A 143,688-nucleotide genomic window follows, 5' to 3' on the forward strand; every position below is an offset into this window, starting at 1 on the left:
ATATATATATATATATAGAGAGAGAGAGAGAGAGAGAGAGAGAGAGAGAGAGAGAGAGAGAGAGAGAGAGAGAGAGAACTTTACTTATAGCATACATTAAAACTTAAAATACATTTCCACCATCCATTGCACTTCAGCTGTTTCGGCTCAACTGCAATAAACGTTGCAGCCACTGATGATCACATCGTCTCTTATTTTTATTCCTTTAAGTTGTAGCTTATACAAAACGGTGAGGATGACTCCCTGCAGCAGGGAAGTGTTGGAATTTTTCAACTTACAAAAATAAGGGGTGCTAGAAAGTTGTAACATGACTTGGGAACTCAGAATATATTTCGGTTAAATTAATAGAATTCAGTCTGCTTGGTAAGTAAAACATTTGTAAAATTGTGCAGAAATGATCTAAAATCATTGCCAAATACTTGTGGTTATATTACATTATATATTAATATTTATATAGTGTTATGATTTGGCATTACCCGGCAGTTTCAGAAGGTAAAATTAATTTTTTCTTTGGTTTTTCTGAAAGTGGTTCATGTACTTCTTCATCAGACGTAGACTGGCCAAGCTAAATGTTGTTCAATCACAAAATTAAGAGCAGATTTGAATTCCTTACCCCGTCGTGTGGATTCAAACCGCTGACCTTCCGAACAGCAAGCCCAAGAGGCTCAGTGGTTTAGACCACAGCGCCCCCCGTGTCCCTACACCCAAAAACATTTTAAGAGCCCTCACCGAAGAAATCTGCAAAAATTAAGTTTCACCCCCTAAAATGACACGGCCTACCAGTATCCTCAATCTTTGATGGAGCCCAGTTTATAATGTAAAGGAATTCATCATCTGCTACAACACCACAGACAGACACTACTGTAAGAATGCAGGATTCGGGTGGCAATGGGTTCGTTTCCTTCATCATGTTTTTAAGTTTCTTCGGCAATCATTGTGACACCCAGGACTCAGCTATTGTTGTTGTTTAGTCGTTTCCGACTCTTCGTGACCCCATGGACCATAGCACGCCAGGCACTCCTGTCTTGCACTGCCTCCCGCAGTTTGGTCAAACTCATGTTCGTAGCTTCGAGAACACTGTCCAACCACCTCGTCCTCTGTCGTCCCCTTCTCCTAGTGCCCTCAATCTTTCCCAACATCAGGGTCTTTTCCAAGGATTCTTCTCTTCTCATGAGGTGGCCAAAGTATTGGAGCCTCAGCTTCACGATCTGTCCTTCCAGTGAGCACTCAGGGCTGATTTCCTTAAGAATGGATAGGTTTGATCTTCTTGCAGTCCATGGGACTCTCAAGAGTCTCCTCCAGCACCATAATTCAAAAGCATCAATTCTTCGGCGATCAGCCTTATTTATGGTCCAGCTCTCACTGGACTCAGCTATACAGCTGGAAATAAAACACTTTAAGTGTGTTTTAAGTGCAATATACAACGTGGCACTAGGGACGCGGGTGGCGCTGTGGGTTAAACCACAGAGCCTAGAGCTTGCCTACCAGAAGGTCGGCAGTTCGAATCCCTGTCACGGGGTGAGCTCCCATTGCTCGGTCCCAGCTCCTGCCAACCTAGCAGTTCGAAAGCACCTCAAAGTGCAAGTAGATAAATAGGAACCGCTACAGCGGGAAGGTAAATGGTGTTCCGTATGCTGCTCTGGTTTACCAGAAGTGGCTTTGTCATGCTGGCCACATGACCTGGAAGCTGTACGCATGCTCCCTCGGCCAATAACGCGAGATGAGTGCTGTAATCCCAGAGTCGGTCACGACTGGACCTAATGGTCAGGGGTCCCTTTACCTTTACAATGTGACACTAGATGGCGATGGTGTGCCTTATGGAAAATTCAATGTATTTTTAAAACGCTTTAAAAGAAAGAAAGCATTTTCAGAACAGTTTTTATATGTGTGTAGATTCCACCCCAGTCTGCTTTACATATTGTACTGCTATCATCTTGGGCCTTATTAAAAGACTAATCTAGCTGTATCACAACAGCACAGAGGTAAAGCAGGAGCTAAATGGAGAATGCAAATCAGTGTGGATAAAAATTAATGCTTGTTTAAAATTGGATTTTAAAAATAAAATGCTTTTGGAGGGAAAATCTTTCTATATATAGTTTTCTATTTAAGTTACATTATAGTCCAAAGGCTAGGAAATAAGGATTTGTTTTAAGTTTTTCATGTGTGCTAAAACTCAGTCTAAGGTGTTGTTTTTTTAAAAAATCATTTAACCACATCAGTTAACAAACATGGATACATATGCTATAATGTTATTGTTTTAGTTAAATAAATTGTTTAAATTGTTATTAAGGGAATTATTTTTTTCTCCTTCCATTACAATACAGCATAGAAGTTGTCCAAATGGTTAACTTATTGAACCTCACAATAATTTCATAATTATCTGTCATCTGGTTGTAAATATTAAGATTATACCAGCAAGAATGAGTCTTTCTATATAAAAAAGGAAAAAGATTTATATCAAGTCTTACTGACTAGTGATTTAAATCAAATCCACCCTGATGCAAATTAGTCTTGTGCATGTGGTTCCTCTCAGAACTGACAACTGGGAGAGGCCCGTGTTCAGTTGGTAGTCTTTCCAAACTCTGCTCTCTGAAATCCTTTGAATTAGAGATTCCAGGGGTTGAACCCATAACTTTCTGTATGCAGATCCTATGCTAACGCCCTACTGTAGGTGCAGCCTGTCTAAAGGGGTGACTTGCCTGCAGGCCTGGCTTCTCGGTTTGCATTCTGTTAGATCAGGGGTTGACAAAGGTTTACCTTGCCTGGGCTGGTTCACTCCAGCAGAGATCCCTCCGTGGGCCGGATTGCGCGCACGCGCACCTGCGTTTTCCAGCGTCTGCACAGACACAATTTCTGGCACTGCAAATGCGAGTCCCCACACCGCGCCGGTTTAGCGTAGCGCATGGGGACTCACCGAGCGGGCCGCTTGTGGCCCAGGGGCCTTAGGTTGCCGACCCCCTGTGTTAGATGGTCATTTTTCAACAGCTCAGAGCCTCCATACACACTGCCCAGGCTTGCACCTCAGACAGGTGACTTCAGTGCTTCTAATACAGCAAAAGCAATGCAGGAGGAGCAGCTACAAGTTACCCGTTTCTGCAGCCACAGCGGGCGCTGTGATTCTTCAGCGGTTTGACTTCACACCCTGAGATGCTCTCCACCGGCTCTCAAGACACGATGGATGCCAACGACAGTCACCCAGAATACAAAATGATCAGATAAATCACACCTAGTCATCAACTGTAGAAAAACTGCTGATAAATAATTCTTCAAGGCACTTTATTGTTTCAGGAAGTGGCTCTTGGGTTGCCCGAATCAAAATCAGGCACAAAATACAGCACCAATCTCACAATGAACAGGGACCAAAACTAAAATGAAATGAAACAACATTCCTACTTTAGACAACTCACAGTCTCTAGATAGCAGATGAAATGAAAGAGCAGAATGAGAAAAAGCCAGTTAATATTAAGAAAAAATATCTTCTGAAAAGCCACACACCGAATATTTTGAAAGGTGAACCAAAATTAAGAAGAGTGTAAAAATATTTAGGAATCCCAGTGACTCTTCCCCTAAAGATCAAAAAGTCACAAGATCTTAAACACCCTCCATTATTAAATTCATTTTTATCCCACCTTTCCTCCTAGGAGCTCAAAGCAGACTACATGGTCTTCCATTTCATCCTTCTGCAAGCTAGCAGTTTACATAACCAGTTTCCTCCCTGCAAATCTTTCATCTTTAACTGACACATAATGAGCAGATATCCAACAGGTGAAGCTTAACCCCCCCCCCAAGAAGTGTGCATGCACACGAAAGCTCATACCAAAATAAAAACTTAGTTGGTCTTTAAGGTGCTACTGAAGGAATTTTTTTTATTTTACTTCGATCCAGACCAACACGGCTACCTACCTGTAACCCCCCCAAAAAAGAATCACTTTATTTACACACCTGGAAATTTTGGGTTGAATTCTGCAGCGACCTATGCCAGAATAACTGTTGGAAACTCTAGTAGGAGCCCTCAGCAGATTAAGCAATTTTGCTTTTTGATGTAATGTGTCTTTGAACAGTAACTAAAAATGATGTTTTACTGGAATGGAAGCTGAGCCCTTAATGCTACAGCACCACACAGAGAAATGAGAACCACTTCTGCCTAGCCTAACATGTCTGATAGCCTACATTCAAGACTATAGTCAATATTAGTTTTACTTACAGCAGACCCACTAAAATCAATAGGTGTAAATGAATCTGTTAATTTCAATGGGTTCACACTATATATTACTTGGTACACTCATCTTGTGGAATAGTATTTCAGAACAGGTGCCAACAGTACTAATTCATCAGCAAGTAAAAACTTACATTCATTCAGACCTTCCTGGGCCTTTGAAATGGTTTTATTGTTCCTTAAATATGGCAGGCATTTTATACCCTAAATGCCTACGAAAATTTGTTTTAGAGGATTGTCTTAAATTATTATGCCTTACCTCATCTTGGTAACCTCTGTTTTGAATTATTTATTTTAACAAATAATTAAGAAACAGAGCCCACCAAAAGCACAGATGGAGTTTCCTTAACCAGAGTATTCCATAAAGCACAGCGAAGTGGTAATTTCACCAGCTGCAATTAAAAATATGTTAAATTTTTGTACTCTAATGCAACTTGTTTGCTGGGTTTTTGGTTTCTTTTCCTTTTCTATTTCCTCTTTAGCACATAAATTTGGTATAGCCAGATGCAATAGAGCAGAGTCCCTGTACCTTTTATCTCAAGATTAGGAGAGGAAATTTATGCAGGTGTTATTTGCATGATAAGCAACACCTTTTAATTTTGGAGATAAACATTATCACCTAAAAATGGCTCTACAGCAAGCTGGAGTTAAAGGCAGAGAAATTGGGGCTACCGTATTTTTGCTCCATAAGATGCACCTGACCATAAGACACACTTAGTTTTCAGAGGAGGAAAGGGGGAAAGCCCCTTTTTGGAGGGATCAGCTCACAGTTGTGCAGCTTCTTTTGCAAAGAGGAAAAGCCCCATTTTTAAAGAATCAGCTCAAAGTTGTTGAGTTTACTTTGGAAAGGGAAAAAATCCTGTTCAACTCACAGTTCTGCAGCTTCTGATAATCTAATCAGCCAGGCAATCCAATCAGCCAGTCACATGTTGCAGCCTCCCTCTGCAGAACATTCAACAATGGAGGCCTGGGCAAGGGGGCGTGGCCGGGAAGGGAGTTGGCTTCCCTTATCTCCCTCCCCGTCTCTTGCAATCAGCTGCTGAGCAGCTTCTTTTCAACACCCCTCTTTCCCTCTTGTTAGCCTTTAGCTCCTTCTATAAATAAAAAAAAGCACGACCTGCTTTTTGCCCCTGGGCAATTCTGCTCCAGGGACCACACATTCGCTCCATAAGACGCACAGACATTTCCCCTTACTTTTTAGGAGGAAAAAAGTGCTTTATGGAGAGAGAAATAGTGTTTATGGAGAGAGAAATGCTGTAGTTAAAAAAAGGCAACAGAAATAGGGGCTAGTTGTTTTTTAAAAAAAGGTTAGCAACCCCGGGTAAAATAGAAGCTAATGTAACAAGTTTCCTATGTAGTTAAAGAAACAAAGTAAATTCACACACAATATTACAATAAATAAATGTTTGCACCATTTAACAATTACGACCATAGGTCTCTAACATGTTCCACACTGAAGCATCAATAGGGAGGGGAGTTAGATAAATGGCATTGTTTCTGTAGGGAAACCTGCTAGGATAATTACTCCTAAACCCGTTGTTTGCTCTGGTGTACCCAAGTACTGAATTTGGTCCCATAGATATTTCTGATTTTCATTCCTTATCCAACAAGAATCACCATTCAAATAAATGGACAGGTATAATTAAGGCGAACCAGTCGTGCAAGTGAACAATTGTTTGCAGGACTAGATCCTAATGGAAGTTGTTCCTGCCACGATAAGAGTCCAAACAACTCTTACCCATGAGGACAGATGTGTTTCTGTGCATCTGATCCATAAAAGACAGTGTGGTTCTAACTATGCTAATCTCTATCAGCTAAGAAGGGCCAGCGTGGGATTAGATTGTTAGTTCCCAAGCGGGGAGGAGAATGAGTGTTGGTGCTGTATACATCGTATGAGGGATGTGTGAGAGAGATGCATACATACGACAAGTATATCTATGCATTCTGTCATTCTGGTCACACTCACTGCTCAGGATAAATAACGTTAGCCACTTCTGGTTTAAACACAGTACGGTCACAATCTTGTTTTCTCCAGGGACCTCGCTAAATTGATTTAACTACTTCAAAGTACAGTGATGCCTCGCAAGACGATTGCCTCATGCAACGAAAAACTCGCAAGACGAAAGCGTTTTGCGATTTTTTTGGTGACTCGCAAGGCAAATTTTTCTATGGCTGTGCTTTGCAAGATGAATTTTTTGCATATTTTTTTGTTTTGGTTTGTTTTAAATCCTATGGGAAACCGCGCTTCGCAAGACGAAATTTTTGCAATACAAAATGACTCGCGGAACGAATTAATTTCGTCTTCAGCTGAAGGCTGATTTGAGACTTCATAAACCATGGTTTATCTCTAGCCATGGTGCTCTCATGGTTTATCACAAACCATGGTTTATGAAGCTGGGAGTGTCAGGTGATGTGCTTCTCCCTCCCTAGCTCCTCCGCTCTCCTTCTGTTGCATGCTGACTTTAGAAAAAAGACCTGAATTATATTAAACCAGGATTCCATATTACAGTGCTCCCTCGGTTTATGAACTGGAAGTCTGTTCTTAAACCTAAATTGTTCTTAAACCAAGGCCTCCCTAATGAGGCCTCCCGCTGCTGGTGCCCTTCCACCGTTCGGATTCTGTTCTTTGACCAAGGTAAAGTTCTCAAACCAAGACACCATTTCCGGTTTTGCAGAGTTTGTAAACCAAATCGTTCTTAAAACAGACTGTTCTTAAACAGAGGTACCACTGTATGTTCTAATTCAGGCTGAATGTCGATCGACAAGCCAAGATAATAAGCCACCGTGTGATGGAAGCAGTGGAGGGGTGATTGAGGAGTGCCTAGTTTATGGAAAGCCATGGTTTGACTGAGGTCATGAAGTGGCTCACTGTGTCAATTAAAAAACAATGTAGCATCCTTTCAATGCTACTCATTTCTCGTATTATTTGATTATATTCTATTAAAATGATCTTTGTGCTTCATCCAAGCTGCAATGAATTTGCCGAGCTAAATGAACAGAAGGGACATTTGTGATAGCTCAAAAATACCAACAATATTCTTTTTAAAAAATCATGTTAAAGACAAAGGGAATGCAGGTGCACAACATGACGGAAAACTCACAGGAGGATGCAAGTGGCAGAAGAGCAAGCTTAGGAAAGATCTGAGGTATTTTAAACTCCTGAGTAACGGTGACACATGGAGATGTGAAGGAGCAAGGGTGAGCATTCACTTCTTAACTCTCATTTGCGTTTTCAGTTGTTAAGAGTCACTGTGTTCCACCATCCACTTCCAAGAGTTCATCAAGGTATTCTAATACTTCATCCTAGAAGAGATCACAACAGAGGATAGGTTAATTCTGTGCTGTGCAAACTTTTAAGGAGAATTTCTTTTTTTACAAGTATCAGGTAGAGTTGAAAATGTAGCCAGCTAAGGCTAGTGCAACAGGATAGAAGTTTCTCCTGATGAATAGCTCACTTGCTTCTGATGATGGACCTGAGTGGATAATATTTTTCCAACCTTTAGGAATGAATGAATGAATAAAATCAATAAAATAACTTTCAAGATGGTGTGACTGACAGCTGGCCTTTGCAATGGGTGCGCCCTTTTACAATAGCCTACTGCTGAAAACACAATTACAGCTAATGCCTAGAGAGCCGCAGACACAAAACACAGGATTATCCCGGCTTCCCATTGGAATCACTGGACTGCCAAAGTGAGCAAAGAGGGCAATATTTGCCTCTGTAATATAGACAGATACATAGATACAAGTTCTCACATTTTGGTTTATTTTATAACTGCAATTGCTTTTAATGGTATATATGGAACTGTTTTTAATTGTTTTAACACTTTGTTTTAGGGTTGTAGCTGTTTTGTTTGTTTTATAATTCAATATGCTATAGTTGTAAGCCACCTTGGTAAAGGGCAGCTAACAGTCTAATAAATAAAATGTTCATTCATTCATTCATTCATTCAATTTATAGGCCACTTCATAAAAAAGTTCTCTAAGCAGTTTATAAAGTAAAAACCATACAGTCACATGGCTGAAATGAAATATATATGATCAATATCACAATAAGGTGGATGGGATGACATGCTGCTATTCCTCCTTTCACCACAAGCTCGTTGGCCCGTCGATAAAAGTGCGAAGTGGTTTCAACAGCTTCTGGAAGGACAACTGTTTGCTTTGCGTTCTCATCGCCAAATATTATTTACCAAAATTAAGCCGTTGGCTGTAACAGAAGCGGCCTTCCAAACGCTGCAGACACGCATAAATATTTGTGGAAGGAGAGATTACTGTGAAAATAATGAAGCTTTTTCAAACGAGTGAAAATAAGCACTCACGTTCTCATTCGGCAACTTTGATTTGTTTTTCCTCCCAGCACGGAAGCATGCGCAAAGGTAGAAACAATCGTTTGTTTTTCTGCACGCCTTCAGGAATTCTATAGAGATGGGTGTGACCACCTCTGCATGAACCCATTCCTCATAAGATGCTCTTGCAGCTCTGTATCTGCAATGCTGTTTTTCCTGGTGCAACTGATCAGGAGAACCAGTGTTGCAGTTGAACAATAACTGGGTCGCTACATTCTTAGCAATGTAAGCACTAATGTAAAAACTTAGAGCAGAACCACCCATTGACACTGGGATATCGCTTGTTGTGGGCTGGTGTGACGAATTGACACAGTTTTGAAATGTTTATTCCTACCTGGCTGGAAAAGAGTTAATCCACCTCCAGCCTGACTGACATAACATTCTGATGGGGGCGGGACTGTTCCCAGTTTAAAAGGAGGGAGTGTCGGTTTGGTCATTTAGGGAGAAGGGGAGGGAGTGGTGTGATGTGTAGAAAGTTGAGAGGTCAGGAGAGTGGGAATGTAGATGTGGTTTAGGAAAGCTTGAAGTTAAATGTTTGACAGAGTTATTGTACAAATGAAACAAAGCTGAGAAACTCATTAAATGTTAAAGACACAACTATGTTTTTAAGATAATAAAATTTCATCTCTTTGTTGCCAAGAAGAATCCTCATTATTGTTCCAGCTGGGTATCAGAACTCACAGCAGTGGTGGCTCAATAGAGGACAAAACTTACCTCAGGAATAGAGGCGGCAGTTTGTGTCCTAGAGTTACACTGAGGAGGCTTAGGAGGATAAACCTGGGGTGCCACGAAGTTGCCAGAGTGGAAAGGGCAAACTTTTACAGTGGGGAATCAAATGGAGTGAGACCCTTTACTGTAGGCAAGAGGTTATTCCGTCAAATAGCCTAGAGTTTCTTAAGATACCAGGCCACGTAAGCTGGAAGACACTCTTTACTAAGAAACCCGCAAGTAAAAAGGGGTTTATTTTAAGGCGGCAGGAGAAGAGGGTGGGTGGTTTCACCTCTGGATTCCTGTGTCGCATTTTAGTAATAGAGAGGGGGACTTTTCGTCACAGCTGGTCAAATCAGGATGATACAGATAGGAGGGTTTGCTGAGGACCTGGAATGTGGGGCAGCTTGATAGTGAGGATCATGAGGGTTTTTTTTGGGGGGGGGGACCTCTCTCGCCCCACCTGTCTCTGCAATGAGAGCCACAAGCCCTGCCTCCCACTCCCTAGCTCTGCCACCTAACCTGGCTTCATCAGACATTGGGAATAGCTCTGCCTCTCCAGCCCCTGCCAGGCTCTCTGGGGCAGAGACACCTCCCTTTGTCAGCTAAACCCAGGAAGTGCCAAAGGAGAACAGAAGGCTCTGCCTACTAGGCGTAGTAAAAGACTGCAGAAAGTTGAGGCTACCCCATTACCATATATAGGACAACAAGGCTGCGTGTCAGAGTTGGACCCATGTCAAAAGCACCGGGAGTTTGCTGTAGTTGTACTTGGATTGATTATGTGTATTGCCTGCAGTGCATATGATTTGCATATGTCTCACAGCAATCTAAACCTTAAAACCTTTTGAAAGAATCCTCCTTTGAGTCTTTGTTCTCCAGCAAATGCGAGCACTGCTAGACAACCCTGTGTCAAGTTTCTCCTCTTTACCTGTGTCATTTCCTCATATTTTCTTGACTGCAGCAGCTATTAATATACGGAAGCAGGGAAACACATTATGTGACAATGTAAAAACATAGGCAATTCTGCCAAAACTTTATGGAGAGGAGGTCCTGAATTCAAGGGCAGGCCTGTGTCAAACATAAGGTCTAGTCCTGCCCTCAGAAATTAAAAGTTTTCCAACAAAAATACTGTATTTTAGTTGGGAATGGGATCTGTTGCTTTGTAAAACAGTTTTGCTGCTCCATATATTTTCATAGATATATATTCTGGATCACAGATAGTATCTAGATGAAAATGCTACTTTGGATTCATTGATATGGTAGCAGAATCAATCGCACTCCCTCATTAAAGGATGAGAGATCGCCATCATTTTCTCATTAGCACTTTCCTGACAGGCAACATCACCCCTCTCTTTTGGGAATGCAGAATGGAAACTGAGTAAGTCATTTGCAACCAGCCAGCAAATACTTCACAAGTATCGACTCTGCAGAAACAGCAAAGCCAAATTTGCTTAGTGCTGATTGGCCCGCTGTTTCTATCAATCACAAAGTCATATCGCCCCACTCTGAGCAGTCGCAATGCTACACTGTGCAGGTAACAGCGCAGGAACGGAAAGGGAAGAACACACACTCTACAAACCAAAAGCACACTGGTCAGCTAACCTTCGGCATGGGTGGACAGCTCTAAGTGTGTCATTACAGGAACAGAAAGTACCCTGGAGCAAAAAATACTGGGCCTGCTCCCAATGTAGATGGCTGATGGGATGGATGGGACGTCGACAACACAGTAGTTCAGGATGATGTGCAGGTCCCTATTCACAGAGAGTGGGTGCACATCGCTGATGTGTGTGGTGGTCGTGGGGAGAGTGTATGCTGATATGATTCTCTTGCTGGTGGTAGTTGGTGTATGGTCCTGAATTGACAGATTCTGGGAGCATAAATGGGCCAGCCATCAACCCCCCCCCCCCAGCACCACCCCATCTTCTACTTGGGCAGCAGGGCTTCAACTGCAGTAGCAGCTCTGCCACTCTAGGCTGGTCCTGGGGTGGGTTAGAATTGCTCAAACACGACCAGGTGAGTGGTATTTATGAGCCTAGACCAGGGGTGGGCAAACTGAGGCCTGGGGGCCGGATACGGCCCAATCGCCTTCAAAATCCGGCCAGCGGACGATCCGGGAATCAGTGTGTTTTTACATGAGCAGAATGTGTGCTTTTATTTAAAATGCATCTCTGGGTCATTTGTGGGGCATAGGGATTCATTCATATATATTTTTTTCAAAATATAGTCCGGCGCTCCACAAGGTTTGAGGGACAGTGGACCGGCCCCCTGCTGAAAAGGTTTGCTGACCCCTGGCCTAGACTATGCCTCAGTTCCTCTTCTCACAGGCATTGCTACCAAGCTGGTGAAACCCCCCCCCACTGTTGTCAACCTGAGTGCATGTGGAAATTGCTTTTCTTACTACACCAAACCTGAAACTCTGATTGCTTCCACCTACTCCCCAAAATGCCGAAAATACTATGCAAATCAGGACGAATGTGCAATTTTAGCTAAATGACAACCGCGCTAGCTTTTGAGTGAAGCAAGTGCTACCGAAACAAAGATGAAATCCGTGTCTCACGGGGATCCCTTATAGGGATGCTGGGCACCAGTTAGGGTAGGGCCCCCTGGCATGCCATGAGAGGCTGCAGGTGTGGCCCTATAGACCGACACTGTCCTTGCTGCTTCATCTCATCGGCAGAGCCACTGATTAGGCTAATGGAGAGGGAGAACTAGTTGACAGGGAGGCTGGTTCCATTGCCACGGCAACAGAGACATTTCTTCCTCTGCTAGGATGCCTGGATAACAGGTGGGGAGGGGAGTCTGCCAAGCCTATAACCAGCTGTTCATAAGTCAGCCAGGCACAGGCAATTTTTTTCCTTATTTCCTTATTTGGAGATATGACAAAAGCATCACATGCTTAATTTCTGCATGTCAGGCTGCTTTTGAAAGCAAAACAAACTAAAAAAAAAAAGACAGCCCTACTAACACATTACAACTGGCCTTAAATATCCTTAAACCACCATTAACTTTTACTGACCCAGGTGGCGCTGTGGTTAAACCACTGAGCCTAGGGCTTGCTGATCAGAAGGTCGGCGGTTCGAATCCCTGTGACGGGGTGAGCTCCCGTTGCTCGGTCCCAGCTCCTGCCAACCTAGCAGTTCGAAAGCACGTCAAAATGCAAGTAGATAAATAGGAACCGCTATAGCGGGAAGGTAAACGGCGTTTCCGTGTGCTGCTCTGGTTTGCCAGAAGCGGCTTTGTCATGCTGGCCACATGACCTGGAAGCTATACGCCGGCTCCCACGGCCAATAATGCGAGATGAGCGCGCAACCCCAGAGTCTGTCACGACTGGACCTAATGGTCAGGGGTCCCTTTACCTTTACCTTAACACAATGGTATTGCTCTACTGGACTTACTTCATCATCATCCATCACGTGCTCTTTGGCAAATTCATACATTTCCCTCTGAAGTGTTGTTATGTTGTAATACCGAACAGCTTCCTAGAAAAAGAACGGTGAAATTCCACGTCACATTAACAGCAGAACCGTGCCTATAAGCTCCTTTTTAGCACAGGCTCATGCACTGAATGGAAGAAACATTTCTTACAGAATCATAGAAATGTAGAGTTGGAAAGGACCACGAGGGTCATCTAGTCCAACCCCTTGCGATGCAGGAATCTTCTTGCCAAATGTGGGGCTTGAACCCACGACCCTGGGAGGAAGAGTTTCATGCTCTACCAACTGAGCTATCTTTCCCCAGCACATCTCGTACCCTTGATGACTATACTAGAGAGGGCTCTACAATTTTGGGGCTAGCCTGGTTTCCCCTCTCCCCTTCCGAAGAAGCCTTTACCTTCTCTTCAGCAAAACAGCGTTTCGCTGGCCTTTTCTACAGGAAAAGCCAGCAGGTAGCTTGCTGGCTTGGATGCTCCAAGGTGAGGTGTGCTGTGGTAGGGGGCACCTCAACTTCAAGCAATCAAGGAAGCTCCTCACCAGCTCCTTCCATGAGAAAGCTGGCAGGGAGCATGTTGGGCACCCTTGCCTCTTGAGCAGCTACAGAAGCGATTTGATCAACCGTGAAGCTGGAAGGCATTCTCATGCAACTATCGGGACAGACCCCACCCACCCGCACAGCTTCAAAGACGGAAGGAAGGCAATGGCACAGCTCCCATGGTAAGCCTAAAGACTGAACACGTTGAAGCACAACTATTGAAAAGACTGTAAGGTTGAATGTGCCGACTGCGACCGGTTCAACGTTTTACTTACAGGTCTAGGTTGGAAGTCTTCATCCGTGAGTCCCCATTTGTCCTTATGGTATTGATAATAGACTAGATTCTGTTTCATCACTCCGTCCGTCTGGTCGAAGAGCATGTAGCTAACAACACACGAGGCGGCATTTCTCACATCGTTCACTGAATGAATATTAAACAAGAGTCAGCTTCTCAGGAGACCGTTAGGAAACAGCTGTTGCTTCCTGCTATCTGAGCGTGCATCTGCATATTTCTTACGTCGTAAATTCTGTACTCTTGGCGAGCCTCAAAATCAGAATGCAAGGATTCTTCCTTCTTTCTTGGATATGCAGATAGAGATAGTGGTAAACTCTTTTCTCAGAAAGCATTAATTCCCATTCTTTGTGTATTATGTGTGCCAGAAATGGGGGGAAAAGAGCCTTTCTGCTTCTAGTTTTGGAAATATAAAAATAATTAGCATAGTCAGGACTGGGTGAGGGGGTTCTGGTAAAGCCAGGACTTTCAAGGTCCTGTGCAGATGCTGGATACCTATTTTAGATATATTATAATGATGCTAAGAAGCAGCTTTGCTAGCACAGCTTTTCGTCTCCAGTGAAGAGAAACGTTTTAAATAAGTGAAATGCGCATATATGGTTTTTTTAAAAGATAGAACCAGGCCCAATTTCAGGAGAGCGCAAAACCTCTTACTTACATTTATAATAGGCAAACTGCAAGTAGTGATACATCGTGGCTACAAATTTCTCCACAACATAGCCTCCTATGACTGGCGTGAGATCAATTTCGCACTTCAGTTTGCATTCAAGAACTTCAATGTAGTGATCTGAAGAAGAAAGCACACACGTTCTGAGCATTACACAGTTGTTTCTTTAATTCAGTTTAGCAGCTGGTAGTTCTGCTGTAGAAATCTGTGCAATGAAATTCAAAAGTGCTCTGCTACTTTAGCTCCAAGATCAATGCGTACATTTTTCAGCATGCAGGAAGAAACCCCTAACAGAGAACCATCTTATATATAAAAAAAGTTGCATACGGTACTGCTCCCAGTAAAATTTTCACTTGATTGTAGTGCCACCTACAGGTTCTAGAGGAGGTAAAGGTAAAAGGACCCCTGACCATAAGTCCAGTTGCGGACAACTCCGGGGGTGTGGCCCTCATCTCGCTATACTGGCCGAGGGAGCCGGCGTACAGCTTCCAGGTCATGTCGCCAGCATGACTAAGCCGCTTCTGGCGAACCAGAGCAGCGCACGGAAACGCCGTTTACCTTCCCGCCAGAGCAGTACCTATTTATCTACCTGCACTTTGACGTGATTTCAAACTGCTAGATTGACAGGAGCTGGGACAGAGCAACGGGAGCTCGCCCCGTCACAGGGATCCGAACCGCCGACCTTCTGATTGGCAAGCCCTAGGCTAATTTATTGTTAAATCCTGATATTAACATCTTGGCATTCCATAGCTTTGTTTACTACCGTAATTGGGGTGGGAGGATAAAATAGGCTGTCATTCTGTTTAGCTACAGAGAGTATTCTAAAAAGCAGCTTCATGTTATCTAAAGTGACAATGCAGGGTTGCTGCTACTGTTTTTTTTTTAAAAAAGGAAAGTCATCTCCAGGCAAAGTAGGCAGGGGCTGCTTAAGCCTTTCTCAGTCCACTGATTGACCATCTATATCAACCCTCATATGGCTCTTCTACACAAAGGTGAGGCTATGTATTGAACTGTAAGGGAAAAGCCATGGGGATACTTAAGAGAAGAAAATCTTGGGGAAAGGATTAAACCCGCCATCCCTTTCTCATCCAATCTTTCATCCTCTCTGCAGCTGTTCTTCTTTAAAAACCAAACAAAACTTATCCGCATTTGCACATACCACAATGGGGCTGGGAAATTTCGGGCTCCACAATCTAGATCAGCCTCAGATGCCGAATTTGACAGGGGGATGTATCCCTCTTCCATTTAAACATGGGACTGAGGAGGCAGTCAGTCAGTGGCAGGGAGGATCAATATTTAAAGGATGGGGTAGGTGGCTTTCAAAGAGCACATTGCAGCTTTAAGACAGTGCCCACGCTCCCAAGGGGAAACTGGAGACTGTCTTAAGAGTGCTTTGCAAAACCACCTTTTGAAGCAGCCTCCCTAACCCTCCTTTAAGCTATCTGACAGGCAGCAAGTGAGGGTGGGAGTCTCCCCCACCACTCTGATGTTTAAAGTAGAATGGGTGGCTGCTTCAAATACTGTAGCACTTTTGCTGCACTTCTCCTTTAAGTGGGCAAGTGGCAGTAGTAATGCCTCAGCCCACCCCCGCTAAATGGCTTTAACTCTGTTTGTCTACTGTTGAACAGAGAGATTAAATCTTGCTGCCTAGGCTGCATGATCTTGTTCTCAAAAACATGCCAACCTGGGATGTCAGCTTGTGGCTGGGTGGGGTGGTTTGGGGAAAATGGCCTCAGGGGCCAAATCAGGGGCGAAATCAGACCCTGGATAGGCAGAAATTGCCCCATGGGCCAGAGGTGCACCCCCAGACTAAATAGTTAGCTCCTATGGGCTATGTAACAAGGCTTTCTTGCTTTAATGTCATTGTGTTCCTCAGTTTTATGCAGATAATTATATATTACAATGCATAATTTCAATTATATTGGTCAGAAAACAATGAAAGGTTTGCTACTAACTTCAGTCAAGGACTGATTTCCCAGATTAATTTCCTGGGTGGAAAAAAAACTTCCTAAATTCAGATTTACAGACATTAAACCACTTGCTGTGGTTTAACAAACCATAATCTTGCAATATATCACAAAATTAGTTTATCTACAGAATCATCAGGATGAAGCAAATCAGACACAGAGCAACAAGATATGGATGTGTTAGGGGAACACCTATCAAAGAAAATAAACATGATGATGCATTGAATATTTATTATGATGTATTATGTGGAAAGGTGATTTAATATAACTCTAACTCTGAAACACACATTCTTATCCATTTTCCCATAGTTTATTATTTCCCATATTTACCCATCTATATGACCGTCTGGAAAATGAGCATGTAGATTTGACACCACCTGCTATCTTATGAATTCTCTCTCTCACTCACTCCTTCCGCAGCAATCTCCTACTGTTTAAACAGACACCTCTGACAGCTAGCATTATCAGAAAGTAAATCTACAAACAGCACACGTCAAGTAAAATTATTTTAGGAGAACAAGGTATCCTTCAATAACCCCTTCCCAAATGCTAGCACCCAGCTCAACACCTACCTGCTATGGACAGGTAGAACTCTTTAAAATCCGTAATCTCCCGGGAGCCTTCACAGGCAGCTATGCAATCATCATAGGCTTTGTAGAAATCAGGAATTGCCAGCTCCATGTCTGTGATGGAAGTCCTCCAATTTTCTCCATTGTAGGCCTTTACTGCCCTGATAAAGAGATTCTGAGGAGACCGGGGGGGAGGGGGAACTGTTAGGAAGTAGCATAGGCTTGATTTGACTTGATTCAAGGCTGCATTGCTGTGTCAAAATGGACAACAGTCCTGGTAGCACGTTCCCTGCCAACTACCTCTTCATAAGGTAAAAAAATGTCAAGGACCCCTGGACGGTTAAGTCCAGTTGAAGGTGACTATGGGGTTGTGGCGCACATCTTGCTTTCAGGCCAAGGGAGCCAGCGTTTGTCCACTGACAGCTTTCCGGGTCATGGGACCAGCATGACGAAGCTGCTTTTGGCACAACGGACCACCGTGACGGAAACCAGAGCGCATGGAAACTCCGTTTACCTTCCCGCCACAGTGGTATCTATTTATCTACTTCCATTGGTGTGCTTTCGAACTGCTAGGTTGGCAGGAGCTGGGACAGAGCAACGGGAGCTCACCCCATTGCACCAATTTGAACCGCCAATCTTCCAATCAGCAAGCCCAAGATGCTCCGTGGTTTAAACCACAGCGCCACCTCTTCATAGTTTCATTGCCACCACCCAGTCAGAGTCCTCTTTCAGCTGCATCCTTGAAGATACACTCTCCAATTCACTGTGACCCAGTTCACACATAATGCTAAGCCAACCATGGATTAGTGTGAACAAGCAAAGCTGCAGGTTCCCAGAGAGAAGACTGGGCCTGCTGTGCTCCTCTTCCAAGCCTGGCGCTGACACACTCTGTGGGGCTAAGCTATGGTTTGGCTTGATGTTATGTCTGAAGCCAGACTCGTGGTTTGCCTCACTCCAGACAAACTGCAAGCTGTAGCCACAGTTTCTTTTTGGTTTACTATTCACGTTTTGTCTGGGGGAAACAAACCATGAGTTTGGGTTTGGAGCAACGCTAAGCCAAACCATGCTTTAGCCCTGAATGGCGTGTCAGCAGCAGGACCAGGGTGCACAGCAAAGGGAGGAAAGACTTTCTCCTACTCTCCTATTTATTCCCCTCTTCTCTGTGCATGGCAGCAGGATCTTAGGACTGGTGTGAGTTGTGAAGGGATGAGGCAATATGGGCAAACTGCGTGGGGATGGGGATTGGCAATGGGGTGGCAGCAGTGGATAGGCAAGATGTGGGGTTTGAAGGAGCTGTAAGGGGATTGGGGGGTGAGGTGTAGAGGATGGTTGAGCAAGGCAAGTAGGGGTGACAGCCCCTAGTCTATATAATAACCCAAACCCTCACTGTCTTCAATCTCCCTATTCACTCTGCCACAACTTTTTTCAGCTGTCACTTTCCAACAGACTCTCTTGCACCTCCTCCCAAGATTTTAAAAGCGCTTTTGATACTTCAGTTCAAAACTATTACTTTTGCCAAACAGGTACATGATTCCGTTATTTCCCCATGAATACAATATTCCCACAAATAAAACGTTAAATATTTGAGCTTCCTCGGTCTGCTCATAGGTAGTCATGCACAATGAATCCAAAGAGTTACTTGTGCAAATATAGTATCTTAAAGCATTTGTCTTTGTGAGATAGCTCACAAAGTGGCACATTTGTAAATAGGCTGTCTATGCTTTATTAAGGAGGGGTGCAATCCAATCTGAAAGTCGCACTGTTTAGTGGGATAGGAGCAATGCCTACATCCTCTTGCATTAGCACAACACTACAACAGCGGATAAGAAGTGATGTTCTACTAAAAAAATTGGGCAGAGAAAGGAATATTGTGCAGAAGGAACAGAGGAATGGCTAATATGAATGGGATCCTATAAACAATGACAGAATCTAGCCCGCTCCTTATATTGGTACAGTGCTGAGCACCAAATTCTTTAAAACTTATTTCCAGGTAAGCATGGTTAAGACTGAGATGTAAGAGGCACAGCAAGTAGAACAGAAAACTATAGGAAATGTAAAATTAGGAGAACAGACATTAGCTTCTGGGTTGTTGTTGTTTTTACAGAGCTCTTCAGGAACATAAATAGGATGGGGAACATACCTCATATGATTTTATTTCCAAATCTTTAATATGGTCCTCAGCATCAGGCATACTTTTGTAGTATGCCATATTCCTTTTCATCATCTCATCTTCAGGATGTTTCAGGATAAATGTGTGTGCTGCTGCAATGGCTTTTGGGAAGTTGTTTGCCTAGCCAAAAAGGATCAAGAAAGAGAGACGTTTGAAAACATCACTTACATTTCATAAACCTTTCTCCTAGAGCTTTGATTTCATGCCATTGTTCTCAAGAAGACCAATGTCACGAGCCTAGGTGCCAACTTCTAAGGGTCAACGACCCTTCAGTTTTCAATAAATAAAAACAGAAAGCGTAATGGTGGTGGTAGGTGGTATAAACACCGACAACTGGGAAACACTGGCGTGCGATCAACTCCTGCCCGGAAACCTATGTTCCCACTGTGGAAGGACGTGTGGATCCAGAATTGGCCTCCACAGTCACTTACGGACTCACAGTTAAAACCTTGTTTATGGAAGATATCTTACTTGGCTACAAATGATCGCCAAATAGAAGAAGTAATTGAAAACTAATAAAATTTATTATTGACATATCTATTATGTCTTGATGATGCTTAGGGAAACTTTGGGAAGCTTTAAAACACTGATGTAACCATTGTTTGGGGCTTCATCTTTGTGGCAGTGGGAAGTCTTGTTGCAACAATAAAGATCAGGCCTACTGGCCACTGTTTTGCTTCTATCTCCTGGCTGAAGTCTCTCCCATGTGACCCCTCGACCTGAACCTATGGGATCCAATCGGATTTTTTTTAATTTAAATCAGATTTTTAAAATTTTAAATCAGATTTTTAAATTAAAATGCTTTTGGAGGTAAAACCTTTCTAAAGACAATTTTCTATTTAAGTTACATTATAGTCCAAAGGCTATTAATCAGGAAATGTGTGCTAAAACTCAGTCTAAGGTTTGTTTTTGTTTTTTTAAAAAACCGTTTAACCACATGAGTTAACAAACATGGATACATACGCTATAATGTTACTGTTTTAGTTAAATAAATTGTTTAAACTGTTATTGAGGGAATGATTATTTTTCTCCTTCCGATAAAGTGCAGCAGAAAAGTTGTCCAAATATAAACAGTTAACTAATGAAACCTCACAATAATTCCATAATTATCTGTCTATATGTTTCTAATAATATAACCAAACCAGTAATTTCCGACGTGACTGTAAAAAACGACTCTGAAAATTTATTACGGTACTGTATTCCAAAAATGAAAACCTTCCTCAAAAAATGATTTAAATCAAGTCTTACTGACTAGCGATTAAAATCGTGATTAAAATCAAACGCCCTCCCATCAGATGTCAAAGAGAAAAACAGCTACCAGATTTTTAGAAGACATCTGAAGGCAGCCCTATTTAGGGATGCTTTTAATGTTTAATAGATTATTTAATTTCATTTTTCTGTTGTAAGCCGCCCAGAGTGGCTGGGGAAACCCAGCCAGATGGGCGGGGTATTAATAATAATAATAATAATAATAATAATAATAATAATAATAATAATAATTAATCCACCCTGGTTCCCACCGTGTCTGGGCCCCTCCCTCCGAGAAGTGGGGAGGCGCTACCTTGAAGTAGGCGAACTGCAGGAACTTGTAGGGCTCCCGCTGCTGGAACTCGGCCAGCACCTCCCGGCTGGGCTGCGACTGGCGGAAGGCCGGCAGGCCCTGCTTGCAGCGCTTGAGGCACTGCGCCCGGCGCAGCAGGTCGCCGAAGAAGCGCAGCTCCTCGAAGCCGTCGAAGCGCCCGGGATCGCCGCCGCCTTCGCCCTCATAGTCCCGGGCTCGGGCCGAGCTGCAGTTGACGTGGCAGAAGGCCTCGCTGTCCCTCAGCAAGCGGTGCAGCCTCAGGCTGACCTCGAGGTAGCTGACGCTCTCGGGCCACTTCTCGGCGCTGTACTGGTCCAGGCCGTAGCGATAGGCGGACTCCAAGGGCATCAGCTCGTCGCGGGGGAAGCTGCGGAAGCTGTAGCGCTCGAATTGCGCCCGGCAGCCCGGAGCGAGCAGGCAAAGCAGCAGCAGCAGCAGCAGCAGCAGCGCCGGCGCAGCCAGAAGCAGAAGCGGCGGCCGCCGCGCGCAAACGAGGCGCCACATTTCCCTCCTTGAAGCTGGCGGGGAAGGCGCCGGACACGACCACGTCGCAAAAGGGGGGGAAATGGGCGAAGAGAAGGAGGAGGAGGAGATGGCGACGCCTCTCTCCCAGCGATTCGGAGGGACCAGGCGGGGAGACGGGAGGGTGGGCGCGCCGGGAGAGAGGGAGAGAGGTCTCCTCCTCCTGCCCGGCTGAGGGGCGGCGACGAGGGGCGAAGGGAAGCCGCTTCCTCAGGGAAGGGCAATACAGTACTGTATGTATGTATGTATGTATGTTTGGTTTTTCAGATTAAAGTTTCACAACCACATATCCACCCAACATACAGCATTAAAAACAAGATTCCAAAGAATCTCCTGGACTTCCCTCCTCCCCTTCGTGGGTCACATCATTTCCTCCTGCGTCTTTTATAATACTGTAATCCGAATCTTTTACATCTCCATTATATCCAAAATTCACCATTAAACTACTGTACAAGGGTCATAGCTGCCAAGTTATCCCTTTTTAAAAGGGATTTTCCCTTATGCTGAATAGGCTTCCTCACGAGAAAGGGGAAAACTTGGCAGCTATGACAAGGGTTATTCCAATCCTACTAATGGTTTTAGCTGTTTACAATTGCTTTTAAGATGAATGATAAATTCTCCCCCATTCTTTATTAAATTTTTGATCTTCCTGATTTCTGATCCTTCCAGGTCATTTTTGCCATTTTGTCATAGTCCAACTTAATCTGCTGTTATAACACTGCCATTCTTCTCCTGTTGGGATTTAAGGATTGAAGTTGTTGAGGGTTTTTTAGGATTTTACCCCAGGGAATAAACTGCCACAGGGGCCGGAATCAACCAACCGGTGGGCCGGATTAGGCCCCCGAAATGGATTTTGGACATGCCTGTCTTCTCAGCGGTGGCAGTGGCACCCTCCCGGTGGAACACCCTCCCATCAGACTTTTAGAAGATATCTGAAGGCAGCCCTTTATCAGGATTTTTTTAACGTCTGATGTTTTACAATTTTACACACACACAAAAGCAATGCAGGAATTTTACTGCTTTCAGTTGCAAAATAAAAATGTGGGTCCCCCCCCTTTCATTGCATTGGTATTTTATTGCAAAAGCCTTTTGGGTGATTTACGGTCTAAAAAGGCAGCATCGACATGATGAAGGAAAATAACGAAGCTGGCAAATGGTTTGAAAACCAGCGTTGCCTTCTTTTTCTGAACTCCTTTTTTCCCTCCTCCCTTCCATTTTCGGAGAAGGAGAAAGTTCCTCTCTTCTTTCCTTTTTTTCTTCTTCGCATTGCAATTGGCTGGCTGGGGGAACCCGAGGCGGAAGCTCCAGTCAGCTGACTCCAAAGTCAGGCGGTCGGAGGGCTGAAGTTGGAACGACCTTCCTTTTCCCATCATTTGGTTTTGGTTTTGCTGTTGTTGTTGTTGTAGGAATGTTTCCTCTGCTCTTGCTGCAGCTTCTGCATGCGGGATTTGGATCGCCCGTAAGTTCATATTGTTGTTGCTATATCACCCTCCCCATTCCCCCGATCGTAGCCTTGGTTTTTTCTTGTACAGGAGAATGGCACTCTTTACATTTCCGCACTGGGATCCCCGGAGCAGTGGAGGGTTGTGGGTCTGCTGCTATGGTGAACGCAGTGCAATTCAATCCCATGCACCGCCTTCTCTGAATGCAGGTGGGTCTCCTGTACAATGAGGGCTGGGTCGGGTGTGTGAGGAACAGGAGGGAACTGAGCCTTAGCAGATGGACCTGCGAGGAGTGCATACGGTTTTGAGCAGAATTCTGATTGAGGAAGTGAAAACACCCTATCTTCGCCTAGCCCAGAGATCCATACAAGATTGAGCCCGTGAGCGCCCAAACAGCGTTACAACACGAATTGCTCCTACTGCTTTTTCTCTGTTGCTGAACTCCCAGAGTGCTCTATAAAACTAATTTACTCCCCTGTCTCTAGCAAAGGAACGGAAAGAGCAACGAGTGAGCTTAGGGAAGGAGGTGACAAATCTAAATACTTCCTGTTGCATTTTAAGTGAAATAAATCGATACTAGCCAGTATAGCATTGTATGGCAGTCTGGGAGAGAAGCTCTGGGACCCTTGAGCTTCATGTAATAAGTGGCGGGGTGGTTTTTTCCCTGGCAAATGTCACGTTTTTGCAGCAGGACTGATGGATCCACAAAACCACACAGGGGTTGTCAATTCCCCATGTGCTTTACTAATCCAGAGGTCTAGCAGGGCAGTCTCAACAGACAGAACAACGGTAGTTCCAAACACCTTGCTAGGAAGTGCCCCTTCTTTAAGCTGCTCCCCCCCCCAAGCTTCCTATATTGGAACTATGGCTAATTTAGAAGCTACCTTTTAGAATTGTCACATGGCTTTTCCTTTCTATAATTGCATGTCTGCAATAGATTCTGTGATGTTTTTGTATGTTTAATTGTTGGTTAAAATCTGTAACTTCCACTTTTTTAAATATTGAATTTTGTTTTATTCTTCTGTACTTGTGTAGTCCTCCCTGATTCTTTGGTGCAATTTATTTTATTATCTATTGGATTTATCTACTGTGTTGAAATCTTTAAATACTGTAATAATGCAGCTAATTAGAGGTAACATAAAAGGAAACGAGATACCTGTTCAGCTGCTACTTTACATACAGTATGCATCTTTTAATCCTTATTATGTAACCATTTTGCTAGAGGCTATTAGGTGTTGGTCTCAGTGATTAGAATAAACAATCAGGGAGTCTTGTAGTTTTTAATAGCAGCAAACTTTGACTCTTAATAGTATTCAGTGTTGTTGCACATTGTTATTTCTAGCCAGTTTACATGGACGCAACCACAGCATAATTTTCCCCTACATTAGTTTTAGGAACAGGAGTTGCCGCTTTGTTAGTACAAGTGAATGTTATACATTATCTTGCTTTCATGAGCTTTGCTACTATGGAAAGTATAATTTTGGACAATCCAAAAAAACCATTGGCATGTTTGGGCAAAACAGAAACTAACAAACAACGTTAAGGTCCCCAAAGCACTACGCATGGGAAACAATAGCTTACAAAGCATCCTCGTTGAGAATAATGGAATCACAATGGCTACAACCGTGTCAAAGATCTGAACTTGTGAATGACAAGCATACTCTTGTCTGCTATATTGCCTAATTGTAAGTGTAGCAGTCTTCTTGTTCAGAGCCGGCCCATCCACAACACTAGATGAGGCAGCTGCCTCAGGTAGCAGAAATGGAAGAGGCGGCGCTCACATGAGCACATTGAGTGTCTGCCACTGCAGAAGCAGCCCAGGTAAGGGAGGCTTCAGCACTGGAAGAGTGGCACTGTGTTCTCCTGCCCAGCTTTGCCACTGGGCCGGAAAGGAACTTAGGAAAGTACTTCTCCTTAAAGAGCAGTGCTTTCTGAAGTCCGTCCCCCCCCCCCCCGGCACAGCCTGGTGGGAAGGCAAGGCTTGAGGAGATGGAGAGGGGCTTGCAGAGCCTCATGCCCCCTTCCATCATGGGGGCGGCAGGGGAAGTTCCACCTCAGGCATTGACAAGTCTTGGACCATGCGCCACAATTGAGACCACAAAAAAGTTCACAATTGCAAGATTTTGTCAAGATTATACTGGCCAGGGTGGATAACATAACATTTGTGTTTGTGTGACTGATGGGTTCATGACTTTTTTAAAGTTTTCTGAGTTTGTGCCAGTTGGGATTGTGTTTGCTGATGCTGCAGCTGCTGTGAGACAAAAACATCATGCAGGAACAGGAATTGACTCGGCACCCTGTATAGCAGGGGCCCCAAAATATGGCCCGGGGGCCGGATGCGGCCCAATTGGCCTGCCAATCCGGCCCGCAACGACCCCCGCCGCCCGCCGCCCGCTCTTACGGCGCGCAGCGCGGCAGCGCTCTTCCGGGTCGGGAAAAAAGCGCCGAAAATCCTTTGTGCGCATGCGTATGGGCCTCTCCCGACCCGGAAGAGGTCATTTCTGGGGCACTTCCGGGTCGGGGGAGGCCCATACGCATGCGCACAACGGATTTTCGGCGCTTTTTCCACCCTGGAAGCGCGCCGCCGCGCCAGTAACTCCCCCGCCCGCTGGCCCGCACAGGCGCGCGCTCCCCCGTCCTCTGGCCCACCGCACGATCGGCGCGGTGGGAACCAGCCCAAACGCCGGTAAGTCTGGGGACCCCTGCTGTATAGCAATCACCCCTTTCCTTTCTCGCCTCACCCAGTTGTGATGTATCATTTTGGTGCCACTGCTAACCAGGGCAATATGAGCTGCATTCCTAGAGCATCCATTGCATCTGTATTGGTTTGTGGTGCTGAACCCACAAAATGAGACAATATTTCCGAAAGCTGAGTAAACTTTGAGGGTGGGAGCACTACTTATGAACTGCTATGTGTAGTTCAGGCATCCCCAAACTGCGGCCCTCCAGATGTTTTGGCCTACAACTCCCATGATCCCTAGCTAACAGGACCAGTGGTTGGGGAAGATGGGAATTATAGTCCAAAACATCTGGAGGGCCGAAGTTTGGGGATGCTTGCTGTAGTTGAATTGGTTCAGAGAAGGATTGTTTCTAATTCTTGTGGAAACTGGTTGTACAACTGATGCCTATAATTTACAAAGTAAGAATACTCTGTGGACATAAATGTAGAGGTTTTTGAATTGGACGGTTACACTTTCGGAAGTTCAGAGTTCTGCTGCTGCATATACAGTGGTACCTCAGTTGTCGAACGTAATCTGTTCCAGAAAATTGTTCGCCTTCCAAAATGTTCGACAACCAAGGCAGAATGAGCGGTCGGCAATTCCATTGAGAAAATGGAGAAATGCACCTCGGAAGCCGTTCGACTTCCGAGGCGTGTTCAAAAATGGAAGCATTCACTTCTGGGTTTTAGGCATTCGTGTTCCGAATCGTTTGGCTTCCAAGACACTCAACAACTGAGGTTCCACTGTACTTCTAATTCAACGTGTTTTGAAAATATTTTCGAGATAGGTTTTTTAAATCATAAAATGTAGTGTCACAATTGCTGTATATGATTGGTTGCTTTTTCCTGGTTTCCACACTAGGGAATGTTCTTTATTATCCAGAGCTGACGGTATTACTGGGTTTCAAACCAAGAAATCCCTCCAGAGCTACATTGTTGTCTACTGGAAAATATTGTAGGAGAACAAGGAAGAATCTAGGACCATCCAAGAGTAAAGATGATCTTCAAACAGTTGTCACTTGAAACTAAGGCTGCAGCAGTTGCTGGAGTTGTCTTCTTCTCCATGATAGCATCTCGAACATTTTTGGCTGAAAGGATTGAGGAGAAGAGTTTGAGGTGGCTGGTCAGACTTCAGATGTTACTATTTGTTAATGCCCTGATGCTCATAGGATCGCTTCACATATGGAGAAGACTTGTGACCGTGTTCTACAGATTACCAACTGCCATGTTGTCCTGTTTCACCTTATGGAAAACAGCTGTGTTAATGTTCCTGATTTTGGCACACTCGAGCTTTTTTACGGCTCTGCTGCTTGTGGCCGAGGAACCGTATTTCTTTTCTTTAGCTGCTCATACCTGCCTCGGAGGGTACATCCTCCTTATTTTCTGCCTCTTCGCCCTAGGCTCCTTGGAACAAGCTTATAAGCTCTTGTTCCAAAGACAAGCAAAGATGGGCAGTGTCAGTAAAAATTGCAAACTGGCAATAAAGCCAGCTCTAGCGGTTGTGTTGACAGTTGTGTTGACTGTCCTGGGACTCCTCAATGCTTCCCAACCTCCTGCCGTGAAGTCAGTAGCGATTCCTCTTCACAAACTGCCACCGTCTATGGACCAATTGAAGGTGGTCTTGCTTTCAGATATACACCTGGGGCCAACCGTTGGCAAGACCAAACTAGAAATGGTTATAAAAATGGTTAGGACTTTGAAACCGGACATCACGGTGATTGTGGGTGACTTGACTGATTCTGACGTGAAAGGCCTTGGGCATGCTGCGAAACCTCTTGGCATGCTTAACTCCCCACTGGGAACTTATTTTGTCACAGGCAACCATGAGTACTATACCTCTGATGTCAACAGTTGGTTTGAAGTGCTGAAATCACTAAACATCCGCCCTCTGCATAATGAGAACATCAAAATTGCGTCCCCTAAGGGTAGGAGCGCCGACTGGTTTTGTCTGGCAGGGGTAGACGATATCGAGGCTAAGGCAATGCATTACCCTGGCCATGGGATGGATTTAAATAAGGCTCTCGCAGACTGTGGCACAGATCATGCCATCATTCTTCTTGCCCACCAGCCACTTGCTGCTAAATGGGCTCTCCAAGCTCGGCCAGATATAAATTTGATCTTGTCTGGGCATACTCACGGAGGGCAGATATTTCCTCTGAATATTGCTGCCTATTTCTTGAATCCATTCTTTGTTGGCTTGTACAAGGTCGGACAAAACACCTTTGTGTATGTTAGCCCTGGGACTTTGTATTATGGAATGCCAATGAGACTGGGAAGTAGAGCAGAAATAACAGAGATAATTCTGCGTTCTCACTCATCAGTATGAAATAATTTATTTCTCTTGGGCTTGTGCAGTGCATCTTCTTGTTCATAAGATGCCACAATTTCTCTGGAATACTGATGAGCAGGTGGTTAGACCTGCAAGCTTTGGAATCTTCTATTACTTCTGTTACCAAGCCCTGTTTTGAAATTAAAGTGGTATATAAATTACAGTAGTAAAGAATAATGAATAAGATGAAGTACAAAATGTAATAGCTTTTGGGGATGCTACCTTTGAAACTCTCTTGAAACTTTAATGAAAACGTTCGGGGTGTGTAACATTGCCGCAGGTAAGAGTCAGTGAAACAACAAGGTTGTGAGATAAGTTGTCAAACCAGTATATTGCATTTTTGAAAATTCCCATTATTTTCTGCTTTTTGTATGGTGGCACTTTCATATTTATCCAGAGTTCTTGCATTGATTCCTTTGCTGAAATGTTATGTTTTGATCTGTGAATTGCCATTGAAATTGTTGAAATGCATTAAAAAGAATAAATTAAATTAAAACATACTCATTGTTGTGGCTTTTGGTGTGTTGTGTATTGCTGCTTCTGCTTTGTTTATTGTGACCTACTCTGAACACAATCTCCTTTTGTGGAAAGTGGTATACAAATTAAAAGTCTAGCCCCGACTACAAGCAGGAGTCTCTTCCCCTGCAACATACATCCAACTAAACTGAAACTAAAAATTACATATGCTAAAGCTATTTTTGGTCACCTGCTTACTATCCCTTGCTTTTTCCTGTAGCACTAATTGCAGTTGTTAACAGTCCAACAGGGTTACTGTCACAGGATGTGCGTTGCGACTACTCTAGAGTAACGACTCTCCAGACCTTTGCCTTTTCATGCTTTTATTAAGTGCAGGCTATTTACCGTGCTAGAGCTGTACAGGATACATGTTCTCAGTCTGACCCAGAACCCTGGAATGGCGCTTCCTGCGTTTTCTTCCAACATAAGAGTCGGGGCACCCCAAATCTCCTCCCGCATTTCCTCCTGCGTAATTCCGGAACCGGAGGGAAAAAGGGTATCCTTTCTATGTTTTCCTTCTCCCCCTCTTCCCCCTCTCTCTCTTCCTGTCCCACGTGCAGCAGGGGCTCTCCTATGCTGCCAGAGCCCTGTCTCCTTCCTCCTTCCTGAAGAAGTGTGCATGCACACGAAAGCTCATACCAAAATAAAAACTTAGTTGGTCTTTAAGGTGCTACTGAAGGAATTTTTTTATTTTATTTCAGTTATGTTTACGCTTAGCTACCTGTAGGGCATGGGAACCAGGGGGTTGTTCCAAAGATTTCATAGAAAAGTTGGCTTTTAAACCATGAGAGGTGGCATCAGGCAGGTGTTCTGAGAAATGGGTTCAAGCTAAACTGGGCAGCGAGGGCAGAGCTTTTAAGGTTGGTTGGATGCAAAGAGCAAGAGGATGTGAAGAGCAAGAGATCAAGATAGAAGAAGATCAGGGTTGGGAGAGAGAGGACGGCTAATATAGACCTAAAGGCATGCACCTATAGAATAGGGTTATGAAAGAAAAATATTAAAATAAGAGGGTTGAAAGAAAAAAACGGAAGGTAGCAATGTAATTCTTTAAGGAAAAAAAAGAAATGTTGATTTTGTAGAGATAATTGGTTTATAGGTTTTTCTTTTAGGATTGAATATTTCAGTGCTGGTACAGATAATCAAAATGAAGTGAATGATTTGGCAGAAATAATGATGCCAGGGCAGGGTTATATTAAATATTCCTTAGCACAGGGTTGGCTAACCTGTACCCCCTAGATATTATTGGACTCACAGCTCCCATCAGTCCCAGCTTGCAGGGCTGGGCTGCAGGTTCCCCACACCTGCTGTAAAGGTTAAAATAGTAATTTTGGTAACGTTTGATCAGCACAGAGGTGCGTTTTGGGTCTTGTATGTGTGGTGGTCAGTTCTGAATTGTTACAATGCTGGTACTATTTTGCATTACAGTAAACTAGACTGGAGGAGGGGAAATGTTGGTTTGAGGAAAGTGTGCCTCCCTCTCCTGGCATGGAAGGGCCATGTCTCTGCTTGTGATAAAAAATAAAAATAAACTTCTGTTCTTTCCTGAAAGCTAAAGTTCCTGTCCACCTAACGTATCTTCACAGGTCACATCCCAGAGAAGCTTTGGGATCGATTATGCCCACAACTGCTTCCTCAAGGATGGGAAACCATTCCGTTACATCTCGGGCAGCTTCCATTACTCCCGCGTCCCCCGGTACTACTGGAAAGACCGCCTCTTGAAGATGAAAATGGCAGGTCTTGATGCCATTCAAACGTAGGTAGCAAGAGTGGTTCTCAGGCAACCATTAAAATGGGTGAGGCATCCTCTGAAAATACGGCCACGAGTTATGTATTGACTTTCTTGGCAAAGAGCCAGAAGGTGTGGCAATATAGGAAACTGATTATAATTGTTGGAGAAGAATTGGCTGCAGTCCAGTTCAGGAGAGATGTTGCACATTTCCCAACTAAAAAGGTAGCCAGGAGCACATTCTGAAAGTGGTGCAATGCAGTTATTGACTCTTGACTTCCATTTATTCCAGAGCAAGGTACTGCTACCTAAAATGAGCAGATACTGTATGTGCATCCAGCTTATAGCTTCTGCCTTCCTTGTGCTGTGGCAGTTCAAGAGGTATTGACGCAGTCATGCATTTCTGCCTGCTTGCTTCTTCGGGGGGGGGGGGGGGAAGCAGAACAGTATGCTGTGCTTTAAAGTGTGTGAAAACGCTTCTCCGGGGTAAAAGTTGCTTGCTTTCTGCAACTTGCATAAACTGCAAATTTAGAAAAGTTGGATGCACTTGATGATTCTACTTCTTTTTTTTTTTACTTCTTCTAGTCATGGGGAAAGTGTATGCCAGGTATCCCCAAACTCTGCCCTCCAGCTGTCTTGGGACTACAGTTCCCACCATCCCTGACCACTGGTCCTGTTAGCTAGGGATGATGGGAGTTGTAGTCCCAAAGCAGCTGGAGGGCCGAGTTTGGGGGTGCCTGGTCTATGCCATCTATCAAGATTTTACCAAGCTTTGCCCATTTGTTCTCCAGGCTATTTTTGCACCTTCAACAACTAGAAACTTGCTGCATCAAAAAGAAACAATACTGGTGTTCGTGTGACCCTGAATTCTATGCCCCATCACCCTTCCTTGGTGACAGATTTTGTTTTGTTACCTTCTCCATGACCTGCTCCTCAGTAACAGCATTCTTATTTACAGCAGATATAATGACAAGCCTTTTTTTAGTGTTATGCTCTTCTGTGAAAGCTTTGTTGCTTTTGCATCTCTCAAACTGCAATATTCCTGTCAATTTAGGCTCCTGAAGTGTGATTCTAAGATAGAGTCACTAGAGAGAGCTAGATGCGTGAGCTCTGGCATGCTGAAATGCTTGTCGGAAGAAGCCAGCAGCACAATCGCTTCATCATGCATGAGAAAAGCACAGTCTATACCATGGGTAGGCAAACTAAGGCCCGGGAGCCGGATCCGGCCCAATCGCCTTCTAAATCCAACCTGCAGACAGTCCAGGAATCAGCGTGTTTTTACATGAGTAGAAAGTATCCTTTTATTTTAAATGCATCTCTGGGTTATTTGTGGGGCACAGGAATTTGTTTGTCCCCCCCCCCCAAAATATAGTCCAGCCCCCCACAAGGTCTGAGGGACAGTGGACCAGCCCCCTGCTGAAAAAGTTTGCTGACCCCTGGTCTATACTGAAAGGTTCTCCTGTGTGAGCCTTGTCAAATGAATGGCAACCGTACAAGCAGGTTCGCTCATGTTAGAGAACTTTCTCCCGAGTTATGTTTAAAATCTTCTGAAAAACAAATCCTTTAGCTTGGTTCCAAAGAGCCACAAGCAGAGGAAAAAGTACTGTGTGCAGTTCTGTGCACATAAGCACAAATCAAAGCACACAAGCATGGTGCACAATTAAGAGGGAGAGGCATGCTTTTAGCATGAAGGAAAGTCTTTGCATGATTCCCCACCCAACTCTGAACCCTCTGGTGTGGAGGCCTGCTCATGCATTCAGAAAAGGAACATCTGCACTTCATATTCCACTTGGCTGTTAGGCGTAATTCCTTCGGGTGCAATTATATTGCTGCTTGTGTCATTTTTGTTATTCTGAAGTAAGAGGCGTATGTGGTATTTGCAGGTATGTCCCGTGGAACTTTCACGAAGCTGAGCCAGGAGTTTACAACTTCGCTGGTGATAGAGACCTTGAGAATTTCCTGAAGCTTGCCGATGAGATGGGCTTGCTCGTCATCCTGAGAGCTGGGCCATATATATGTGCAGAATGGGACATGGTAAATATTTATCCTCATTTGTTGGTGGAGAGGCCAGAGGGCATTGCACGAGAGGATGTGTTATCCCATGCTTTCCAGTGTATTGCAAAAAGTCTGATCTTTTACAGAAGCAGTTGTGTTGCAGGTTTGCTGCGCAAGGTTTCCCAATCCCACCCAAGAATAGTGACAGTCTGGAAGCGCTCTTGGTTTTCACGTGTGACTGATTTTTACAAGATGATGGAGATGGAATACTGTTTGGTCCTAAATGCAGCTTGTCTGCTTGTTTCCATCCCAAAACTGGTCCAACCCCACCTGCTCTTTCAACTATAATCATGGTTCAGTTCCTTGGCCATGCTGGAGTCCGACAAAAAGAAGAGAATAAAGAAAAGCCCCTTTTAAATATAGTGGTTTTAAGTCAATAGTGGAATCAGTGTTGTTCCCCAATAGTTGCTTGTATGAGTTTGGGTGCTAGGATTTTTCCTGTTTTTAGGCTGGTTGACATAACGTGACCCTATCACCAATCATGATATATCACCAGCTAAACATTGCAATGCTCCAATATATCACAATGTCTGAAATAAGGATGGAGCTATGTAGAGGCATTGGCTGGCTTCACGGTTTTCCCCACATTGTGATTTTTGCATAGCACACACACACACACACACACACACACACACACACCCCATGATTTGCAGTACATTGCCAGGTCAAAAATTATGAAACCAATATAATGATATGGACTTCAAACCAGTTTTGGAAGATAAATTAATATATCACCAAGCCCTAACACCCATCATGATTTGCAATATATTGCTGGGTCAAAAACTATGAAATCAATATCATGATATGGATTTCAGACCAGTTTTGGAAGATAAATTAAAATATCTCGCCCAGCCCTATTTGGCAGATTTTAAAGGATGTGATCTTGGTAATGTCAAAGGGGACAGAGGCAGGCCGTTCTGCTTTACTTGCCCCTGATAGGTTCTTAAGACCCACTTAGCACCAAACAGGGAAGGGGCTGCCCAACTGAAGCCTTCCTTACATTGGTTGCATGGCAGTGCCCACAAAGTGGCAGCAGCAGGTCCACTGCAAGATCTCATGAGACCTTGCAAGATTTTGGCGACATATTGGTGAAAGCTGGCACCACTTCGACGGTGGCGGAGGTGCCTCTTAGGCTTTTGCTGCCCAAGGTGGCAGCCTCAGCCTGCTTTGTGTGTGTGCTGGCCCTGATTTCAACCTTCTCAAAGTGTCGTGCTGTGCCACCTCTGGGGGTGTGGAGCCATTCGGATGGCCCTCAAAATCCTTTGAAGAGGCCACTGTCCATTTTGACAAAGGTGCTGTAGCACAACTCTGCTGGGGACAGAGCCATGGCTTCATGTTGATTTTAGGGTTGATTTTAGTGCTCTGAGCACTAGGTCAGGCCACACAGCCCATAGACCTGCATTGTTAGGTAGTAGACCAGGACTGTGAATTCAGCATAGTAACCCCAAGCTTGTGGAACCCCTCCCAACTGAGTTTAGAAAGGTTGCTTCCTTCCTGCACTTCAGATGTATGGCTAATGCTTCCTTTTCCCCGCAGGCATTTTAAAATAATGTTTGGTTTTATGATAAAAAGAAAATACTGCTTTATTGTCCCACTTTCTGTGGATTGTCTTAATGTACTCCACAGAGTTAATTTGGATATGCAGGAAATGGTAAAAATAAATTTAAGGAACCACAGAAAGAGGGGGGAGGAAGTCAAGTTTTGAAATGTTAAAATGACTGTAAAATTATTGAAATGTATAAATGTGAAAATCATAAATTATATACAGTATATACGTATAGGAACTCTGATGACAAAAAAAATGTACACCACTTAGAAATCTGAATAATTGAGGAGTATAAAAATGCCTTCAATGAACAAATAATACTATTCCTGCTGGCTGACTATTATAGTAGATGCTTCCAGCAGGTGGAAATCCATCTATTTTCTGAGGCAAGTATCTTTATATGGTTTTGCTTTCCAAGTATATTTTATAGTTTTCTTTTTTCCTTTCTAGGGAGGTCTACCTGCCTGGCTATTAGAAAAAGAAACCATCGTCCTTAGATCTTCTGATGCAGGTAATGAGTTCAAGAAAATGCGCAGTGTTCACTATCGGTACTTAAGACGACATTGCTGGAAGTCAAATGTGAAGTTCATACCTGTGAACCGCTTGCTATCCTCCCTCCCCCATGTGATTTCATGGCTTACCTTAGGTATGGGATTAAGCAGAGAAAGGTAACCTTATAGTTCTCTATCCTATATCCAGGGATAGTTGGAAATGATGGCATGAAGATGGCAAATGAAAGACACACCTTGAATGTGTGAATCAGCCCATAAAATGCTCTTAACACATTTTGGGGGAGCAGTGAAGAGTTTAAGAGACAAGCAAGGGCTGCTCCCATTTTTGAGCATATAAACCATGACTGTAACTCAGTTCTGGCCCACACTTTAATCAAAACATGGAGGTTTCTGGTTCGGCAGAGAGCCGAAGTAAAGAGAAACATGGCGGCCTTAATGTTAGCAATGCCAGGGATTTGAATGATTATTTATTTTTATTTATTTTTTTATTCAGGAACTAAGCAACAGGGATATAAACAACTTTTGCATAAAATCATTAATAGCTTCCGATGTATGCAATCTCTCTTTTATATTTTTCCAGATTACTTGGCAGCTGTAGAAAGGTGGATGGGGGTCTTACTACCAAAGATGAAGGTTCATCTTTACCAGAACGGGGGCCCAATAATTATGGTGCAGGTAAAATTATGAAATTGAAATAAATGCATGCATGGAATTTCCTATAATATACAGTCATACCTCAGGTTGCAAATGTGATTCATGCGGGAGGCACATTGACAACGTGCAGTGCAGAGTCTGCGCACGCGTGTGATGTGATTTGGTGCTTCTGCGCATGCGTGTGACGTCATTTTGTGCTTCTGCGAATGCGCGAGTGCTGAAACTTGGAAATAACCTGTTCTGGTATTTCCGGGCTCGGCAGGGAGCGCAACCCGTAGTGTTTGCAACCCGAGGTATGACTGTACATGAAAACGGGAAAAAAACCCAAAACCTGAATTCTGTTAGTGCATTTATTTGGAAATGTATCATTTTAAAGCATTTTCCCACTTGAAAGGTTGTTCATGGTATACTCATTTTAGGATAGAATAATACAGCAATGTCCACCCGGTCAACTGCCATCGACAGGTAGAGTGCTACGGTCCTCCATGTTGATCGCGGGACTAAAAGAAGAGACCGCCCGGTTGCTCCTGAGTGATCATGACGCGCCTTGCCCCCATGTCCGCCTCACCCCCCCCCCAAAACAGCTCAACAACTCTGGTTACTCCTCCCTTTAAAAAGTTCAACAACTATGGGCAATGGCAATGGGTAGACCACTGCCAGTTTTATTACACTGGGAGTAAATTGCAGTGTCTATAGAGTTGGATGTGCGTGGAATAATATATTCAAGTGATGCGGGATTGGGGGGGGGTGTTATTCAGAAACCATATAATTTCATAATCGTTCATTTCCAAGAAACGACTTGCTGCAAATCTCAGGCATAAAGGACAAGACTGATGGTTGTGTAGCACCTGCAAAAGCTGCTCTTACTGACCAGATCTGGGTGGTTAACCTGTGGCTCTTCAGATGATGCTGGACTGTAGCTCCTTATCCATTGGCCATGCTTGCTGGGACTGATGGGAGTTGGAATCTAGAAACATCTGGAGGACCACAGGTTAGGCATGCAGGAGATGGAACATTTACACCAGTCCTCTTGAGAGAGTACCTATGTCCCCAGGACTGCCATTGCTTAATTTGTACAGGCAGGACTTGCCAAGAATTAGGAATAAAGATCTTATTTATTGACCGTGGCGAGAACAACCATAGCCAGTACATGGAAAACATTACAACTGTTGGCCATGGATAAGTGGTTTGAAGCAGTCTGGCGGACAGCTTTGTTGGAAAAGCTAACATGGAAACTGCGGGTAGCAAGAGGCCAAAAGAAAAACGATAACTTCTATACAGTATGGGGCGATTTTATTGAACACACAGGTAGCGAGGCCCATAGGGGAGTAGTGTTTGGGGTGGGTAACACAGTTTGGAATACTTGAAGTATACATTTTAACCTTTCAGATTGTTGCAGATATAATGTGCTCCTTTTAATAAGATTGGACCACACAATGTGTTATTTTATGGTTTTTAAGATTATGAGAAATATATTTTCTCTAGTAAATAAACTATTTTTAAATTTAAAAAAACACGCAAAAAAACAGTCCTCTTGAGAATGTGGGCCACACCGCCTCATTCCTACAATTTATTTCATTCATATATGTTTAGATCTCATTGAACAAATGGCTCACTTGCGCATAGTGGCATCTAGGTAGTTAGGATACTTCGCAGTGTGTTTGAGCCCTAAATTAACATACACCTAATCTATGGTGAGTAAAAAAGACAGAAGAGGGAGTATTTCTACCTCTCTTCTCAACCTCAAAATGGAGGCCTCAGAATGTGGTTAAGCTGCTTCCAGGCTACCCAGGAAGTTGAAACTTGCTCTAACAGCAGCCTACGTTTCACTGATTACTAGGAAAGCCTTAAAAAATGGAGCGTTTTTACATCTAATAGTCAAAACTTGAGACACGAAGTTTTCCTCACCACAGAGGCCATCACTCCAGCACATATTGAGCCTAGCAGAATGTGGAGTGTTTGGTTATGAGAGTCCATTGCGTCTTCACACCCTTCAGGCCAACCAAGGCTACAATCCTATACTGTATACCCATTTTCTCAAACGTAAATATCATTGGCATGCATAGGTTTGCACAGTAGGGTTTAAAGAACACATCCTGCTGTAGCTTGGAGCCTTCTTACAAAATACAAGCTTCATTTACTAGTACAGTGGAACCTCGGTTTATGAACACCTCGGTTTACGAATTTTTGGTTTACGAACGCCACGGACCCATCTGGAACGGATTAATTCACTTTCCATTACTTTCAATGGGAAAGTTCGCTTCAGTTTATGAACACTTCAGTTTATGAACAGACTTCCGGAACCAATTGTGTTCATAAACTGAGGTACCACTGTATCGAATAAGCTTTTTACTTTTCTTCTAAAATGGCTCCACATTAATGGAATGCAGTATTTTGTATCACAATCAAATATGGCATCTGCTCTGATAATTCAATACAGGACTTTAAGAAAATAAATCAAACTGAAAATTACTCCAGATATAATTGCTACTGCTAGACATCTTTCTGCGTCCACTATTATGTGAGTGGCACAAATTGCTTGCAAGGCAGAAGTCTGATAAGGAGATCACTATAAATTAGTATTAAAAAGCAATGTTATTGAATAGTATTTTAAGCTGCTCGCATGGATTTAAGTCAAGATTTTTTGTTTCCTATGAAAAGAGGGTATTTAAGGCGGTTAGCATGTATTGGGAAAATCATAATAAATACTGTGTTACTTTGGAAAAATGTTCCCCCAGAATTCCCAAAAAGACCTGCAGGAGAGGTTTTATTTGTGGAAATATGATCTTATTTTAGTTTTTTTTAATATGATTATTTGAACTTCTGTTGTTTTTCTACACATGATAACCTTTCCACTTGTTGGTTAAGTTCCACGGTAGTTGACGGTTGCCAGCTTTTTTTCTTACTAATTTTATATGTATGCTTTGTTTAGGTTGAAAATGAATACGGAAGCTACTTTGCCTGCGATTTTGATTACCTTCGTTACCTGCAGAGTCTTTTCCGTCAGCACCTGGGGGATGAGGTGGTGTTGTTCACCACAGATGGCGCAAACAAGTCTTACCTGAGATGTGGGACTCTTCAAGGCCTTTATTCCACGGTGGATTTTGGACCAGGTTGGTTGCTGTCTTGGGCAGCGCAACTAACTGGAGGCAAGATTGTGGGAAATTTACTTGCAAGTACGGTGGAATTGATTCCCAAGTAAAGATGCAGAGATTTGGGCAGATATATACTGGTATATATATTTCATTTTTATAGGAACGTAATAAGCTACTGAGGCTAGTGGGATTCAGTTACTGGCGTGCTGAAAATTTAGGTTGTGCAGTTGATGGGGAATTTGTACACAACAATCCTACTTCTCCCAAAGAGTGGTATTTCTATCAGGAAAATAATGGGGAAATGCACATTTGAGCACCATTTAGATGTCCATCTGCTTTTCCTTCATTGGAATTAGACCAAAGTAGTCCACACCTGCACACATTTGAATCGGTGCACATTATTATTATTATTATTATTATTATTATTATTAAAAAATACGACAGGTATGGTAGTTTCTCCATTTTAGGATTGCTTTTCCTAAATATTTTTAATATCTCTGCCCCCTGCCCCCTTTTATTTATTCAGTTTATCAACTTTGGCAAGACGTGCTGGTCCTGCTGTTTGGGTTTCTCTAGAGAGAGGTTCTGACACTGGGGAATTTTGAAAACGTCTTCTACCAGTGTAATATGCAGAGTTAAATTATTATAGTATGCCTTTCACCAGTATAATCCTAGTCTGTTTATTCACATGGTGTCATTCTGGGGGGTTTCTTTGCATTGAGCTTTATCTTGTGAGGGTTGTTTAGGTCCCATGCTTGATAAACCTATGGCTAGATACCCAAATGAATGCCCCTGTTATGAATGAGTGTGCTTTTTGTGTTCTATTCAGCAAGTCACCTCAAATATGTCTGTGTTGTTTTCAATTGTGCAAGGTTCTTTTTTAGGTTAACATAGTTTCCCAGCCTTCTCTACTTCTTTAATTTGCTTTAAATAATATAGTTATAGCCAGGCTTCCCTCTCATTCTTCTTGCACCTAGATTCTGTCCATAGTTTTCTTTACAAAGTTTCCTGTCATAATTGATGGACTCTAGTTTCCCTTTTGCAATTCTCCAGTGTGTGTAGAATGTAAAATGTAAAATGCTTCTTTGTTGACCGCATGTACGACTTTGTGTAGATATGTTGTGCGCAGGGCTTTTTTTCCAGCCGGAACTTGCCGGAACTGAGTTCTGGCACTTCTCAGGTGGGCGCCATTGCCATTATAAGAGAACAAGGCAGCTATTAATGGTGAGTTCTGGCACCTCTTTTTCTAGAAAAATATTGTTGGTTCTGCATTAAGAAAGGCACGCTTTTCCATTTAAACAGGGGCAGCTGCAGGGTGCATTACAGATGAGGCCTGTAGTAGCAGAGAAACGGCAGCATAGGAATCAGTTTTGACACTCTCTTTTCTTCATTTATTTGCAGGTGCTAATGTCACAGCGTCATTCTTAACTCAGAGACACACTGAACCTAATGGCCCCTTGGTATGATTTCAACCCTTCCCCTTATGTTCATACAATACTCCTGATATGAGTGCATAACAATACAAAGGCGGTTGTAGTAAGATGTTAGCAGTCATGGGTTGAATTGAAGTACCGTAAGGTTCAATTCAACACAACACCTTTATTGGCATATATATAGCAATAAAAATCATATAAACCATCTATACAAAATATAATTCTGAGACATACAATGAAAAGGGGAGAGAGGAAAGGGATCGTGAGTCCTCAGCGGTCACTGTTGTGTAGGCCCAACTGCCCCAGATTTAACTTCAAAAATTCTAGTCAAGAATCGCACCATAACTCTGGTAAGTGCAGGAGAGTCATCGCTCAGCAGAAACTGGGTCATGGGGTGTTTATTGGAGGGGGCCCAGAGCCACAAAGAGGACATCGAGGGATCATCACTTAAGATGTTAAAAAGAGGGCATTCCAGAATCATGTGGTCCATAGAGTCAGGTACATTCTGGCCACAGGTGCAGAGTCTGTACTGTAAGGTATACCAGATGCATAGACATATTTAAGTGTTTTGTTATTCTTTCAAATGCCCCCAAAGAACTTGTTACGGACAAAATACAAGGCAGCAGGGATAGTTAACCGAGGGAGTTCAGCATATGTAGTTGGGGAAAGTTTATGGTGGGTGAGGAAGAATGGCACTACAAACAAACAAACAAACAAACAAACACAATGCTTAATGCATGGGATTCTTTTGTATCGTCAGCTTGAGGGAATCTTGGGTCCCTTTGGTCCAAATGTTGGGCAATTGGGCAACTGGTTCAAGTAGTCTGAGAAAGCTGAAGTTGAATTCCTTCATCTCCTTGTCACAAAAAAGAGCTGGCTAATATTCAGATTCTGCACGATCCCGTGAGATGCTGCAGACATAGGCAGAGTGGAAGGAATAGCCGTGGTCAGAGTTTGGGATCAACACAGGGATGACTGCTTCAGATGACCATCTAGAGCCAATGTAGTATGTGACTTGGGCCTGGGAAACCCAGGTTCAAATGCTTGCTCAGCCATGAAGATCACTAGGTGACCTTAAGCCAAGCACAGTTCTGTGCCTAGGCTGCTATTGTTTTGGGTCAGGTTTTCCCAAACTTTGGTCTCCAGCTGTTTTTGGACTGCAACTCCCATCATCCCTAGCTAGCAGGACCCAGTGGTCAGAGATGATGAGAACTGTAGTCCAAAAACAGCTGCAGACCCAAGTTTGGGAAACCCTGGTTTGGATAAAGCAATATATAGGAGTGAACTAGTCTTCAGGCTTCAGGGATCTACTTTCTCTTTTACTGTAGCACCAAGGTTCACAATCTCAAGTCACATGCAAAGTAATGGACAGGAGGTTGGTGCTGATGCGGAATGGTGACTTGAGTGGGGTGGGGCAGAGACCATCAGTCACATACGACATCCTATGAGGCATAAAGTTCAAGGACCGCCTCTTCCATATGAACCTATCTGGACCCTGAGATCATCTTCTGAGGCCCTTCTTTGTGTGCCTCCTCCTCGAGAGGTCTGGAGGGTGGCGACATGAGAACAAGCCTTCTCTGCAGTGGCTCCTCATCTGTGGAATGTCCTCCCAGGTGGCACCAGGCAAAAATGTTACTTTTTAACCAGGCCTTTGGTTGATCTGAATGACACCCTATGCCCTTTTATAATGTGGCTATTTTTGGGGGGGGGTGTTATTGGGTTGTTTATTTTGATTATTTATATTGTGGTTTTTATGTTGAATCTTTTCTGTGAACCGCCCTGAGAGCTCCTGGTATAGGGCAGTATATTATTATTATTATTATTATTAATAATAATAATAATAATGATGATGATGTTAGTATTGCCTGCATTTGCTATTTACAATTCTATGATTCTAACATGAACTTTATACCTACATTGGCAGAATCTATTTTATGTACAGTGATATGTAGCGTATCTTTTTTTTTGAGCACTATTTCCCCATATATTCATCAAAACATTTCCACTCCTTTTGAATTTTTTGATTCGATTGGTTTCTTATAATAGCTGTTAATTTTGCCAAAGCTAAGTATTCATTTAACTTACAAATTCATTCCTCCCTTGAAGTGGGAGTTTGTGATTTCCATTTAGCCGCAACCACTACTCTAGCTGCTGTGCTTGCATATAAGAAGATTCTCCCCCCCCCCCCCGATGCTATCTCTTCCCCTATCAATCCAAGGAGATATATCTCTGGTTTTTTTAATTATTGATATTTCCAACATCATCTTTAATTCTTCTGTTCAGAATTTTTTAATTTCCTCACACCTCCACCACATATGTACTGTTGTTCCTGTTTCTTTGCCACATCTCCGACAAAGGTTGGATTTCAATTTATATATCTTTGCCAACTTAACTGGTGTTAAGTACCACCTATGGAACATCTTGATAAAATTTTCTTTGATTGTATATGAGGCGGTATATAATTATAATGCACATCAATCTCTTGACTTTTGTCTTCTGGGTTTCTGGGGTTTTTCCTGTTGTTATTCTGTCTCTCACAGCTACAATAAACCTACCATTAAAATTATGGACTGGTCATTTCTTCGTCAGAGGGCAAACGGGCAAATTTAGCAGGGGATCAAATACTCCCCCCCCCCACTGTACCCTGAGTTGGATTCGCTCAAAGATGTTGATCTGGAAAACACGTACAAAAGCTTCTCTTTCTGCTGAGTGGCTTGAACGTGGTAAAAAAAATAAAACCTTTGATCGCCGACACACTGCTGCTTAGATCTCTTCTTCCATTGTTTTATTTCTTCTTTCAGGTCAATTCTGAGTTCTACACTGGCTGGTTGGATCATTGGGGCCACCGTCACACCGTTATATCACCATCAATTGTAGCTAAGACTCTTAGTGAAATTCTGGCACATGGGGCCAATGTTAACATGTAAGTTCACCAACATCTATTTAAATGAGAGCTTGGGTTTTTAGTACAGCATTTTTGACTGCCTATTTGCCTCTCTTTTCAGGTATATGTTTATAGGAGGAACTAATTTTGGTTACTGGAATGGTAAGAAGTGTGTGTTACTTGTGTGCGAGCACTTTTTTTATAATAATAATAGCTGTTTTTTATTTTATTAAGCTGTTTTGGGTTATCTCAAGTACAGTACTGGATTATTTTCTTTGGAATAAAGAAAAAGGGTTCGAGGATACTAACTCAGAAGGCAAAACAGGACCTACTTTTCTTGGTTCCTTGAAACAGAGGGAGCAAGGAAGTATTATATGCAAAAGTGGTTGAAGGAGGTCTTCCCACATGGTGGGTCATCATAGTCTTATGGCCTACTTTTAGTAATACACTATGGGTCAGATAAAACAGAGGAACAGCCAGACAAGTTAGACGGCTGTATTTATTGCCAGGTACTCAGAGCTTAATTTATGACAGTGACTTGGGAGAAAGAGGTCCTTCAGATTTACATTCAGCCTCTGAATACTTGGGTCATAGTTTAGTCTTTCCATACTGGAAAAGTCAGCACTGTCCACTGTTGGAAGGTGACAACTTTGAAATGTAGGAATGCAGCTGATGTCCCTAAATCTGCACATCTTTTTTATTAGGCAATACAGATGTTGGGGCTTGAGAAAAACAGTCCTTCTGTGGGATAGTTTTGAGAAGAGCAAATGTATTGTTGGGAGCTGCCCAGAGTGGCTGGGGCAACCCAATCAGATGAACAGCATATAAACAATAACATTATTATTCTACTTCCTCCTGTGTTCATTTCCCTCCCTGCAGGAGCCAACATGCCTTATGCAGCACAGCCTACTAGCTATGATTATGACGCCCCGCTGAGTGAAGCCGGAGATCTCACGGAGAAGTACTTTGCTATTAGGGAAGTCATTGCCATGGTGAGTTTCTCCTAAAGCATCAATAGAGTATCTTTTCCTGCATTAGCCTTGGCTTCCATTGTGTCACAAGGACTGGAAATGATGGCTGCTGCTTGATGTTTTTGAACTCTGTGGCGTCCAGATTCAGTGGAGCAGGAATTCCCAGATTTGATTACGCATCTGAGAGTTAAGGAAAGTAGAGCCCTAGGAACATAGTCTAATTTTACCAATTATTTTTTATTGATTTTCCAAGTTTTTGGCAAATCCATAACAAATTGAGCAAACTTAATTTAATTTTTTTCAAAAAAACCCCAACTCCCCACCCCCTTAGATGTGCCCACAATGAACCCTTATTGCTGCTTAAATTTCACAGTTATTTTTACTTCACATTCCTTTTTTTCCTTTGTCCTTATCTATCAGCTATCCATTTGTTAATTAATTCCTGCTCGTACCTTAGTTAACATTTCCAATATTATCAAGTGAGGATTACTCCTCCATGTTTTAATCCACAGTAGTTCATTAATTATCATTAATTATTATTTCTGAAATAAAACTTTATTTTCCCTCCATAAGTGCATATAAACACCTAATAATTCCCCCTCTGTAATTGTTTTCCATTTGATTCTTAGCTGCCCAGATCTTCATTAGTGTACAGTCCATGTATCTCTTCACAACGCTTGTTATCTGTTGTCGGTTTTATAGTTTTGGGATTGGGTTTTCAAGGACAACCATCTTGCTCAGCATGCATTCCCACAGGTGGTGTCTTAAAAACCAGCCCATAAGATCAGGGAGAGGTATAGATGGACCATACATGGCCACCATCCCCTTTCTGTATGTGATTTTGTGTGGACTGGGTTGAGTACCCTTGCCAAACTCAATACACCCCACAGTCCATAACTTTACCTACTCCTTTGTGGCTTGGTGTGCAAGAGGACTGTCCTGAGAAGCCGTATGTTATCTATTCCATGTAGGTTTTAATGCCACGTAGAGCAAGTGTTGCTGCCTGGTGCTCATACAGACAATAAAGGCAGTCTACTGGAGAGTTCTTTTCTAGTGCTCCCATTTCTTTCAGTGGAGTTGTGCAGGACAACTGTAGCCAGTTGTGCTTCTAAACAACTGCAGGTGGGCACCCACCACTTCTCAGCTGAGGGACCACTGCTTCCCAGCTATTTGGCTTTTCCCACGTTGAGCAGGGCAGATCGGCCGCAGCAAACAAAAGCAAATTCTTCTGAGTCCTAAAGAAAACTAGAAACAAAACGAAGCAGAGGAAAACCGAAAGCAAACAGGGGAAAAAGTCCGGCAAGGAGACGAAAGAGGGAAGCCCCTCGGTTTAAATCTCCCGCAGCCACACCCCCTGCCAGTACTGATTGGCTGGTGGGGGGCATGACACAGCTGGGGGTTGGCGTGAGGGGGGCATCACTGTGAGGACCTGGATGCAACACTGCCCCCCGGGGAAGGTGAGCGGACTTCCCAAAGGTTTGCTCCCCAGCCATTTAACTGTGCTAGAAGCAGAAACTGGTGAAAAATTCAAATCGCCAACCCTACAAACAAAAAAAAGCCCTCGGAGCATTTGTGCAAGAGCTTTAAATCAGTGTCTCTTCAATGACATGATGCATGTGCCTGTGGAAAGAGGCAGCTGGTTCTTTAAATCACAAAGCCTGCTTTTTTCTTTTTTTAATTGCTTGTTCTTGTTTTAGTACAAGACAATACCACAGGGCCCTATTCCTCCATCGACCCCCAAGTTTGCCTATGGAGAAGTTCCACTGAAAAAGGTAGGTGGATATTGTATATTGTATAGTTGATTAATGTGGCTAGGATGGGTGCTTCTGCCTTGTGTTTATTAAGGACAATTTTTTGCCAAAGGCTAAAATACCCATTTATAATATAATAATAATAATAATAATAATAATAATAATAATAATAATAATAATAATTTAGTATTTATATGTCGCCCATCTGACTGGGTCGCTCCAGCCACTCTGGGCGGCTTCCAACAAATTAAAACGCCAAACACATAAAAACATCAAACCTTAAAAACTTCCTCAGCAATTTTGTAAATGTGGTAGAGCAAAAATAAATAAATAAGCACACCTCTAAGTTGTGGGTTTGATTTTGAGCTCAGAAATTGGTATTGTTGAATGTTCCATTAGGTGTAGCAATTTCTGGGAAATCCAATTCTTGGAAGTACGCATGTCATCAAGATCGTAGAACCATAAGAAGTCCACATATGCTATGAGGGTGACTATAAAGTTGATCGTACAATTTGGAGTGATTTTATGATAAGCAGATTTTCTCACCATGTGCATAGTTGCCATATTAACGTGGGGTGGAACTGGCTGGTGGTAGGCAGTTGTGTTGAATCTGCGTGAGAACGAAAGATGACAGCAGCAATAAGCAAATGGCCTCACTTTCTCTTCTTTTCCCTCTCCCAAGCAGTGTTAATAGATAGCAGTGTTAATAGTTCTATTTATCACAATTATATTTTTTTAATAATAATAAAACCCCACAATCTTATGTATTTTTCTGTATTGTAGGTGGGGACCGTAAGGGATCTTCTGAAAGACCTTTCACCATCGGGACCAATTAAAAGCACCTACCCTTTGACATTTGTTCAAGTGAAGCAGGTAAATGTTGGTCGTGAAAGAGTTTTGAGTTAGCATTTTGCACATTGTGTGTAATTGTCAACCCACCCACCCCAGTCAAATGAACTATCTTATGTCAGTCGTGGATTTTGCCCCATTGTCCTGCTGTAGTTCTTTCAGTGATGTTTGTGGGCATCTTGAGAAGAACCGTTCCATTTGTATACACTGTGCTTTCCATCACTTGAACCATGAAGTAGAACAGTGTTTCTCAACCAGTGTGCCTCCAGATGTTTTGGGACTACAACTCCCATCATTCCTGACCACTGGTCTTGCTAGCTAGGGATGATGGGAGTTGTAGTCCCAAAACATCTGGAGGCACACTGGTTGAGAAACACTGAAGTAGAACCTCCAAGGATTGTAGCTTCCAGGTGGATTGAACTGATCAATTCTAGCTGGGAGGCAGAACTGTGAATTCTTTCAGAAGGCTTTGGCGGTTAAGGCGGGTTAAGCCTGGGGCACCAGTGTGAGGTCCGAGCAGCTGGATGACTAGAAATGAGGATGCAGAGAATAATTGCACCAGAGAGAGGGAAGAACAGATACGAGGAACTGGCAGATCAGTGTATAAATACCGTATCTCTTCAGGTAAATGTATGGTTGAAAGAGAGGCAAAAGGACAAATCTATCTGACTTTTAGAAGACATCTGAAGGCAGCCCTGTTTAGGGAAGTTTTTAATGTCTGAAGTGTTATTCTGATTTTAGTCCTCTGTTGGGAGCTGAGGAAACCCAGCTAGATTGGCGGGGTATTATTATTATTATTATTATTAATCTAACATAGCTCAGCATCTGTCAAAAGAACTTCAGTGAAGGCAACAAGAGGATGTGTCATGGAGAACGATTGTTTAGTGGACGTATGAGGGTGCCTCAGACTGTGACTATTTTGCAGAGGATATTCAAAGATATACCTGGGCTTTAGACTTGCACAGTTAACGTGGGTTAAAGGGCTCTATCACCCTAGTGCTAGTCCACCTTTAAAAAGGAATCTGATCTTTTGTGATTTGGAAAGTGCATTGAATGCATTGAAAAATGTGCAATGCGCAAATCACTAATGGGAAGAGGTGTAAGCAAATAAGAGAGAATGGTCAATAAACAGGAGGGTCCCTAAGAAAGTGTTTGGCAACTTGATTTATAGAAAGATTAAGCAGCAGGAGGTTTGGGGAATAGGAAGACAGGTTGCATATGAACGACGAAAACCTAGTTTATTAAGCCAAGAAATGCTTGAGTGTCAAGCAGCCCCTTTCCCCGCTTGTGTGATGGGAGGGGAAAATAAACCTGGAAGGCACAGTTTACCATGGCTTCCGACATATATAAGAACTGGAAACAATGGTTAATGGCTTCCAAACAAACCAGGATTTGGAAGACTGTTTAAACCGTGGCTGGTTTGGAAGCCATTAACCATAATTCCATAATTCCCTGATCAGGTATAGCAGGAAGCTATGGTTAGCTGGCTTGTTTCCTTGCTTGCATGAAGGGAGCAGTGAAGCAGGAGCAAAGAGGTTACATGCTGGCGCATGAAGCTTATGCATATCCTGCTCATTGAACCAGAAGTTGATCATCCATGTTGGGCCATGTAGGTGTCGTCTTTTCATTTCATTGGATGAATCCCTGTAATTAAGACCTTTTAACAGTTAGGTAAGCACTAATACAAACTTTGAAAGCGAGTATGACTCACCTAATCTTAACCAGAATAATTGAACGTTCAGTAGCTAATGTATCTATTTTGATTTTTCAGCTTGAATTCTTGAAGCCCTTGCATGAAATACATAGCAATGTTTAAGTTAGAGGTATTTGTAATCTGATTATGACCTTTCAGAAGTAACACTTTCTTCTAATGCCTTTCTCCCCACTTTCTTCTTCAAGTACGTTGGGTATGTATTATACAGAACTAAGCTACCAAAAAACTGTACTGAAGAACCGCTGTATTCACTACTTAATGGAGTTCATGATCGTGCTTATGTCATTGTGGACGGGGTAAGCGAAGTACTTTCAGCTTTCTTGTTTACCTCAGCGGCCCTAGATACTGTGGTTCAGGGTTTCCCAAACTTGGGTCACCATCTGTTTTTGGACTATGATTCCGATCATCCTTGATCACTGGTCCTGCTAGCTACCGGTACGAGTTGTAGTCCAAAAAGAGCTGGAGACCCAAGTTTGGGAAACTGCTGCAGCTGTTTCTTTGGCTTGAGTTTTGTTTTGTTTTGCTTTGTTTTGCTTTGCTTTGCTTTGCTTTGCTTTGCTTTGCTTTGCTTTGCTTTGCTTTGCTTTGCTTTGCTTTGCTTTGCTTTGCTTTGCTTTGCTTTGCTTTGCTTTGCTTTGCTTGTATGATCAGGAGTGTGTTTCCCACACCAACCCATCTTGATGAGCAGGATATGCCAAAAGAACAAGCCCATGTGGGTTGAAGCTGCCGAGGTGGCAGAATGTTGCCACCACAGCTGTGCTGTGCTTCTGAGGGGCTGTGAGCACCTTGAGAAGCACAGCATGAGAAATACACACCCCAGCTCTCCTCTCAAGCTTGGAGCTAGAGAGGCAGTGTGGGTGGGAGTGAGTTCCCCCCCGCAGTAGAGATTGTGCTTTGGAAGTGGTTAGTGTGCCTTGAAAGTGCCATGCCACTTCAGAGGTACTTTAGAAATGCTGTATTGCAGCATGAACAATCCCCCTGCCCTTCTCTCTAGGTCCAGTCTTGGAGTTGGGCAGGGGAAGAAGGGAACTGTCCCTAACCTTCTGCTTGAAGGTGCATCACAAGGTCAGGACCAAAACACCATCCCTTGGGAAAGAGTTTGGTTCTTTTGAGCATCTCTGAGCTGTTCACTTCTGCTTTGCTTCTCTTCCTGAAATATGGGTGGTTGGGGGGCACAAAATCACTGGCTTATAATTACGTCTAAACCAAGACCCATGTTTTGGTTGACTCCAGAAAAACCACAATGGTTAGCCAAGGTTTGTTCTTTGCTTACCAGTTGTGATTTGTTTGAGTGAAACGAAGCACAATTCCTGCATTTGACGTAGCAGAAGGACAGGAATCGTGCTTTGCTTCCTTTGGGGAAGAACAGAACAGCATGAATCCGTACATTCGGGACAAACCATGGTTTATTGTGACCTGCGAATTGAGCTGATGACAAAGTTTTAGCCTTGCACATCAAAGGCACACAAAGCAGATAATCTGCGGTTTGCCGTCATGGCTAGAAGTGAGTTTTCAAGCTAGTTGAGCCTAGCCTTCGTTAACGTTTGCGTCAGGGCCAATTTAGTGTGGCACCATGCCTGGCTCTGAACATAGAAATGAAGTTCAGATGGAGGGGAAAGGAAGGCAGGTGTAAGCCTGGGAAGTGCACCTTCTCCACATATTCTAAGAATGGTAGAAAAAGTTATGTCTGCACTGGGCCTTGGAGACCATGTAGTGGAGTGGGAGAAGATATTGGGGGAAATTAAGGAACATGCACGTAATTGCATGATATACACTAGGGATAGTATCTAAAAGGGCTGGGTGAAGCAACTCTCTAGCTTGTGATTCATTTTGACGTGATTCTATCTAAGGTGTTCACTCTCATGCTACATTTCACCTGCGTGTTTAACTTTTTTTGCAGACAAGGGGAAAAAAACACCATCAAGAAAATAATGAATTGTTTAAACACCAACTTGACTACATTACAAATCTTACAAGCTTTAAATCAGCCATTTAGACTTCCTGACCACAGAGGGTGGGGAAATTTTAAACTTCACGGGAACTGATTGTTCTGTCATCAGGGAGGAAAAAACCCTGAAATGTCTTGAATCACTTTGAATGAGAATTACAAATTTCTGTTGATTCAAATTATGAGTTAGCACAGTTGGGGGAAATTGAATTCTTACTAAGTCCGCCTGCAAAAATACAGAAAAATCTAAAAATAGGGACTTTGTAAAATGCATTAAAGTTGTTTGTGTTCCGTACCCTGTTTCAGGTGTTGATTTTAAGTATTGATATTATTCATACAGATTCCTCAGGGAGTCCTTGAAAGAAGCAGTCTCTTAGAGCTAAATATAACCGGGAATGCTGGAGCGCATTTGGATTTGCTGGTAGAAAACATGGGGCGAGTAAATTTTGGAAGATACAACAATGACTTCAAGGTACATCTCCGTCTTCCATAATTATACAGCAAAATGTAACATAGCCCATTCATTGCTTTTTGAGGGCAAAATAGATGACTTTGTGCTAATGCAAGCAAAACCTTTACATGCAATGTATTATTCTTATTCTTCTTATTAAATTAAATTTATATACCATCCTATATCCACAGGTCTCAGGGGTATTGAAAGGAAAGATCCTCTTGAAAGGAGCCTCCCTTTAGAAAGTGGGAGTGCTACTTGGGTAGTTTGGGCTTCTCTGTGGACTTGCTGGTGTGGTGCAAAAGGCTTCCTGTAGAAATATACATTTATCTATCTGTTGAGATCAGCCACAAGGCAGAGTATGGACCTTTGCCCTTCCTCTCCACTCTAATGATTGTAAAATGGGAGGTTGTATTCTTCCCATTCTCACTGTTGTTACTGACTTGCTGCAGAATAATTTTCTACCTCTGGGCTCCTTAATGCCAATCTTTAGGGAACGTTATGAACCCATGTTGATTTGAAGACCGCCTAAGAGCGAAATGCCTCAAGGATTCCTCTTAGCGTCAGTTCACACGTGCTTATTTTCCGCATGTGATCTCTCGCGTATGTGACATTGTCTGCTTTACCACGAGCAAGTAGCGTGCTGGTACATACAGCTGAAAAGGGGACCCAGGTGGCGCTGTGGGTTAAACCACAGAGTATAGGGCTTGCTGATCAGAAGGTCGGCAGTTCAAATCCCTGCAATGGGGTGAGCTCCTGTTGCTCGGTCCCAGCTCCTGCCCGCCTAGCAGTTCGAAAGCACATCAAAGTGCAAGTACAGTGGTACCTCGGTTTATGAACACAATTGGTTCCGGAAGTCTGTTCATAAACTGAAGCGTTCATAAACTGAAGCGAACTTTCCCATTGAAAGTAATGGAAAGTGGATTAATCTGTTCCAGACGGTCCGTAGAGTACTTAAACTGAAGTGTTCATAAACTGAAGCGAACTTTCCCATTGAAAGTAATGGAAAGTGAATTAATCCGTTCCAGATGGGTCCGCGGCATTTGTAAACCGAAAATTCATAAACCGAGGTGTTCATAAACCGAGGTTCCAATGTAGATAAATAGGGACCGCTCCGGCGGGAAGGTAAATGGTGTTTCCGTGCTCTGCTTCGCCAGAAGCAGCTTTGTCATGTTGGCCACATGACCCGGAAGCTGTCTGCTGACAAACGCCGGCTCCCTCGGCCTATAGAGTGAGATGAGCGCCGCAACCCCAGAGTCGGACACGACTGGACCTGATGGTCAGAGGCCCCTTTACCTTTACCTTTACCTACTGCTGAATGGTCCTCATTTTGTTCATCCCTGCTTTGAGCCAAGGTCTGATTCGTAAATCATGGGATATTTGAAAGGAAGAACCCACAAATGCTGGTTGGCTTGCCCCATTAAGCCCAGGGTTCATAGTGTGTTGCTCCCAGCTCAACAATGGGAGCACAGCAGAAGTGCAGCTCACTCAAATTGAGGAATAGTTTATGGTTTATTGAGACATGTGAGAGCTGCAAATGTGTGTGAATGCTGCCTTTGTTTGTTTTGTTGTTTATTACTTACACCTATAGTCCACCCTTCATCCAATGGTTCTAGGGCAGGTTAGAAAAAAATATCACAATAAAAAACCCAGGTTACATTATAATCAAAACATGAAACCACAAAACCTCTGTGTGGATTGACTGTACATGTACGTAGCCTGCAATGGCCATTAGCCACATCTGTAATTGTGGCAGCATTCCTCTCCCCCCCCCCCAGCCACTGCAGTAGCAGAAATAACTACTAGCTATCACCAGTTTGCCTGTTGTCTTTGTCCATGGAGTTTTCTTGGCATAATTTGAATTATGGTGCTGGAGGAGACTCTTGAGAGTCCCATGGACTGCTAGAAGATCAAACCTATCCATTCTTAAGGAAATCAGCCCTGAGTGCTCCCTGGAAGGACAGATCGTGAAGCTGAGGCTCCAATACTTTGGCCACCTCATGAGAAGAGAAGAATCCTTGGAAAAGACCCTGATGTTGGGAAAGATTGAGGGCACTAGGAGAAGGGGACGACAGAGGACAAGATGGTTGGACAGTGTTCTCGAAGCTACGAACATGAGTTTGACCAAACTGCGGGAGGCAGTGCAAGACAGGAGTGCCTGGCGTGCTATGGTCCATGGGGTCACGAAGAGTCGGACACGACTAAACGACTAAACAACAACAACAACATCACCAGTTTAATTCTATAGAGCAGGGTTTCCCAAACTCGGGTCTCCAGCTGCTTTTGGACCGCAGTTCCCATCCTCCCTGACCACTGGTGCTGCTAGCTAGGAATGGTGGGAGTTGCAGTACAAAAACAGCTGGAGACCCAAGTTTGGGAAACCCTGGTGTAAAGCAGGGATGGGAACCTGTGGCCCTCCAGATGATGTTGCAGTCCAACATCCCCAGCCAGCATGACCAATGGTCATTTGAAGCCACTACAGATTCCACTTCCCTTGTGGAAGGTAAAAAGGTAAAGGACCCCTGGACGGTTAAGTCCAGTCAAAGGTGACTATGGGATTGCGGCGCTCATCTCGCTTTCAGGCCAAGGGAGCTGGCGTTTGTCCACTGACAGCTTTCCGGGTTATGTGGCCAAGCATGACTAAACCGCTTCTGGCGCAATGGAACACCGTGACGGAAACCAGAGCGCACGGAAACACCGTTTACCTTCCCGCCACAGCGGTCCCTATTTATTTACTTGCATTGGTGTGCTTTCGAACTGCTAGGTTGGCAGGAGCTGGGACAGAGCAATGGGAGCTCACCCCGCCGTGGGGATTCGAACCGCCAACCTTCCAATCAGCAAGCCCAAGAGGCTCAGTGATTTAGACCACAGTGTCACCCTTGTGTAACATCTGTCTCGCACTGTGGTTTCTCTTTAAGAACCCATATGCCAGAGGGGTCTGATGCAGAAAATCAAAGTATCTGAACTGGTCTTTAGTTCAACGAAGGGGAGTGGGTCAGTCAAATGCAAAAGAAGGACAGGTCTCCTTCTTTGCCCGATAAATTCCCTCTTCTACACCCCATCAAAGCTGAATTCTTTTGCATCTGGAAGTTTCTTTGGTGCTTCATTTGAGTAAGCCCCCTATGATGTTACAATGTGTGTTGCAGTGGAAAAACCTTTTCAATCTATTATAGTTTTCTTAAGAGGTTTAAATAGAAGTTCTTTACTGTCTAAAACTTGCACACAGGATGTGGAAACTTGTGCATGTGAAGAATTATGTATCATCATGTTTAAAGGTGAGATCAAATCCTAGATAAATTTATCTTGCAAAACATCTCTAAAAATGGAGCTTCAGAAAGGAAGTTCTCAGGTACAGAGCTGAGAGCTTTAGAACTTGGTTCTTCTCTTTTTAGATCTTTGAGCAGGTCACTTTCGAATGTTCATCTTGACACCTGTATTTGCTATTCAAATAAAGCAGCTTCCGAGTTTATGATACTGACTTCTGGTTTAATTTGCTCTTAAAAGTGAAATGAAGTTGCCACAAATATAGCCCTGGAGTTTTGTTGAATGGCAAGAAGAGGTGTTTTGTTGTAATTCTTGTTGAATGGCAAAAAAGAGGAAGATCTGCTTTTGTGACAAACCTGTATTAGCGTGTCATTTGGGTCCAGCAAGAGAGTGTTCAGATCATTGGTCTGACACAGCTTTGGATAGACAGTGTTGCTTCTTAGATTCTACATCTATTTCCTGGAGCAAACCAAGGAATTCATTGCTGAGACTTGCTTTTCAGTAAACATGTATAGAACTTCCCTGGTTGTGTTGTGCTTTTAGCTGGTGACAGCATTCAGACCTGTAAAGTTCTGAAGAATAGCAATAATTAGCTGGAAAATAACTTTGGAAGTACACTGCAAAATTGAAGTACGGTAACTTGTAGTTTGTTCTAAAGGTTCCCTAGGATGGCTATTTCTGCTTTTTAGTGTATAATTTGAGTTCCCAGTTTAGAAATCCCTCATGAAGTACAATGAAATAAAACAAAACAGTAACAGCTGTAAGGCTGATTAAAACAAGACAACCTTTTACTGAATGAAGTGATTTCTCCTTTTTAAAATGTTATTTTATAGCCAACACTAAAAACAGCAAGAATCTTTTTAAAGGCTTGTTTCTGCTTTCCTCTCTCTGATTGTATTTATGATCAATCTGTTTGCAGGGCTTGGTTTCAAATTTAACTCTGCGCAATGAGACACTCACTGACTGGGAGATATACCCCCTGGACATAGACACAGCCGTGAGCCAGGGCCTTAAGAACGAGACGCCTGGTGGAAACGGATCAAGCAATGAAGAACCTTCTTTTTATACTGGCAGTTTTTCTATTCCTAGTGGAATCCCTGACTTACCTCAGGATACGTATATAGCATTTCCTGGGTGGACAAAGGTACTTTCCCCTCCCTTTCTTTCACGGAAAGTTCGGTAAATATGGTTGCTAACTTCAAGGCCCTGTTACTTAACAAAAAGTTCTTAAAAGATATAGTGAGAAGCTGTGAGTCAGAGTTTGATGACAGAGCTGATCAGGGCCAGACCTTCCATTGGGCAAACTGGAATGACTGCTTCAGGTGTGGCAAAGGGGCATCCCTCTCGGCTCGCCAATTGCCATGTCTGGCTTTCTCTGGCCCTTCTGCCTATCTGCCTTGAAGTGAGGCTCCCCACCTCCTTCCCCCTCGCCAAGGGGGTCTGCAAAGCCAGACTTTCAGGGTGGGATAGCTGCGGAAGTGCCACGGTTGCAGTTGCCCGCAGCAGCTAACGATGCCTAAAATTGGGCAAAGGGGAGAATTTAACGTTACAATCATACCGTACCTTGGTTTGAGAATGGCTTAGTTGACGGACCTTATCAGCTCCTGAATGCTGAAAACCTGGAAGCAAGTGTTCTGGTTTTCAAATGCTTTTCAGAACCTGAACGTCCGACATGGCATCCGCTTGAGTGCAGGAAGCTCCTGCAGCCAATTGGAAGCTGCGCCTTGTTTTTTGAACATCTCAGGAGTCGAACTGATTCCCAGAATGAATTGCGTTTGAGAACCAAGGTACTACTGTATTGTAATTCCACACTCCGTGCCCCCTAATTTTAGGCATGGTCATTATTAAAAGCAGTACCAACCTTCACCTCCCACTCCCTGCAGCTAGATATAAAAGCAACACAAAATGGACATCTAAGGCAAGAGGCCTTTTCCTCCAGTTGGGAAAGCTTGTTTTTTTAACAACAACAACAACAACTTTATTCATATGCTGGACTTCTGGCTGGGTTGCCCCAGCCACTCTGGGCAGCTTCCAACAAATTAAAGCACAATAAGACATCAAACATTAAAAACTCCCCTATACATGGCTGCTTTCAGATGTCTTCTAAAACTCAGATAGTTGTTTATTTCCTTGACATCTGATGGGAGGAAGTTTCTACTGAGAGGACCCTTTGCTTGGTTCCCTGTAATCTCATTCCCACACTTGATCCCTGTCAGTGTAATTATTTGAAACCAAACAATTTACAAAAGGTTCACAGGGCTTAGCTTATTAATTCCTATAAACAAGAACAATTTTTTATTAGAAATGTCCTCCTCCTAAATGTACCTCCCAGGGCCCCTTAGATTTGGGGGAATGGTCCTGGGCTCCCACTTTTCCTTACACAGGTGAGGGCTGCGAAATTTTGGGTCCGCTGTGGAAAACACTATAAAGTGCAGTCCTGACAAGGAATGGCAGCTTCTGTTACTGCCGATCTGGTAAAAAACTTTAGCTTTAAACTTTTGAACTTTATTTGAACTTTATTGTTATTTCGGCCAAAGGCCCACAATATAATCTTATGCAACACAATGCTTTAAAATAAAGCAAGAGTAAATAAAGTTTTAAAAAATCAATACATATAGGCAGATATAATTTGCAAGAATTCCTTGGCTAAAATAGATGGAACAGTACATTTGTTTCAACAATTTCCACTATAAATCGGGTAATAAAACAGATTTTCAATAATCATGAAGTAAACCATTTTTCCTTTTGTATGAGAGAACTGTAACCAAATATCTTGCTACTAGCAGTGTTCTGCTAGAGTCGCTGTCTTGTAGCAGATATGTTAACTGAGACTCCAACTGAGACTCTTTAGCTTTAAAGAATTTTTCTCCTGTAGGTAGATTGGCTTTTAAATGGCTGTGTTGTTTTTTCTTTTACACACCAGCTATTCTTATGACTTGTGTAGCTGTGGTTTTTATTTTTGCTTTTTTTGGTAGCATTGTGTGCCAAATGCATAGCACAGAATGCAACATACTTTAGCCTTGAATACAGAAATAAAAGCTGGCGCTGTTAAATATTTCCCTCAGAAAACCTCTTCCTGCAGAAGAGAGAGTTGTTCATTTTAAGCCTTGGCAAAGCAAACCACAGCCAGAGATGCTTTAGATAAGGGTGTTTCTGAGGCTGAAACCCATTAGCACCTTGTGGGACGTAACTGATAACTATCTCAGCCCAGAGCTACACACCTAACAACTTGGCTCTTAAAATGTACAAATTAAATGTTTGGGCAGAGTGGTTTTGGAAACAAAAATGTGCGTGCATTTTGCAGAGGTACATGTGTAGCATAAGTTCACCAGTGGGATAAATTTTTAGACCATGCCAAGCATGACTCCATATTTCCTCCCCACTTCACATTTTACCTAAACATTATTGGGGTATTTTGCGGGGCAGATGGGGCTCGCCAACCAGGGAAGGTAGCCCATCTAGGAGAAGGAAAACTCAAGAGCCAGAAGCTCTGTTGCCTCGCGGGATATCTTTGGTAGCAGAAAAGACTAAGGAGGACAGTGGAACCTTGGTTTTCAAATGCCTTGGTTCCCAAACGCCGAAAGCCCAGAAAGTAAGTGTTCTGGTTTTCGAACGCTTTTCGGAAGTCTGATGCAGCTGTCGGCTATTGTTTCCAGGGCACCTGCAGCACCGATCAGAAACCGTGACTTGGTTTTAGAACATTTCGGAAGTCAAATAGACTTCAGGAACAGGTTAATTTTGAGAACCAAGGTACCACTGTGAATCTACACAAATCTGGAGTGGAGTCCCTAACACCCTTGGATGGTGCCTTGTTCGCCTCCTTCTGGCAATTCCTGCAGCCAAGTTGGTGCCAAACCTATTCCTCTGCTTTCCCTTGGACGCCATCAGCGAAGCCAAGAGGGGGATATTTTCATCTGGGCAGCCCAAGACCTCCAGATGCTCTGGAAGCTTGCACCCCGGGAAGGTCACTTCAGTGCTGCTAGCACAGCAATTTGACTTCAGCCCCCGGAGGTGCACTCCATTGTCTCTCGAGACAGATGGATGCCAACAATTGGGGTATTTATTATTTTAAGCCGGTACCTGTCAAATATCTGGCTGCTGCATTGTGAACCAGCTGCAGTTTCTGAAGACTCTTCCAAGGCATCTCCCATGTCGAGTGCATTACAGTAATCCAATCTGAGTCACATTTATATGCTCATGTCTACTAATTTAATGTAACGAGCATCATGCTTTCTCTCACGTGCCAGTTATTCGAAGAGTTTTGGATCTTGTTCGGATTTGGTTCAGAGAATCCATGATTTGAAAGAGAGTTGGGGGAGAGCTGTATTATGTAGTTTATCCACATGCTCAACTTGGAAGTGAGGGTGTCTGTGAGTGAGACAGCGGTACATATCTGGTGCTGCAGTATTTGTGCAGCAAAGTCCACCTTTCAAAACAAAATGAAATTGAAGGAGGTGACATAGACCGTGTCTGATCTTGATCCTGTGCGGACAAGGCTGGAGTAAGCTCAGGCAGATTCTGAGGGCCTTTGAGGTAAAGGTAAGTCCGCAGACAGCAACAGGAGGTACCTCTGTTGCTTAGAGCTTGTCCCAAAATGCTGTTTACAAGGCTTATGAAATATCCACAACCTGCTATTGGTCAAGGAGGGGGGCTTCCTTGTCTGAGGAAGCTTGGATGCCATTCTTTTCTTTTTGGCCTGAGGGGTTTATTCTGCAGGCTTGAATACTGATGTCTAAAGATGGAATGGACAAAGCTATTCTGCTAACATTCATTATAGCAGAGCCCTTTTAATGCCACACTTGTGTCAGTGCAGTGCAAAATGAATTTTTAAAGAAGGCACTGAATTCTCAGTTAAGGCTGTCAGGTTTGTCAGATTTCTGGAGTCTGTTTCTTCTAATGGTTTGTTTCTTTGCAGGGACAAATCTGGATCAATGGCTTTAACTTAGGACGGTATTGGCCAACCCGTGGACCTCAACTAACACTATTTGTTCCAAGCAACATCCTTGTTTCATCCTTTCTAAACAACGTTACAGTTCTGGAGCTGGAGAAGTCTCCATGTGGCGCTCAGAAATGTTTTGTAGAGTTTGTAGACAAACACATTCTCAATGCAACACTTCACTATGAAAGCAGTACCGAGAAACTGTTCACTAAAGATTTATGGCCGAACCATATATGATTGTATTAGAATGCCTCTTAACTTAGTTTATTCTGCAGATCCTTCATTTCCAATGCTATTGGTTGTTGAGTGTGGAAATCAGTGTTTTTAAAATCAGTGGATAGTGTCAAATTTAATTCATTATTTTTAAAGTGAAAATAATGCCTTCTTTATCTGCAACAATAACAAAAAAATATTCCTATGCATGCCAAAGGGTTTCGACAAACAAACAGGCAATCAGTTTGTTTAATAAATTGTTGAACACGTATCAGAATCAGATCTTTTTTCCTTATGAATTTTGGGGTGCTGCAATTTTGCCTATTGCCTTTGCAGTCAGACCAGTAATGCTTAGATTTATAACTTGATGGAAGTTGTGAAAGGCGTGAACGACTTTTACTACATGAAAGTGAACAAAACTTTTTAAGGGCTCATTTGACCACCATTTTGTGTTACAATTAATATATTTTACCAATTTTTCCCACATTTAAAATAATATGCATAAGAAACACTTGGCATTTCATAGGAGTCGGGCTGTGGGTGGTGAGCCTTCAACATTTGGGCAGCAGCTGGTTTTAATCACTCAAATTAAATTCTGCCACAAAATTTGGGCCCCACTTCCAAAATTGAAAATATTATAAAGTTATAAAATGAGGGTTGCCAATATGGTACCCATAGAAACTATTGCACTTGGAATAGCTTTTATTGGCACCCCAGACCCCAAGCTTTTGTTTTTTTTAAAAAAAATTAAGTCTGTAGCCCTCCTAGAACAAAACTCATGAAGCAATATGTGAATATCCCCCTTCTGTGAAATGAGCCTGCCTCGCTGCCACTGAGTGAAGTCAGAGCTGTGATAATGAGTTGTTTGGATATCAGGTTATAGGAACCCCCGGAGTCCTAAAGAGCTGCTGTTTCCTCCTCTGCTTTGATGTACTTTTCCTGCTTATGTCTTTATTTTCTCGTGCTTAGTATCTCTGCCATTTCCCCTTCTGTTTTCCTGAGCAAACTAGGATGCATCATTCCTGTGGTGGATTTGTCTGAGACCAGTCCCTAGAAGTTATTTTCTGCAAATATCACCACCGAATAAATGTGGGTGGATGTTAAAGGATCCCCCCTCGCCCCAAAATGTGAATGTGAAAACTTTTCGTGTCACTTGCTGTGCAGGAGCTAAAGAGCAGGCATTCCTTAGGGATTCACTGTATAGTTAACTTATACCACAGTGGTATCCATGTCTACGCAAAAGTAGCTCAGTATTTAATGGGACAGCCTAGGCTTTGGTTTAGGGTTTAACAATAAAGCAATGAACAGGGTGGTGATACAGTGACTACTGCAATTGACGCAAGATAATATCACCAAGGCAACTATCTGTAAACAAACAATAAGAGGCCCATAAAAATGGCGAGAGTAGTTTCTTTCCCAAATCAGTTTTATCTTAAACAATAGCAGTCGCCGTAAATAAAGAGTTCACTTGTAATATATGTCAGTGGTTCAGTGCTCACTTCTTCTCTTTCCAAAATTGATTCTTTCTTGAACAATTGCAAACACAGTAATAAAGAGTCCATCTACTGTGTTTGCTATTGTTTAAGAGAAAACTGATTTGGGAAAGAAACTACTTTTGCCATTTTTGTGGACGTTTATTGTTTGTTTACGGATAGTTGCCTTGGTGATATTATCTCGTGTCGATTTGGTTTAGGGTTGGCATTGGGTGAAAACAGCGCCTTTAACAGCTGCATGGCAGGCAGAAATTCATCATATGAGCCAACCCACCATTTGCGATCATCATCTGAGGTCCTTCTTTGTGTTTCTCATCTTCCAAGACGTCTGGAGGGCAGCAAGACGAGCACGGACCTTTTATGTGGTGGCTCTCTGCTTGTGGAATGCCCTCCCCAGGGAGGCTCGCCGGGCACCTTCGTTTAGGTGCTGGCGAAAGCATTCTCTTCTCCCAGGCCTTTGGCTAATTAAATCTACAGCCTTTTAAACTGTGAGGGGGTTGTTGTTTTTGTTTGTTACAATGGTATGCATCTTTGTGTTTTTACATTGTAAACCGCCCTGCGATCCTCAGGTGTATAAATTTAATAAATAAATAAAGCCAGGCTACAGGTTTTCCAATACTGTATGGAAGTAGAATTATGGGGGGAACTGCCACGACTGCACTGCCTCATGTATTATTACGTCATGCCTCCCACAGTGGCCATGTTGAGTGGGATGCATTTTCTGACTGGCGCTCACAGCGCACTGATCCCAAAAGACTGATGGCCCCTCATCTAGTTTCAAAGTACAATGCTGTGCCAATCTGAAGAGTGTGTGTGTGTGTGTGTGTTGGGGGAAAGTTAGTGGCATGGGATGGAATTTTAGTATTCCCTTAGTGTTTAAGTGGGTAGTATATGTGGCTGCGCATCCAGTAAGCATATTGAATACAGTCGTGTGTAAACTGGGGTTTATTTTAGGTGGTTCCAGACTGCCTTATTGCCTGACTGACTGTGAAACAATACCCTTGTCTAGACACAGAATGCCCTGTTTCCGGAATAAGTCTCTCTCAGATATATCTATCTGTCATGTGCTGCAGCTGAGGTATTTGTTACTGTTCCACACAGTAGTGCTCCTCTGTGGCCTTTCAAGTGCAAATTTCAAAAACAAACAAACAAACAAACAAACAAACAAACAAACAAACAAGGACACATGAAACCAACTCCAGTATAGGGTCCAGTTCTTGGATCTTGTTCTGAAGCTGATTGTCTGCCTCTTTTACCATTTTGACAACACCTTTGCTCAATTTTTCTTTTCTTTTTACATGTTAGAGGACTTGGCATAGCATAATCTGCTCAAGTCATAATGTGAACCATGGCCCTTAGGAGACAAGCATTGCATGGCCAACATATCATTGTCTGTGTAACTACCCAGGTGGATTCATAGGGAAACTTGAGTGCCTGTTATGATAACTGCAAATTCTGGGAAATCCTTTTTCCAGTTCATACCAGGATTTCCGAGAGAGGGACATTCCCTTTCTTGCTAGCCTGTACATTTGATCGGCTTGTTGCTGGACAGTAAAGATGACTCCATTTTTGCAGTGCCTTAGCAGTGCTAAAGGGCTCTGGTGTGGAAACGACCTCTGTTTCTGTCCAGATAATATCAAAGTGCGTAATCATCATTGCTGCAGGAATTTGTATTGTTCATAATTCTGGAAACTGCCTGTATTTTGCACTTCTTTTTTTTAAATTACCGTAACAGCTGCTGGCTTTTCTGGCTTTTATAAGGCGAGTCTTTGCATAATAATAGATCAACACTGCAACAATAAAATATTTTCATAAGAGTTTCTAGTCTTCTGGTTTGAATTTATCCAAAATGGCAACATAAAATGTGGTGGTTTTTGACAGAATGATTTCCAACCACCCCATAGTAGTAATGTGGGGTTATATAGATATATATATCTTAGAACCAGGCTGCGTAAAGTGAGGACACTGGGAATGACCCACTGCACTTTTAAGAAGCCTAAAGCTATTTCTGTTATTCCCTGCTATGCAGAGTTTATTTTCCAGTAACAGAGATGGAAATACCAAGTCCCAGAAAAGCAGTCGCTTAAATCAGTTAAGATTCCACATACACCTTCCACACCAGCTAGGGTAATGTTATCAACCCCAGACAATTGCTATAATTGACAAAGGAAGCAACTACAGAATTCCTTTTTCCTCCCTCTTCCCTGGATATAGAATGGAAGGAAAACCGAGTATCTTTGCTGACTTTGATTCTCACTGTGTGTCCAGAATCCTGATGGGCAGAATCACTTTTGTGAGTCGAGGACCCGCCACCCGCGTATGGTTAAATAAGACACAAAGACACATTATTTTAGGTTAATGGGCAAAATAAGGCCACAACTTTATTGGTTACATTATGTGAGTGGTATTGGCTTAGGCATTGGATAAAACAATCAATTTGTGACTCCACCCTGCTCAGCGGGGAGTCACTTGAGGGTTAACAACCAGTGGGAGGAGCTGTTGATGAAAATACAACCGGAAGCTTCCCCTGGTGTCATTGGGGGTCGTGCCATGGCCCTAGCCACCAGCAGGGCATCAGACAGGATCCACGACCGCTGGATCCCTTTAACGGAATTCCCAAAAGAGGAGGGATAGGTGATGGCCACAGCCTATCCTCCCACACAGTACACACATTCCAATGCCTAACTGCCAATACCAGAAAGTTGTGACAAATTGCTACGAGGTAGGCGAAAAACCAAGAGGCTGGTGCCAATTTGCCAAATGGATAAAAATTCCTACCAGGCCCCTGGTCCATAGCAAGGTCAAAAACATATCAAAGATGACCTAAAGGGGAGGGTGGGCGCGAGATCCGAACTGAGCAACTGGCTAGAATATTGCTTGCATGAACCTAACCCTTTCTACTCAGAAGTAAATCCTATTTAATTCAGTGTGGTTTACTCCTAGATAGGTGGGGAGTAGGATTGCAAGTCCTAATCAGGTTCCTCAGTTATTGTAGCAGCTGTAGACAAACTTGTGAGGCTGGCAACTCATGCGTACATCCCCACCCCCGTATTTGAATACTGCACAGAGAAAAGTTCCATTTTCAGTGAAGCAGGGTGGGTTCACTATAACCCTAGAATAACCTTATTTGTCTGATGGCACATTTGCTACACAGAGCTGGAAATCCATTATCTTGGTCAGCATTAGAGTAGTCCTCAGCACTGGAGCAGTACATTCCATAAATACTACCATGTGGTACTTTTTTTAAAATAATAATCTCGCCACAAAGAGTTTCATGTACAACCATTCTGTGTTGCACCGTTAGCTTCTTTGTGGAACTGCAGAAAAGAAAAGAAATCAGTGGGATAGAGGGACATTAGTAACACTACCAGTGCTGTTTTTCTAGAAAAAGAGGTGCCAGAACTCACAGTGAACGCCTCCCTTGTTCTCTTACTTATAATGCCAGTGGCACCCATCTGAGAGGTGCCAGAACCGAGTTCCAGTGAGTTCCAACTGGGGAAAAAAAGCCCAGGTAGATTTCATTTTACGCCAGTTTTACACACGTGATCACAGCTTTATGTGGATTGCAGGAAAAAATTAAAAGGGGGCAGGAAAGCAGGGGAAACCCATAAGAAGGACTGTCTGAGATCTTGTGAGGAACCCTTGTGCCATGTTCCCAGAGCCTGGCAAGCAAAGCAAGGGCCTTTGGAGTGAATTTAGAGGGGAAATTTATCAAACCTCTGGCACTTTTCTCAAAAAAAGAATGGAAGAAGCGTAAATGGTAGGGATCATTTTTTTCAAAATCAAGATGGAAAGCCATGGCAAATACAAATGGGATCAGAAGATACGGAACTAGTGCAAATTAATGAATGCATAACAAGAAAAGAACTATGGAATAGTGAGTCGGTGCATGATCATGACAGGGAGACTGTTCTATGGACAAAGATGGAAAGATTTATTACTGTTCATTATGGAGGAATGGTTGTCGAAGTTATTGGAGGCAAAGTTGATATGTACAACAACAACAACAACAACAACCACTCATAGTTGTCATGTACTGTCAATGTTAAACAGCATGGAAGATAAAACACTGGGGCACCCCATACTGAAGGCTCTTGAGGGCCGGATAACACCCCTCAGGCACAGTCCCTCTGAAGACGATCATCCAAGTTGGACTGGAACTATGGCTAAGCTGTACTGTCAGCACCCAACTTGTACAGATACTCCAGAAGAATACAATGGTCAATGGTACTGGAAGCCATTGGGAGAACAAGGAAAATTAATAGGGACACACATCTCCTGTCTCTCTCAAGAAGGCCACCATATAGGCAGTTTCCATGTCAAAGCCAAGCCTAAAGCGTGAAATGGATCTAGAAAATCAGTTTCATCCAAGGAAGACTGGAGCTGACCTATGACCACACACTCAAGAACTTTGCCCAAGTACTAGTCATTAAAAACCTTGCTTCTACTAGGTTCATGAGACATGTACAAGGAATCCTACTCCTGACACCACCGTGGAAATGATTTATTGGTAGGGTACAAAATGTTGCTTCCTCCCAAACCAGCTATATGTTAATTCAATAACAGGAAGGTTTCTCTGAAAGCTGCTTGTAATGGTTGAGTGTTGCCAATATCTGTTTATCGTTGTTAATGATATGAGCATACAACAAATCCTACAGCAAAACTGGCCCTATGTGTTATTTTAAATAAACAAGCTCTGAGTAGTGTTCATTGACTTTCCCCAGTACACAGACATTACAATGAAGTTTTACTGAACACGAGTACACATTGATTCATGGCAACTGAAAGTACATGATTTTAATTTAGCTTCCTAGCCCATCTGTATCAAATTTCAAATAATGAAAATCAGGCATAGGCAAACCAGTGGTCAGGGATGATGGGAATTGTAGTCCCAAACATCTGGAGGGCCAGAGTTTGCCTATGCCTGATGAAAATAAACTCCAGGTTGTATAACATACAAAATGCTTAGATTATAAACCCAACATTTCAGCAAGATTGAAACGCTATCCCAAAAGGGGATGCCCCCCCCAGAAGTCATTCCTTCTTCCTTCCACTAGTCTAGACAAACCAGACAACCTCCCCTACTTCCTAAACTGTAACCTGAATTACTCAGACAGCCCGCTTTTACAGTAAATGTTTGATGGCTGTTTCTTCTCTGACTCAAAACACGTCTTTGACTAGCAAGGTGTTGCCTGCTCTCGAAGAAACCAAATAAATGCTACTGGTTGTTAGTATAATTGGGCTGATGTATTTCTCGAATAATGTTAGTGTGTCTAGCTCTGTCTATCTTACATTGGTAAGACCACAAGTGATGTCGGTTGAGATAATGTCAGGATGCTGTCGACGGTTCCCGACAGGTTGCCCAGGAAAGTATAAAGACAAGGGAATGTTCCTTACTGTTTTTTCTTATTTCAAACTCACAGAGAGAGACTATAGAACCCAGTCTCTTGGATAATAGTGTTGTCCCGAGGGAATTTCCACCCCGTCTCTCCCACTTCCTCATTCATCATTCTCATCACCTTCTCCTCGGGTGCCACTAAGTGCCCTCGCCTTCAAGCTCTTTGCTCTCCGACTTTTAAGGCTCGCCAGGTTCTGGGAGATGGAGGGTCTGGGATGCTTTTTAATGGCAACGTGTCAGCCAGGTATTGTTCTGGCTCTCCCATGATTTCCCAACTTTCCCCCTCATCTGTCTCTGAGCTGTGACTTCCCGCAAACCCCTGTTGCAAATCTACACTGTCTTCCTCTTCCTCTTCCCTGGAAGGGTCAGGATGGGGAGGTGGTCTCTACCATTCCTCCTTCTCTATGCAGTCCCTGACATCATCTCCCTCTCCAGCATCCTCCTCCTCTGCCCAGATACTCTTGTTAAAAAGATTTAATACATGGGATAGCACAACTATTATAGCCCTTCATATTTACTTCCTTAACTGATTTTCCTTTGCATTGCATGGTACTAACTAGTATGCGGGTGGTGCTGTGGTCTAAACCAGTGGTCCTCAACCTTGGGCCTCCAGATGTTTTGAGACTACAATTCCCATCATCCCTGACCACTGGTCCTGTTAGCTAGGGATCATGGGAGTTGTAGGCCAAAACATCTGGAGGCCCAAGGTTGAGGACCACTGGTCTAAACCACTGAGCCTCATGGGCTTGCCAATTAGAAGATTTGAATCTCCACAATGGCGTGAGCTCCCGTTGCTCTGTCCCAGCTCCTGCCAACCTAGCAGTTCAAAAGCATGCCAGTGCAAGTAGATAAATAGGTACAGCTGCCACAGGAAGGTAAAAGGTGTTTCCATGCGCTCTGGTTTCCATCATGGCCCTCCATTGTTCAAGAAGCGGTTTGGTCATGCTGGCCACATGACCCAGAAAGCTGTCTATGGAGAAACACTGGCTCCCTTGGCCTGAAAAGCGAGATGAGCACTGCAATCCCATAGTCGCCTTTGACTGGATTTGAACCACCGACCTTCTGATTGGCAAGCCCAAGAGGCTCAGTGGTTTAGACCACAGCACCACCCACGTCCAAGGTATTGAATGTTATACCCATCAAGAAGCTAAAAACATTAGGGTTTGGAGAAAAAAGAAGAAGGTAAATATAGGATGCCTATGTATGAGGAGTTGCAGTCAGTATTCTTTATTTTTTGTACAAAAGTTTTAGTACAAGTCAGTTATTTATAATTTTGTTTAAAAAATTCTTAAACTTGTAGCTTATTTTTACATCAGATGTTAGGAACTGTTGGCCTTCCAGATATTGCTAAACTACAGTTCCCATCTGCCCCAGAAAGCATGACCAAGGGCATGAGTTGGTGGGAGTCCAACAACATCTGGAGGACCAAAGGTTCCTCACACATTCTACATGGGGTTATCAGTGGTTTTATTATACAAGAGTAGTGGTAGGCCCGAGTAACGCGGGTGGCGCTGTTGGTTAAACCACAGAGCCTAAGGCTTGCCGATCAGAAGGTTGGCAGTTTGATTCCCCGCGACGGGGTGAGCTCCTGTTGCTCGGTCCCTGCTCCTGCCCACCTAGCAGTTTGAAAGCATGTCAAAGTGCAAGTTGATAAATAGGTACCGCTCCGGCAGGAAGGTAAACGGCTTTTCCGTGTGCTGCTCTGGTTTGCCATAAGCAGCTTAGTCATGCTGGCCACATGACCTGGAAGCTGTACGCCAGCTCCCTTGGCCAATAGAGCGAGATGAGCGCCGCAACCCCAGAGTCGGTCACAACTGGACCTAATGGTCAGGGGTCCCTTTACCTTTACTGCTAGGCTCATACCTCCTTAGCTTCAGCATTTCATCAACATCAGTTGCTCTCAGCCCACTCACCCAATCCCTTTCCTTCTCAAGAAACAAAATACAATGCCAGTCATTTAGTTCAAGGTGTTTGTAATTCATTTCCCATTATTCTTGCGCAAAGTCTGGACAAATTCATCCATAAATCTAACTTTTCCAAGGCGTTTACTTAAGAATGATGGCAGTTATAAGTAGACAGAAACACAAATGTTTGTTCATTCAACTTATACTTTTCTTATGTTATCAGTTCATAGGTTAAAATAAACATTTCTGTTGAAGGACAGGAGTGCTGGCTATGAGGAAATCACTAAATATGTTTAGCTGTTTATTTTTATTTTTTTAACTGAACACAAAACAATCAACATTTCTTATTTCGGTTTCTGAAGAGGCAATCTGGGTGGTGATGGAGGAAGAGAAAGATCAACTATGCCTTCAAGAAAGTCTTCGTGCGCAGAGACAAACTGTGTCCATAGAGAGAGGATCTTGTACCAATTTTTAAGGTTATTTCTATGGACTTGTCCACACCGAAGCAAAATGTGGATTTCCAGTGGCCTATCTCCTCACTAATATAGGGGTGTCCTCATGACATATCCCCATTCCAGTGTTATCCCAGACCTTGTCCCCTTTAAATGGAGGGTTTCCTAATCCATGGCAAGGACAATGCCTCTTTGAAACATATGTTCGTACAGTGTTCTATGCTTAAGTTTTGGAAGAAAGTGCTGAACTGTGTAACTATGACTATGCAGAAAAAGTTAAATCTTTCAGCGGAGAATATCTTATTGAACTACTGTACTTTTCCGTGTATAAGATGAGGGGTTTTTATTCAAAAATAATGTTTAAAAACGGGGGTCGTCTTATACATGGATAGTGCATAGGGGGACTGCTGATTGGTTGAAGCCGTGAGCAGGAGCTTGTCAGTGGTGATTTGGTGGGTGATTGGTTGCTGCGGCAAGGGCTGCTGTGGATTGGCTGTTGCTGTGGTAATTGGGTGCGTGATTGGTTGCTGTGGCAAGGGCTGCTGTGGATTGGCTGCCGCTGTGTCAGTTGGGCAATGTAATTTCCAGCTGCTGTTGGCTTTGGCAACACGAGCGATTGTCAGCGTTTGTCAGTCGGGTTAGTGATTTTCGGCATTCCCCCATGTTCTGAAATTTGAGTCCCTCAAAATCTTATACATGGGGACATCATACACAGAAAAATACGGTATAAACCTGCAGTGCGAAAATTATCAACGGGACAACGGAAATGGATTTTCCATGCCCTAATGGTGGCCAAGAGATTGATATTGAGGATTTGGAAAAAATAAAGGTATGATACCCTTCAGTCAATGAACTGACGATATGACATCACTCGCAATTCATGAATGGATATTTGGAATGAGCTTATACAAAATGTAGTAGGCTCTTAACATTTACATAAGCACTAGGACAATAACACTATACCAATTTACACAAGAATGTATGGGAATGTCTCTCATATATATAGAGAGAGACTGAGAGCACATATTTTCACTTTTATATCTGTTGTTGTTGTTCCTTGCACTTTTCCTTCTTTTTTCTCTGTATCACTTTATTTCTTTTAATTGAAATAACTTCAATAAAATATAAGGGTTTTTTTTTAAAAATCCTTTGAAAGTCCAAAATGGCCAACACACCCACCCACACCGAGGGGGACGGGTCAGGGACAACAGGGGAGGACATCATGTAGATGGCCATATATTAATAGGGAGACAGTCTAACCTGGAAACAGCGGCAATACCTAGTGAGTCCTATGTTCCTACGGACTTGCATTTAATCACATACCTATGCAAAATAATGCAGTTCATATTTTAGGCAGTTGAGAGGTATGAATAAGTGGACAAATAACATGGGCAAATAAAATAACTTTAGATTCTACAGCCAGACCTGAGATACAGAGCAGATCACATTTAAAAGTATTATAGCTAATAACATAATAATAATAAAAACACACCACCTGTTACAATGTACAATCTCAGAATTGCCTTACAGCTTAACATGACTCTAACAGGTGGCGTGTTGTGGGTTTTTTTAAAAAAAGAATAAACTGTGAGTTGGTTTAAAGCGATCTTCTCACTGAAGGAGGTGGGTGGAAGCCTAAAAAGGACTCGGGAAGTAGATCTCATGTGATGACTTCAAAAGAAACTCATAAGATGATGAAAAGGGATGCCAGAGAAATGTGATTCAGTTTGCATTCAAAGGCGAGCTTGAAGAATTTACACTTTCCGAAACGATATGTCAACTGAAACACCACCATCTCTTGAAATTTGCCCTTTTCTGAATTTTGCAACACGGTTCCCCAGCTAAGTAGGTGCATAAAAATGCATATACTAGGGTGGAGTCTTCATATAAGTCCATATCATAGTGAAAATAACATCCAAAAGCACTTTATCTTAGCAGGAAATGCTTTGCAAAATGTGTATATTAGGGGAAATTGAATTCAACAATTGGGTGTTGGGGAAAATCCACGCCAAAATCCTGATGAATTTTAATGAGTACTTTCTTCCAAAGCGTTTCTCATACTATTGTGGAAACCTGGAGAAACAGACTTGAGATAGGAAAAACAATAAACTGATATTGAGAAATTTGCCTATCCCTAATGATCAGGTGCTTAAGTTGACTGCAGAGCTCAAATGGAGTAAACTGAGAATTCTTGTTCCCAAGATGTCTTCCTCCTTTTTTCTTTTTCATGTCCAAAGCTTTACAATTAGGCTGTGCTTATCTGTCATCACACAGCCTCTGGGTTCTGGCAAAGCAAACTCACAATTGTTCTGATACCTGAGATAGCATCACATTTTGGCCTGATCTCACACGAGACAACCTCAGGCTTTTCAGAGGGCCTCTTCATCACTTGTGGACTGAGTGTAGATTGAGCCTGATGACTCGGAGATGAATGTATCGGGGCGCCCACAAGATTTGCAAAATATTTTCGAAAAGACACACTTCTTAAAGAACAATCTGATGTACCTCTTGAACTTCTGTCCCATGAAGAAGTAGATGACAGGATTGAGACAGCAATGGAAAAATGCTAGAGTTTGAGTCACCTGAGCTGCGTAGTCCAAGTTTTTGCTGGTCAGGCATTCTTCCAAAACGCCCACTTCAGCCAAACATTGTAGGAATTGTACAATGCTATAAGGGGTCCAAAACACAAAAAACACAATCATAACAGCAAAGATCATCTTTACAGCCTTCTTCTTCTTTTCATTTCTGCAGTGGAGCAAGGTCATGACTATCCTTGTGTAGCAAAATAACATGACGATGAATGGCACCAGAAGGCCTAAAATGTTGATCTCCAAGGAGGTGAAAAGGTTCCAAGTATTGTCGTTCCTAGGGTATTCTGCTCTGCACATGGTGTAGTTATAGTAGCTAACGGACTTGCTAAATATCAGCTCTGGAACAGATGCCGTTATGGCCACTACCCACACAACAACACTGGCAAGGCTGCCATAGCTGACGGTTCTTGCTTTCAAGGCAAACACGACATGAACAACGGCGAGATACCGGTCGATGCTCATGAGCATGATGAAGAAGATCCCACTGAAAAATCCAATCTTGTACACCCAAGAGACAAATTTACACAAGCCGTCTCCAAACACCCAATTGTCGGCCACATAGTACGACCAGAAGGGAAGAGCAAAGACGAAAAGAAGGTCGGAGATGGCAAGGTTGAGCAGGTAGATATCCGTCATGCTTCTGAGCCTCTTGTATTTGAACAGGACCAAGACAACGAGGGCGTTCCCTGCCAAGCCAAGCAGGAACACCAGGGAGAAAAACGTGGGAAGGAACCAGGACTCAAAATGCCTCACTTCATTTTTGCTGCATGGTTCAGGATCATACTCGTAGCTATCAAAGGTGGAAAATGATGCGTCCCACCCTGTAGCAGCCAGTGCTTCGTCAGTAGAGGTCATTTTCTTTTTGGAACCTAAACAGAAGGATGAAGTGAGTCAAAATGCAAGGTTTCCCCCCCTACCCAGGGTAACGTACAGCACAACCCTTGTCTATTCAGAAATATAACCTTATTGACTACAATGGGGTTTACTGCTAGATAAATGGGATTATGGCCACAGTCATAAATTGCAATCATGTGCACACCTATCTGAGAGGTAGTCCCATGGAAAATGGAATTTACTTCTGAATAAACTTCCTAAAGATTGCACTAGTAATGATTGTTTTGAGCAAAGATTTAAAAAATAGAATGAGAATTCAGGAGTGAGAAACCTACAGCTCCACAGAGAGCTGATTGCTGGGGATTGCTAAGGATTCCTAAAAAAGAATTTATATTTTTTTAATATGTCTTTAAATAAAACAATAGCAACTTGGCAATAGATAAATGTCTTTTTGTGCAATGGCCAGTTTTTGACCAAAGAAGGACTAAGAATCTTGGCTTATCTTTCTTAAGATTATGCTTCTCATTGCTTTATAGGTTTGGCAATTGTTTTCAGCAACTTTTAACCTCTTTCACAAATATCTAGAGCATAACTCTTTCTAGTGCTGAATCTTACTATCAATGGCTAACCCACACAAGACTGCTTCCAACTGCTCCTACTTGGAGCTTGTTTCAAGGCTTGCAATTTTGTTTTGAAGGGTTCTGCTGGACAGAGAAACAGTCTGATGTCTGTCATTAATTCACCTTGCTGTACTCATAGTTTTTTTTTACCACCAAGCACTATATACATTCTATGAAATAAAGAAATAAAGCTAAGAACAGGTGGAAATACCCAACGAAACCAGTAAGGGCATGGTCCCAGCATTGACCTCTTCATATTACCATATGGTAAGGATGTCAACGGGTCAGATAAAGGATTTCTCCAGAGCCTTTAGCAGAAGGTTGACATGTAGAAATCTACAGATCAAAACTTTTAATGGCACGGAGATCGACATTATCGCATACTAATATTCTAAGCATGTCAACTTGCTACCACAGGTGCAGTTCAGAAACCAGAAGCAAAAGCCTGATAATCTGTGCCTGATAATCCCCTCCTTGTGAAAAGGATGCCATGTGCACCCACTGCCAAATCCAGGGTTTGTGGGTGTTTGGAAAACGCTGTTTTTCCCCCAGAAGCTAAAACTGCTATGCATGACAATAATGCACATGACCAGGTGAGTACAAATGGTTCATCAGAGGTTACAGCTACCATGTGCAGATTTTTTCCAAATGCTTTTTGTGTGTGGATACTCACTTATCGCCCACTTATCAAGTGAGTAGACAACTTCTTTTTCCTTGCATGCACACTTTTATTTTATGAACTAAGAGGACTAATGCACATAGAAATAAAGTAGATGTTAACCTTGAGGAAGTGAGTCTGTAAAGGAGCTTTGCTATGCTGAACTGTGTATCTGAAATGGATGTAATTCTCAGATTTGTCCATTTACCCTGTGCACACTTACATATGAATCAGGCTGCAATTAGGGATAGAAAAATCCGCCACTTTTAGTATTCTCAGTTTCTCATTTCTCTACATTTTTAAGCAATTAGCTTTAAAAAATGGCCATGAAAGTTCACCCACCTATGGGTTTGAATTTCTCCTACTTTAATAAACCTTTGTATATGCAATTTTGACTAATGTGCACATTTGTACAAGCAGTTTTTGCTAATCTAACACATTTTTATACACACCTGCCCCACATATAGGCATGTAAACCTTGCATTGCGAAATTCAGATAAGTGTGGCGTTTGAGGGATAGCCCTTCTTTCAGTTCGCATATTGTTTTGGAAAGCGCAGATTTGGCAGATTTGACTTTAAAGGCATCCCGAATCAAATTCATATGCTCTCCCTAGCTGCATTCCTTGACATGCCTACCTGGAGAAATAAGTCTGACTGATCTCCGTAGGACTTACTTCTCAGTCGACATGCATTGGATGGCACTGAAAACCCCCATATTTCCAAAGGAACATGAATAGGATCAGGCCGCAAACAAAAAAATTAAGATCCATTTACACACATTTCAGTTAATACAATTACAGCATAAATATCCCTTAAGTATTTTTACATTTGCAAGCTTCCCTTGCTCCATCACACATTATTATATACAATTATGTGTGTGTCATTCTTTTAAGTAATTAAATAATACAGCAGCATAAAAATCTGCAGTCATCTTATTACAGCAATGGTCAAAGTACATATAAGGCATATTTTACACATACCTTTTTTGCCTTTCTTAGATGCTAAGAAGTGTCTTGCCTGAGGGTGACGTACCTTCTGTTCTCTAAGGAAGTGGTGTACTTAGTGAGATAAACAGAAGTCAGCGAATGAGGAAGTATAGTGGCATGGAATGATCCACGTAATTGCTTCTGGTTCTTATGAAGATAAAATTATAATCTGACCTTTTAAAATTAGTCGTCATAGGAAGCATCGTCACCCACCTCTCAGCTTGCTTCCTCAAGCCCTTTAGCACTGCGGAGGCGCTGCTTTTCTGAAATTGGCAGGAGGTGGAATGAAAACAGTGGGTCAATAGGCTGCACCTGTCCTGTGCCATGAGTCTTGTTGCCTAACGTTTTCTTCTAGCATATATTCAGAAATAGTTGAATTGAGCAAATGAAAATAGTTCACAGCCTTCACCGTACTCCTTTGGGTGCCTACTGAAAACATTTTTGTTTAGACAACCCTATCCAGACATGTAGCATGTTTCAATCCATTTTTAGTTTATGGATGATTTTATCATGGGTTGTTTTTTAAAATGATTTTTACAGATGATTTCATTCTTTAGTTCTCTCTGAGGGTTTGTTAGTTGGTTTGTTTTACAAATGAATTACTAGTTAGAGCCGTTAATTTCCATCGGTTGCCTTTATGTGCTGTGATCATCAAAATAATAACGATGAAGAGCATGACAAAACACTTATTCAACAACACGGTGTTTTATTGTCTAATGACGATAATGATGGAACAACAAAAGCATTCAGCAAAGCACACAGACCGCTGTCCTAACCGCAGTACTACAATGATTATTGATTATGATATTGGTGGAAACATCTCCAGAGGAAATGGGGAATTGAGAAAGAGGCTGCAATTCTAACCCTGCCACTTCAATGATGATGATATTGTTAAAAAATATCTTTCAAAGGAAACAGGGAATATCGCAACTAAAATTATCTCTCCTCCCACCCCAAGTATTCTGACATAAGGGGTGGTATTCAATGCTACTTCCACTCAGAGTAGATCCTTTATGTCAACAGTGGCATACTGGCATAGTGTGGGGGAGCCCACAGGTAAGGTTGCCCTGGGCGTGAAATTGTTAGGGGCACAAAACTTCAACACCCCTTAATAAGCTGTGTGATTCAGTTGCTGGGCTCCATTCAAAACAACTTCAACATACGAATCAGGCAACAGAGCGACTCTTCTTTTCTTATCTCTGCAGCTGCGATCTCCTGGGCGACATGGACATTGTTAAGCATGCGTTCTCGGTCCGATAACCTCACTCACAGCCCTCCATGCGGCCCCAGGAGCTGGCAACACATGCTACGTCACTGGACATAAATAGCCATGAAGTATGGCATCCCAATCAAGGGAAAATATAGTTCCTCTCTATTCTGCTTTGGTCAGACCACACCTGGAATACTGTGTCCAATTCTGGGCACCACAATTTAAGAAGGATGTTGACAAGCTGGAATGTGTGCAGAGGAGGGAAACCAAGACAATTTAGAGTTTGGAAAACAAGCCTTATGAGGAACGGTTGAAGGAGCTGGGTATGTTTAGCCTGGAAAAGATGAGACCAAGAGGAGATATGATAGCCATCTTCAAATATCTGAAGGGCTGTCACAGGGAAGATGGAGCAAGCTTGTTTTCTCCTGCTCCGGAGGGTAGGACCTGAACCAATGAATTCAAGTTACAAAAAAGATTCTGACTAACCATCAGGAATAATTTTATGGCAGTAAGAGCTGTTTGACAGTGGAATGGACTCTCTTGGGACTCTCCTTCATTGGAAGTTTTTAAGCATAGCTTGGATGGCCACCTATCATGTATGATCTGGTTGAGATTCCTGCATTGCAGGGGGTTGGACTAGATGACCCTTGGGCTCTCTTCCAACTCTGCAATTCTATGATTCTCATAGGTTCATTAATTTCAACGGATTTTCCCCAAGGACATAGTTTAATGCTAAATTAAATAACCCAAACATAAATAGAAAGCTCCAAAAGCTTTTGCAAAGGAAATGGTATAGGAGAGCTCGAAATTTCAACAGCATTCCCTTCCTGCCTTCTCCATTTGGAGAACTGTCCATTTATTCCGACTCTTTGCTTGCTGAAACTTTACCAATTCCTGATCCACAATAAGACCTCTCCTCTTATTCCTTGGCTGCTAAGCTTACTCAGGAATCTTTGATGAGGTACCAAGTACTATGTGCCAACCCAATCTCTTGTCTCTCTATGTTTGCTGCTACCCTCTTTGTTGTTGTTGTTGTTGTTTAGTCAATTAGTCGTGTCCGACTCTGGACCAGAGCATGCCAGGCAATCCTGTCTTCCACTGCCTCCCACAGTTTGGTCAGAGTCATACCCTCAAAGAACGCTAATAGCCCTTGCAGAAGTCGAGCTGCCTCTGTCTCATTAATGGTTGTTCTTCAATATGCATAGTTATTTTATCTTTAATAACCAGGGCCTGCTTACCCAAGAGGCAAGACGAGGCAACTGCCTTGGGCAGCAGGAGCCATGGGGACAGCAGATCCAGCCTCCAAGGAACACCCAGGGCACTGCTCCTGCTCCTTGGTAGCCAGATCAGACCCCCTGTTGGTTTTTATTCCACATAAGCACACCATGATGGAAATATTTACTTTCCTCTTCTTTTCTGGAGGGAAGCACCCTTCTGTGTTTTGCCTCAGGTGCCAAAATGTCTAGGGCTTGCTTTGTTAAGAATACTTCCCACCAGTTTTCCTGGGACAGATGTTAAGGCAACCGGCCTGTTATTTCCAGGATCCCCCGATCCCACTTTTAAAAATGGTGTTACATTGGCTGCTTTCCATTCCTCAGGTATAGAGGCTGGTCTGAGAGATGAGTTATTTTTGTTAAAAGACAAGCACCTTCACATGTACGAAACTATAGAACACTGAAGTGCGATGTGAATGGATTCTTTTAAAAACTCTGCAATGTTGGATTAGCTCATGGAATCATACAACTGCTGAGTTGGAAGGGACCACGAGGGTCTTCTAGGATCTTTTTGCTCAACATGGGGCTCGAACCCACAACCCTGAGATTAAGAGTCTCATGCTTGACCAGCTGAGCTGCTAGATTGTGCAGATTGTGATGTGTCGAAGAGAAGGTTGAATGTTCTCTCCCTTTGCAGGATCCAGAAGGCCAGAACTGCAGTGGCTGCGCCATCACGCACCATTACCATTCAGACCGAAAATTTGTGCAGCGATGAGAACCAGAGTTGGATTATTGGAGTACCTCCTTCAACACAAGAGGCGTAAACGCCAATAATGTAAGCATCTCTTATTTTGATTATGCTGGGTGATGTGTGGCATGAACTGAGGTTGGGTGCAATGGCTCAAGCGTTCAAGCAGTGTGCCTCTGATGTTCTGATAAATTGCACTGCATTTGAAAGAACCACAACAAAAATAATTCAATTGCCGCTGCAGGCCATTGAGGACAGGGGTGGAGGAAGGGGGTGCAGTGGGGGCGGTTTGTCCTGGGTGTCACCACTGAGGGGGGTGACAAAATGCTGGGCAGTACTCACCGCGGGGGCTGCAGTGCGCCCGAGCCATGCGTCTCTCCTGGAAGTGATGTGGTGGCTTGGGCCTCAAACGGTCCGCCTGACATCTCCCCCTCGGCTGTAGGGCGGCTGAGTGGGAGGAGGCAGGCAGACTCCTCGGAGGCCCTGCTGAGCGTCCTGTCCTGGCTCGCCCTGCCCTGCAGGTGGCTGGCAACGCCCTTGCAGGCGGCTGGCTCCTCCCCGGGTGCAGGGCACGTGAGCTACCCCAGGTGCCCAATTGGCCTGCTCCGCCGCTGATTGAGGAGGCAATGACTCACCATTGACCATAGCTGGCTCCATTCTCTGCTGTTTGAATGCTTTGGAGGTAAACATGCATCAAAAAGCAGCAGCAGCAGAAGTGCACTCATCCCTGGAACGGAACAGAAATTAGAAGCGGTGCTGCAGATGACTTAGTAACATCCCAAATATTTTTTTGTGGTTTGCCAATGCAGAAGAAAAAATAAGGAAGCTATAATTATTTGTCCTGTAATTAAGATGCCCATTCCCCACCCCTTAAAGAGATATACCGTACCTGTACATTGTTTGGAGATGTCTTATACAATTGCTGTAGATGACATTTTCTGTCCTAATGATGTCATTTCTTTTACAGGACACGTTTCTGTTGAGTTAAATCGCCTGCTCATGTGAATGTTTTCAATACAATTTGCAAGATGAGGATAGCTTTTCTTTCAACGTTGCTTCAGAATATATTTTTAATAGGAAAAAAAAGAAAAAGTTTGGTCGCAGGGCAAGGTGCTGTGCAGTAAGTTTGCACTCCTTTTTTCAGGCTTGATCAGGATTTTGTTGTTGTTGTATTTATTTCTTTATCCATACCCCTCAACCATCCCAAATTGAGTGAAACAGCCTGGAATTACAAAAGCCATCTCGGCTTCTGATTGTATCCCGGAATGTCCCATGTTTTGATCCAGCACTCTGGCATAAGTCAACTGGCCAGACCAAAAGACACTCATTTTTTGTCTCAACCTCTGGTGTAGGAATGCCAGACCAAAAGACGCTCTTTTTTTGTCTCGTGCTCTCATGTGAGTCACATGGTTCCCATGAGAGCTAGAGACGAAAAAACGAGCATCCCGATTTTGATCAGTGGGATGTTGAAGGGTATGTTTGTCCAAAATTGTGCTTTTAGGACACAACATCCATAGCTGAGCACTAAATGGATGTTAATTGTAACCTAACTCTTTGCATGTACTTGCAACCCAATAAATAATGTTTCATCAAACAGTGTTCATCTGCATTGGAGAAATGTAGTTGACAATTCTTTGAAGTTATTTTTATTTATGATTATTACTTATTAACTAAATTTACATATTGCCATTCATCCAAAGATCGCAGGGCAGATTACAGTAGAGAAACACGCAATTCATAGTGTAACAACAACAACCCCACCTTTCCTCTAAGGAGCTCAAAGTGAGAAATACTGATCTAATCTGCCAATTCATATCTAGGCTCCAGAATGCCTTCTTCTGCCCCTTTGGCTGGAGAAACTTTGTGAAAAACACGATCCTGTACAAACCATGAGGCCCATAAAAGACCCACAAAGCCACAAGGTCTTTTCAAACAGCAGAAGAGCAGGATGGTGTCCTTCCTGTTATTGTGGCTTCCTCTTAGCAGCAAAAGCCGTAACACAGCAAATGCAGCTCTTTGAGCTGTGTCCGCTAGATGGGAGGCTTGCATCACACCTGAAGCTCAAGCTACCCCCAGTTCCCTTCTTTCACTTACTTCCAAACCATTACAGTTCTATATTTGGGCTATGTACATATTAGTTGCTTAATACACAGTGAGCTCATTCCCCCCTGCTGTGTTTTAAGCTGCATTAGCACCACTGCTATGCACACCAGAGAGAGAGAATGAATCTCTCTCTCTCTCTCTCTCTCTCGTGCAAAATCTCCTTAAAAATTAAAGGCCCCCCCCTAAACTTTTATTGTTTTCTCAGATTTCTTTACATCAACAAATACAATTTACATTTATACAGCAAATAGCTTTGTCAGGCTTTGACTTCCCTCCTCCCTTAAGCAGGTAATTTATTTCACTTTACTCGCGCATTTTACAATTTTCCAATATTAGAGTTCCAATCTAACTCAATGCCAAATATTATATCAATGATAAATCAATATTCTTGGGTCTAATTTGTACCCACCAGAGTCTTTAAATTCTTATAATTCTCCTTTGCATAATCCATAAATTTACTCCATTCTTCTCTGAATTTTGTGTCCTCTTGATCTCGGATTCTGCATGTCAGTTTGGCCAACTCTAAATATTCCAACATCTTCACTTGCCATTACGCAATTGAAGGTAATTCCTGCAATTTCCATCTCTGGGCTATTAATACTCTCGCCGTCTCTGTGGCATACATGAACAATCTTTGGTCTGCTTTTTAAATTTCATTTCCCATCAGCCCTAACACAAAGGCCTCAGGGGTTTTTTGGGAACGTATACCTAAATAATTTTTAAAACTCATTATAAACTGATTCCAAAAATATTTTCACTTTGTCACATGACCACCACATGTGGTAGGAATCCTACTTTTTAGGAAATTTGCCAAAAAGTCAACACTTCCAAAATGGGTTGCCATACGCACAGGTTTTCCCAGGCATTTTCTGCCAGGATGCTATTTCTGATGGCCAAATTCTGGCTACATCTGGGAAATTCCAGGCGTACGACAACCCTAGAGAGGTTGTCCAACCAAGGAGAGACCTGGTCTGAATAAGGACACTGGATTCTTATCTCATTATACATGATCAAGCTTTCTTTAGCACCTCAGCCCTTGCTTTTTCCTGCAAGACCAATTGCAGTCGTTAACAGTCATCAACAGGTTTCCACTCCTATCAGCCAATCACACATTCCCACCCCCCTTCTGAGTAATACCCTCCCCACTCTCTGACTATACATTGGGTCTGGTGACTTCTGGTTGTTTTTTTAAAATAATTTTTATTGAATTTTACATAAAAAAAGAAAAGAAAAAGAAAAACAGAAAAAATTTGAAAAAGGATATAAAAAGATACAAAAATACAAAATGCAAAAAAGACAATGTATATCCCCTCTTACTTCTTCTAACATCTTCCCTTCCCCTTCTTACAATCCTTGTTTATAATTTACTCTTACCATTTCTAAATCTCATCTAGACATCATAAAATTACATCTTATATCTCATTTCGTAGCCTTGTTCTTGAATCATTCTTATTCATTACATAGGAATGTGAAGGAAAGATACGAAAAAAGAACCCATTTTAAGAATAAAAAGGCATAAAACATTATCATATTTTCCCATTTCTAATCCAATTATTTCGGACTTCCTCAATTCCCCTTCTTGAGTTCCTTATCAATTACTAATTATTGCAGTTTCCAAATCTAAAATTTCTTTCTTCCAATTTATAACTTCTTTTTAATCATTTACACAAAATTACTTCTCTTTAACTTTTTTACCTAATATTCTTTAACCTTTTACTCAGAAATATTCATAATTAATTTCCAAAATCTTCTCCCCTTTCTTGCCACCCTAAAAGCTAGTTCTCTCCCCTTTTCCTTGGAATCGGTGTCTCCAGAGATTTCAGCCAGCTCCTTATTGCATTCCGACCATATTTAATCCGCCGATGAAAATCATCTCAATTCCTCCTCCCCCCTCCTGTTTTGTCACATTCTAAATTTTGCTCACCCCTTTCTCTCACCTGCTGTATTCCCAACATTTTATCCTCCATCTCTTTCTCTTTCAGCCCCCCCTTCCTTTTCCCCCCTCTGTCACTGGGGTAGCAACCTTTTTATTATTCCCGGGGGGGGGCTGTTCCACCCCTCCCACCGGCGAAACAGTGATTTCTTCTTCATCCCTTCCCTGTTCCACCCCTCCCACCGGTGGAACAGTGATTTCTTCCTCTTCTGTCTCAAAATCAGTTCTTTTGAATCAGCAAACTTTTCTCCTCCTTCTGGATTGCGGTTGTCCTCTGTCATTTCCAGAATTCTTCCCATAGTCAAATCACAGCATGCGTCTTCCTCTAGTCCATCCCCTAGTCTTTCTTCGTCTTCTCCCTCTTCTTCCTCTCTAAATTCATGTGAATCATCTAGCTGAAGATTCTTTTCTGTTAATTCATCAGTCTTTCCATCCATTCTTGTTAGAACACCTTTGCGATTCAGATTCAGAATCTCCTCTGTCATTTCCAAAATTGTTGTCAAAATCAAGTCCCACTGTGTGCTGTTGTTCTCACAGTCCAGAACCTTCTCTTCCTTCCTGTTGATGCTTTCCGCCTCCATACTTGTTGCAAAGCAGGTGTTGTTGTTATTGTCCTTATTTTATATTTCCCCAGTATAAAAAGATTAGGGTCCCATCTGAACAGGATCCAACCTTTCTTTCTTTACTTTTTTCTTATTATTCAGTCTCAAATTCAACACTGAGTAGCCCTAAATATCTGTTTTTAATACTTCCTCTTTTGCTTGTCTGCAGCTCTCAGTCTCAGTCTCATACAGACAGGCACATTCTGTTCCTTTGTGACGTCATAAATACGTCCTTTGACCCGACTCCAAGTTCACAGGGGGGGGGTTTCCCTTAACAGATCACAGTCTTTTGCAGAGTTATTGAGCACTTTTTACTTTTTCCTTACTCTGCATCAGGAAAAGAGAGAGTCCTTTATTACGGCCATAGGCCCACATCAAGATATCAACACAAAACAATGTACATCGTACAACAGAACAAAACAAAACAAAAGTAAACAAAATCAATTCCATTCATAAAAATCCTATCCCTATAAATATTATAAAATTACAATTACAAGGTAAAAATATCACTTAGATCATCTGGTCACCACTATAAATCAAACATTAGGGCAAAAAAATCAATAATCATAAAGTAACCCATTTTTCCTCTTGTAGGATAGAACTGCAATCAGGTATCTAGCTACAAGGAGTGATCTACTTGGCTCATTATCCTGTAACAGATATGTTAACTGGGATTCCGAAGTCTTATCCAAAGTTTCAGATATTAAGGGGGATAAAAATCTGGTCCGAGGGACCATGTGCAAGGGGCAACAGAATAATATATGATGGAGGGATTCTATGGATCTGTTGTCACATGCACACAGAACTGAACTCTGGCCTTTCGAGAACCTATTATTCACAACATTGCAAGGAAAGACATTAAAACTTGCCTTAATAAAGGCAAACCTATGGGCCGCGACTGATAGGGATGTCAAATAAGATGGAATCTGCGGGGAGGGCACTATGCCGAGGTTCGATGGTGAACAGGTACCACTTCCCGTTATGACATTTTGCTGGAGGTCCATCTCCTCTAGTTTTTGCTTGAGGGTTCTTTTAGCTGTGGCAAGGTCTAGTTTCAACAAGTCCGAAGGGGACAGTCCATAGGACACAATTTTAGTATGGATCGTTTTTGCCCAGGGACTAGGAAACTCGTCTCGCCAAAGACATTGAATCAAATAACGATTCGGAAGCCTGTACCACAGAGACAGCCAATAGCATAGAATACGTCTCCAGAAAATAGTTTCTAGAGAGGAGATTTTTAATTCTAAGCGAATGGCTGAATTACTGACACACTGAGGCAGTTTTAATAGACGTCTCATGAATTGATTTTGGATTACCTCCAAAGGCCTTAAATTTACTGCAGCCCCCCATAGTCATTGTCGCGATCACTTTGTTGTTAAATACCTTCAAGGCGGATGGAACGTGGAGAGCCCCGTCAGAGAAGAAAAAACGCAAAAGCGTGAAAGAAAGGGCTTTGGCCTTATTTAGGGTATATGCAATATGTGCTTTCCAAACCATATTGTGTTGGAGAGAGGAGCACTGCATCGTCTGCGTAAAGTAATAGTGGGCAGCGGTAGTTTGCAAGGCGGGGGGCGTGGATGGTTATTTGGGATTCAGCTAAGGGTGCCCTCATATCGCTAATGAATAAATTGAAAAGAAGAGGGGCTAAGATACACCCTTGCCAGACTCCTCTGTTGATGGGTATAGAATTTGTGAGGTCGCCGGCAGGGGTTATTCTCACCCTGGCAGCCGACCCTTCGTGAAGTTGAATCATTAGCCATAATAGCCTCCTATCAATTCCCCAGCGTGCCAATTTTTTCCACAGTAGCCTTCTGGGAATACTATCAAATGCGGCTTTGAGATCTATAAAGGCCGCACAAAGTTGGCCTCGAGTTGGGAAAGTATATTTTTGAGCTAGATGGTACAAAACTAATACATGGTCGGTAGTTGAGTGATTTGGTCTAAATCCTGCTCATTCAGGGCCTATCAGTTGTTTTTCGTCAGACCATTGGACAAGTCTGGTTAACAGGAAGCGTGCATATATTTTCCCAATTATTGACAAAAGACTGATGTTTCTATAGTTCCCCGGATCAGCTGGGGAACCTTTTTTGTAAATTGGAATTATAATTGCATCCTTCCATGTTTTGGGTACGAGTCCAGTTGCGTTGATGGCATCAAAAGTAATAGCAAGGATTTTTGCCCACCAAGCAGGATGGAGTTTAATGGCTTCCGCCGGGACCAGATCGGGCCCGGGGGCTTTACCGATCTTAAGTTTAGTGATTAAATCCAAAATTTCATCCGGCTCAGTGGCAGGCCAAATAGGGAGGTGTTCAAACAGATCATCAAACATATAGGTCTTGGTTTCTGTTAGCACAAAATATTTCCTTAAAAATAGTTCTCAAACTGGGGCAGGGATGACTGTTAAGGGGTACTTTTTAGATCTTCTATTAACGAGGTGCCAGAATTGTCATGAGTTTTGGGATCTGGAGGCGACTATTAGCGCTTGCCAGCGATTTTGCTGCCACTTACGCTTGGCTATTTTCTGAGCCTGCTTGTATGCAGTTTTGGCTTGTTGATAATTCGGGGGTAATACTAGGGCACCAGAGAATTTATACTCATTGTAGATAGTGCAGAGGTGCTGTCTAGCTTGATGCATCAGGAAAAGGTTTTTTTCCAAAGCAAAATTTCTGAGCTTTCCATGGCTTTACTGCATCATCCATTACTCAATTGAGGGGGCTGACTTCCCTTTTATGCCTCCACCCAGCACCAAATTTCTTAGTCCAAATTGAAACTTTGACTTACTTAATCCGGATCTGATATTTTTAAAGGAAGAATCCGCCGCTTGCAGGCTGGAGGCACGGAGCTTCGCTGCGTGGAGGTAACGATGGCACCCAAAATGGCTCCCGCGACTGCCACTCCACTGACTCTCAGGGCGCTCACGAGCTTACCGTGAGGAGGAGTCGCGTTGGGGCTCTGCCAGGCTACTTCGCCCCGGGACGCTCTACCCGGGGTTCTTGTGAGGATCCGCGTGGCCCTCACGGGATTCCCCCCCCTCCGTGGAGCCAGAAACCTCGGAGCTCGAGGTTTCTGCGCCTCTCCGCCAGCGCGACAGATCAGAAGTCTGCAGAAGTCTGATGACTTCTGTTTCAGTGTATCTGAAGAAGTGTGCATGCACACGAAAGCTCATACCTATGACAAACCTAGTTGGTCTCTAACGTGCTACTGAAAGGATTTTTTTATTTTGTTTTTGGTGATTTTTTCAAAAAATGTTTCTCCACAGGTTAAGTTGTAGGGCCCTGATTTTCTTGTCTATGATCAAAACCCTTCTGTTTCCACCGCCAAATGTATCAGGGAAGGATCGGCAACAGTTTGGCACCATTTTTGAGTGAATTGGATAACTTCAGGGTTTTAGTGAAATTCAGGGATTTTTTCCAAAAATGTTTCTCCGCAGGTTAACTTGTAGAGCCCTGATTTTTTCCCCTATAATAAAAAACCCTTCTGTTTCCACCGCCAAAAGTATCAGGGGAAAACTGGCAACAGTTTGGCACCATTTTTGAGTGAATTGGATAACGTCTGATTTTTGGTGAAATTCTGACCTGTGGGTCAGGGATTTTTTTCAAAAAAATGTTTCTCTGCAGGTTAAGTTGTCGAGGCCTGGTTTGTTTGCGTATGATAAAAACTCTTCTGTTTCCACCGCAAAAAGTATCAGGGAAGAACTGGCAACAGTTTGGCACCATTTTTGAGTGAATTGGAAAACATCTTATTTTTGGCCCTGATTTTCGTGCCTATGATCAAAACCCTTCTGCTTCCACTGCCAAAAGTATCAGGGGAGAACTGGCAACAGTCTGGCACCATTTTTGAGTGAATTGGATAACGTCTGATTTTTGGTGAAATTCTGTCAGGGATTTTTTTTAAAAAAATGTTTTCCCGCAGGATAAGTTGTAGGGCCCCGATTCTCTTGCCTATGATAAAAACTCTTCTGTTTCCACCGCCAAAAGTATCAGGGGAGTATTTGCAACAGTTTGGCACCATTTTTGACTGAATTGGATAACTTCAGATTTTTCATGAAATTCTGACCAGCTGGTCAGGGTTTTGTTTTTGTTTTTAAACTTTTTCCGCAGGTTAAGTTGTCCAGGCCTGATTTTATTTCCTATGATAAAAACCCCTCTGTATCTACCGCCAAACGTATCAGGGGAGTCTTTGCAACATTTTGGCACCATTTTTCAGTGAATTGGAGAACGTCAGATTTTTGGTGAAATTCTGACCCGCCGGTCAGGGATTTTTTCAAAAAAATGTTTTTCTGCAGGTTAAGTTGTCGAGGCCTGATTTTATTTCCTATGAAAAAAACCCTCTGTATCTACCGCCAAACGTATCATGGGAGTCTTTGCAACATTTTGGCACCATTCTTGAGTGAATTGGAGAACGTCAGATTTTTGGTCAAATTCTGACCCGCCGGTCAGGGATTTTTTCAAAAAAATGTTTTTCCGCAGGTTAAGTTGTCGAGGCCTGATTTTATTTCCTATGATAAAAACCCCTCTGTATCTACCGCCAAACGTATCAGGGGAGTCTTTGCAACATTTTGGCACCATTTTTTAGTGAATTGGAGAACGTCAGATTTTTGGTGAAATTCTGACCCGCCGGTCAGGGATTTTTTCAAAAAAATGTTTTTCTGCAGGTTAAGTTGTCGAGGCCTGATTTTATTTCCTATGATAAAAACCCCTCTGTATCTACCGCCAAACGTATCAGGGGAGTCTTTGCAACATTTTGGCACCATTCTTGAGTGAATTGGAGAACGTCAGATTTTTGGTCAAATTCTGACCCGCCGGTCAGGGATTTTTTCAAAAAAATGTTTTTCCGCAGGTTAAGTTGTCGAGGCCTGATTTTATTTCCTATGATAAAAACCCCTCTGTATCCACCGCCAAACGTATCAGGGGAGTCTTTGCAACATTTTGACACCATTCTTGAGTGAATTGGAGAATGTCAGATTTTTGGTGAAATTCTGACCCGCCGGTCAGGGATTTTTTCAAAAAAAGGTTTTTCCACAAGTTAAGTTGTCGAGGCCTGATTTTATTTCCTATGATAAAAACCCCTCTTTATCTACCGCCAAATGTATTAGGGGAGTCTTTGCAACATTTTGGCACCATTCTTGAGTGAATTGGAGAATATCAGATTTTTGGTGAAATTGTGACCCGCCGGTCAGGGATTTTTTCAAAAAAAAGTTTTTCCGCAGGTTAAGTTGTCGAGGCCTGATTTTATTTCCTATGATAAAAACCCTCTGTATCTACCGCCAAACGTATCAGGGGAGTCTTTGCAACATTTTGGCACCATTCTTGAGTGAATTGGAGAACGTCAAATTTTGGGTGAAATTCTGACCCGCCGCTAAGGGATTTTTTCAAAAAAATGTTTTTCTGCAGGTTAAGTTGTCGAGGCCTGATTTTATTTCCTATGAAAAAAAACCCTCTGTATCTACCGCCAAACGTATCAGGGGAGTCTTTGCAGCATTTTGGCACCATTCTTGAGTGAATTGGAGAACGTCAGATTTTTGGTGAAATTCTGACCCGCCGGTCAGAGATTTTTTCAAAAAAATGATTTTCCGCAGGTTAAGTTGTCGAGTCCTGATTTTATTTCCTATGATAAAAACCCCTCTGTATCTACCGCCAAACGTATCAGGGGAGTCTTTGCAACAGATTGGCACCATTTTTGAGTGAATTGGATAACGTCGAATTTTTTGTGAAATTCTGACCCGCCGTTCAGGGATTTTTTTCAAAGAAATGTTTTTCCGCAGGTTAAGTTGTCGAGGCCTGATTTTATTTCCTATGATAAAAACCCCTCTGTATCTACCGCCAAACGTATCAGGGGAGTCTTTGCAACAGATTGGCACCATTTTTGAGTGAATTGGAGAACGTCAGGTTTTTGGTGAAATTCTGACCCGCCGGTCAGGGATTTTTTCAAAAAAATGTTTTTCTGCAGGTTAAGTTGTCGAGGCCTGATTTTATTTCCTATGAAAAAACCCCTCTGTATCTACCGCCAAACGTATCAGGGGAGTCTTTGCAACATTTTGGCACCATTTTTGAGTGAATTGGATAACGTCGGATTTTTGGTGAAATTCTGACCCGCCGGTCAGGGATTTTTTTCAAAGAAATGTTTTTCCGCAGGTTAAGTTGTCGAGGCCTGATTTTATTTCCTATGATAAAAACCCCTCTGTATCTACCGCCAAACGTATCAGGGGAGTCTTTGCAACATTTTGGCACCATTCTTGAGTGAATTGGAGAACGTCAGATTTTTGGTCAAATTCTGACCCGCCGGTCAGGGATTTTTTCAAAAAAATGTTGTTCCGCAGGTTAAGTTGTCGAGGCCTGATTTTATTTCCTATGATAAAAACCCCTCTGTATCCACCGCCAAACGTATCAGGGGAGTCTTTGCAACATTTTGGCACCATTCTTGAGTGAATTGGAGAATGTCAGATTTTTGGTGAAATTCTGACCCGCCGGTCAGGGATTTTTTCAAAAAAAGGTTTTTCCACAAGTTAAGTTGTCGAGGCCTGATTTTATTTCCTATGATAAAAACCCCTCTTTATCTACCGCCAAATGTATTAGGGGAGTCTTTGCAACATTTTGGCACCATTCTTGAGTGAATTGGAGAATATCAGATTTTTGGTGAAATTCTGACCCGCCGGTCAGGGATTTTTTCAAAAAAAAGTTTTTCCGCAGGTTAAGTTGTCGAGGCCTGATTTTATTTCCTATGATAAAAACCCTCTGTATCTACCGCCAAACGTATCAGGGGAGTCTTTGCAACATTTTGGCACCATTCTTGAGTGAATTGGAGAACGTCAAATTTTGGGTGAAATTCTGACCCGCCGCTAAGGGATTTTTTCAAAAAAATGTTTTTCTGCAGGTTAAGTTGTCGAGGCCTGATTTTATTTCCTATGAAAAAAAACCCTCTGTATCTACCGCCAAACGTATCAGGGGAGTCTTTGCAGCATTTTGGCACCATTCTTGAGTGAATTGGAGAACGTCAGATTTTTGGTGAAATTCTGACCCGCCGGTCAGAGATTTTTTCAAAAAAATGATTTTCCGCAGGTTAAGTTGTCGAGTCCTGATTTTATTTCCTATGATAAAAACCCCTCTGTATCTACCGCCAAACGTATCAGGGGAGTCTTTGCAACAGATTGGCACCATTTTTGAGTGAATTGGATAACGTCGGATTTTTGGTGAAATTCTGACCCGCCGTTCAGGGATTTTTTTCAAAGAAATGTTTTTCCGCAGGTTAAGTTGTCGAGGCCTGATTTTATTTCCTATGATAAAAACCCCTCTGTATCTACCGCCAAACGTATCAGGGGAGTCTTTGCAACAGATTGGCACCATTTTTGAGTGAATTGGAGAACGTCAGGTTTTTGGTGAAATTCTGACCCGCCGGTCAGGGATTTTTTCAAAAAAATGTTTTTCTGCAGGTTAAGTTGTCGAGGCCTGATTTTATTTCCTATGAAAAAACCCCTCTGTATCTACCGCCAAACGTATCAGGGGAGTCTTTGCAACATTTTGGCACCATTCTTGAGTGAATTGGAGAACGTCAGATTTTTGGTGAAATTCTGACCCGCCGGTCAGAGATTTTTTCAAAAAAATGATTTTCCGCAGGTTAAGTTGTCGAGTCCTGATTTTATTTCCTATGATACAAACCCCTCTGTATCTACCGCCAAACGTATCAGGGGAGTCTTTGCAACAGATTGGCACCATTTTTGAGTGAATTGGATAACGTCGGATTTTTGGTGAAATTCTGACCCGCCGGTCAGGGATTTTTTTCAAAGAAATGTTTTTCCGCAGGTTAAGTTGTCGAGGCCTGATTTTATTTCCTATGATAAAAACCCCTCTGTATCTACCGCCAAACGTATCAGGGGAGTCTTTGCAACAGATTGGCACCATTTTTGAGTGAATTGGAGAACGTCAGGTTTTTGGTGAAATTCTGACCCGCCGGTCAGGGATTTTTTCAAAAAAATGTTTTTCTGCAGGTTAAGTTGTCGAGGCCTGATTTTATTTCCTATGAAAAAAACCCCTCTGTATCTACCGCCAAACGTATCAGGGGAGTCTTTGCAACATTTTGGCACCATTCTTGAGTGAATTGGAGAACGTCAGATTTTTGGTGAAATTCTGACCCGCCGGTCAGAGATTTTTTCAAAAAAATGTTTTTCTGCAGCTTAAGTTGTCGAGTCCTGATTTTATTTCCTATGATAAAAACCCCTCTGTATCCACCGCGAAACGTATCAGGGGAATCTTTGTAACATTTTGGAACCATTTTTGAGTGAATTGTAGAACGTCAGATTTTTGGTGAAATTCTAACCCGCCGGTCAGGGATTTTTTTCAAAGAAATGTTTTTCCGCAGGTTAAGTTGTCGAGGCCTGATTTTATTTCCTATGATAAAAATCCGCCTGTATCTACCGCCAAACGTATCAGGGGAGTCTTTGCAACAGATTGGCACCATTTTTGAGTGAATTGGATAACGTCGGATTTTTGGTGAAATTCTGACCCGCCGGTCAGGGATTTTTTTCAAAGAAATGTTTTTCCGCAGGTTAAGTTGTCGAGGCCTGATTTTATTTCCTATGATAAAAACCCCTCTGTATCTACCGCCAAACGTATCAGGGGAGTCTTTGCAACAGATTGGCACCATTTTTGAGTGAATTGGAGAACGTCAGGTTTTTGGTGAAATTCTGACCCGCCGGTCAGGGATTTTTTCAAAAAAATGTTTTTCCGCTGGTTAAGTTGTCGAGGCCTGATTTTATTTCCTATGATAAAAACCCCTCTGTATATATCGCCAAATGTATCAGGGGAGTCTTTGCAACATTTTGGCACCATTTTTTAGTGAATTGGAGAACGTCAGATTTTTGGTGAAATTCTGACCCGCCGGTCAGGGATTTTTTCAAAAAAATGTTTTTCTGCAGGTTAAGTTGTCGAGGCCTGATTTTATTTCCTATGATAAAAACCCCTCTGTATATACCGCCAAACGTATCAGGGGAGTCTTTGCAACATTTTGGTACCATTTTTGAGTGAATTGGAGAACGTCAGGTTTTTGGTTAAATTCTGACCCGCCGGTCAGGGATTTTTTCAAAAAAAGGTTTTTCCGCAGGTTAAGTTGTCGAGGCCTGATTTTATTTCCTATGATAAAAACCCCTCTGTATCTACCGCCAAAAGTATCAGGGGAGTCTTTGCAACAGATTGGCACCATTTTTGAGTGAATTGGAGAAAGTCAGATTTTGGGTGAAATTCTGACCCGCCGGTCAGGGATTTTTTCAAAAAAATGTTTTTCCGCTGGTTAAGTTGTCGAGGCCTGATTTTATTTCCTATGATAAAAACCCCTCTGTATATACCGCCAAATGTATCAGGGGAGTCTTTGCAACATTTTGGCACCATTCTTGAGTGAATTGGAGAACGTCAGATTTTGGGTGAAATTCTGACCCGCCGGTCAGGGATTTTTTCAAAAAAATGTTTTTCCGCAGGTTAAGTTGTCGAGGCCTGATTTTATTTCCTATGAAAAAAACCCCCCTGTATCTACCGCCAAACGTATCAGGGGAGTCTTTGCAACAGATTGGCACCATTTTTGAGTGAATTGGAGAACGTCGGATTTTTGGTGAAATTCTGACCCGCCGGTCAGGGATTTTTTTCAAAGAAATGTTTTTCCGCAGGTTAAGTTGTCGAGGCCTGATTTTATTTCCTATGATAAAAACCCCTCTGTATCTACCGCCAAACGTATCAGGGGAGTCTTTGCAACAGATTGGCACCATTTTTGAGTGAATTGGAGAACGTCAGGTTTTTGGTGAAATTCTGACCCGCCGGTCAGGGATTTTTTCAAAAAAATGTTTTTCCGCTGGTTAAGTTGTCGAGGCCTGATTTTATTTCCTATGATAAAAACCCCTCTGTATATACCGCCAAACGTATCAGGGGAGTCTTTGCAACATTTTGGCACCATTTTTTAGTGAATTGGAGAACGTCAGATTTTTGGTGAAATTCTGACCCGCCGGTCAGGGATTTTTTCAAAAAAATGTTTTTCTGCAGGTTAAGTTGTCGAGGCCTGATTTTATTTCCTATGATAAAAACCCCTCTGTATATACCGCCAAACGTATCAGGGGAGTCTTTGCAACATTTTGGTACCATTTTTGAGTGAATTGGAGAACGTCAGGTTTTTGGTGAAATTCTGACCCGCCGGTCAGGGATTTTTTCAAAAAAAGGTTTTTCCGCAGGTTAAGTTGTCGAGGCCTGATTTTATTTCCTATGATAAAAACCCCTCTGTATCTACCGCCAAAAGTATCAGGGGAGTCTTTGCAACAGATTGGCACCATTTTTGAGTGAATTGGAGAAAGTCAGATTTTGGGTGAAATTCTGACCCGCCGGTCAGGGATTTTTTCAAAAAAATGTTTTTCCGCAGGTTAAGTTGTCGAGGCCTGATTTTATTTCCTATGAAAAAAACCCCTCTGTATCTACCGCCAAACGTATCAGGGGAGTCTTTGCAACATTTTGGCACCATTCTTGAGTGAATTGGAGAACGTCAGATTTTGGGTGAAATTCTGACCCGCCGCTAAGGGATTTTTTCAAAAAAATGTTTTTCTGCAGGTTAAGTTGTCGAGGCCTGATTTTATTTCCTATGAAAAAAAACCCTCTGTATCTACCGCCAAACGTATCAGGGGAGTCTTTGCAGCATTTTGGCACCATTCTTGAGTGAATTGGAGAACGTCAGATTTTTGGTGAAATTCTGACCCGCCGGTCAGAGATTTTTTCAAAAAAATGATTTTCCGCAGGTTAAGTTGTCGAGTCCTGATTTTATTTCCTATGATAAAAACCCCTCTGTATCTACCGCCAAACGTATCAGGGGAGTCTTTGCAACAGATTGGCACCATTTTTGAGTGAATTGGATAACGTCGGATTTTTGGTGAAATTCTGACCCGCCGTTCAGGGATTTTTTTCAAAGAAATGTTTTTCCGCAGGTTAAGTTGTCGAGGCCTGATTTTATTTCCTATGATAAAAACCCCTCTGTATCTACCGCCAAACGTATCAGGGGAGTCTTTGCAACAGATTGGCACCATTTTTGAGTGAATTGGAGAACGTCAGGTTTTTGGTGAAATTCTGACCCGCCGGTCAGGGATTTTTTCAAAAAAATGTTTTTCTGCAGGTTAAGTTGTCGAGGCCTGATTTTATTTCCTATGAAAAAACCCCTCTGTATCTACCGCCAAACGTATCAGGGGAGTCTTTGCAACATTTTGGCACCATTCTTGAGTGAATTGGAGAACGTCAGATTTTTGGTGAAATTCTGACCCGCCGGTCAGAGATTTTTTCAAAAAAATGATTTTCCGCAGGTTAAGTTGTCGAGTCCTGATTTTATTTCCTATGATACAAACCCCTCTGTATCTACCGCCAAACGTATCAGGGGAGTCTTTGCAACAGATTGGCACCATTTTTGAGTGAATTGGATAACGTCGGATTTTTGGTGAAATTCTGACCCGCCGGTCAGGGATTTTTTTCAAAGAAATGTTTTTCCGCAGGTTAAGTTGTCGAGGCCTGATTTTATTTCCTATGATAAAAACCCCTCTGTATCTACCGCCAAACGTATCAGGGGAGTCTTTGCAACAGATTGGCACCATTTTTGAGTGAATTGGAGAACGTCAGGTTTTTGGTGAAATTCTGACCCGCCGGTCAGGGATTTTTTCAAAAAAATGTTTTTCTGCAGGTTAAGTTGTCGAGGCCTGATTTTATTTCCTATGAAAAAAACCCCTCTGTATCTACCGCCAAACGTATCAGGGGAGTCTTTGCAACATTTTGGCACCATTCTTGAGTGAATTGGAGAACGTCAGATTTTTGGTGAAATTCTGACCCGCCGGTCAGAGATTTTTTCAAAAAAATGTTTTTCTGCAGCTTAAGTTGTCGAGTCCTGATTTTATTTCCTATGATAAAAACCCCTCTGTATCCACCGCGAAACGTATCAGGGGAATCTTTGTAACATTTTGGAACCATTTTTGAGTGAATTGTAGAACGTCAGATTTTTGGTGAAATTCTAACCCGCCGGTCAGGGATTTTTTTCAAAGAAATGTTTTTCCGCAGGTTAAGTTGTCGAGGCCTGATTTTATTTCCTATGATAAAAATCCGCCTGTATCTACCGCCAAACGTATCAGGGGAGTCTTTGCAACAGATTGGCACCATTTTTGAGTGAATTGGATAACGTCGGATTTTTGGTGAAATTCTGACCCGCCGGTCAGGGATTTTTTTCAAAGAAATGTTTTTCCGCAGGTTAAGTTGTCGAGGCCTGATTTTATTTCCTATGATAAAAACCCCTCTGTATCTACCGCCAAACGTATCAGGGGAGTCTTTGCAACAGATTGGCACCATTTTTGAGTGAATTGGAGAACGTCAGGTTTTTGGTGAAATTCTGACCCGCCGGTCAGGGATTTTTTCAAAAAAATGTTTTTCCGCTGGTTAAGTTGTCGAGGCCTGATTTTATTTCCTATGATAAAAACCCCTCTGTATATATCGCCAAATGTATCAGGGGAGTCTTTGCAACATTTTGGCACCATTTTTTAGTGAATTGGAGAACGTCAGATTTTTGGTGAAATTCTGACCCGCCGGTCAGGGATTTTTTCAAAAAAATGTTTTTCTGCAGGTTAAGTTGTCGAGGCCTGATTTTATTTCCTATGATAAAAACCCCTCTGTATATACCGCCAAACGTATCAGGGGAGTCTTTGCAACATTTTGGTACCATTTTTGAGTGAATTGGAGAACGTCAGGTTTTTGGTTAAATTCTGACCCGCCGGTCAGGGATTTTTTCAAAAAAAGGTTTTTCCGCAGGTTAAGTTGTCGAGGCCTGATTTTATTTCCTATGATAAAAACCCCTCTGTATCTACCGCCAAAAGTATCAGGGGAGTCTTTGCAACAGATTGGCACCATTTTTGAGTGAATTGGAGAAAGTCAGATTTTGGGTGAAATTCTGACCCGCCGGTCAGGGATTTTTTCAAAAAAATGTTTTTCCGCTTGTTAAGTTGTCGAGGCCTGATTTTATTTCCTATGATAAAAACCCCTCTGTATATACCGCCAAATGTATCAGGGGAGTCTTTGCAACATTTTGGCACCATTCTTGAGTGAATTGGAGAACGTCAGATTTTGGGTGAAATTCTGACCCGCCGGTCAGGGATTTTTTCAAAAAAATGTTTTTCCGCAGGTTAAGTTGTCGAGGCCTGATTTTATTTCCTATGAAAAAAACCCCCCTGTATCTACCGCCAAACGTATCAGGGGAGTCTTTGCAACAGATTGGCACCATTTTTGAGTGAATTGGAGAACGTCGGATTTTTGGTGAAATTCTGACCCGCCGGTCAGGGATTTTTTTCAAAGAAATGTTTTTCCGCAGGTTAAGTTGTCGAGGCCTGATTTTATTTCCTATGATAAAAACCCCTCTGTATCTACCGCCAAACGTATCAGGGGAGTCTTTGCAACAGATTGGCACCATTTTTGAGTGAATTGGAGAACGTCAGGTTTTTGGTGAAATTCTGACCCGCCGGTCAGGGATTTTTTCAAAAAAATGTTTTTCCGCTGGTTAAGTTGTCGAGGCCTGATTTTATTTCCTATGATAAAAACCCCTCTGTATATACCGCCAAACGTATCAGGGGAGTCTTTGCAACATTTTGGCACCATTTTTTAGTGAATTGGAGAACGTCAGATTTTTGGTGAAATTCTGACCCGCCGGTCAGGGATTTTTTCAAAAAAATGTTTTTCTGCAGGTTAAGTTGTCGAGGCCTGATTTTATTTCCTATGATAAAAACCCCTCTGTATATACCGCCAAACGTATCAGGGGAGTCTTTGCAACATTTTGGTACCATTTTTGAGTGAATTGGAGAACGTCAGGTTTTTGGTGAAATTCTGACCCAACGGTCAGGGATTTTTTCAAAAAAAGGTTTTTCCGCAGGTTAAGTTGTCGAGGCCTGATTTTATTTCCTATGATAAAAACCCCTCTGTATCTACCGCCAAAAGTATCAGGGGAGTCTTTGCAACAGATTGGCACCATTTTTGAGTGAATTGGAGAAAGTCAGATTTTGGGTGAAATTCTGACCCGCCGGTCAGGGATTTTTTCAAAAAAATGTTTTTCCGCAGGTTAAGTTGTCGAGGCCTGATTTTATTTCCTATGAAAAAAACCCCTCTGTATCTACCGCCAAACGTATCAGGGGAGTCTTTGCAACATTTTGGCACCATTCTTGAGTGAATTGGAGAACGTCAGATTTTGGGTGAAATTCTGACCCGCCGCTAAGGGATTTTTTCAAAAAAATGTTTTTCTGCAGGTTAAGTTGTCGAGGCCTGATTTTATTTCCTATGAAAAAAACCCCTCTGTATCTACCGCCAAACGTATCAGGGGAGTCTTTGCAACATTTTGGCACCATTCTTGAGTGAATTGGAGAACGTCAGATTTTTGGTGAAATTCTGACCCGCCGGTCAGGGATTTTTTCAAAAAAATGTTTTTCCACAGGTTAAGTTGTCGAGGCCTGATTTTATTTCCTATGATAAAAACCCCCCTGTATCTACCGCCAAACGTATCAGGGGAGTCTTTGCAACAGATTGGCACCATTTTTGAGTGAATTGGAGAACGACGGATTTTTGGTGAAATTCTGACCCGCCGGTCAGGGATTTTTTTCAAAGAAATGTTTTTCCGCAGGTTAAGTTGCCGAGGCCTGATTTTATTTCCTATGATAAAAACCCCTCTGTATCTACCGCCAAACGTATCAGGGGAGTCTTTGCAACAGATTGGCACCATTTTTGAGTGAATTGGAGAACGTCAGGTTTTTGGTGAAATTCTGACCCGCCGGTCAGGGATTTTTTCAAAAAAATGTTTTTCCGCAGGTTAAGTTGTCGAGGCCTGATTTTATTTCCTATGATAAAAACCCCTCTGTATCTACCGCCAAAAGTATCAGGGGAGTCTTTGCAACATTTTGGCACCATTCTTGAGTGAATTGGAGAACGTCAGATTTTTGGTGAAATTCTGACCCGCCGGTCAGGTACTTTTTCAAAAAAATGTTTTTCCGCAGGTTAAGTTGTCGAGGCCTGATTTTATTTCCTATGATAAAAATCCGCCTGTATCTACCGCCAAACGTATCAGGGGAGTCTTTGCAACAGATTGGCACCATTTTTGAGTGAATTGGATAACGTCAGGTTTTTGGTGAAATTCTGACCCGCCGGTCAGGGATTTTTTTCAAAGAAATGTTTTTCCGCAGGTTAAGTTGTCGAGGCCTGATTTTATTTCCTATGATAAAAACCCCTCTGTATCTACCGCCAAACGTATCAGGGGAGTCTTTGCAACACATTGGCACCATTTTTGAGTGAATTGGAGAACGTCAGGTTTTTGGTGAAATTCTGACCCGCCGGTCAGGGATTTTTTCAAAAAAATGTTTTTCTGCAGGTTAAGTTGTCGAGGCCTGATTTTATTTCCTATGAAAAAAACCCCTCTGTATCTACCGCCAAACGTATCAGGGGAGTCTTTGCAACATTTTGGCACCATTCTTGAGTGAATTGGAGAACGTCAGATTTTTGGTGAAATTCTGACCCGCCGGTCAGGGATTTTTTCAAAAAAATGTTTTTCCGCAGGTTAAGTTGTCGAGGCCTGATTTTATTTCCTATGATAAAAACCCCCCTGTATCTACCGCCAAACGTATCAGGGGAGTCTTTGCAACAGATTGGCACCATTTTTGAGTGAATTGGAGAACGTCGGATTTTTGGTGAAATTCTGACCCGCCGGTCAGGGATTTTTTTCAAAGAAATGTTTTTCCGCTGGTTAAGTTGTCGAGGCCTGATTTTATTTCCTATGATAAAAACCCCTCTGTATCTACCGCCAAACGTATCAGGGGAGTGTTTGCAACAGATTGGCACCATTTTTGAGTGAATTGGAGAACGTCAGGTTTTTGGTGAAATTCTGACCCGCCGGTCAGGGATTTTTTCAAAAAAATGTTTTTCCGCAGGTTAAGTTGTCGAGGCCTGATTTTATTTCCTATGATAAAAACCCCTCTGTATCTACCGCCAAAAGTATCAGGGGAGTCTTTGCAACATTTTGGCACCATTCTTGAGTGAATTGGAGAACGTCAGATTTTTGGTGAAATTCTGACCTGCCGGTCAGGGATTTTTTCAAAAAAATGTTTTTCCGCAGGTTAAGTTGTCGAGGCCTGATTTTATTTCCTATGATAAAAACCCCTCTGTATCTACCGCCAAACGTATCAGGGGAGTCTTTGCAACATTTTGGCACCATTTTTTAGTGAATTGGAGAACGTCAGATTTTTGGTGAAATTCTGACCCGCCGGTCAGGGATTTTTTCAAAAAAATGTATTTCTGCAGGTTAAGTTGTCGAGGCCTCATTTTATTTCCTATGATAAAAACCCCTCTGTATATACCGCCAAACGTATCAGGGGAGTCTTTGCAACATTTTGGTACCATCTTTGAGTGAATTGGAGAACGTCAGGTTTTTGGTGAAATTCTGACCCGCCGGTCAGGGATTTTTTCAAAAAAAGGTTTTTCCGCAGGTTAAGTTGTCGAGGCCTGATTTTATTTCCTATGATAAAAACCCCTCTGTATCTACCGCCAAATGTATCAGGGGAGTCTTTGCAAACAGATTGGCACCATTTTTGAGTGAATTGGAGAAAGTCAGATTTTGGGTGAAATTCTGACCCGCCGGTCAGGGATTTTTTCAAAAAAATGTTTTTCCGCAGGTTAAGTTGTCGAGGCCTGATTTTATTTCCTATGAAAAAAACCCCTCTGTATCTACTGCCAAACGTATCAGGGGAGTCTTTGCAACATTTTGGCACCATTTTTGAGTGAATTAGAAAACGTCAGATTTTGGGTGAAATTCTGACGCGCCGGTCAGGGATTTTTTCAAAAAAATGTTTTTCCGCAGATTAAGATGTCGAGGCCTGATTTTATTTCCTATGATAAAAACCCCTCTGTATCTACCGCCTAATGTATCAGGGGAGTCTTTGCAACAGATTGGCACCATTTTTGAGTGAATTGGAGAACGTCAGATTTTTGGTGAAATTCTGACCCGCCGGTCAGGGATTTTTTCAAAAAAATGTTTTTCCGCAGGTTAAGTTGTCGAGGCCAGATTTTATTTCCTATGAAAAAAACCCTCTGTATCCACGGCCAAACGTATCACGGGAGTCTTTGCAACATTTTGGCACCATTCTTGAGTGAATTGGAGAACGTCAGATTTTTGGTCAAATTCTGACCCGCCGGTCAGGGATGTTTTCAAAAAAATGTTTTTCCGCAGATTAAGATGTCGAGGCCTGATTTTATTTCCTATGATAAAAACCCCTCTGTATCTACCGCCTAATGTATCAGGGGAGTCTTTGCAACAGATTGGCACCATTTTTGAGTGAATTGGAGAACGTCAGATTTTTGGTGAAATTCTGACCCGCCGGTCAGGGATTTTTTCAAAAAAATGTTTTTCCGCAGGTTAAGTTGTCGAGGCCAGATTTTATTTCCTATGAAAAAAACCCTCTGTATCTACGGCCAAACGTATCAGGGGAGTCTTTGCAACATTTTGGCACTATTCTTGAGTGAATTGGAGAACGTCAGATTTTTGGTGAAATTCTGACCCGCCGGTCAGGGATTTTTCCAAAAAAATGTTTTTCCGCAGGTTAAGTTGTCGAGGCCTGATTTTATTTCCTATGAAAGAAAACCCTCTGTATCTACCGCCAAACGTATCAGGGGAGTCTTTGCAACAGATTGGCACCATTTTTGAGTAAATTGGAGAACGTCAGGTTTTTGGTGAAATTCTGACCCGCCGGTCAGGGATTTTTTCAAAAGAATGTTTTTCCGCAGGTTAAGTTGTCGAGGCCTGATTTTATTTCCTATGAAAAAAACCCCTCTGTATCTACTGCCAAACGTATCAGGGGAGTCTTTGCAACATTTTGGCACCATTTTTGAGTGAATTGGAGAACGTCACATTTTGGGTGAAATTCTGAACCGCCGGTCAGGGATTTTTTCAAAAAAAAGTTTTTCCGCAGGTTAAGTTGTCGAGGCCTGATTTTATTTCCTATGATAAAAACCCTCTGTATCTACCGCCAAACGTATCAGGGGAGTCTTTGCAACATTTTGGCACCATTCTTGAGTGAATTGGAGAACGTCAGATTTTGGGTGAAATTCTGACCCGCCGCTAAGGGATTTTTTCAAAAAAATGTTTTTCTGCAGGTTAAGTTGTCGAGGCCTGATTTTATTTCCTATGAAAAAAAACCCTCTGTATCTACCGCCAAACGTATCAGGGGAGTCTTTGCAGCATTTTGGCACCATTCTTGAGTGAATTGGAGAACGTCAGATTTTTGGTGAAATTCTGACCCGCCGGTCAGAGATTTTTTCAAAAAAATGTTTTTCCGCAGGTTAAGTTGTCGAGGCCTGATTTTATTTCCTATGATAAAAACCCCTCTGTATCCACCGCGAAACGTATCAGGGGAGTCTTTGTAACATTTTGGCACCATTTTTGAGTGAATTGGAGAACGTCAGATTTTTGGTGAAATTCTAACCCGCCGGTCAGGGATTTTTTTCAAAGAAATGTTTTTCCGCAGGTTAAGTTGTCGAGGCCTGATTTTATTTCCTATGATAAAAACCCCTCTGTATCTACCGCCAAACGTATCAGGGGAGTGTTTGCAACAGATTGGCACCATTTTTGAGTGAATTGGAGAACGTCAGGTTTTTGGTGAAATTCTGACCCGCCGGTCAGGGATTTTTTTTTAAAAATGTTTTTCCGCAGGTTAAGTTGTCGAGGCCTGATTTTATTTCCTATGATAAAAACCCCTCTGTATCTACCGCCAAACGTATCAGGGGAGTCTTTGCAACATTTTGGCACCATTCTTGAGTGAATTGGAGAACGTCAGATTTTTGGTGAAATTCTGACCCGCCGGTCAGGGATTTTTTCAAAAAAATGTTTTTCCGCAGGTTAAGTTGTCGAGGCCTGATTTTATTTCCTATGAAAGAAAACCCTCTGTATCTACCGCCAAACGTATCAGGGGAGTCTTTGCAACATTTTGGCACCATTCTTGAGTGAATTGGAGAACGTCAGATTTTGGGTGAAATTCTGACCCGCCGCTAAGGGATTTTTTCAAAAAAATGTTTTTCTGCAGGTTAAGTTGTCGAGGCCTGATTTTATTTCCTATGAAAAAAAACCCTCTGTATCTACCGCCAAATGTATCAGGGGAGTCTTTGCAGCATTTTGGCACCATTCTTGAGTGAATTGGAGAACGTCAGATTTTTGGTGAAATTCTGACCCGCCGGTCAGGGATTTTTTCAAAAAAATGTTTTTCCGCAGGTTAAGTTGTCGAGTCCTGATTTTATTTCCTATGATAAAAACCCCTCTGTATCCACCGCGAAACGTATCAGGGGAGTCTTTGTAACATTTTGGCACCATTTTTGAGTGAATTGGAGAACGTCAGATTTTTGGTGAAATTCTAACCCGCCGGTCAGGGATTTTTTTCAAAGAAATGTTTTTCCGCAGGTTAAGTTGTCGAGGCCTGATTTTATTTCCTATGATAAAAACCCCTCTGTATCTACCGCCAAACGTATCAGGGGAGTGTTTGCAACAGATTGGCACCATTTTTGAGTGAATTGGAGAACGTCAGGTTTTTGGTCAAATTCTGACCCGCCGGTCAGGGATTTTTTTTAAAAAATGTTTTTCCGCAGGTTAAGTTGTCGAGGCCTGATTTTATTTCCTATGATAAAAACCCCTCTGTATCTACCGCCAAACGTATCAGGGGAGTCTTTGCAACATTTTGGCACCATTCTTGAGTGAATTGGAGAACGTCAGATTTTTGGTGAAATTCTGACCCGCCGGTCAGGGATTTTTTCAAAAAAATGTTTTTCCGCAGGTTAAGTTGTCGAGGCCTGATTTTATTTCCTATGATAAAAATCCCCCTGTATCTACCGCCAAACGTATCAGGGGAGTCTTTGCAACAGATTGGCACCATTTTTGAGTGAATTGGAGAACGTCGGATTTTTGGTGAAATTCTGACCCGCCGGTCAGGGATTTTTTTCAAAGAAATGTTTTTCCGCAGGTTAAGTTGTCGAGGCCTGATTTTATTTCCTATGATAAAAATCCCCCTGTATCTACCGCCAAACGTATCAGGGGAGTCTTTGCAACAGATTGGCACCATTTTTGAGTGAATTGGAGAACGACGGATTTTTGGTGAAATTCTGACCCGCCGGTCAGGGATTTTTTCAAAGAAATGTTTTTCCGCAGGTTAAGTTGTCGAGGCCTGATTTTATTTCCTATGATAAAAACCCCTCTGTATCTACCGCCAAACGTATCAGGGGAGTCTTTGCAACATTTTGGTACCATTTTTGAGTGAATTGGAGAACGTCAGGTTTTTGGTGAAATTCTGACCCGCCGGTCAGGGATTTTTTCAAAAAAAGGTTTTTCCGCAGGTTAAGTTGTCGAGGCCTGATTTTATTTCCTATGATAAAAACCCCTCTGTATCTACCGCCAAAAGTATCAGGGGAGTCTTTGCAACAGATTGGCACCATTTTTGAGTGAATTGGAGAAAGTCAGATTTTGGGTGAAATTCTGACCCGCCGGTCAGGGATTTTTTCAAAAAAATGTTTTTCCGCAGGTTAAGTTGTCGAGGCCTGATTTTATTTCCTATGAAAAAAACCCCTCTGTATCTACCGCCAAACGTATCAGGGGAGTCTTTGCAACATTTTGGCACCATTCTTGAGTGAATTGGAGAACGTCAGATTTTGGGTGAAATTCTGACCCGCCGCTAAGGGATTTTTTCAAAAAAATGTTTTTCTGCAGGTTAAGTTGTCGAGGCCTGATTTTATTTCCTATGAAAAAAACCCCTCTGTATCTACCGCCAAACGTATCAGGGGAGTCTTTGCAACATTTTGGCACCATTCTTGAGTGAATTGGAGAACGTCAGATTTTTGGTGAAATTCTGACCCGCCGGTCAGGGATTTTTTCAAAAAAATGTTTTCCCACAGGTTAAGTTGTCGAGGCCTGATTTTATTTCCTATGATAAAAACCCCCCTGTATCTACCGCCAAACGTATCAGGGGAGTCTTTGCAACAGATTGGCACCATTTTTGAGTGAATTGGAGAACGACGGATTTTTGGTGAAATTCTGACCCGCCGGTCAGGGATTTTTTTCAAAGAAATGTTTTTCCGCAGGTTAAGTTGTCGAGGCCTGATTTTATTTCCTATGATAAAAACCCCTCTGTATCTACCGCCAAACGTATCAGGGGAGTCTTTGGAACAGATTGGCACCATTTTTGAGTGAATTGGAGAACGTCAGGTTTTTGGTGAAATTCTGACCCGCCGGTCAGGGATTTTTTCAAAAAAATGTTTTTCCGCAGGTTAAGTTGTCGAGGCCTGATTTTATTTCCTATGATAAAAACCCCTCTGTATCTACCGCCAAAAGTATCAGGGGAGTCTTTGCAACATTTTGGCACCATTCTTGAGTGAATTGGAGAACGTCAGATTTTTGGTGAAATTCTGACCCGCCGGTCAGGTACTTTTTCAAAAAAATGTTTTTCCGCAGGTTAAGTTGTCGAGGCCTGATTTTATTTCCTATGATAAAAATCCGCCTGTATCTACCGCCAAACGTATCAGGGGAGTCTTTGCAACAGATTGGCACCATTTTTGAGTGAATTGGATAACGTCAGGTTTTTGGTGAAATTCTGACCCGCCGGTCAGGGATTTTTTTCAAAGAAATGTTTTTCCGCAGGTTAAGTTGTCGAGGCCTGATTTTATTTCCTATGATAAAAACCCCTCTGTATCTACCGCCAAACGTATCAGGGGAGTCTTTGCAACACATTGGCACCATTTTTGAGTGAATTGGAGAACGTCAGGTTTTTGGTGAAATTCTGACCCGCCGGTCAGGGATTTTTTCAAAAAAATGTTTTTCTGCAGGTTAAGTTGTCGAGGCCTGATTTTATTTCCTATGAAAAAAACCCCTCTGTATCTACCGCCAAACGTATCAGGGGAGTCTTTGCAACATTTTGGCACCATTCTTGAGTGAATTGGAGAACGTCAGATTTTTGGTGAAATTCTGACCCGCCGGTCAGGGATTTTTTCAAAAAAATGTTTTTCCGCAGGTTAAGTTGTCGAGGCCTGATTTTATTTCCTATGATAAAAACCCCCCTGTATCTACCGCCAAACGTATCAGGGGAGTCTTTGCAACAGATTGGCACCATTTTTGAGTGAATTGGAGAACGTCGGATTTTTGGTGAAATTCTGACCCGCCGGTCAGGGATTTTTTTCAAAGAAATGTTTTTCCGCTGGTTAAGTTGTCGAGGCCTGATTTTATTTCCTATGATAAAAACCCCTCTGTATCTACCGCCAAACGTATCAGGGGAGTGTTTGCAACAGATTGGCACCATTTTTGAGTGAATTGGAGAACGTCAGGTTTTTGGTGAAATTCTGACCCGCCGGTCAGGGATTTTTTCAAAAAAATGTTTTTCCGCAGGTTAAGTTGTCGAGGCCTGATTTTATTTCCTATGATAAAAACCCCTCTGTATCTACCGCCAAAAGTATCAGGGGAGTCTTTGCAACATTTTGGCACCATTCTTGAGTGAATTGGAGAACGTCAGATTTTTGGTGAAATTCTGACCTCCCGGTCAGGGATTTTTTCAAAAAAATGTTTTTCCGCAGGTTAAGTTGTCGAGGCCTGATTTTATTTCCTATGATAAAAACCCCTCTGTATCTACCGCCAAACGTATCAGGGGAGTCTTTGCAACATTTTGGCACCATTTTTTAGTGAATTGGAGAACGTCAGATTTTTGGTGAAATTCTGACCCGCCGGTCAGGGATTTTTTCAAAAAAATGTATTTCTGCAGGTTAAGTTGTCGAGGCCTCATTTAATTTCCTATGATAAAAACCCCTCTGTATATACCGCCAAACGTATCAGGGGAGTCTTTGCAACATTTTGGTACCATCTTTGAGTGAATTGGAGAACGTCAGGTTTTTGGTGAAATTCTGACCCGCCGGTCAGGGATTTTTTCAAAAAAAGGTTTTTCCGCAGGTTAAGTTGTCGAGGCCTGATTTTATTTCCTATGATAAAAACCCCTCTGTATCTACCGCCAAATGTATCAGGGGAGTCTTTGCAAACAGATTGGCACCATTTTTGAGTGAATTGGAGAAAGTCAGATTTTGGGTGAAATTCTGACCCGCCGGTCAGGGATTTTTTCAAAAAAATGTTTTTCCGCAGGTTAAGTTGTCGAGGCCTGATTTTATTTCCTATGAAAAAAACCCCTCTGTATCTACTGCCAAACGTATCAGGGGAGTCTTTGCAACATTTTGGCACCATTTTTGAGTGAATTAGAAAACGTCAGATTTTGGGTGAAATTCTGACGCGCCGGTCAGGGATTTTTTCAAAAAAATGTTTTTCCGCAGATTAAGATGTCGAGGCCTGATTTTATTTCCTATGATAAAAACCCCTCTGTATCTACCGCCTAATGTATCAGGGGAGTCTTTGCAACAGATTGGCACCATTTTTGAGTGAATTGGAGAACGTCAGATTTTTGGTGAAATTCTGACCCGCCGGTCAGGGATTTTTTCAAAAAAATGTTTTTCCGCAGGTTAAGTTGTCGAGGCCAGATTTTATTTCCTATGAAAAAAACCCTCTGTATCCACGGCCAAACGTATCACGGGAGTCTTTGCAACATTTTGGCACCATTCTTGAGTGAATTGGAGAACGTCAGATTTTTGGTCAAATTCTGACCCGCCGGTCAGGGATGTTTTCAAAAAAATGTTTTTCCGCAGATTAAGATGTCGAGGCCTGATTTTATTTCCTATGATAAAAACCCCTCTGTATCTACCGCCTAATGTATCAGGGGAGTCTTTGCAACAGATTGGCACCATTTTTGAGTGAATTGGAGAACGTCAGATTTTTGGTGAAATTCTGACCCGCCGGTCAGGGATTTTTTCAAAAAAATGTTTTTCCGCAGGTTAAGTTGTCGAGGCCAGATTTTATTTCCTATGAAAAAAACCCTCTGTATCTACGGCCAAACGTATCAGGGGAGTCTTTGCAACATTTTGGCACTATTCTTGAGTGAATTGGAGAACGTCAGATTTTTGGTGAAATTCTGACCCGCCGGTCAGGGATTTTTCCAAAAAAATGTTTTTCCGCAGGTTAAGTTGTCGAGGCCTGATTTTATTTCCTATGAAAGAAAACCCTCTGTATCTACCGCCAAACGTATCAGGGGAGTCTTTGCAACAGATTGGCACCATTTTTGAGTAAATTGGAGAACGTCAGGTTTTTGGTGAAATTCTGACCCGCCGGTCAGGGATTTTTTCAAAAGAATGTTTTTCCGCAGGTTAAGTTGTCGAGGCCTGATTTTATTTCCTATGAAAAAAACCCCTCTGTATCTACTGCCAAACGTATCAGGGGAGTCTTTGCAACATTTTGGCACCATTTTTGAGTGAATTGGAGAACGTCACATTTTGGGTGAAATTCTGAACCGCCGGTCAGGGATTTTTTCAAAAAAAAGTTTTTCCGCAGGTTAAGTTGTCGAGGCCTGATTTTATTTCCTATGATAAAAACCCTCTGTATCTACCGCCAAACGTATCAGGGGAGTCTTTGCAACATTTTGGCACCATTCTTGAGTGAATTGGAGAACGTCAGATTTTGGGTGAAATTCTGACCCGCCGCTAAGGGATTTTTTCAAAAAAATGTTTTTCTGCAGGTTAAGTTGTCGAGGCCTGATTTTATTTCCTATGAAAAAAAACCCTCTGTATCTACCGCCAAACGTATCAGGGGAGTCTTTGCAGCATTTTGGCACCATTCTTGAGTGAATTGGAGAACGTCAGATTTTTGGTGAAATTCTGACCCGCCGGTCAGAGATTTTTTCAAAAAAATGTTTTTCCGCAGGTTAAGTTGTCGAGGCCTGATTTTATTTCCTATGATAAAAACCCCTCTGTATCCACCGCGAAACGTATCAGGGGAGTCTTTGTAACATTTTGGCACCATTTTTGAGTGAATTGGAGAACGTCAGATTTTTGGTGAAATTCTAACCCGCCGGTCAGGGATTTTTTTCAAAGAAATGTTTTTCCGCAGGTTAAGTTGTCGAGGCCTGATTTTATTTCCTATGATAAAAACCCCTCTGTATCTACCGCCAAACGTATCAGGGGAGTGTTTGCAACAGATTGGCACCATTTTTGAGTGAATTGGAGAACGTCAGGTTTTTGGTGAAATTCTGACCCGCCGGTCAGGGATTTTTTTAAAAAAATGTTTTTCCGCAGGTTAAGTTGTCGAGGCCTGATTTTATTTCCTATGATAAAAACCCCTCTGTATCTACCGCCAAACGTATCAGGGGAGTCTTTGCAACATTTTGGCACCATTCTTGAGTGAATTGGAGAACGTCAGATTTTTGGTGAAATTCTGACCCGCCGGTCAGGGATTTTTTCAAAAAAATGTTTTTCCGCAGGTTAAGTTGTCGAGGCCTGATTTTATTTCCTATGAAAGAAAACCCTCTGTATCTACCGCCAAACGTATCAGGGGAGTCTTTGCAACATTTTGGCACCATTCTTGAGTGAATTGGAGAACGTCAGATTTTGGGTGAAATTCTGACCCGCCGCTAAGGGATTTTTTCAAAAAAATGTTTTTCTGCAGGTTAAGTTGTCGAGGCCTGATTTTATTTCCTATGAAAAAAAACCCTCTGTATCTACCGCCAAATGTATCAGGGGAGTCTTTGCAGCATTTTGGCACCATTCTTGAGTGAATTGGAGAACGTCAGATTTTTGGTGAAATTCTGACCCGCCGGTCAGGGATTTTTTCAAAAAAATGTTTTTCCGCAGGTTAAGTTGTCGAGTCCTGATTTTATTTCCTATGATAAAAACCCCTCTGTATCCACCGCGAAACGTATCAGGGGAGTCTTTGTAACATTTTGGCACCATTTTTGAGTGAATTGGAGAACGTCAGATTTTTGGTGAAATTCTAACCCGCCGGTCAGGGATTTTTTTCAAAGAAATGTTTTTCCGCAGGTTAAGTTGTCGAGGCCTGATTTTATTTCCTATGATAAAAACCCCTCTGTATCTACCGCCAAACGTATCAGGGGAGTGTTTGCAACAGATTGGCACCATTTTTGAGTGAATTGGAGAACGTCAGGTTTTTGGTGAAATTCTGACCCGCCGGTCAGGGATTTTTTTTAAAAAATGTTTTTCCGCAGGTTAAGTTGTCGAGGCCTGATTTTATTTCCTATGATAAAAACCCCTCTGTATCTACCGCCAAACGTATCAGGGGAGTCTTTGCAACATTTTGGCACCATTCTTGAGTGAATTGGAGAACGTCAGATTTTTGGTGAAATTCTGACCCGCCGGTCAGGGATTTTTTCAAAAAAATGTTTTTCCGCAGGTTAAGTTGTCGAGGCCTGATTTTATTTCCTATGATAAAAATCCCCCTGTATCTACCGCCAAACGTATCAGGGGAGTCTTTGCAACAGATTGGCACCATTTTTGAGTGAATTGGAGAACGTCGGATTTTTGGTGAAATTCTGACCCGCCGGTCAGGGATTTTTTTCAAAGAAATGTTTTTCCGCAGGTTAAGTTGTCGAGGCCTGATTTTATTTCCTATGATAAAAATCCCCCTGTATCTACCGCCAAACGTATCAGGGGAGTCTTTGCAACAGATTGGCACCATTTTTGAGTGAATTGGAGAACGACGGATTTTTGGTGAAATTCTGACCCGCCGGTCAGGGATTTTTTCAAAGAAATGTTTTTCCGCAGGTTAAGTTGTCGAGGCCTGATTTTATTTCCTATCATAAAAACCACTCTGTATCCACCGCCAAACGTATCAGGGGAGTCTTTGCAACATTTTGGTACCATTTTTGAGTGAATTGGAGAACGTCAGGTTTTTGGTGAAATTCTGACCCGCCTGTCAGGGATTTTTTCAAAAAAAGGTTTTTCCGCAGGTTAAGTTGTCGAGGCCTGATTTTATTTCCTATGATAAAAACCCCTCTGTATCTACCGCCAAATGTATCAGGGGTGTCTTTGCAACAGATTGGCACCATTTTTGAGTGAATTGGAGAAAGTCAGATTTTGGGTGAAATTCTGACCCGCCGGTCAGGGATTTTTTCAAAAAAATGTTTTTCCGCAGGTTAAGTTGTCGAGGCCTGATTTTATTTCCTATGATAAAAATCCCCCTGTATCTACCGCCAAACGTATCAGGGGAGTCTTTGCAACAGATTGGCACCATTTTTGAGTGAATTGGAGAACGACAGATTTTTGGTGAAATTCTGACCCGCCGGTCAGGGATTTTTTCAAAGAAATGTTTTTCCGCAGGTTAAGTTGTCGAGGCCTGATTTTATTTCCTATGATAAAAACCCCTCTGTATCTACCGCCAAATGTATCAGGGGAGTCTTTGCAACAGATTGGCACCATTCTTGAGTGAATTGGAGAACGTCAGATTTTTGGTGAAATTCTGACCCGCCGGTCAGGGATTTTTTCAAAAAAATGTTTTTCCGCAGGTTAAGTTGTCGAGGCCTGATTTTATTTCCTATCATAAAAACCACTCTGTATCCACCGCCAAACGTATCAGGGGAGTCTTTGCAACATTTTGGTACCATTTTTGAGTGAATTGGAGAACGTCAGGTTTTTGGTGAAATTCTGACCCGCCTGTCAGGGATTTTTTCAAAAAAAGGTTTTTCCGCAGGTTAAGTTGTCGAGGCCTGATTTTATTTCCTATGATAAAAACCCCTCTGTATCTACCGCCAAATGTATCAGGGGTGTCTTTGCAACAGATTGGCACCATTTTTGAGTGAATTGGAGAAAGTCAGATTTTTGGTGAAATTCTGACCCGCCGGTCAGGGATTTTTTCAAAAAAATGTTTTTCCGCAGGTTAAGTTGTCGAGGCCTGATTTTATTTCCTATGAAAAAAACCCCTCTGTATCTACTGCCAAACGTATCAGGGGAGTCTTTGCAACATTTTGGCACCATTTTTGAGTGAATTAGAAAACGTCAGATTTTGGGTGAAATTCTGACCCGCTGGTCACGGATTTTTTCAAAAAAAATGTTTTTCCGCAGGTTAAGTTGTCGAGGCCAGATTTTATTTCCTATGAAAAAAACCCTCTGTATCTACGGCCAAACGTATCAGGGGAGTCTTTGCAACATTTTGGCACCATTCTCGAGTGAATTGGAGAACGTCAGATTTTTGGTCAAATTATGACCTGCGGGTCAGGGATTTTTCCAAAAAAATGTTTTTCCGCGGGTTAAGTTGTCGAGGCCTGATTTTATTTCCTTTGATAAAAACCCCTCTTTATCCACCGCCAAACGTATCAGGGGAGTCTTTGCAACATTTTGGCACCATTCTTGAGTGAATTGGAGAACGTCAGATTTTTGGTGAAATTCTGACCCGCCGGTCAGGGATTTTTTCAAAAGAATGTTTTTCCGCAGGTTAAGTTGTCGAGGCCTGATTTTATTTCCTATGATAAAAACCCCTCTGTATCTACCGCCAAATGTATCAGGGGAGTCTTTGCAACAGATTGGCACCATTTTTGAGTGAATTGGAGAACGTCAGTTTTTTGGTGAAATTCTGACCCTCCGGTCAGGCATTTTTTTCAAAAAAAGTTTTTCCGCAGGTTAAGTTGTCGAGGCCTGATTTCATTTCCTATGAAAAAAACCCCTCTGTATCTACCGCCAAACGTATCAGGGGAGTCTTTGCAACATTTTGGCACCATTCTTGAGTGAATTGGAGAACGTCAGATTTTTGGTGAAATTCTGACCCGCCGGTCAGGGATTTTTTCAAAGAAATGTTTTTCCGCAGGTTAAGTTGTCGAGGCCTGATTTTATTTCATATGATAAAAACCCCTCTGTATCTACCGCCAAATGTATCAGGGGAGTCTTTGCAACATTTTGGCACCATTCTTGAGTGAATTGGAGAACGTCAGATTTTTGGTGAAATTCTGACCCGCCGGTCAGGGATTTTTTCAAAAAAATGTTTTTCCGCAGGTTAAGTTGTCGAGGCCTGATTTTATTTCCTATCATAAAAACCACTCTGTATCCACCGCCAAACGTATCAGGGGAGTCTTTGCAACATTTTGGTACCATTTTTGAGTGAATTGGAGAACGTCAGGTTTTTGGTGAAATTCTGACCCGCCAGTCAGGGATTTTTTCCAAAAAAGGTTTTTCCGCAGGTTAAGTTGTCGAGGCATGATTTTATTTCCTATGATAAAAACCCCTCTGTATCTACCGCCAAATGTATCAGGGGTGTCTTTGCAACAGATTGGCACCATTTTTGAGTGAATTGGAGAAAGTCTGATTTTGGGTGAAATTCTGACCCGCCGGTCAGGGATTTTTTCAAAAAAATATTTTTCCGCAGGTTAAGTTGTCGAGGCCTGATTTTATTTCCTATGAAAAAAACCCCTCTGTATATACTGCCAAACGTATCAGGGGAGTCTTTGCAACATTTTTGCACCATTTTTGAGTGAATTAGAAAACGTCAGATTTTTGGTGAAATTCTGACGCGCCGGTCAGGGATTTTTTTCAAAGAAATGTTTTTCCCCAGGTTAAGTTGTCGAGGCCTGATTTTATTTCCTATGATAAAAACCACTCTGTATCTACCGCCAAACGTATCAGGGGAGTCTTTGCAACAGATTGGCACCATTTTTGAGTAAATTGGAGAACGTCAGATTTTTGGTGAAATTCTGACCCGCCGGTCAGGGATTTTTTCAAAAAAATGTTTTTCCGCAGGTTAAGTTGTCGAGGCCTGATTTTATTTCCTATGAAAAAAAACCCTCTGTATCTACTGCCAAACGTATCAGGGGAGTCTTTACAACATTTTGGCACCATTCTTGAGTGAATTGGAGAACGTCAGATTTTTGGTGAAATTCTGACCCGCCGGTCAGGGATTTTTTCAAAAAAATGTTTTTCTGCAGGTTAAGTTGTCCAGGCCTGATTTTATTTCCTTTGATAAAAACCCCTCTTTATCCACCGCCAAACGTATCAGGGGAGTCGTTGCAACATTTTGGCACCATTCTTGAGTGAATTGGAGAACGTCAGATTTTTGGTGAAATTCTGACCCGCCGGTCAGGGATTTTTTCAAAAGAATGTTTTTCCGCAGGTTAAGTTGTCGAGGCCTGATTTTATTTCCTATGATAAAAACCCCTCTGTATCTACCGCCAAATGTATCAGGGGAGTCTTTGCAACAGATTGGCACCATTTTTGAGTGAATTGGAGAACGTCAGTTTTTTGGTGAAATTCTGACCCTCCGGTCAGGCATTTTTTTCAAAAAAAGTTTTTCCGCAGGTTAAGTTGTCGAGGCCTGATTTCATTTCCTATGAAAAAAACCCCTCTGTATCTACCGCCAAACGTATCAGGGGAGTCTTTGCAACATTTTGGCACCATTCTTGAGTGAATTGGAGAACGTCAGATTTTTGGTGAAATTCTGACCCGCCGGTCAGGGATTTTTTCAAAGAAATGTTTTTCCGCAGGTTAAGTTGTCGAGGCCTGATTTTATTTCCTATGATAAAAATCCCCCTGTATCTACCGCCAAACGTATCAGGGGAGTCTTTGCAACAGATTGGCACCATTTTTGAGTGAATTGGAGAACGACAGATTTTTGGTGAAATTCTGACCCGCCGGTCAGGGATTTTTTCAAAGAAATGTTTTTCCGCAGGTTAAGTTGTCGAGGCCTGATTTTATTTCCTATGATAAAAACCCCTCTGTATCTACCGCCAAATGTATCAGGGGAGTCTTTGCAACAGATTGGCACCATTCTTGAGTGAATTGGAGAACGTCAGATTTTTGGTGAAATTCTGACCCGCCGGTCAGGGATTTTTTCAAAAAAATGTTTTTCCGCAGGTTAAGTTGTCGAGGCCTGATTTTATTTCCTATCATAAAAACCACTCTGTATCCACCGCCAAACGTATCAGGGGAGTCTTTGCAACATTTTGGTACCATTTTTGAGTGAATTGGAGAACGTCAGGTTTTTGGTGAAATTCTGACCCGCCTGTCAGGGATTTTTTCAAAAAAAGGTTTTTCCGCAGGTTAAGTTGTCGAGGCCTGATTTTATTTCCTATGATAAAAACCCCTCTGTATCTACCGCCAAATGTATCAGGGGTGTCTTTGCAACAGATTGGCACCATTTTTGAGTGAATTGGAGAAAGTCAGATTTTGGGTGAAATTCTGACCCGCCGGTCAGGGATTTTTTCAAAAAAATGTTTTTCCGCAGGTTAAGTTGTCGAGGCCTGATTTTATTTCCTATGAAAAAAACCCCTCTGTATCTACTGCCAAACGTATCAGGGGAGTCTTTGCAACATTTTGGCACCATTTTTGAGTGAATTAGAAAACGTCAGATTTTGGGTGAAATTCTGACCCGCTGGTCACGGATTTTTTCAAAAAAAATGTTTTTCCGCAGGTTAAGTTGTCGAGGCCAGATTTTATTTCCTATGAAAAAAACCCTCTGTATCTACGGCCAAACGTATCAGGGGAGTCTTTGCAACATTTTGGCACCATTCTCGAGTGAATTGGAGAACGTCAGATTTTTGGTCAAATTATGACCTGCGGGTCAGGGATTTTTCCAAAAAAATGTTTTTCCGCGGGTTAAGTTGTCGAGGCCTGATTTTATTTCCTTTGATAAAAACCCCTCTTTATCCACCGCCAAACGTATCAGGGGAGTCTTTGCAACATTTTGGCACCATTCTTGAGTGAATTGGAGAACGTCAGATTTTTGGTGAAATTCTGACCCGCCGGTCAGGGATTTTTTCAAAAGAATGTTTTTCCGCAGGTTAAGTTGTCGAGGCCTGATTTTATTTCCTATGATAAAAACCCCTCTGTATCTACCGCCAAATGTATCAGGGGAGTCTTTGCAACAGATTGGCACCATTTTTGAGTGAATTGGAGAACGTCAGTTTTTTGGTGAAATTCTGACCCTCCGGTCAGGCATTTTTTTCAAAAAAAGTTTTTCCGCAGGTTAAGTTGTCGAGGCCTGATTTCATTTCCTATGAAAAAAACCCCTCTGTATCTACCGCCAAACGTATCAGGGGAGTCTTTGCAACATTTTGGCACCATTCTTGAGTGAATTGGAGAACGTCAGATTTTTGGTGAAATTCTGACCCGCCGGTCAGGGATTTTTTCAAAGAAATGTTTTTCCGCAGGTTAAGTTGTCGAGGCCTGATTTTATTTCATATGATAAAAACCCCTCTGTATCTACCGCCAAATGTATCAGGGGAGTCTTTGCAACATTTTGGCACCATTCTTGAGTGAATTGGAGAACGTCAGATTTTTGGTGAAATTCTGACCCGCCGGTCAGGGATTTTTTCAAAAAAATGTTTTTCCGCAGGTTAAGTTGTCGAGGCCTGATTTTATTTCCTATCATAAAAACCACTCTGTATCCACCGCCAAACGTATCAGGGGAGTCTTTGCAACATTTTGGTACCATTTTTGAGTGAATTGGAGAACGTCAGGTTTTTGGTGAAATTCTGACCCGCCAGTCAGGGATTTTTTCCAAAAAAGGTTTTTCCGCAGGTTAAGTTGTCGAGGCATGATTTTATTTCCTATGATAAAAACCCCTCTGTATCTACCGCCAAATGTATCAGGGGTGTCTTTGCAACAGATTGGCACCATTTTTGAGTGAATTGGAGAAAGTCAGATTTTGGGTGAAATTCTGACCCGCCGGTCAGGGATTTTTTCAAAAAAATATTTTTCCGCAGGTTAAGTTGTCGAGGCCTGATTTTATTTCCTATGAAAAAAACCCCTCTGTATATACTGCCAAACGTATCAGGGGAGTCTTTGCAACATTTTTGCACCATTTTTGAGTGAATTAGAAAACGTCAGATTTTTGGTGAAATTCTGACGCGCCGGTCAGGGATTTTTTTCAAAGAAATGTTTTTCCCCAGGTTAAGTTGTCGAGGCCTGATTTTATTTCCTATGATAAAAACCACTCTGTATCTACCGCCAAACGTATCAGGGGAGTCTTTGCAACAGATTGGCACCATTTTTGAGTAAATTGGAGAACGTCAGATTTTTGGTGAAATTCTGACCCGCCGGTCAGGGATTTTTTCAAAAAAATGTTTTTCCGCAGGTTAAGTTGTCGAGGCCTGATTTTATTTCCTATGAAAAAAAACCCTCTGTATCTACTGCCAAACGTATCAGGGGAGTCTTTACAACATTTTGGCACCATTCTTGAGTGAATTGGAGAACGTCAGATTTTTGGTGAAATTCTGACCCGCCGGTCAGGGATTTTTTCAAAAAAATGTTTTTCTGCAGGTTAAGTTGTCCAGGCCTGATTTTATTTCCTATGATAAAAACCCCTCTGTATCTACTGCCAAACGTATCAGGGGAGTCTTTGCAATATTTTGGCACCATTCTTGAGCTAATTGGAGAACGTCAGTTTTTGGGTGAAATTCTGACCCGCCGGTCAGGGATTTTTTCAAAAAAAGTTTTTTCCGCAGGTTAAGTTGTCGAGGCCTGATTTTATTTCCTATGATAAAAACCCCTCTGTATCTACCGCCAAATGTATCAGGGGAGTCTTTGCAACAGATTGGCACCATTTTTGAGTGAATTGGAGAACGTCAGGTATTTGGTGAAATTCTGACCCTCCGGTCAGGGATTTTTTCAAAAAAAGGTTTTTCCGCAGGTTAAGTTGTCGAGTCCTGATTTTATTTCCTATGATAAAAACCCCTCTGTATCTACCGCCAAACGTATCAGGGGAGCCTTTGAAATATTTTCGCACCATTCTTGAGTGAATTGGAGAACGTCAGATTTTTGGTGAAATTCTGACCCGCCGGTCAGGGATACTTTCAAAAAAATGTTTTTCCGCAGGTTAAGTTGTCGAAGCCTGATTTTATTTCCTATGATAAAAACCCCTCTGTATCTACTGCCAAACGTATCAGGGGAGTCTTTGCAACATTTTGGCACTATTCTTGAGTGAATTGGAGAACGTCAGATTTTTGATGAAATTCTGACCCGCCGGTCAGGGATTTTTTCAAAAAAATGTTTTTCCGCAGGTTAAGTTGTCGAGGCCTGATTTTATTTCCTACGATAAAAACACCTCTGTATCTACCGCCAAATGTATCAGGGGAGTCTTTGCAACAGATTGGCACCATTTTTGAGTGAATTGGAGAACGTCAGGTTTTTGGTGAAATTCTGACACACCGGTCAGGGATTTTTTCAAAAAAAGTTTTTCCGCAGGTTAAGTTGTCGAGGCCTGATTTTATTTCCTATGAAAAAAACCCCTCTGTATCTACCGCCAAATGTATCAGGGGAGTCTTTTCAACATTTTGGCACCATTCTTGAGTGAATTGGAGAACGTCAGATTTTTGGTGAAATTCTGACCCGCCGGTCAGGGATTTTTTCAAAAAAAGGTTTTTCCGCAGGTTCAGTTGTCGAGTCCTGATTTTATTTCCTATGATAAAAAACCCTCTGTATCGACCGCCAAACGTATCGGGGAGCCTTTGAAATATTTTGGCACCATTCTTGAGTGAATTGGAGAACGTCAGATTTTTGGTGAAATTCTGACCCGCCGGTCAGGGATTTTTTCAAAAAAAGTTTTTCCGCAGGTTAAGTTGTCAAGGCCTGATTTTATTTCCTATGATAAAAACCCCTCTGTATCTACCGCCAAACGTATCAGGGGAGTCTTTGCAACATTTTGGCACCATTCTTGAGTGAATTGGAGAACGTCAGATTTTTGGTGAAATTCTGACCCGCAGGTCAGGGATTTTTTCAAAAAAAGTTTTTCCGCAGGTTAAGTTGTCGAGGCCTGATTTTATTTCCTATGAAAAAAAAACCTCTGTATCTACCGCCAAACGTATCAGGAGAGTCTTTGCAACATTTTGGCACCATTCTTGAGTGAATTGGAGAACGTCAGGTTTTTGGTGAAATTCTGACCCGCCGGTCAGGGATTTTTTCAAAAAAAGTTTTTCCGCAGGTTAAGTTGTCGAGGCCTGATTTTATTTCCTATGATAAAAACCCCTCTGTATCTACCGCCAAACGTATCAGGGGAGTCTTTGCAACATTTTGGCACCATTCTTGAGTGAATTGGAGAACGTCAGATTTTTGGTGAAATTCTGACCCGCCGGTCAGGGATTTTTTCAAAAAAAGTTTTTCCGCAGGTTAAGTTGTCGAGGCCTGATTTTATTTCCTATGAAAAAAAAACCTCTGTATCTACCGCCAAACGTATCAGGGGAGTCTTTGCAACATTTTGGCACCATTCTTGAGTGAATTGGAGAACGTCAGGTTTTTGGTGAAATTCTGACCCGCCGGTCAGGGATTTTTTCAAAAAAAGGTTTTTCCGCAGGTTAAGTTGTCGAGGCCTGATTTTATTTCCTATGATAAAAACCCCTCTGTATCTACCGCCAAACGTATCAGGGGAGTCTTTGCAACAGATTGGCACCATTCTTGAGTGAATTGGAGAACGTCAGATTTTTGGTGAAATTCTGACCCGCCTGTCAGGGATTTTTTCAAAAAAAGGTTTTTCCACAGGTTAAGTTGTCGAGTCCTGATTTTATTTCCTATGATAAAAAACCCTCTGTATCTACCGCCAAACGTATCAGGGGAGCCTTTGAAATATTTTCGCACCATTCTTGAGTGAATTGGAGAACGTCAGATTTTTGGTGAAATTCTGACCCGCCGGTCAGGGATTTTTTCAAAGAAATGTTTTTTCCGCAGGTTAAGTTGTCGAGGCCTGATTTTATTTCCTATGATAAAAACCCCTCTGTATCTACCGCCAAACGTATCAGGGGAGTCTTTGCAACATTTTGGCACCATTCTTGAGTGAATTGGAGAACGTCAGATTTTTGGTGAAATTCTGACCCACCGGTCAGGGATTTTTTCAAAAAAAATATTTTTCCGCAGGTTAAGTTGTCAAGGCCTGATTTTATTTCCTATGAAAAAAACCCCTCTGTATCTACCGCCAAACGTATCAGGGGAGTCTTTGCAACATTTTGGCACCATTCTTGAGTGAATTGGAGAACGTCAGATTTTTGGTGAAATTCTGACCCGCCGGTCAGGGATTTTTTCAAAAAAAGGTTTTTCCACAGGTTAAGTTGTCGAGGCCTGATTTTATTTCCTATGATAAACACCCCTCTGTATCTTCCGCCAAACGTATCAGGGGAGTCTTTGCAACATTTTGGCACTATTCCTGAGTGAATTGGAGAACGTCAGATTTTGGGTGAAATTCTGACCCGCCGCTAAGGGATTTTTTCAAAAAAATGTTTTTCTGCAGGTTAGGTTGTCGAGGCCTGATTTTATTTCCTATGATAAAAACCCCTCTGTATCTACCGCCAAATGTAGCAGGGGAGTCTTTGCAACATTTTGGCATCATTTTTGAGAGAATTGGAGAACGTCAGATTTTTGGTGAAATTCTGACCCGCCGGTCAGGGATTTTTTCAAAAAAATGTTTTTCTGCATGTTAAGTTGTCGAGGCCTGATGTTATTTCCTATGATAAAAACCCCTCTGTATCTACCCCCAAACGTATCAGGGGAGTCTTTGCAACATTTTGGCACCATTCTTGAGTGAATTGGAGAACGTCAGATTTTTGGTGAAATTCTGACCCGCCGGTCAGGGATTTTTTTTAAAAAAATGTTTTTCCGCAGGTTAAGTTGTCGAGGCCTGATTTTATTTCCTATGATAAAAACCCCTCTGTATCTACCGCCAAACGTATCAGGGGAGTCTTTGCAACATTTTGGCACTATTTTTGAGTGAATTGGAGAACGTCAGATTTTTGGTGAAATTCTGACCCGCCGGTCAGGGATTTTTTCAAAAAAATGTTTTTCCGCAGGTTAAGTTGTCGAGGCCTGATATTATTTCCTATGATAAAAACCCCTCTGTATCTACCGCCAAACGTATCAGGGGAGTCTTTGCAACAGATTGGCAACATTTTTGAGTGAATTGGAGAACGTCAGATTTTTGGTGAAATTCTGACCCGCCGGTCAGGGATTTTTTCAAAAAAATGTTTTTCTGCAGGTTAAGTTGTCGAGGCCTGATTTTATTTCCTATGATAAAAACCCCTCTGTATCTACCGCCAAACGTATCAGGGGAGTCTTTGCAACATTTTGGCACCATTCTTGAGTGAATTGGAGAACGTCAGATTTTTGGTGAAATTCTGACCCGCCGGTCAGGGATTTTTTCAAAAAAAGTTTTTCCGCAGGTTAAGTTGTCAAGGCCTGATTTTATTTCCTATGAAAAAAAACCCTCTGTATCTACCGCCAAACGTATCAGGGGAGTCTTTGCAACATTTTGGCACCATTCTTGAGTGAATTGGAGAACGTCAGGTTTTTGGTGAAATTCTGACCCGCCGGTCAGGGATTTTTTCAAAAAAAGGTTTTTCCGCAGGTTAAGTTGTCGAGGCCTGATTTTATTTCCTATGATAAAAACCCGTCTGTATCTACCGCCAAACGTAACAGGGGAGTCTTTGCAACAGATTGGCACCATTCTTGAGTGAATTGGAGAACGTCAGATTTTGGGTGAAATTCTGACCCGCCGGTCAGGGATTTTTTCAAAAAAATGTTTTTCTGCAGGTTAGGTTGTCGAGGCCTGATTTTATTTCCTATGATAAAAACCCCTCTGTATCTACCGCCAAACGTATCAGGGGAGTCTTTGCAACAGATTGGCACTATTTTTGAGTGAATTGGAGAACGTCAGATTTTTGATGAAATTCTGACCCGCCGGTCAGGGATTTTTTCAAAAAAATGTTTTTCCGCAGGTTAAGTTGTCGAGGCCTGATATTATTTCCTATGATAAAAACCCCTCTGTATCTACCGCCAAACGTATCAGGGGAGTCTTTGCAACATTTTGGCACCATTCTTGAGTGAATTGGAGAACGTCAGATTTTTGGTGAAATTCTGACCCGCCGGTCAGGGATTTTTTCAAAAAAAGGTTTTTCCACAGGTTAAGTTGTCGAGGACTGATTTTATTTCCTATGATAAACACCCCTCTGTATCTTCCGCCAAACGTATCAGGGGAGTCTTTGCAACATTTTGGCACTATTCTTGAGTGAATTGGAGAACGTCAGATTTTGGGTGAAATTCTGACCCGCCGCTAAGGGATTTTTTCAAAAAAAAGTTTTTCTGCAGGTTAAGTTGTCGAGGCCTGATTTTATTTCCTATGATAAAAACCCCTCTGTATCTAGCGCCAAATGTATCAGGGGAGTCTTTGCAACAGATTGGCACCATTTTTGAGTGAATTGGAGAACGTCAGATTTTTGGTGAAATTCTGACCCGCCGGTCAGGGATTTTTTCAAAAAAAGTTTTTCCGCAGGTTAAGTTGTCGAGGCCTGATTTTATTTCCTATGATAAAAACCCCTCTGTATCTACCGCCAAACGTATCAGGGGAGTCTTTGCAACATTTTGGCACCATTCTTGAGTGAATTGGAGAACGTCAGGTTTTTGGTGAAATTCTGACCCGCCGGTCAGGGATTTTTTCAAAAAAAGGTTTTTCCGCAGGTTAAGTTGTCGAGGCCTGATTTTATTTCCTATGATAAAAACCCGTCTGTATCTACCGCCAAACGTAACAGGGGAGTCTTTGCAACAGATTGGCACCATTCTTGAGTGAATTGGAGAACGTCAGATTTTGGGTGAAATTCTGACCCGCCGGTCAGGGATTTTTTCAAAAAAATGTTTTTCTGCAGGTTAGGTTGTCGAGGCCTGATTTTATTTCCTATGATAAAAACCCCTCTGTATCTACCGCCAAATGTATCAGGGGAGTCTTTGCAACAGATTGGCACCATTCTTGAGTGAATTGGAGAACGTCAGATTTTGGGTGAAATTCTGACCCGCCGGTCAGGGATTTTTTCAAAAAAAGGTTTTTCTGCAGGTTAAGTTGTCGAGGCCTGATTTTATTTCCTATGATAAAAACCCCTCTGTATCTACCGCCAAACGTATCAGGGGAGTCTTTGCAACATTTTGGCACTATTTTTGAGTGAATTGGAGAACGTCAGATTTTTGGTGAAATTCTGACCCGCCGGTCAGGGATTTTTTCAAAAAAATGTTTTTCCGCAGGTTAAGTTGTCGAGGCCTGATATTATTTCCTATGATAAAAACCCCTCTGTATCTACCGCCAAACGTATCAGGGGAGTCTTTGCAACATTTTGGCACCATTTTTGAGTGAATTAGAAAACGTCAGATTTTGGGTGAAATTCTGACCCGCTGGTCACGGATTTTTTCAAAAAAAATGTTTTTCCGCAGGTTAAGTTGTCGAGGCCAGATTTTATTTCCTATGAAAAAAACCCTCTGTATCTACGGCCAAACGTATCAGGGGAGTCTTTGCAACATTTTGGCACCATTCTTGAGTGAATTGGAGAACGTCAGATTTTTGGTGAAATTCTGACCCGCCGGTCAGGGATTTTTTCAAAAGAATGTTTTTCCGCAGGTTAAGTTGTCGAGGCCTGATTTTATTTCCTATGATAAAAACCCCTCTGTATCTACCGCCAAATGTATCAGGGGAGTCTTTGCAACAGATTGGCACCATTTTTGAGTGAATTGGAGAACGTCAGTTTTTTGGTGAAATTCTGACCCTCCGGTCAGGCATTTTTTTCAAAAAAAGTTTTTCCGCAGGTTAAGTTGTCGAGGCCTGATTTCATTTCCTATGAAAAAAACCCCTCTGTATCTACCGCCAAACGTATCAGGGGAGTCTTTGCAACATTTTGGCACCATTCTTGAGTGAATTGGAGAACGTCAGATTTTTGGAGAAATTCTGACCCGCCGGTCAGGGATTTTTTCAAAGAAATGTTTTTCCGCAGGTTAAGTTGTCGAGGCCTGATTTTATTTCATATGATAAAAACCCCTCTGTATCTACCGCCAAATGTATCAGGGGAGTCTTTGCAACATTTTGGCACCATTCTTGAGTGAATTGGAGAACGTCAGATTTTTGGTGAAATTCTGACCCGCCGGTCAGGGATTTTTTCAAAAAAATGTTTTTCCGCAGGTTAAGTTGTCGAGGCCTGATTTTATTTCCTATCATAAAAACCAGTCTGTATCCACCGCCAAACGTATCAGGGGAGTCTTTGCAACATTTTGGTACCATTTTTGAGTGAATTGGAGAACGTCAGGTTTTTGGTGAAATTCTGACCCTCCGGTCAGGCATTTTTTTCAAAAAAAGTTTTTTCGCAGGTTAAGTTGTCGAGGCCTGATTTCATTTCCTATGAAAAAAACCCCTCTGTATCTACCGCCAAACGTATCAGGGGAGTCTTTGCAACATTTTGGCACCATTCTTGAGTGAATTGGAGAACGTCAGATTTTTGGTGAAATTCTGACCCGCCGGTCAGGGATTTTTTCAAAAAAATGTTTTTCCGCAGGTTAAGTTGTCGAGGCCTGATTTTATTTCATATGATAAAAACCAGTCTGTATCCACCGCCAAACGTATCAAGGGAGTCTTTGCAACATTTTGGTACCATTTTTGAGTGAATTGGAGAACGTCAGGTTTTTGGTGAAATTCTGACCCGCCAGTCAGGGATTTTTTCAAAAAAATGTTTTTCCGCAGGTTAAGTTGTCGAGGCCTGATTTTATTTCCTATGATAAAAACCCCTCTGTATCTACAGCCAAATGTATCAGGGGTGTCTTTGCAACAGATTGGCACCATTTATGAGTGAATTGGAGAAAGTCAGATTTTGGGTGAAATTCTGACCCGCCGGTCAGGGATTTTTTCAAAAAAATATTTTTCCGCAGGTTAAGTTGCCGAGGCCTGATTTTATTTCCTATGAAAAAAACCCCTCTGTATATACTGCCAAACGTATCAGGGGAGTCTTTGCAACATTTTGGCACCATTTTTGAGTGAATTAGAAAACGTCAGATTTTGGGTGAAATTCTGACGCGCCAGTCAGGGATTTTTTTCAAAGAAATGTTTTTCCCCAGGTTAAGTTGTCGAGGCCTGATTTTATTTCCTATGATAAAAACCACTCTGTATCTACCGCCAAACGTATCAGGGGAGTCTTTGCAACAGATTGGCACCATTTTTGAGTAAATTGGAGAACGTCAGATTTTTGGTGAAATTCTGACCCGCCGGTCAGGGATTTTTTCAAAAAAATGTTTTTCCGCAGGTTAAGTTGTCGAGGCCTGATTTTATTTCCTATGAAAAAAAACCCTCTGTATCTACTGCCAAACGTATCAGGGGAGTCTTTACAACATTTTGGCACCATTTTTGAGTGAATTGGAGAACGTCACATTTTTGGTGAAATTCTGACCCGCCGGTCAGGGATTTTTTCAAAAAAAATCTTTTTCCGCAGGTTAAGTTGTCGAGGCCTGATTTTATTTCATATGATAAAAACCCCTCTGTATCTACCGCCAAATGTATCAGGGGAGTCTTTGCAACATTTTGGCACCATTCTTGAGTGAATTGGAGAACGTCAGATTTTTGGTGAAATTCTGACCCGCCGGTCAGGGATTTTTTCAAAAAAATGTTTTTCCGCAGGTTAAGTTGTCGAGGCCTGATTTTATTTCCTATCATAAAAACCAGTCTGTATCCACCGCCAAACGTATCAGGGGAGTCTTTGCAACATTTTGGTACCATTTTTGAGTGAATTGGAGAACGTCAGGTTTTTGGTGAAATTCTGACCCGCCAGTCAGGGATTTTTTCAAAAAAATGTTTTTCCGCAGGTTAAGTTGTCGAGGCCTGATTTTATTTCCTATGATAAAAACCCCTCTGTATCTACAGCCAAATGTATCAGGGGTGTCTTTGCAACAGATTGGCACCATTTTTGAGTGAATTGGAGAAAGTCAGATTTTTGGTGAAATTCTGACCCGCCGGTCAGGGATTTTTTCAAAAAAATATTTTTCCGCAGGTTAAGTTGCCGAGGCCTGATTTTATTTCCTATGAAAAAAACCCCTCTGTATATACTGCCAAACGTATCAGGGGAGTCTTTGCAACATTTTGGCACCATTTTTGAGTGAATTAGAAAACGTCAGATTTTGGGTGAAATTCTGACGCGCCGGTCAGGGATTTTTTTCAAAGAAATGTTTTTCCCCAGGTTAAGTTGTCGAGGCCTGATTTTATTTCCTATGATAAAAACCACTCTGTATCTACCGCCAAACGTATCAGGGGAGTCTTTGCAACAGATTGGCACCATTTTTGAGTAAATTGGAGAACGTCAGATTTTTGGTGAAATTCTGACCCGCCGGTCAGGGATTTTTTCAAAAAAATGTTTTTCCGCAGGTTAAGTTGTCGAGGCCTGATTTTATTTCCTATGAAAAAAAACCCTCTGTATCTACTGCCAAACGTATCAGGGGATTTTTTACAACATTTTGGCACCATTTTTGAGTGAATTGGAGAACGTCACATTTTTGGTGAAATTCTGACCCGCCGGTCAGGGATTTTTTCAAAAAAAATCTTTTTCCGCAGGTTAAGTTGTCGAGGCCTGATTTTATTTCCTATAAAAAAAAACCCTCTGTATCCACCGCCAAACGTATCAGGGGAGTCTTTGCAACATTTTGGCACCATTCTTGAGTGAATTGGAGAACGTCAGATTTTTGGTGAAATTCTGACCCGCCGGTCAGGGATTTTTTCAAAAAAATGTTTTTCTGCAGGTTAAGTTGTCCAGGCCTGATTTTATTTCCTATGATAAAAACCCCTCTGTATCTACTGCCAAACGTATCAGGGGAGTCTTTGCAACATTTTGGCACCATTCTTGAGCTAATTGGAGAACGTCAGTTTTTTGGTGAAATTCTGACCCGCCGGTCAGGGATTTTTTCAAAAAAAGTTTTTTCCGCAGGTTAAGTTGTCGAGGCCTGATTTTATTTCCTATGATAAAAACCCCTCTGTATCTACCGCCAAATGTATCAGGGGAGTCTTTGCAACAGATTGGCACCATTTTTGAGTGAATTGGAGAACGTCAGGTTTTTGGTGAAATTCTGACCCTCCGGTCAGGCATTTTTTCAAAAAAAGTTTTTCCGCAGGTTAAGTTGTCGAGGCCTGATTTTATTTCCTATGAAAAAACCCCTCTGTATCTACCGCCAAACGTATCAGGGGAGTCTTTGCAACAGATTGGCACCATTCTTGAGTGAATTGGAGAACGTCAGGTTTTTGGTGAAATTCTGACCGGCCGGTCAGGGATTTTTTCAAAAAAAGTTTTTTCCACAGGTTAAGTTGTCGAGTCCTGATTTTATTTCCTATGATAAAAACCCCTCTGTATCTACCGCCAAACGTATCAGGGGAGCCTTTGAAATATTTTCGCACCATTCTTGAGTGAATTGGAGAACGTCAGATTTTTGGTGAAATTCTGACCCGCCGGTCAGGGATACTTTCAAAAAAATGTTTTTCCGCAGGTTAAGTTGTCGAAGCCTGATTTTATTTCCTATGATAAAAACCCCTCTGTATCTACTGCCAAACGTATCAGGGGAGTCTTTGCAACATTTTGGCACCATTCTTGAGTGAATTGGAGAACGTCAGATTTTTGATGAAATTCTGACCCGCCGGTCAGGGATTTTTTCAAAAAAATGTTTTTCCGCAGGTTAAGTTGTCGAGGCCTGATTTTATTTCCTACGATAAAAACACCTCTGTATCTACCGCCAAATGTATCAGGGGAGTCTTTGCAACAGATTGGCACCATTTTTGAGTGAATTGGAGAACGTCAGGTTTTTGGTGAAATTCTGACACTCCGGTCAGGGATTTTTTCAAAAAAAGTTTTTCCGCAGGTTAAGTTGTCGAGGCCTGATTTTATTTCCTATGAAAAAAACCCCTCTGTATCTACCGCCAAATGTATCAGGGGAGTCTTTTCAACATTTTGGCACCATTCTTGAGTGAATTGGAGAACGTCAGATTTTTGGTGAAATTCTGACCCGCCGGTCAGGGATTTTTTCAAAAAAAGGTTTTTCCGCAGGTTCAGTTGTCGAGTCCTGATTTTATTTCCTATGATAAAAAACCCTCTGTATCGACCGCCAAACGTATCGGGGAGCCTTTGAAATATTTTGGCACCATTCTTGAGTGAATTGGAGAACGTCAGATTTTTGGTGAAATTCTGACCCGCCGGTCAGGGATTTTTTCAAAAAAAGTTTTTCCGCAGGTTAAGTTGTCAAGGCCTGATTTTATTTCCTATGATAAAAACCCCTCTGTATCTACCGCCAAACGTATCAGGGGAGTCTTTGCAACATTTTGGCACCATTCTTGAGTGAATTGGAGAACGTCAGATTTTTGGTGAAATTCTGACCCGCCGGTCAGGGATTTTTTCAAAAAAATGTTTTTCTGCAGGTTAAGTTGTCGAGGCCTGATTTTATTTCCTATGATAAAAACCCCTCTGTATCTACCGCCAAACGTATCAGGGGAGTCTTTGCAACATTTTGGCACCATTCTTGAGTGAATTGGAAAACGTCAGATTTTTGGTGAAATTCTGACCCGCCGGTCAGGGATTTTTTCAAAAAAAGTTTTTCCGCAGGTTAAGTTGTCGAGGCCTGATTTTATTTCCTATGAAAAAAAAACCTCTGTATCTACCGCCAAACGTATCAGGGGAGTCTTTGCAACATTTTGGCACCATTCTTGAGTGAATTGGAGAACGTCAGGTTTTTGGTGAAATTCTGACCCGCCGGTCAGGGATTTTTTCAAAAAAAGGTTTTTCCGCAGGTTAAGTTGTCGAGGCCTGATTTTATTTCCTATGATAAAAACCCCTCTGTATCTACCGCCAAACGTATCAGGGGAGTCTTTGCAACAGATTGGCACCATTCTTGAGTGAATTGGAGAACGTCAGATTTTTGGTGAAATTCTGACCCGCCTGTCAGGGATTTTTTCAAAAAAAGGTTTTTCCACAGGTTAAGTTGTCGAGTCCTGATTTTATTTCCTATGATAAAAAACCCTCTGTATCTACCGCCAAACGTATCAGGGGAGCCTTTGAAATATTTTCGCACCATTCTTGAGTGAATTGGAGAACGTCAGATTTTTGGTGAAATTCTGACCCGCCGGTCAGGGATTTTGTCAAAGAAATGTTTTTTCCGCAGGTTAAGTTGTCGAGGCCTGATTTTATTTCCTATGATAAAAACCCCTCTGTATCTACCGCCAAACGTATCAGGGGAGTCTTTGCAACATTTTGGCACCATTCTTGAGTGAATTGGAGAACGTCAGATTTTTGGTGAAATTCTGACCCACCGGTCAGGGATTTTTTCAAAAAAATATTTTTCCGCAGGTTAAGTTGTCAAGGCCTGATTTTATTTCCTATGAAAAAAACCCCTCTGTATCTACCACCAAACGTATCAGGGGAGTCTTTGCAACATTTTGGCACCATTCTTGAGTGAATTGGAGAACGTCAGATTTTTGGTGAAATTCTGACCCGCCGGTCAGGGATTTTTTCAAAAAAAGGTTTTTCCACAGGTTAAGTTGTCGAGGCCTGATTTTATTTCCTATGATAAACACCCCTCTGTATCTTCCGCCAAACGTATCAGGGGAGTCTTTGCAACATTTTGGCACTATTCCTGAGTGAATTGGAGAACGTCAGATTTTGGGTGAAATTCTGAACCGCCGCTAAGGGATTTTTTCAAAAAAATGTTTTTCTGCAGGTTAGGTTGTCGAGGCCTGATTTTATTTCCTATGATAAAAACCCCTCTGTATCTACCGCCAAATGTATCAGGGGAGTCTTTGCAACATTTTGGCATCATTTTTGAGAGAATTGGAGAACGTCAGATTTTTGGTGAAATTCTGACCCGCCGGTCAGGGATTTTTTCAAAAAAATGTTTTTCTGCAGGTTAAGTTGTCGAGGCCTGATTTTATTTCCTATGATAAAAACCCCTCTGTATCTACCGCCAAACGTATCAGGGGAGTCTTTGCAACATTTTGGCACCATTCTTGAGTGAATTGGAGAACGTCAGATTTTGGGTGAAATTCTGACCCGCCGCTAAGGGATTTTTTCAAAAAAATGTTTTTCTGCAGGTTAGGTTGTCGAGGCCTGATATTATTTCCTATGATAAAAACCCCTCTGTATCTACCGCCAAACGTATCAGGGGAGTCTTTGCAACATTTTGGCACCATTTTTGAGTGAATTAGAAAACGTCAGATTTTGGGTGAAATTCTGACCCGCTGGTCACGGATTTTTTCAAAAAAAATGTTTTTCCGCAGGTTAAGTTGTCGAGGCCAGATTTTATTTCCTATGAAAAAAACCCTCTGTATCTACGGCCAAACGTATCAGGGGAGTCTTTGCAACATTTTGGCACCATTCTTGAGTGAATTGGAGAACGTCAGATTTTTGGTCAAATTATGACCCACCGGTCAGGGATTTTTTCAAAAGAATGTTTTTCCGCAGGTTAAGTTGTCGAGGCCTGATTTTATTTCCTATGATAAAAACCCCTCTGTATCTACCGCCAAATGTATCAGGGGAGTCTTTGCAACAGATTGGCACCATTTTTGAGTGAATTGGAGAACGTCAGTTTTTTGGTGAAATTCTGACCCTCCGGTCAGGCATTTTTTTCAAAAAAAGTTTTTCCGCAGGTTAAGTTGTCGAGGCCTGATTTCATTTCCTATGAAAAAAACCCCTCTGTATCTACCGCCAAACGTATCAGGGGAGTCTTTGCAACATTTTGGCACCATTCTTGAGTGAATTGGAGAACGTCAGATTTTTGGTGAAATTCTGACCCGCCGGTCAGGGATTTTTTCAAAGAAATGTTTTTCCGCAGGTTAAGTTGTCGAGGCCTGATTTTATTTCATATGATAAAAACCCCTCTGTATCTACCGCCAAATGTATCAGGGGAGTCTTTGCAACATTTTGGCACCATTCTTGAGTGAATTGGAGAACGTCAGATTTTTGGTGAAATTCTGACCCGCCGGTCAGGGATTTTTTCAAAAAAATGTTTTTCCGCAGGTTAAGTTGTCGAGGCCTGATTTTATTTCCTATCATAAAAACCACTCTGTATCCACCGCCAAACGTATCAGGGGAGTCTTTGCAACATTTTGGTACCATTTTTGAGTCAATTGGAGAACGTCAGGTTTTTGGTGAAATTCTGACCCGCCAGTCAGGGATTTTTTCAAAAAAAGGTTTTTCCGCAGGTTAAGTTGTCGAGGCCTGATTTTATTTCCTATGATAAAAACCCCTCTGTATCTACCGCCAAATGTATCAGGGGTGTCTTTGCAACAGATTGGCACCATTTTTGAGTGAATTGGAGAAAGTCAGATTTTGGGTGAAATTCTGACCCGCCGGTCAGGGATTTTTTCAAAAAAATATTTTTCCGCAGGTTAAGTTGTCGAGGCCTGATTTTATTTCCTATGAAAAAAACCCCTCTGTATATACTGCCAAACGTATCAGGGGAGTATTTGCAACATTTTGGCACCATTTTTGAGTGAATTAGAAAACGTCAGATTTTTGGTGAAATTCTGACGCGCCGGTCAGGGATTTTTTTCAAAGAAATGTTTTTCCCCAGGTTAAGTTGTCGAGGCCTGATTTTATTTCCTATGATAAAAACCACTCTGTATCTACCGCCAAACGTATCAGGGGAGTCTTTGCAACAGATTGGCACCATTTTTGAGTAAATTGGAGAACGTCAGATTTTTGGTGAAATTCTGACCCGCCGGTCAGGGATTTTTTCAAAAAAATGTTTTTCCGCAGGTTAAGTTGCCGAGGCCTGATTTTATTTCCTATGAAAAAAAACCCTCTGTATATACTGCCAAACGTATCAGGGGAGTCTTTGCAACATTTTGGCACCATTTTTGAGTGAATTAGAAAACGTCAGATTTTTGGTGAAATTCTGACGCGCCGGTCAGGGATTTTTTTCAAAGAAATGTTTTTCCCCAGGTTAAGTTGTCGAGGCCTGATTTTATTTCCTATGATAAAAACCACTCTGTATCTACCGCCAAACGTATCAGGGGAGTCTTTGCAACAGATTGGCACCATTTTTGAGTAAATTGGAGAACGTCAGATTTTTGGTGAAATTCTGACCCGCCGGTAAGGGATTTTTTCAAAAAAATGTTTTTCCGCAGGTTAAGTTGTCGAGGCCTGATTTTATTTCCTATGAAAAAAAACCCTCTGTATCTACTGCCAAACGTATCAGGGGAGTCTTTACAACATTTTGGCACCATTTTTGAGTGAATTGGAGAACGTCACATTTTTGGTGAAATTCTGACCCGCCGGTCAGGGATTTTTTCAAAAAAATGTTTTTCTGCAGGTTAAGTTGTCCAGGCCTGATTTTATTTCCTATGATAAAAACCCCTCTGTATCTACTGCCAAACGTATCAGGGGAGTCTTTGCAACATTTTGGCACCATTCTTGAGCTAATTGGAGAACGTCAGTTTTTTGGTGAAATTCTGACCCGCCGGTCAGGGATTTTTTCAAAAAAAGTTTTTTCCGCAGGTTAAGTTGTCGAGGCCTGATTTTATTTCCTATGATAAAAACCCCTCTGTATCTACCGCCAAATGTATCAGGGGAGTCTTTGCAACAGATTGGCACCATTTTTGAGTGAATTGGAGAACGTCAGGTTTTTGGTGAAATTCTTACCCTCCGGTCAGGCATTTTTTCAAAAAAAGTTTTTCCGCAGGTTAAGTTGTCGAGGCCTGATTTTATTTCCTATGAAAAAACCCCTCTGTATCTACCGCCAAACGTATCAGGGGAGTCTTTGCAACAGATTGGCACCATTCTTGAGTGAATTGGAGAACGTCAGGTTTTTGGTGAAATTCTGACCGGCCGGTCAGGGATTTTTTCAAAAAAAGGTTTTTCCACAGGTTAAGTTGTCGAGTCCTGATTTTATTTCCTATGATAAAAACCCCTCTGTATCTACCGCAAAACGTATCAGGGGAGCCTTTGAAATATTTTCGCACCATTCTTGAGTGAATTGGAGAACGTCAGATTTTTGGTGAAATTCTGACCCGCCGGTCAGGGATACTTTCAAAAAAATGTTTTTCCGCAGGTTAAGTTGTCGAAGCCTGATTTTATTTCCTATGATAAAAACCCCTCTGTATCTACCGCCAAACGTATCAGGGGAGTCTTTGCAACATTTTGGCACCATTTCTGAGTGAATTGTAGAACGTCAGATTTTTGGTGAAATTCTGACCCGCCGGTCAGGGATTTTTTCAAAAAAATGTTTTTCCGCAGGTTAAGTTGTCGAGGCCTGATTTTATTTCCTATGATAAAAACCCCTCTGTATCTAGCGCCAAATGTATCAGGGGAGTCTTTGCAACAGATTGGCACCATTTTTGAGTGAATTGGAGAACGTCAGATTTTTGGTGAAATTCTGACCCGCCGGTCAGGGATTTTTTCAAAAAAAGTTTTTCCGCAGGTTAAGTTGTCGAGGCCTGATTTTATTTCCTATGATAAAAACCCCTCTGTATCTACCGCCAAACGTATCAGGGGAGTCTTTGCAACATTTTGGCACCATTCTTGAGTGAATTGGAGAACGTCAGATTTTTGGTGAAATTCTGACCCGCCGGTCAGGGATTTTTTCAAAAAAAGTTTTTCCGCAGGTTAAGTTGTCAAGGCCTGATTTTATTTCCTATGATAAAAACCCCTCTGTATCTACCGCCAAACGTATCAGGGGAGTCTTTGCAACATTTTGGCACCATTCTTGAGTGAATTGGAGAACTTCAGATTTTTGGTGAAATTCTGACCCGCCGGTCAGGGATTTTTTCAAAAAAAATGTTTTTCCGCAGGTTAAGTTGTCGAGGCCTGATTTTATTTCCTATGATAAAAACCCCTCTGTATCTACCGCCAAACGTATCAGGGGAGTCTTTGCAACATTTTGGCACTATTCTTGAGTGAATTGGAGAACGTCAGATTTTTGGTGAAATTCTGACCCGCCGGTCAGGGATTTTTTCAAAAAAATGTTTTTCCGCAGGTTAAGTTGTCGAGGCCTGATATTATTTCCTATGATAAAAACCCCTCTGTATCTACCGCCAAACGTATCAGGGGAGTCTTTGCAACAGATTGGCACCATTCTTGAGTGAATTGGAGAACGTCAGATTTTTGGTGAAATTCTGACCCGCCGGTCAGAGATTTTTTCAAAAAAAATGTTTTTCCGCAGGTTAAGTTGTCGAGGCCTGATTTTATTTCCTATGATCAAAACCCCTCTGTATCTACCGCCAAACGTATCAGGGGAGTCTTTGCAACATTTTGGCACCATTCTTGAGTGAATTGGAGAACGTCAGATTTTTGGTGAAATTCTGACCCGCCGGTCAGGGATTTTTTCAAAAAAATGTTTTTCCGCAGGTTAAGTTGTCGAGGCCTGATTTTATTTCCTATGATAAAAACACCTTTGTATCTACCGCCAAACGTATCAGGGGAGTCTTTGCAACATTTTGGCACCATTCTTGAGTGAATTGGAGAACGTCAGATTTATGGTGAAATTCTGACCCGCCGGTCAGGGATTTTTTCAAAAAAATGTTTTTCTGCAGGTTACGTTGTCAAGGCCTGATTTTATTTCCTGTGAAAAAAACCCCTCTGTATCTACCGCCACACGTATCAGGGGAGTCTTTGCAACATTTTGGCACCATTCTTGAGTGAATTGGAGAACGTCAGATTTTTGGTGAAATTCTGACCCGCCGGTCAGGGATTTTTTCAAAAAAATGTTTTTCCGCAGGTTAAGTTGTCGAGGCCTGATTTTATTTCCTATGATAAAAACCCCTCTGTATCTACCAGCAAACGTATCAGGGGAGTCTTTGCAACATTTTGGCACCATTCTTGAGTGAATTGGAGAACGTCAGATTTTTGGTGAAATTCTGACCCGCCGGTCAGGGATTTTTTCAAAAAAATGTTTTTCTGCAGGTTACGTTGTCAAGGCCTGATTTTATTTCCTGTGAAAAAAACCCCTCTGTATCTACCGCCAAACGTATCAGGGGAGTCTTTGCAACATTTTGGCACCATTTTTGAGTGATTTGGAGAACGTTAGATTTTTGGTGAAATTCTGACCCGCCGGTCAGGGATTTTTTCAAAAAAGTGTTTTTCTGCAGGTTAAGTTGTCGAGGCCTGATTTTATTTCCTATGATAAAAACCCCTCTGTATCTACCGCCAAACGTATCAGGGGAGTCTTTGCAACATTTTGGCACCATTCTTGAGTGAATTGGAGAACTTCAGATTTTTGGTCAAATTCTGACCCGCCGGTCAGGGATTTTTTCAAAAAAAAATGTTTTTCCGCAGGTTAAGTTGTCGAGGCCTGATTTTATTTCCTATGATAAAAACCCCTCTGTATCTACCGCCAAACGTATCAGGGGAGTCTTTGCAACATTTTGGCACCATTTTTGAGTGAATTGGAGAACGTCAGATTTTTGGTGAAATTCTGACCCGCCGGTCAGGGATTTTTTCAAAAAAATGTTTTTCTGCAGGTTACGTTGTCAAGGCCTGATTTTATTTCCTGTGAAAAAAAACCCCTCTGTATCTACCGCCAAACGTATCAGGGGAGTCTTTGCAACATTTTGGCACCATTTTTGAGTGAATTGGAGAACGTCAGATTTTTGGTGACATTCTGACCCGCCGGTCAGGGATTTTTTCAAAAAAATGTTTTTCTGCAGGTTACGTTGTCAAGGCCTGATTTTATTTCCTGTGAAAAAAAACCCCTCTGTATCTACCGCCAAACGTATCAGGGGAGTCTTTGCAACATTTTGGCACCATTTTTGAGTGAATTGGAGAACGTCAGATTTTTGGTGAAATTCTGACCCGCCGGTCAGGGATTTTTTCAAAAAAATGTTTTTCTGCAGGTTAAGTTGTCGAGGCCTGATTTTATTTCCTATGATAAAAACCCCTCTGTATCTACCGCCAAACGTATCAGGGGAGTCTTTGCAACATTATGGCACCATTGTTGAGTGAATTGGAGAACGTCAGATTTTTGGTGAAATTCTGACCCGCCGGTCAGGGATTTTTTCAAAAAAAATGTTTTCCCGCAGGTTAAGTTGTCGAGGCCTGATTTTATTTCCTATGAAAAAAACCCCTCGGTATCTACCGCCAAATGTATCAGGGGAGTCTTTGCAACATTTTGGCACCATTTTTGAGTGAATTTGAGAACGTCAGATTTTTGGTGAAATTCTGACCCGCAGGTCAGGGATTTTTTCAAAAAAATGTTTTTCCGCAGGTTAAGTTGTCAAGGCCTGATTTTTTTTCCTATGATAAAAAGCCCTCTGTATCTACCGCCAAACGTATCAGGGGAGTCTTTGCAACAGATTGGCACCATTTTTGAGTGAATTGGAGAACGTCAGATTTTTGGTGAAATTCTGACCCGCCGGTCAGGGATTTTTTTAAAAAAATGTTTTTCTGCAGGTTAAGTTGTCGAGGCCTGATTTTATTTCCTATGATAAAAACCCCTCTGTATCTACCGCCAAACGTATCAGGGGAGTCTTTGAAACATTTTGGCACCATTTTTGAGTGAATTTGAGAACATAAGATTTATGGTGAAATTCTGACCCGCAGGTCAGGGATTTTTTCAAAAAAATGTTTTTCCGCAGGTTAAGTTGTCGAGGCCTGATTTTTTTTCCTATGATAAAAAGCCCTCTGTATCTACAGCCAAACGTATCAGGGGAGTCTTTGCAACATTTTGGCACCATTCTTGAGTGAATTGGAGAACGTCAGATTTTTGGTGAAATTCTGACCCGCCGGTCAGGGATTTTTTCAAAAAAATGTTTTTCTGCAGGTTACGTTGTCAAGGCCTGATTTTATTTCCTGTGAAAAAAACCCCTCTGTATCTACCGCCAAACGTATGAGGGGAGTCTTTGCAACATTTTGGCACCATTCTTGAGTGCATTGGAGAACGTCAGATTTTTGGTGAAATTCTGACCCGCCGGTCAGGGATTTTTTCAAAAAAATGTTTTTCTGCAGGTTAAGTTGTCGAGGCCTGATTTTATTTCCTATGATAAAAACCCCTCTGTATCTACCGGCAAACGTATCAGGGGAGTCTTTGCAACATTTTGGCACCATTCTTGAGTGAATTGGAGAACGTCAGATTTTTGGTGAAATTCTGACCGGCCGGTCAGGGATTTTTTCAAAAAAATGTTTTTCTCTACGTTAAGTTGTCAAGGCCTGATTTTATTTCCTATGAAAAAAACCCGTCGGTATCTACCGCCAAACGTATCAGGGGAGTCTTTGCAACATTTTGGCACCATTTTTGAGTGAATTGGAGAACGTCAGATTTTTGGTGAAATTCTGACCCGCAGGTCAGGGATTTTTTCAAAAAAATGTTTTTCCGCAGGTTAAGTTGTCAAGGCCTGATTTAATTTCCTGTGAAAAAAACCGCTCTGTATCTAACGCCAAACGTATCAGGCTAGTCTTTGCAACATTTTGGCACCATTCTTGAGTGAATTGGAGAACGTCAGATTTTTGGTGAAATTCTGACCCGCCGGTCAGGGATTTTTTCAAAAAAATGTTTTTCCGCAGGTTAAGTTGTCGAGGCCTGATTTTATTTTCTGTGAAAAAAACCCCTCTGTATCTACCCCCAAACGTATCAGGGGAGTCTTTGCAACATTTTGGCAACATTTTTGAGTGAATTGGAGAACGTCAGATTTTTGGTGAAATTCTGACCCGCCGGTCAGGGATTTTTTCAAAAAAGTGTTTTTCTGCAGGTTAAGTTGTCGAGGCCTGATTTTATTTCCTATGATAAAAACCCCTCTGTATCTACCGCCAAACGTATCAGGGGAGTCTTTGCAACATTTTGGCACCATTCTTGAGTGAATTGGAGAACTTCAGATTTTTGGTGAAATTCTGACCCGCCGGTCAGGGATTTTTTCAAAAAAATGTTTTTCCGCAGGTTAAGTTGTCGAGGCCTGATTTAATTTCGTATGAAAAAAACCCCTCTGTATCTACCGCCAAACGTATCAGGGGAGTTTTTGCAACATTTTGGCACCATTTTTGAGTGAATTGGAGAACGTCAGATTTTTGGTGAAATTCTGACCCGCCGGTCAGGGATTTTTTTTTAAAAAAATGTTTTTCCGCAGGTTAAGTTGTCGAGGCCTGATTTTATTTCCTATGATAAAAACCCCTCTTTATCTACCGCCAAACATTTCAGGGGAGTGTTTGCAACATTTTGGAACCATTTTTGAGTGAATTGGAGAACATCAGATTTTGGGTGAAATTCTGACCCGCCGGTCAGGGATTTTTTCAAAAAAAGGTTTTTCTGCAGGTTAAGTTGTCGAGGCCTGATTTTATTTCCTATGATAAAAACCCCTCTGTATCTACCGCCAAACCTATCAGGGGAGTCTTTGCAACATTTTGGCACCATTCTTGAGGGAATTGGAGAACGTCAGATTTTTAGTGAAATTCTGACCCGCCGGTCAGGGATTTTTTCAAAAGAATGTTTTTCCGCAGGTTAAGTTGTCGAGGCCTGATTTTATTTCCTATGAAAAAAAACCCTCTGTATCTACCGCCAAACGTATCAGGGGAGCCTTTGGTACAGATTGGTACCATTCTTGAGTGAATTGGAGAACGTCAGATTTTTGGTGAAATTCTGACCCGCCGGTCAGGGATTTTTTCAAAAAAATGTTTTTCTGTAGGTTAAGTTGTCGAGGCCTGATTTTATTTCCTATGATAAAAACCCCTCTGTTTCTACCACCAAATGTATCAGGGAAGTCTTTGCAACATGTTGGCGACATTCTTGAGTGAATTGGAGAACATCAGATTTTTGGTGAAATTCTGATCAGGGATTTTTTTAAAAAAATGTTTTTCTGCAGGTTAAGTTGTCGAGGCCTGATTTTATTTCCTATGATAAAAAAACCCTCTGTATCTACCGCCAAACGTATCAGGGGAACCTTTGCTTCAGATTGGCACCATTTTTGAGTGAATTGGAGAACGTCAGATTTTTGGTGAAATTCTGACCCGCCGGTCAGGGATTTTTTTAAAAAAAGGTTTTTCTGCAGGTTAAGTTGTCGAGGCCTGATTTTATTTCCTATGAAAAAAAACCCCTCTGTATCTACCGCCAAATGTATCAGAGAAGTCTTTGCAACATTTTGCCACCATTTTTGAGTGAATTGGAGAACGTCAGATTTTTGGTGAAATTCTGACCCGCCGGTCAGGGATTTTTTCAAAAAAAATGTTTTTCCGCAGGTTAAGTTGTCGAGGCCTGATTTTGTTTCCTATGATAAAAACCCCTCTGTATCTACTGCCAAACGTATCAGGGGAGTCTTTGCAACATTTTGGCACCATTTTTGAGTGAATTGGAGAACGTCAGATTTTTGGTGAAATTCTGACCCGCCGGTCAGGGATTTTTTCAAAAAAATGTTTTTCTGTAGGTTAAGTTGTCGAGGCCTGATTTAATTTCCTATGATAAAAACCCCTCTGTATCTACCGCCAAACGTATCAGGGGAGTCTTTGCAACATTTTGGCACCATTTTTGAGTGAATTGGAGAACGTCAGATTTTTGGTGAAATTCTGACCCGCCGGTCAGGGATTTTTTTTAAAAAAATGTTTTTTCGCAGGTTAAGTTGTCGAGGCCTGATTTTATTTCCGATGATAAAAACCCCTCTTTATCTACCGCCAAACATTTCAGGGGAGTGTTTGCAACATTTTGGAACCATTTTTGAGTGAATTGGAGAACATCAGATTTTTGGTGAGCCGGTCAGGGATTTTTTCAAAAAAATGTTTTTCGCAGGTTAAGTTGTCAAGGCCTGATTTTATTTCCTATGAAAAAAAAACCCTCTGTATCTACCGCCAAACGTATCAGGGAAGTCTTTGCAACATTTTGGCACCATTCTTGAGTGAATTGGAGAACGTCAGATTTTTGGTGAAATTCTGACCCGCCGGTCAGGGATTTTTTCAAAAAAATGTTTTTCCGCAGGTTAAGTTGTCAAGGCCTGATTTTATTTCCTATGAAAAAAAAACCCTCTGTATCTACCGCCAAACGTATCAGGGAAGTCTTTGCAACATTTTGGCACCATTCTTGAGTGAATTGGAGAACGTCAGATTTTTGGTGAAATTCTGATCCGCCGGTCAGGGATTTTTTCAAAAAAATGTTTTTCCGCAGGTTAAGTTGTCGAGGCCTGATTTTATTTCCTATGATAAAAACCCCTCTGTATCTACCGCCAAATGTATCAGGGGAGTCTTTGCAACAGATTGGCACCATTTTTGAGTGAATTGGAGAACGTCACATTTTTGGTGAAATTCTGACCCGCCGGTCAGGGATTTTTTCAAAAAAATGTTTTTCAGCAGGTTAAGTTGTCGAGGACTGATTTTATTTCCTATGATAAAAACCCCTCTGTATCTACCGCAAAACGTATCAGGGGAGCCTTTGCTACAGATTGGCACCATTTTTGAGTGATTTGGATAACGTCAGATTTTTTGTGAAATTCTGACCCGCCGGTCAGGGATTTTTTCAAAAAAAATGTTTTTTGCGCAGGATAAGTTGTTGAGGCCTGATTTTTTTTCCTATGAAAAAAACCCCTCTGTTTCTACCGCCAAATGTATCAGGGAAGTCTTTGCAACATGTTGGCGACATTCTTGAGTGAATTGGAGAACATCAGATTTTTGGTGAAATTCTGATCAGGGATTTTTTTAAAAAAATGTTTTTCTGCAGGTTAAGTTGTCGAGGCCTGATTTTATTTCCTATGATAAAAAAACCCTCTGTATCTACCGCCAAACGTATCAGGGGAGCCTTTGCCTCAGATTGGCACCATTTTTGAGTGAATTGGAGAACGTCAGATTTTTGGTGAAATTCTGACCCGCCGGTCAGGGATTTTTTCAAAAAAAGGTTTTTCTGCAGGTTAAGTTGTAGAGGCCTGATTTTATTTCCTATGAAAAAAAACCCCTCTGTATCTACCGCCAAATGTATCAGGGAAGTCTTTGCAACATTTTGGCACCATTTTTGAGTGAATTGGAGAACGTCAGATTTTTGGTGAAATTCTGACCCGCCGGTCAGGGATTTTTTCAAAAAAAATGTTTTTCCGCAGGTTAAGTTGTCGAGGCCTGATTTTGTTTCCTATGATAAAAACCCCTCTGTATCTACTGCCAAACGTATCAGGGGAGTCTTTGCAACATTTTGGCACCATTTTTGAGTGAATTGGAGAACGTCAGATTTTTGGTGAAATTCTGACCCGCCGGTCAGGGATTTTTTCAAAAAAATGTTTTTCTGTAGGTTAAGTTGTCGAGGCCTGATTTTATTTCCTATGATAAAAACCCCTCTGTATCTACCGCCAAATGTATCAGGGGAGTCGTTGCAACAGATTGGCACCATTTTTGAGTGAATTGGAGAACGTCAGATTTTTGGTGAAATTCTGACCCGCCGGTCAGGGATTTTTTTAAAAAAATGTTTTTCCGCAGGTTAAGTTGTCGAGGCCTGATTTAATTTCCTATGAAAAAAACCCCTCTGTATCTACCGCCAAACGTATCAGGGGAGTTTTTGCAACATTTTGGCACCATTTTTGAGTGAATTGGAGAACGTCAGATTTTTGGTGAAATTCTGACCCGCCGGTCAGGGATTTTTTTAAAAAAAATGTTTTTCCGCAGGTTAAGTTGTCGAGGCCTGATTTTATTTCCTATGATAAAAACCCCTCTGTATCTACCGCCAAACCTATCAGGGGAGTCTTTGCAACATTTTGGCACCATTCTTGAGGGAATTGGAGAACGTCAGATTTTTAGTGAAATTCTGACCCGCCGGTCAGGGATTTTTTCAAAAGAATGTTTTTCCGCAGGTTAAGTTGTCGAGGCCTGATTTTATTTCCTATGAAAAAAAACCCTCTGTATCTACCGCCAAACGTATCAGGGGAGCCTTTGGTACAGATTGGTACCATTCTTGAGTGAATTGGAGAACGTCAGATTTTTGGTGAAATTCTGACCCGCCGGTCAGGGATTTTTTCAAAAAAATGTTTTTCCGCAGGTTAAGTTGTCGAGGCCTGATTTTATTTCCTATGAAAGAAAAACCCTCTGTATCTATCGCCAAATGTATCAGGGAAGTCTTTGCAACATTTTGCCACCATTTTTGAGTGAATTGGAGAACGTCAGATTTTTGGTGAAATTCTGACCCGCCGGTCAGGGATTTTTTCAAAAAAATGTTTTTCTGTAGGTTAAGTTGTCGAGGCCTGATTTTATTTCCAATGAAAAAAACCCCTCTGTATCTACCACCAAACGTATCAGGGGAGTTTTTGCAACATTTTGCCACCATTTTTGAGTGAATTGGAGAACGTCAGATTTTTGGTGAAATTCTGACCCGCCGGTCAGGGATTTTTTCAAAAAAAATGTTTTTCCGCAGGTTAAGTTGTCGAGGCCTGATTTTGTTTCCTATGATAAAAACCCCTCTGTATCTACTGCCAAACGTATCAGGGGAGTCTTTGCAACATTTTGGCACCATTTTTGAGTGAATTGGAGAACGTCAGATTTTTGGTGAAATTCTGACCCGCCGGTCAGGGATTTTTTCAAAAAAATGTTTTTCTGTAGGTTAAGTTGTCGAGGCCTGATTTTATTTCCTATGATAAAAACCCCTCTGTATCTACCGCCAAATGTATCAGGGGAGTCTTTGCAACAGATAGGCACCATTTTTGAGTGAATTGGAGAACGTCAGATTTTTGGTGAAATTCTGACCCGCCGGTCAGGGATTTTTTCAAAAAAATGTTTTTCCGCAGGTTAAGTTGTCGAGGCCTGATTTAATTTCCCATGAAAAAAACCCCTCTGTATCAACCGCCAAACGTATCAGGGAAGTTTTTGCAACATTTTGGCACCATTTTTGAGTGAATTGGAGAACGTCAGATTTTTGGTGAAATTCTGACCCGCCGGTCAGGGATTTTTTTAAAAAAAATGTTTTTCCGCAGGTTAAGTTGTCGAGGCCTGATTTTATTTCCTATGATAAAAACCCCTCTTTATCTACCGCCAAACATTTCAGGGGAGTGTTTGCAACATTTTGGAACCATTTTTGAGTGAATTGGAGAACATCAGATTTTGGGTGAAATTCTGACCCGCCGGTCAGGGATTTTTTCAAAAAAAGGTTTTTCTGCAGGTTAAGTTGTCGAGGCCTGATTTTATTTCCTATGATAAAAACCCCTCTGTATCTACCGCCAAACCTATCAGGGGAGTCTTTGCAACATTTTGGCACCATTCTTGAGGGAATTGGAGAACGTCAGATTTTTTGTGAAATTCTGACCCGCCGGTCAGGGATTTTTTCAAAAAAATGTTTTTCTGCAGGTTAAGTTGTCGAGTCCTGATTTAATTTCCTATGAAAAAAACCCCTCTGTATCTACCGCCAAACGTATCAGGGGAGTTTTTGCAACATTTTGGCACCATTTTTGAGTGAATTGGAGAACGTCAGATTTTTGGTGAAATTCTGACCCGCCGGTCAGGGATTTTTTCAAAAAAAAATGTTTTTTGCGCAGGATAAGTTGTTGAGGCCTGATTTTTTTTCCTATGAAAAAAACCCCTCTGTTTCTACCGCCAAATGTATCAGGGAAGTCTTTGCAACATGTTGGCGACATTCTTGAGTGAATTGGAGAACATCAGATTTTTGGTGAAATTCTGATCAGGGATTTTTTTTAAAAAAAATGTTTTTCTGCAGGTTAAGTTGTCGAGGCCTGATTTTATTTCCTATGATAAAAAAAACCCTCTGTATCTACCGCCAAACAAATCAGGGGAACCTTTGCTTCAGATTGGCACCATTTTTGAGTGAATTGGAGAACGTCAGATTTTTGGTGAAATTCTGACCCGCCGGTCAGGGATTTTTTTAAAAAAAGGTTTTTCTGCAGGTTAAGTTGTCGAGGCCTGATTTTATTTCCTATGAAAAAAAACCCCTCTGTATCTACCGCCAAATGTATCAGAGAAGTCTTTGCAACATTTTGCCACCATTTTTGAGTGAATTGGAGAACGTCAGATTTTTGGTGAAATTCTGACCCGCCGGTCAGGGATTTTTTCAAAAAAAATGTTTTTCCGCAGGTTAAGTTGTCGAGGCCTGATTTTGTTTCCTATGATAAAAACCCCTCTGTATCTACTGCCAAACGTATCAGGGGAGTCTTTGCAACATTTTGGCACCATTTTTGAGTGAATTGGAGAACGTCAGATTTTTGGTGAAATTCTGACCCGCCGGTCAGGGATTTTTTCAAAAAAATGTTTTTCTGTAGGTTAAGTTGTCGAGGCCTGATTTTATTTCCTATGATAAAAACCCCTCTGTATCTACCGCCAAATGTATCAGGGGAGTCTTTGCAACAGATTGGCACCATTTTTGAGTGAATTGGAGAACGTCACATTTTTGGTGAAATTCTGACCCGCCGGTCAGGGATTTTTTCAAAAAAATGTTTTTCCGCAGGTTAAGTTGTCGAGGCCTGATTTAATTTCCTATGAAAAAAACCCCTCTGTATCTACCGCCAAACGTATCAGGGGAGTTTTTGCAACATTTTGGCACCATTTTTGAGTGAATTGGAGAACGTCAGATTTTTGGTGAAATTCTGACCCGCCGGTCAGGGATTTTTTTTAAAAAATGTTTTTTCGCAGGTTAAGTTGTCGAGGCCTGATTTTATTTCCTATGATAAAAACCCCTCTTTATCTACCGCCAAACATTTCAGGGGAGTGTTTGCAACATTTTGGAACCATTTTTGAGTGAATTGGAGAACATCAGATTTTGGGTGAAATTCTGACCCGCCGGTCAGGGATTTTTTCAAAAAAAGGTTTTTCTGCAGGTTAAGTTGTCGAGGCCTGATTTTATTTCCTATGATAAAAACCCCTCTGTATCTACCGCCAAACCTATCAGGGGAGTCATTGCAACATTTTGGCACCATTCTGGAGGGAATTGGAGAACGTCAGATTTTTAGTGAAATTCTGACGCGCCGGTCAGGGATTTTTTCAAAAGAATGTTTTTCCGCAGGTTAAGTTGTCGAGGCCTGATTTTATTTCCTATGAAAAAAAACCCTCTGTATCTACCGCCAAACGTATCAGGGGAGCCTTTGGTACAGATTGGTACCATTCTTGAGTGAATTGGAGAACGTCAGATTTTTGGTGAAATTCTGACCCGCCGGTCAGGGATTTTTTCAAAAAAATGTTTTTCCGCAGGTTAAGTTGTCGAGGCCTGATTTTATTTCCTATGAAAAAAACCCCCTCTGTATCTACCGCCAAATGTATCAGGGAAGTCTTTGCAACATTTTGCCACCATTTTTGAGTGAATTGGAGAACGTCAGATTTTTGGTGAAATTCTGACCCGCCGGTCAGGGATTTTTTCAAAAAAATGTTTTTCCGCAGGTTAAGTTGTCGAGGCCTGATTTTGTTTCCTATGATAAAAACCCCTCTGTATCTACTGCCAAACGTATCAGGGGAGTCTTTGCAACATTTTGGCACCATTTTTGAGTGAATTGGAGAACGTCAGATTTTTGGTGAAATTCTGACCCGCCGGTCAGGGATTTTTTCAAAAAAATGTTTTTCTGTAGGTTAAGTTGTCGAGGCCTGATTGTATTTCCTATGATAAAAACCCCTCTGTATCTACCGCCAAATGTATCAGGGGAGTCTTTGCAACAGATTGGCACCATTTTTGAGTGAATTGGAGAACGTCAGATTTTTGGTGAAATTCTGACCCGCCGGTCAGGGATTTTTTTAAAAAAATGTTTTTCCGCAGGTTAAGTTGTCGAGGCCTGATTTTATTTCCTATGATAAAAACCCCTCTGTATCTACCGCCAAATGTATCAGGGGAGTTTTTGCAACAGATTGGCACCATTTTTGAGTGAATTGGAGAACGTCAGATTTTTGGTGAAATTCTGACCCGCCGGTCAGGGATTTTTTTTAAAAAAATGTTTTTCCGCAGGTTAAGTTGTCGAGGCCTGATTTTATTTCCTATGAAAAAAACCCCTCTTTATCTACCGCCAAACATTTCAGGGGAGTGTTTGCAACATTTTGGAACCATTTTTGAGTGAATTGGAGAACATCAGATTTTGGGTGAAATTCTGACCCGCCGGTCAGGGATTTTTTCAAAAAAAGGTTTTTCTGCAGGTTAAGTTGTCGAGGCCTGATTTTATTTCCTATGATAAAAACCCCTCTGTATCTACCGCCAAACGTATCAGGGGAGCCTTTGGTACAGATTGGTACCATTCTTGAGTGAATTGGAGAACGTCAGATTTTTGGTGAAATTCTGACCCGCCGGTCAGGGATTTTTTCAAAAAAATGTTTTTCCGCAGGTTAAGTTGTCGAGGCCTGATTTTATTTCCTATGAAAAAAACCCCTCTGTATCTACCGCCAAATGTATCAGGGAAGTCTTTGCAACATTTTGCCACCATTTTTGAGTGAATTGGAGAACGTCAGATTTTTGGTGAAATTCTGACCCGCCGGTCAGGGATTTTTTCAAAAAAATGTTTTTCCGCAGGTTAAGTTGTCGAGGCCTGATTTTATTTCCTATGAAAAAAAACCCCTCTGTATCTACCGCCAAATGTATCAGGGAAGTCTTTGCAACATTTTGCCACCATTTTTGAGTGAATTGGAGAACGTCAGATTTTTGGTGAAATTCTGACCCGCCGGTCAGGGATTTTTTCAAAAAAATGTTTTTCTGTAGGTTAAGTTGTCGAGGCCTGATTTTATTTCCTATGAAAAAAAACCCTCTGTATCTACCGCCAAACCTATCAGGGGAGTCTTTGCAACATTTTGGCACCATTTTTGAGTGAATTGGAGAACGTCAGATTTTTGGTGAAATTCTGACCCGCCGGTCAGGGATTTTTTCAAAAAAATGTTTTTCTGTAGGTTAAGTTGTCGAGGCCTGATTTTATTTCCTATGATAAAAACCCCTCTGTATCTACCGCCAAATGTATCAGGGGAGTCTTTGCAACAGATTGGCACCATTTTTGAGTGAATTGGAGAACGTCAGATTTTTGGTGAAATTCTGACCCGCCGGTCAGGGATTTTTTCAAAAAAATGTTTTTCCGCAGGTTAAGTTGTCGAGGCCTGATTTAATTTCGTATGAAAAAAACCCCTCTGTATCTACCGCCAAACGTATCAGGGGAGTTTTTGCAACATTTTGGCACCATTTTTGAGTGAATTGGAGAACGTCAGATTTTTGGTGAAATTCTGACCCGCCGGTCAGGGATTTTTTTTAAAAAAAATGTTTTTCCGCAGGTTAAGTTGTCGAGGCCTGATTTTATTTCCTATGATAAAAACCCCTCTTTATCTACCGCCAAACATTTCAGGGGAGTGTTTGCAACATTTTGGAACCATTTTTGAGTGAATTGGAGAACATCAGATTTTGGGTGAAATTCTGACCCGCCGGTCAGGGATTTTTTC

The 143,688-nt window shown here is 42.0% G+C and overlaps 4 protein-coding genes across 5 annotated transcripts; 2 read left to right on the forward strand and 2 right to left on the reverse strand.

The window, feature by feature from the left end:
* Positions 1-3,265: 3,265 nt before the first annotated feature.
* On the reverse strand, positions 3,266-21,123 carry CRTAP (cartilage associated protein). Of its 2 annotated transcripts, none has more exons than XM_035128922.2 (7): positions 20,469-21,121; positions 18,878-19,027; positions 16,741-16,912; positions 14,193-14,321; positions 13,518-13,663; positions 12,669-12,752; positions 3,266-7,519 (listed from the first exon to the last, which is right to left on the reverse strand). In XM_035128922.2, the coding sequence occupies exons 1-7, from the start codon at positions 20,991-20,993 to the stop codon at positions 7,463-7,465; spliced, it is 1,263 nt and encodes a 420-aa protein (XP_034984813.1). In that variant the 5' UTR covers positions 20,994-21,121; the 3' UTR covers positions 3,266-7,462. The 2 variants fall into 2 exon arrangements, with proteins under 2 accessions (XP_034984813.1, XP_060136600.1); XM_060280617.1 differs by lacking the exon at positions 3,266-7,519 and adding an exon at positions 12,157-12,284 and having other exon boundaries at positions 12,636-12,752; positions 20,469-21,123.
* Positions 21,124-22,338: 1,215 nt separating this feature from the next.
* GLB1 (galactosidase beta 1) lies at positions 22,339-61,332 on the forward strand. Its single transcript, XM_035128920.2, has 16 exons — positions 22,339-22,470; positions 29,601-29,770; positions 31,627-31,777; positions 33,795-33,855; positions 34,437-34,531; positions 37,443-37,623; positions 39,007-39,065; positions 41,840-41,961; positions 42,044-42,084; positions 42,802-42,914; positions 44,591-44,665; positions 45,428-45,517; positions 47,393-47,503; positions 49,496-49,627; positions 53,790-54,014; positions 57,786-61,332. Exons 1-16 carry the CDS (start codon positions 22,420-22,422, stop codon positions 58,044-58,046), a joined length of 1,938 nt encoding a protein of 645 aa, XP_034984811.1. The 5' UTR covers positions 22,339-22,419; the 3' UTR covers positions 58,047-61,332.
* On the forward strand, positions 22,345-29,592 carry TMPPE (transmembrane protein with metallophosphoesterase domain). The gene is made up of 2 exons (XM_035128921.2): positions 22,345-22,470; positions 26,035-29,592. The coding sequence occupies exon 2, from the start codon at positions 26,170-26,172 to the stop codon at positions 27,496-27,498; it is 1,329 nt and encodes a 442-aa protein (XP_034984812.1). The 5' UTR covers positions 22,345-22,470; positions 26,035-26,169; the 3' UTR covers positions 27,499-29,592.
* A 5,535-nt stretch (positions 61,333-66,867) lies between the features above and the next one.
* On the reverse strand, positions 66,868-73,070 carry LOC118091869 (C-C chemokine receptor type 4). Its single transcript, XM_035129396.1, has 2 exons — positions 72,953-73,070; positions 66,868-70,729 (listed from the first exon to the last, which is right to left on the reverse strand). Exon 2 carries the CDS (start codon positions 70,713-70,715, stop codon positions 69,639-69,641), a length of 1,077 nt encoding a protein of 358 aa, XP_034985287.1. The 5' UTR covers positions 70,716-70,729; positions 72,953-73,070; the 3' UTR covers positions 66,868-69,638.
* Positions 73,071-143,688: the final 70,618 nt, after the last annotated feature.

This window comes from Zootoca vivipara, chromosome 12 (assembly GCF_963506605.1).
Source record: "Zootoca vivipara chromosome 12, rZooViv1.1, whole genome shotgun sequence".
In the NCBI taxonomy this organism is placed as follows: Eukaryota; Metazoa; Chordata; class Lepidosauria; order Squamata; family Lacertidae; genus Zootoca; species Zootoca vivipara.

Bases quoted from the DNA above. Each gene is read 5' to 3' on its own strand.
- CRTAP (XM_035128922.2), bottom strand. From the start codon at position 20,993: ATGTGGCGCCTCGTTTGCGCGCGGCGGCCGCCGCTTCTGCTTCTGGCT. The intron at 13,664-14,192 runs GTAAGTAAGAGG...ATATTCATTCAG, and splicing joins GCAGTTTGCCTATTATAAAT to TGAACGATGTGAGAAATGCC. The intron at 12,753-13,517 runs GTAAGTAAAACG...TTCTTTTTCTAG, and splicing joins AAGACTTCCAACCTAGACCT to GAAGCTGTTCGGTATTACAA.
- GLB1 (XM_035128920.2), top strand. From the start codon at position 22,420: ATGTTTCCTCTGCTCTTGCTGCAGCTTCTGCATGCGGGATTTGGATCG. The intron at 22,471-29,600 runs GTAAGTTCATAT...GTATCTTCACAG, and splicing joins ATGCGGGATTTGGATCGCCC to GTCACATCCCAGAGAAGCTT. The intron at 31,778-33,794 runs GTAAATATTTAT...TTTCCTTTCTAG, and splicing joins TATGTGCAGAATGGGACATG to GGAGGTCTACCTGCCTGGCT.
- TMPPE (XM_035128921.2), top strand. From the start codon at position 26,170: ATGATCTTCAAACAGTTGTCACTTGAAACTAAGGCTGCAGCAGTTGCT.
- LOC118091869 (XM_035129396.1), bottom strand. From the start codon at position 70,715: ATGACCTCTACTGACGAAGCACTGGCTGCTACAGGGTGGGACGCATCA.